The sequence below is a fragment of the Manis javanica genome, chromosome 14 (genome assembly GCF_040802235.1).
Source record: "Manis javanica isolate MJ-LG chromosome 14, MJ_LKY, whole genome shotgun sequence".
Classification (NCBI taxonomy): domain Eukaryota; kingdom Metazoa; phylum Chordata; class Mammalia; order Pholidota; family Manidae; genus Manis; species Manis javanica.
In genome coordinates this window covers 39,976,141-40,120,319 of record NC_133169.1, presented here as the reverse complement: position 1 = coordinate 40,120,319, position 144,179 = coordinate 39,976,141, and the positions used below count along the sequence as shown (strand labels likewise).

The 144,179-nt window shown below is 37.7% G+C and overlaps 2 protein-coding genes and 3 pseudogenes across 2 annotated transcripts; 3 read left to right on the top strand and 2 right to left on the bottom strand.

Annotated features, from left to right (window-relative positions):
- Nucleotides 1-1,126: 1,126 nt before the first annotated feature.
- Nucleotides 1,127-2,053, bottom strand: LOC118967692 (olfactory receptor 2G3-like). Its single transcript, XM_036994746.2, has one exon. It carries the CDS (start codon nucleotides 2,051-2,053, stop codon nucleotides 1,127-1,129), a length of 927 nt encoding a protein of 308 aa, XP_036850641.2.
- A 27,969-nt stretch (nucleotides 2,054-30,022) lies between these two features.
- On the top strand, nucleotides 30,023-30,902 carry LOC140845976 (olfactory receptor 10A3-like; annotated as a pseudogene).
- Nucleotides 30,903-37,333: 6,431 nt separating this feature from the next.
- LOC118967691 (olfactory receptor 5AR1-like) lies at nucleotides 37,334-39,214 on the bottom strand (annotated as a pseudogene).
- A 14,432-nt stretch (nucleotides 39,215-53,646) lies between these two features.
- LOC140845975 (olfactory receptor 14A16-like) lies at nucleotides 53,647-54,562 on the top strand (annotated as a pseudogene).
- A 6,201-nt stretch (nucleotides 54,563-60,763) lies between these two features.
- LOC108399530 (protein diaphanous homolog 1-like) lies at nucleotides 60,764-128,092 on the top strand. Its single transcript, XM_073221419.1, is given in 29 exon segments — nucleotides 60,764-61,108; nucleotides 65,948-66,575; nucleotides 78,131-78,258; nucleotides 78,642-78,743; nucleotides 79,074-79,204; nucleotides 79,398-79,484; nucleotides 80,317-80,360; nucleotides 80,363-80,379; nucleotides 81,481-81,620; nucleotides 82,838-82,970; nucleotides 83,293-83,403; nucleotides 83,572-83,690; nucleotides 84,297-84,413; nucleotides 85,029-85,144; nucleotides 85,649-85,713; nucleotides 87,459-87,635; nucleotides 88,708-89,068; nucleotides 89,071-89,264; nucleotides 90,132-90,246; nucleotides 90,752-90,760; nucleotides 118,331-118,423; nucleotides 122,310-122,416; nucleotides 122,713-122,814; nucleotides 123,030-123,266; nucleotides 123,394-123,496; nucleotides 123,499-123,522; nucleotides 124,246-124,370; nucleotides 125,031-125,195; nucleotides 125,327-128,092. Coding segments are annotated over 29 exon segments (4,329 nt in total). The 3' UTR covers nucleotides 125,561-128,092.
- Nucleotides 128,093-144,179: the final 16,087 nt, after the last annotated feature.

The following is a 144,179-nucleotide window of genomic DNA, read 5'->3' as shown; positions in this document are numbered from 1 at the left end:
TTGCAGATAAGCCCCCTTATAACATTTGAACCCTGCAGACAATGGTGTGTTCCAAATAGTATTTATTATAGACCATGAAAATGAGAAAAGGTCTTGAATGCCTTAAAGGTTGAATAGGTTTGAGAAAGTAACTGAGGGTGAGAGCACATATAAATGGGTTTCAGATGATGTAATGCAAATCATGCAAACCTTGACTTGGAGAGTGGCAGGAGTCACTCTAGGATTTTCATATTATAAGAGTATATAAAGATAGATATATTGGAAAGATAAACGGTTTCTTCACTGGCAAGAATCTGGAGAGCAGAGATACTGGGAAATTGAATCAGAATAATATTTGAAAGGGTACCAGGGACTGTGAGAACTTTGAACAATGGCTGCCAGGTGAAATGTTTGAATAGAATTCTTTCTTTAAAAAGTATGTAAACTTGGAAAACTACTGAATTGATTCCAGCAAGAGGTCATGAAATCATAGACTAAGAAAGAGGCAGAAAGCACACAAGGAATCAATGATATACTTATAAAGATTCAGAACCTGGAGATCAGTTATGTTAGAAAAGACAAATAACAAAGGTGAAATGAGAATGACTTTAGAAAATTTAGCTTAGAAAACTGAACAGAAGATGGTACAAATAGCTCAACTAGGAATGATAAAGAAGCTGTTTGATGGTAGAAGAAAGGAATAAGTAGATTTTAGAAATGGGAAAAGTGAAGTATTTTATGGATGTTCAGGTGAATGAGGTCAAGAGTTGGAAATTCAAGAGTAGGACTCATTACATAAAGAGGATGATATACACTAGAAAGATATATAAAAGCTCAGGAAATACATGAATTCTTTCAGATGTACTAAATAGAAAAATAATTTGTTAAACAAGGTTCTTATGGTAAAACCTGGAAAAATGCAAAAATTAATGTGGTGTTGAGTTATAAGAGATCGGCAAAGCTGGTAAGAAGCATGTGAGAGGTGAGCTACAACTTTGTGTCAGTGTGGGAAGATGTGTTCTCATTGGCCAGATCACCAGTAGAAAACACCAGGGGAGGGAAAAGGAAAATGAGGTGTTAGGTGACATTTGACTTCAATAACCCATCAAGAACTTTTAAAGATCTTCAAATTGTAGCTTTTGGGGACTTAGTTCTTCTTTGCACAATACAGTTTCTGTAGGGCGACCTTCATATCTTTGTTCCTGAGACAATAGATAACTGGATTCAAAGTAGGTGTGAGAATGGAATAAAAAATAGATGCCACGCGACCCTGGGTTGGGGAGTAATGGGAAGCAGGCCTCAAGTACATGAAGCTCCCGGTTCCATAGAACAGAACAACTGTGGTCAGGTGAGAGGAGCAGGTGGAGAAGGCCTTCCACCTGCCATCCACGGAGGGGATCTGGGCTATGGTGGAGATGATTGGGACATAGGAGAGGAGGGTGAGGGCGAAGGAGCTCATGACAACGCAGCTGCTCACAGCAAAGCCCACTTTCTCACTGAGGTGGTAATCGGTGCAGGAGAGTCTCATGACTGGAGGGATGTCACAGAAGAAATGCTCAATGACGTTGAGTCCACAGAAGGGCAGCGAGAAGGTGTTGAGGGTATGGAAGGCTGAGTACATGGCGCCACTCAGCCAGGCCACTGCAACCAGTTGAGAGCAAAGTTTCTGGGTCATCAGGGCACCATAGACCAGGGGCCGGTGGATGGCTGTGCAGCGGTCATAGGCCATGGCTGTGAGCAGAAAACACTCGGTAGAAGATAGTGTAATAAACACATAAAGCTGAGCTACACACTCCAGGTAGGAAATGACCCCAGACCCCCTGAAGGAGGTAACCAGAGCCTTGGGGACGGTGACTGAGGTGTAGCACATGTCCAGAAAAGACAGGTTCTTCAGGAAGAAGTACATGGGTGAGTGGAGGCGGCTTTCCCTGATCACAGCTGTGATGATGGAGATGTTCCCCAGGAGGCCGAACAGGTAGACCAATGAGAAGAAGAAGATGACCACAGATCTCAACTCAGGGGCCTCTGCAAAGCCTCTCAGGATGAAATGAGTCAGTCTTGTGTGATTAGACATTTCTGCTGTGCCTGTAGTTTTATTCAGATATGATGGCAGGATACAGCTATGTGAGGCAACAGATGGGAAACCAAAGTGATACGTCTATCCAGGTCTAATAGACACTGTCCACAGGGGTCTATCTTGTAAAGTGGAAAAATCAAACACATTAAGCAGCTTATTTAAATGATAGTATTTCAGTGAGTCACGTGATCTTTTTGGTGAACCAATTTGCACTTGCTCCAGGTCTGCAAGTATAGTCGCATTGCTTGAAAATAGTGTTTTACAGGAAAGAGGTAAGGGCTGAGGGAGAAACTGCCAACATTTTCTTCCTCCTTTTTCTTCTGTGTATCACTTTCTCAGCCTCTCTTTTGCTGGTGTCCATTCTTCCAGGTGTTCCTGAAACATTGATTTTTCCAAAAGTCTTTCTTTACTAAACTTAAAAGTAATGCTACAAAGACATGGAAAAAATGTCTTCTTTTTAATGATTCTATTTAAAATACTTGATTTCTAGGCTTTTATGTCAGTAGCTTCCTGTCCATCTAATCCCCAATTTACCAAAGTACTCAATACTTAATTTACTATGGTTTTCTTAAGATGGGTATTTTACTTCCATACATGGTCATATCAGAGCTAAAGAGATGAGATTTACCTTAAATCCTTCACTTTTTGGGACACGTCTAATCCGTAGCCATGTCCTTTAATTCCACCCACTCAGCGTTTCCTGTGACTGCCATGTGTTCACACATCTGTAATCCCCATCTGCTCCTGTAATGTGGGTGTTCGGAGAGCCCCAGCCTCTACCCACACCCTCCCACCCAGTTCTCAGCTGTAGCCACACTTACTTCTCAGCAGCACAGATACTTCTAGTCTTATGAAAGTCTCTGAGGATGAACTAAGTCACTCTTGTTTAATTAGACATTTCTACTGTTCTTGTAGTTTTACTCTATAGCTTAAGGATATTTTACACCCATTATCATCATATAGAAGTCCTGCATACTTTTATTACATCCTCCATTCCACACTCTTAGGAATTTATGTGCTTCTTAAATTTTAATACTGTCCCCACATATACTGGACCACTTAATAATCAATTTTAAAAATAGTTAAATACCAACACCTAGGAAATTTGATTATATTTACTTGCTTTCCTGTGATTTTTCTTTATTTCTGTGGTTGTGTTATTTACAAGCAGGAAGGATGCTTTATCCTTTCTCTACATGCAGTGAGTATCAGGGCCTAATGCAGTCTGTACACAATAGTGAATGAATGAATGAGTTAACCAGAAAGCAAGCCACTGTGAAGTTTTCCTTCACATATGCAGCCTTTATCAGAGAGAGAGAGCTCTCTGCAGAATTTCTAACTGCATGAATGCTCAAGCTATTGCATGTTGACAGCCACAGATTATCAAAATGTTAATTTATATCACACTAATACAGTGATAAAGGTTATTGAAATATCATTATATCCAATAAAATTTATCTGCTGCTTTGAGACTTCCCTCCCAAAGTTGTCCACAGCTCTGGGGATGAGAGGTTAGAGCAGACCTCACAGCCAAGGCATCACATTCTTGTCTTTAATTCTCAGAGCTTCTCTCTACGTTCATGGTTAATAAAAAAGAAAATAATGGAAAGAATATAATTTGACAGGCACCCTCCTTTCCAGACTCAGAGCTAACCTGCTGGGGAAGCAGAAGCCCCAGCGTGGAGGACAGTGAAGAGCACTGGATGCCGGTTCAGGTGCCGCACAGAAAGCCCCTGGGCCGCTGTAGGGGCAGCGCTGGAATCCTCCAGAGGACAGGTGAGCGTGGGGTGTGCGGGCCCATGGACAGGACTGAAGGAAGCTCACCACATGCTGCGCTTGTTCTGGTGTAGAGAGGGCTTGGGGTCTTTCCCCACCTGGGATTCCTGGCATGGCCTACCAGGGACGTCTCCTGTCGGTGGGAAGGGAGGTAACTGTAGAGCCTGCGTGGGAGGGGTGAGTATTGAGGGCCTGGTGAAACCCCAAGTTTTGTGTAGTTCTGAGTATATCCCAGCACAACCAACACAATCATGTCCCCCTGGAGAGTGAAAGGGGTTGGAGCACAAGGAAGAGAACAGGTGCTCAGGTGGTCATGGATGCAGCAGTGATTTCAGGGTGTGTGTCATGGCGGAGCCTGCACGGTACAGGCCGTCAGCGGCCACTGGGGACGAGGAGAAGACTGCACACCTTCACTGAAGCTAACCAGGGTAGGGGTGGGCAGTTCTCTCCTGCCTCCCCCGTCACTTCCCCCAGACCAGCCCTTTGCAGGAAGACATGATGAGTCTGGGGACTCAGGTCTGGAAGGGGCAGGTGTCAAGCCCTGGTTGGCTTTAATGTACATTTAAATGACTGACAAAACCCGTCATTACTAAGTGCACCTGGAAGTGGCTAGAATACAGTGTTTTTTCCATTGGGAGAAAGTGATTTTTAAAATATTTGCTAAGATTATTCACAGAATGCTAAACATACACTTACAAACTTTACTTTTCTAGCTTGTGAAAAGTGCTATCTTCTAAGTGAAGAATCATGATTTCTCTATCTTAATTTTTAATACAAGGGTCCTCCAGTAGGTCTCCATTAAAATCAGGAATAAATAAAGATGTTCATAATTATCAATCAAAACTTGATTGCCAATGCACTAGAAATTAAGTAAAAGATGGGAACACTGAAACCAAAATAAATAAGTCAACTTTTTAAAATGAGCAGACCATGGTCTCATTTCTAAATTTTAAAATAAAACTATTAAGTGCACTATTAGTACATGTTGTATAAATATTTAATCACAAAATTAATAATTGTCCGATATGTCAAAAGTATTCAAACCTTTGATGTCAAAATCTTTGGTTAACAGTAGCAAATTCACCAATAATATATTTCAAACCTTCTAATAAGACAAGTGCATAAACACTACACACATCACTTAAAAACTTCAAGGATCCTCTTAATGAGGTGTGAATAAATTGAGACTCATGTCATCTGTCCCTGCAAGAAGATAACTGTTTCAAAGAATAATCTTTTCTCTAGTTGCGTTATAGTTTAGCACAGTCACAATAAATATCTCTAAGAAATTTGCTATATTGAACATGTAATTCTGAAATTTTTAGGAAGATTAAACCAAAAGTGCTACAATATTGATAGAACACATCATAAAACATAATTGAACACTTGAAGTGATTCTAAAATAATTCTTACTTGCAAAGAAACCGTTTTGGAATTTTTAAAACTGCATGACCTCTCATTAAAATGCTATAGGTTAATTCAAAGTTTGTGTAAAAGATCAAGTTAGATCTTTGATTCCTATACAAAAATGTATAGGTGGATTAAATAATTAAGTAGAATTAAAAAGCATTAACAGATATAGAGTATATTCCAATCATCGCAGAATGGGTAAATGCAGTCCACATATCATTGAGGATATTATAGGAGAAAAGTTTTGATTATGTAGAATTCAAATGTTTAAATTATAGTAACTATCAAAAATGATTAAAATTAATCACTAATGGAAAAGTTAAGTTCTTGAAAACACTGAGGAAGAAAGGATATGTCTAATAAGCATATCTTCCATATGATAATTCTAAAACATTTAATATTATTTTATTCATTGCATTTAATAAACATGTTTTCAGTAAGAGGTGATTGGGCAGCTCACTGAACAATTGGAAATTGCCAGGTAACTGGCAAATTTTAACTCACTCCAGATCAAACACTTGAAGGAAGGTCAGGAAGTGGCTTCCTCCTTTTTCCTAATTTTTATGTTTCAGTCAGGGGCTTTAATGTGCCACTGGGTTACCTGAAGGCTTTTCTAGTCGGGCAGGGGATGTGTCTCCTGAGAGCACTAGTGGTATTCTACGTGGAGGAAAAAATCCTCTGTCAAATATTCTTCTGTGGCCTGGAGCAGTGGTTTGCTTGTGCATAGAATTTCTAGATTTTGACCGAATTCATTTACCCTTGCCTCTGGTGGGTTAGGGAACCAGATTCTCCAAATTGGCTCGTTATCTGAATCCCCAACTGCTGTGTTTTAAAAAGGAAGATTCTGAATATTTTATATTCATTGTCTGTAAGTACGTAATTTCAGCTCCTGAAGGCTGAATAGGAAGGACTATCCCTATATCCAGAAAAACAATAGAAGAATAATGACAGATAATTTTTACTTCAGAGAGCCACTTCTTCTTATTCAAAGATGGGATTTACTCTTCTCATGTTCTGCATTCACTCTTAGAGTTAAACTCCTAACTTCTATTCCCTCTAAAATGTGAACCCACTCATTTACTTCCCCAGTGGTTTTAATTACATCTTGTGAATTCCACAAATATTTAAACCACTCCGCTTACTGTGCTCCTTTTCTGTTGCCAGTTCTTAGTTGGAATTTACGACCCAGTGACATTATTTGCTGATGGAGATGGTGTACTTCAGGAGCACTCAGCAGGAGGTATTTCCAGGGCCAAGGCCATCTAAGGACTGCGTTCTCAGTAGCAATGAAGTCCAGACCTGAAAGGCTTAGGAAATGAAAGAGTTCAGCACACAAATGTTTGCTGTACTGTTTTTTTTTTTTGCCTTCAGTCATGATTTTACATGAGAAAATAAATTATCCTGATTGTATTAGTGATTTGATTAATTTATTAGCAAGTGCATGTTGAGAATACACTAATGTAACTGACCTGTGAGGAGGACTGATGTGTGGGGTTCAGTGGCTGAGCCTTCTGGAGGTCAACCTGTAGTTTGGCAAATCAACACTCAAGCTGAGAAGGCTGCTTAATGTGGTAAATGTGCAGAGAAGCAGCAAAAGATGCCCTCAGCATGAGGAAAGGGACCACACATTAACATGGGATCAAAGGGGACTTTCTCAGGAAGTGGGGGCCAGGATGCAGTCTGAGAAATCAAAGGGGAAGGGAACCATTTCTTTCTGAGACTGAGTGAGTCCTTGCTGTGCTCAACACTGTCTCCTCATACATCCCACTTTCAAATAGTGTATCACCCAGCGATAGGAATGTCCCAGTGAGCATGATACAGATACAGCTTTCAGGTGTACATGAAAACATGTTTTCCAAAAGGTCAGCAATAGAATCACTTACTTTTAAACCTGGAGGTATATATAATTTCCAAAAAAACATGTTACTTCTAGAAAAAGAAAACAAATTTTATATATATAATGTGAGTGTGTAGAGTTTGCCCCAAACATGTATGTGAACCTTTCTTTGGTTAGGGACTAAGGAGGGCCAAGCAGATGGCCTGAGCAGAGACAGACCCTCAGGAAGGAAGGTGTGCCCAGTGTCCCAGCTGTGACCGTCTTCCTGAATTCTTCCTTGACAAATGTCCTAGATCATTAATGACCTACCTCCTTCTGTTCAGGCTATTCAGGTGTTGTTCTGGCCTCTGTTCCCAAACCGGGCTGTCCAAGTACATGCATGCTCTGTTTTGTTTCATTTTTTTTTCCTTAAATATTCCTATAAAGAATATACCCTGACTGCAGGCTCCATGGGGGTGGTTGGCCTTCCTTTCTCTGTGGGCACAGAGCCAGTTCATGAAGGATTTGGTCCTTCAGCTCCCTCACAGCCAGCATGGGTATATTAAGTTCTTACTGCAAGGGAGTTAAGTGAGTGGTCGGCTCTTCCAAAGGAGCTCATGCATCGTGATGCACAGCATGTGTGAGCAATTGCTTTCTCTTTTGTCTGTCCACTTTAAAATTTTTGAGGACAGGTTTTCAACTTCCACTGCAGAAGCAGCAGCCTGAGTTGCAGGGCAAGTACACTGAGCCTTTTACTTCTGAGAGATGTTTACCAAAAGTAATATGCATTAAATTACAACTACCTGAAACTCAGAGATGGAGATTTTTGAGTAGTTGTAGAACTAAAAATTAGCAGTGATTCTATTCCTGTACATCAGTAAGTTTGTTAAGAAAGAAGTAGATACTTTGTTTTTCTATGTAACTCTACACAGAGGCAGTGATAAAATTAACACATAGAATCTGTGATGTAGAGAGATACTCAGCCATTTTGTCAATTTTTCTAATTTCTAGCCATGCAACAAACATATCTAAAAGAAATGGAGATCAGGACATGACAAATACATAACATACAAACGCTACACAGATGAGTTTTATCCCTATTAATTTGGTCTCACCTGAGGGAACAAGGCTCACATTTTGCATCTAAGCCTGTCCAGGTGGTGAGATATAGAATGGAATCTCCTCAGTCCAAGGTCAGCATGTTGAAGGGCATATGGTTCTGGGGATGTGGGTAAGTGAGCCAGTTCCTCCCGTATAACTATTAAATAATGTGCCAGGTGGAACATGGAAGGCCATCTGGGAGAATGAGACACTGTGTTCATCTCTCTAGGGAGGTTTCCTAGGAATATTTTTTGCTGCCTGGAGAGTTTGCTGTCACTAGAGAGTTTTATTTCCATGTACAATTGCCTAAGATTTTCCAGGGCCCCAGTCAGGGGTTATTTAAAAGAACTTGAAGGTACTTCCTGAGGTGACATGAAAATACTGATTAGTGCAAGAAAATGGAAATAATATCCACAGAAGAGGCTCATAATACCAGGCTCAGGTGATAGTGGAGTAAGTGTTCATTAGGATGGTGTCAAGAGTCTAGTAGTTTTCAGAAGTAGAAATGCTTCAGAAGCACGCAGGGTATTTGGGGGGTAGATATTTACACATATGTATATATAAAGCATTATATTTACCTGTAAAACCAGCTAGTATGGAAAATGCTTGCACCTTTGAAATAAGTTCATACACACACACACACACACACACACACACATACACACACACACACAGGAATATAAACTGAAGAAGTAGAGCATAGGAATCAGAATTCTAAAACTCTAGGAAATTTTATTATATGAAGGTGTGCATCGACCTGAAACCCTAATAAGGAAAAAGAACACAAGTAGGGACTCAGATCTCTTGTCACTCCTTCCTGTCATTGTGCTCCCAGGAATACCACTGTCCTGACGGATAAATCCATAGTTATAAGATGTTCTTATTTACTCATAACTTGACTCTTGTTTTGTCTGTGAGATTCATTCATATTGTGCATGTATTTATAATATATGCTGTCTTATAATAGTCCAGCATAGAGTCCTTTCTGATTTCTGTGAAGTAGTCCATTGTAGAAAAGAAAAAAAAATGTATTTACATATTCTACTCTTGAGGGTCACTTGGGGTTTCCAATCTCTTTTTGTGAATGTATGTGCATTTCAGTGGGATATATTACAAGTAGGAGAATTGTTTATTTGGGGTACATATGCTCAGTTTCATTCTATAATAAGAAAATAATCTTTTCCTCAAAGCAGTTGCTGAGAATAAGGAAGTAGTCATGTGTTAAATTAATACAAAGAGGTTTGGATGTCCAAATAAAGACTATGCATCAGTTGAATGGATAAAGAAGATGTGGTACATATACACAATGGAATATTACTCAGCCATAAGAAAGAAACAGATCCTACCATTTGCAACAACATGGATAGAGCTAGAGGATATTATGTTCAGTGAAATAAGCCAGGTGGAGAAAGACAAGTACCAAATGATTTCACTCATATGTGTAGAATAAGAACAAAGAAAAACTGAAGGAACAAAACAGCAGCAGAAGGACAGAACCCAAGAATGGACTAACAGTTACCAAAGGGAAAGAGACTGGGGAGGATGGGTGCAAAGGGAGGGATAAAGGTGGGGAAAAAGAAAGAGGGAATTACTATTAGCATGTATAGTGTGTGGGAGGCAAGGGGAGGGCTGTGCAACACAGAGAAGACAAGTTGTGATTTTACAGCATCTTACTACGCTGATGGACAGTGACTGTGAAGGGGTATGTTGGGGGGACTTGTTGAAGGGGGGAGCCTAGTAAGCATAATGTTATTCATGTAATTGTAGATTAATGATAGCAAAATAAAAAAAAGATTATGCATCAGTTTCCAAAACTATAAACTGGATATTTAAAAGTCCATTGTTTGTTCATGGAGAGAAGTGGAGATTTGCAATTATGAACTTCTGGGATGATACTCAAAAGTAAAATGGCTGGCTGACTTCTCAGGTACATCTTGCTTATCTGCAAAGATCAAGTGCTTTGTGCTGTTTTCTATTAAAATATTTTTTTGTACAAATGACATTTGACTAATAGATCCTGTAAAGCCTTGATAAGAAGTAGATATGTGACAATGTTAGACCGCATAGTTGATGTTTAAACATCAGTAGAGGAAATTAAACCTGCTTGAATGCTCATTTTTTGGGCAAATTGTGGACTGAGATTTGGGCAATTCTGGACATTCATCCTACTCTGGTAGAGACTAAAACAGGGAGCACAAGAGAAATTGATCTTGATTCACCCAACCTCAGAGTCCAAGGTGAGGAATGTGCTTTAGTTTATTTTCTCACTGTTATCTCCCATTGATGACCAGGAATCCATATCGCAGACTCTAAAATAACCAAGCGTGTGAAGAGATATGCTAAGTCAACTACAAAGGCAAGACAATATCACTAATAAAGACCCTTGAAATGCCCCCGATTGGATGGCACCACTGAGCAGTTATACTTCTGGGAACTGTGGGAGACTGGCGATGCCCCCCTCGGGCTGCTGTGCTCTGTTCTCGCTGTGTCTCTGTCTCCATGGCAATGTGTTTCTGCATTCTGTGCAGATCCAGACCTTGACAAATAGCACAGACCAAAGAAACCAAGTATCTTGATTGAATTTGTTTATTTTTCCAACTGTATTGTGATGTAACTGACACACAAAACCTTGTAGCTTTAAGGTGCACAGCATGATGATCCGGCACCTGATTATATTGCAGTGAATTTCCGCCGTAGGGTCCGGGAGCCTCCGTCACATCACGCAATCACTACTCCTTTCCTGGGGAGAGACAGGTATGATCTACGCTCTTCGCAACTTTCAAGCATATATTACAGGGTAACTACCTAGTCACCAGGCAGTAGGCTGCGCATCTTTCTGCAGGTCGTCGTTTAGGGGGCTCAGCTGGGAATGGAATCACTGGGTTTGCTTTTCATCTCTATCTCCGGCTCATTTCAAGTTGGTGACTTCAAAGCTGCATGGACTAGCGACACCTTGCAGGCACTGTACTCTCTACATCTTATGAATCTAAAATTGCTTACGTAGTCCGCTACAAAGGTTTACCTTAAATTTTAAAACATAGATATGTGGGAAGCTTTGATAATCAGGATGCTGAAAAGCATCTCTAGAAAGTAAGGCATATTCTCTCGCCTTGTTACTTAGAGAGGGTCCTTATTCTGGCATCAGCATCAGCTAGGGTTTTTAGAAAAGCAGAATCTCAGGACATATGCTGACAGAATCTGCACTAGAACAAGTTTCCCAGAGGAATCCTTTGCTTAGTATACTCTGACCCTCTTCCATTTACAGGAATATGTCAGGTGCAGTTATTAGAAAAGCATAGCAAAAAGCATTACATTTATTTACATGTAAAACAACTTAAAATGGAGATTGCTTGCATCTCTTGAAATACACTGAGAATACGTGCTAGTTGGTTCCCAGGGGATTATGTGCAGCAAGAGAGCGCTGTCTTATTCTTCAGGAATATTGCCGCGAATTACTCTTACAGGTAATGGTGCCCAGGGGGCCTCTGAACAAATATGCAAAAGTCCACCCTCACCCCGTATCTCCTTTATTTTATCACTTAAATTCTGTTGTTACTCAAAATATGACCAGTCTTGTCACTAGATCCCCACCAGTCCTTTGTGATACTTCCTTGAACACATGGTAGATCTGGACCTTCAGGTTGACAAAGGCTCTCATGAAATCTGATTCCCCATGTCTCCTGAATACAAGTCAGATTCTTTCTTTAAGGTGTGTTATTATACTTTTGATTTACTGTGTAGAGCTTCGGTTGTCAAGAGTCAGGTAATAGAGACATATACAACTAAAATAAATAGCTTTGAAATGTAGCAACAAAATGTCAATATCTTATAAATCATATGAAAGAAAGAATATGGTAAATTGGGGTCCGATTGTGAAAAGTTTTAATTTAAAATTGTTTTTTGAATAATTATGTAGTGGCACTAATAACTAATATTCATTAATTCAACAATAGGCACACATCATGTATTCCTGGCTAAACACTGCAGTAGCTATGATGAAAGAATATAAAATAAAATGCAATATTAATGTCATGAGTTTAGAGTATAAGTGTAAGTAGAGATGACTCAGAGTGGATATTCTTATCAAAGTAAGAGTAAGTCAGATTTTTAAAAACTTATTATACAAAATACTGGAAAATTTTAATTTTAATCAATGAAAGCAACAGTTCATACCCAAAAGAAAACTTAGAAGTAAATTAACGTTCATTTATTTATTTCCTCTTTTGTTGAAGTATAGTTGATATACAATATCATGTGGGTTTCAGGTGTACAACATAGTGACTGACAGTCATACACATTACAAAATGCTCACCACAAAAGGGTAGTTACCATCTGTCACTATACAAAGATATTACAATATTATTGGCTATATTCCCTATGCTAGACTTTCTTCATGATTGATTTATTTTATAAGTAGGAGTTTGTACCTCCTTATCCCCTTCACCTACTTTGCCCATCCACCGGCCCCCTCCCCTATGGCAGCTACCAGTCATTCTCTGTGTTTGAGCCTATTCCTGTTTTGTTTCTTTGTTGTTTGTCTTATTATTTTAGATTCCAAAATATTTAGAGATTTCATGCAATTCAACACAAAAAATATAATACAAATATAATACAATTAAAAATGGGCAGAGGTGGGGCGAAGCCAGGATGGCGGCATGAGTAGAGCAGTGGAAATCTCCTCCCAAAAACACATAGAGCTATGAAAATATAACAAAGAAAAATCTTCCTAAAATAGAGACCACAGGACACAGGACAACATCCAGACCACATCCACACCTGCAAGAACCCAGCGCCTTGTGAAGGGGGTAAGATACAAGCCCCGACCCAGCGGAACCCGAGCGCCCCTCCCCCTGGCTCCCGGTGGGTGGAAAGAAACCAGAATGGTTTTTTTTTTGGCGAGTGCTTTTTGGAAGCCTTAAAGGGACAGGGAAACCATTGCTAGGGAGGCAGGGTGGCGGGACCGGTGAGCGAGTGCCTGGGACCGGTGCCTGAGGACAAAGAATATCCCGCATTTTTCCCTGCGGGACTGGTGGGCGGGTGCCTGAGCCCAGCGCCTGAGGACGGAGGAAATCACGCGTTTTTCCCCCTTTTTTTTTTTTCTCTTTTTGGCAAGTGTTTTTTGGAAGCCTTAAAGGGACAGGGACCCCGGTGCTAGGGAGACAGGGCGGCGGGACTGATGAGCTGGTGCCTGGGACTGGCGCCTGAGGACAAAGAATATCCCGCATTTTACCCTGCAGAACCGGTGGGCGGGTGCCTGAGACTGGCACTTGAGGACGGAGGAAATCGCTCGTTTTTCCCCCTTTTTTTTTCTCTTTTTGGTGAGTGCTTTTTGGAAGACTTAAAGGGACAGGGACCCCGGTGCTAGGGAGGCAGGGCGGCAGGACTGGTTTGTGGGTGCCTGGGACCGGCGCCTGAGGACAAAGAATATCGCGCATTTTTCCCTGAGGGACCGGTGGGAGGGTGCTTTTTGGAAGCCTTGAAGGGACAGGGACCCTGGTGCTAGGGAGACAGGGCAGCAGGACCAGTGAGCGGGTTCCTGGGACCGGCACCTGAGGACAAAAAAAAAAAAAAAAAAAACACGTGCTTTTTCCTTTTTTTTTTTTTTCTTTCTGTTCCCCCTTTCATTGTTGCTGTTGTTGTTTTGGTTTGGAGAGTGCTTTTCGGAAGTCTTAAAGGGTCAGGACAGGTCACTTAGACCAGAGGCAGGGAATCTGGGGATCTCTGGGCACTCCAACTCCCTGGGCAGCAGGGAGCACAGAGGCCCCTTACAGAGATAAATAGCCTCCCGGCCGCTCCCCCTCCAATGGGGGAGCAGCCCCAGCCAGGCCATGCTCACAGCTACAGCGGAGATAAACCCCATAGCAACCGGGCAGGAAGCAGAAGCCCTGTCTGCACACAGCTGCCCAGCACAAGCCACTAGAGGTCGCTATTCTCCTAAGAGAGGAAGGCCACAAACCAACAAGAAGGGAAGCTCTTCCAGCGGTCACTTGTACCAGCTCTGCAAACTATCTCTATCACCATGAAAAGGCAAAACTACAGGCAGACAAAGATCACAGAGACAACACCTGAGAAGGAGATAGACCTAACTAGTCCTCCTGAAAAAGAATTCAAAATAAAAATCATGAACATGCTGACAGAGATGCAGAGAAAAATGCAAGAGCAATGGGATGAGATGCAGAGAAAAATGCAAGAGCAGTGGGATGAGATGCAGAGAAAAATGCAAGAGCAGTGGGATGAAGTCCGGAAGGAGATCACAGATGTCAGGAAAGAGATCACAGAAGTGAAACAATCCCTGGAAGGATTTATAAGCAGAATGGATAAGATGCAAGAGGCCATTGAAGGAATAGAAGCCAGAGAACAGGAACGTATAGAAGCTGACATAGAGAGAGATAAAAGGATCTCCAGGAATGAAACAACACTAAGAGAAATATGTGACCAATACAAAAGGAAAAACATTCGTATTATAGGGATACCAGAAGAGGAAGAAAGAGGAAAAGGGATAGAAAGTGTCTTTGAAGAAATAATTGCTGAAAACTTCCCCAAACTGGGGGAGGAAATAATCGAACAGACCATGGAATTATACAGAACCCCCAACAGAAAGGATCCAAGGAGGACAACACCAAGACACATAATAATTAAAATGGCAAGGATCAAGGACAAGGAAAGAGTTTTAAAGGCAGCTAGAGAGAAAAAGGTCACCTATAAAGGAAAACCAATCAGGCTAACATCAGACTTCTCAACAGAAACCCTACAGGCCAGAAGAGAATGGCATGATATACTTAATGCAATGAAACAGAAGGGCCTTGAACCAAGGATACTGTATCCAGCACGACTATCATTTAAATATGATGGTGGGATCAAACAATTCCCAGACAAGCAAAAGCTGAGGGAATTTGCTTCCCACAAACCACCTCTACAGGGCATCCTACAGGGACTGCTCTAGATGGGAGCACCCCTAAAAAGAGCACAGAACAAAACACCCAACATATGAAGAATGGAGGAGGAGGAATAAGAAGGGAGAGAAGAAAAGAATCTCCAGACAGTGTATATAACAGCTCAATAAGCGAGCTAAGTTAGGCAGTAAGATACTAAAGAAGCAAACTTTGAACCTTTAGTAACCACTAATCTAAAGCCTGCAATGGCAATAAGTACATATCTCTCAATAGTCACCCTAAATGTAAATGGACTTAATGCACCAATCAAAAGACACAGAGTAATAGAATGGATAAAAAAACAAGACCCATCTATACGCTGCTTACAAGAAACTCACCTTAAACCCAAAGATAAGCATAGATTAAAAGTCAAGGGATGGAAAAACATATTTCAGGCAAACAACAGTGAGAAGAAAGCAGAGGTTGCAGTACTAATATCAGACAAAATAGACTTCAAAACAAAGAAAGTAACAAGAGATAAAGAAGGATACTATATAATGATAAAGGGCTCAGTCCAACAAGAGGATATAAACATTCTAAATATATATGCACCCAATACAGGAGCACCAGCATATGTGAAGCAAATACTAACAGAACTAAAGAGGGAAATAGACTGCAATGCATTCATCTTAGGAGACTTCAACACACCAGTCACCCCAAAGGATAGATCCACCGGGCAGAAAATAAGTAAGGACACACAGGCACTGAACAACACACTAGAACAGATGGACCTAATAGACATCTATAGAACTCTACATCCAAAAGCAACAGGATATACATTCTTCTCAAGTACACATGGAACATTCTCCAGATTAGGCCACATACTAGCTCACAAAAAGAGCCTCAGGAATTCCAAAATATTGAAATTCTACCAACCAGTTTTTCAGACCACAAAGGTATAAAAGCAGAAATAAATTCTACAAAGAAAACCAAAAGGCTCACAAACACATGGAGGCTTAACAACATGCTACTAAATAATCAATGGATCAATGAACAAATCAAAAGAGAGATCAAGGAATATATAGAAACAAATGACAACAACAACACTAAGCCCCAACATCTGTGGGACGCAGCGAAAGCAGACTTAAGAGGAAAGTATATAGCAATCCAAGCACACTTGAAGGAAGAACAATCCCAAATGAATAGTCTAACATCACAATTATCAAAACTGGAAAAAGAAGAACAAATGAGGCCTAAAGTCAGCAGAAGGAGAGACATAATAAAGATCAGAGAAGAAATAAACAAAATTGAGAAGAATAAAACAATAGCAAAAATCAACGAAACCAAGAGCTGGTTCTTTGAGAAAATAAACAAAATAGATAAGCCTCTAGACCAACTTATTAACAGAAAAGGAGAATCAACACAAATCAACATAATCAGAAATGAGAATGGAAAAATCACGACAGACTCCACAGAATATAAAGAATTATTAAAGACTACTATGAAAACCTATATGCCAACAAGCTGGAAAACCTAGAAGAAATGGACAACTTCCTAGAAAAATACACCTCCCAAGACTTACCAAGGAAGAAACACAAAAGTTAAACAAATCAATTACGAGCAAAGAAATTGAAACGGTAATCAAAAAACTATCCAAGAACAAAACCCCAAGGCTGGACGGATTTACCTCGGAATTTTATCAGACACACAGAGAAGACATAATACCCATTCTCCTTAAAGTGTTCCACAAAATAGAAGAAGAGGGAATACTCCCAAACTCATTCTATGAAGCCAAAATCACCCTAATACCAAAACCAGGCAAAGACCCCACCAAAAAAGAAAATTACAGACCAATATCCCAGATGAATGTAGATGCAAAAATACTCAATAAAATATTAGCAAACAGAATTCAACAGTATATCAAAAGGATCATACACCATGACCAAGTGGGGTTCACCCAGGGATGCAAGGATGGTACAACATTCGAAAATCCATCAACATCATCCACCACATCAACAAAAAGAAATACAAAAACCACATGATCATCTCCATAGATGCTGAAAATGCATTTGACAAAATTCAACATCCATTCATGATAAAAACTCTCAGCAAAATGGGAATAGAGGGCAAGTACCTCAACATAATAAAGGCCATATATGATAAACCCACAGACAGCATTATACTGAACAGCGAGAAGCTGAAAGCCTTTCCTCTGAGATCGGGAACCAGACAGGGATGCCCACTCTCCCCACTGTTATTTAACATAGTACTGGAGGTCCTAGCCACGCAATCAGACAAAACAAAGAAATACAAGGAATCCAGATTGGTAAAGAAGAAGTTAAACTGTCACTATTTGCAGATGATATGATACTGTACATAAAAATCCCTAAAGACTCCACTCCAAAACTACTAGATCTGATATCGGAATAAAGCAATGTTGCAGGATACAAAATTAACACACAGAAATCTGTAGCTTTCCTATACACTAACAATGAATCAATAGAAAGAGAAATCAGGAAAACAATTCCATTCACCATTGCATCAAAAAAAATAAAATTCCTAGGAATAAACCTAACCAAAGAAGTGAAAGACTTATACTCTGAAAACTACAAGTCACTCTTAAGAGAAATTAAAGGGGACACTAATAAATGGAAACTCATCCCATGCTCATGGCTAGGAAGAATTAATATCGTCAAAATGGCCATCCTGCCCAAAGCAATATACAGATTTGATGCAATCCCTCTCAAATTACCAGCAACATTCTTCAATGAATTGGAACAAATAATTCAAAAATTCATATGGAAACACCAAAGACCCCCAATAGCCAAAGCAATCCTGAAAAAGAAGAATAAAGTAGGGGGGATCTCACTTCCCAACTTCAAGCTCTACTACAAACCCATAGTAATCAAGACAATTTGGTACTGGCACAAGAACAGAGCCACAGACCAGTGGAACAGATTAGAGACTCCAGAAATTAACCCAAACATATATGGTCAATTAATATTTGATAAAGGAGTCATGGACATACAATGGCAAAATGACAGTCTCTTCAACAGATGGTGCTGGCAAAACTGGACAGCTACATGTAGGAGAATGAAACTGGACCATTGTCTAACCCCATATACAAAGGTAAACTCAAAATGGATCAAAGACCTGAATGTAAGTCATGAAACCATTAAACTCTTGGAAAAAAACATAGGCAAAAACCTCTTAGACATAAACATGAGTGACCTCTTATTGAACATATCTCCCCGGGCAAGGAAAACAACAGCAAAAATGAGCAAGTGGGACTACATTAAGCTGAAAAGCTTCTGTACAGTGAAAGACACCATCAATAGAACAGAAAGTAACCCTACAGTATGGGAGAATATATTTGAAAATGACAGATCCGATAAAGGCTTGACGTCCAGAATATATAAAGAGCTCACATGCCTCAACAAATAAAAAACAAATAACCCAATTAAAAAATGGGCAGAGGAACTGAACAGACAGTTCTCTAAAAAAGAAATACAGATGGCCAACAGACACATGAAAAGATGCTCCACATCGCTAATTATCAGAGAAATGCAAATTAAAACTACAATGAGGTATCACCTCACACCAGTAAGGATAGCTGCCATCCAAAAGACAAACAACAACAAATGTTGGCGAGGCTGTGGAGAAAGGGGAACCCTCCTACACTGCTGGTGGGAATGTAAATTAGTTCAACCATTGTGGAAAGCAGTATGGAGGTTCATCAAAATGCTCAAAACAGACCTACCATTTGACCCAGGAATTCCACTCCTAGGAATTTACCCTAAGAACGCAGCAATCAAGTTTGAGAAAGACAGATGCACCCCTATGTTTATCGCAGCACTATTTACAATAGCCAAGAATTGGAAGCAACCTAAATGTCCATCGGTATGGATAAAGAAGATGTGGTACATATACACAATGGAATACTACTCAGCCATAAGAAGTGGAAAAATCCAACCATTTGCAGCAACATGAATGGAGCTGGAGAGTATTATGCTCAGTGAAATAAGCCAAGCAGAGAAAGAGAAATACCAAATGATTTCACTGATCTGAAGAGTACAGGAACAAAGGAAAAACTGAAGGAACAAAACAGCAGCGGAATTACAGAACCCAAAAATGGACTAACAGGTACCAAAGGGAAAGGAACTGGGGAGGATGGGTGGGCAGGGAGGGATAAGGGGGGGAAGAAGAAGGGGGGTATTAAGATTAGCATGCATGGTGGGGAGGGAGAAAGGGGAGGGTGGGCTGCACAACACAGAGAGGACAAGTAGTGACTCTACAACATTTTGCTAAGCTGATGGACAGTAACCATAATGTGGTTGTTAGAGGGGACCTGATATAGGGGAGAGCATAGTAAACATAGTATTCTTCATGTAAGTGTAGATTAAAGATAGAAAGAAAGAAGAAAGAAAGAAAGAAAGAAAGAAAGAAAGAAAGAAAGAAAGAAAGAAAGAAAGAAAGAAAAAAAGAAAGAAAAAAAGAAAAAAAAAAGAAAGAAAGAAAGAAAGAAAGAAAGAAAGAAAGAAAGAAAGAAAGAAAGAAAGGAAGAAAGAGAGAAAGAGAGAAAGAAAGAAAGAAAGAAAGAAAGAAAGAAAGAAAGGAAGGAAGGAAGGAAGGAAGGAAGGAAGGAAGGAAGGAAGGAAGGAAGGAAGGAAGGAAGGAAGGAAGGAAGGAAAGAAAGAAAGAAAGAAAGAAAGAAAGAAAGAAAGAAAGAAAGAAAGAAAGAAAGAAAGAAAGAAAGAAAGAAAGAAAGAAAGAAAGAAAGAAAGAAAGGGGGATTACTCCTTGATAGGATAAAACTATTGGTAAATCAAAGACCAACTCATGCTTTAAATATCCTTAATGTTGATCACTTAAAGGGTGTCAGATGATCAGCTATGGAGGTACTCTTTTCTGACAATATTCCTTTCTCTTAATAAAAAAAATAAAAAGCAGTTCCCGTGTGCTGACCTCCAATGAGTTCTGCACAGTGGTATAGAGGGCATGTCAAAGTGTGGGCAAAGTGTCTGTTTGTTTCTATGCAGAAGATCACGGCCTAGCTTGGATACCCAGAAAATGAACTAAGATACGATATGAGGAGGAGCTTCTGGCATCAGCACTCTCTGGAGGACTTGTGCCAGGGGATGATCATCAAAAATCCTTTACAGGGATCTGGACGATGCTGCGGTTGTGGCTGCATCCAGCCAATCGTCTCCTGGACTTGCCATAGGAATGAGGAAGAAGATGGCTAGGCTGGCATGTGCATACAGTGAGACAACGAATTTGACCGGATCTGTACTGTTGGAACTCAACCAGGAGTTGGGAGGGGTGCAAGTTGTAGCACTCCAAAATCTCATGACTATAGACTATCTACGGTTAAAAGAACATATGGGATGTGAACAGATCCCAGAAATGGGCTGCTTTAATTTGTCTGATTTTTCTCAGACTGTTCATGTACAGTTGGGCAATATCCATCATATCATAGATAAATTTTCACAAAAGCCTAGGATGCCTAAATGGTTTTCTTTGCCTCACTGGAGATGGATGGTAATTATAGATTTGCTTTGTTTATGTCACCATATTCCTATTATGTTAATTAGTGTGTGCAAATTAGTTAGTAGTTTAAAACCTATACATACTTAAGGTACTCTACAAGAAGATATGTCAAAGAAATAATCAATCCTCCCATGTTTCCTTCCATATGCTACATCTATAGCTTTTCTTCTTCCTTTCTAATTACAACCCTTAAATAGAATTCGTGCCTCATATCGAATTTACCGAGTATCATAATTCCTCCAGGTGGTAAAGATACCTTGAGACAAGTGCTGGGCATAGAAGCCACAGGGCATAAATCTGCAAAGAAGTAGAAAGCTAACCTTTTCAAACAATATCCTTCTCTCTCACTTACCAACTTTACATTTCCCTGTATGGCCCCGGAAGATGACTGGTTAGCCAGAGACGGGTAAGATTCCTCAAGGGAGGAACAACCTAAGACAGGCACAGTCGCAGGGGGGCCATCAGGTGAGAATTTGGGGATCAACAGAGGTGAGGCTCAGAACCTCATCCCCCCTGCTTTGAGAGAAATCTTCTGCATCCGTGGATGTTTTGCTGCCCTTGTCTAGCCTGGATTAATACTTAGTCCATAGGCACACACCTGATCATCTACATTTGCCCTCTTACAGCACTAAACCATGTTTTCTACCTTTATCTTGCACTACCTACCACTTCAGCATTTTATTAAAAATAAAAGTAATAATAATAATAAAGGGAGAAATGTGGGATCAACATATAAATCAAGTATAAAATTCAAATGAATATTCATATTTGACCTGATTGTTTATAGTTCATAATGCGTGATCAAAACCGAAAGTTTCTGTGATGACTGCCCTTGTACTGTTCACCATGTAAGAGTTTATTCACTATGTAAGAATTCGTTCACCATGTAAGAACTTGTTCGTTATGCTTCAGAAGATTGGAGACTGACGAGAATTAGGCTTGAGATGGATTAATGATTGTACATTGAGCATTGACCCCCCTATACTGAATTTTATTGTTGTTAACAACCATTTGATCAATAAATATGAGAGATGCCCTCTCAAAAAAAATGAGCATATTAATAGATATTTTTCCAAACCTGCTTATTGTTTTTGATAGATTTTTATTGATGTATAGTTGATATACAATATTATATTGCTTTCAGGCATACAACATAGCAATTCAGTAGTTAAATTTATTGTAAAATACTTTACCCAACTAATTCATTTACTATCTGTCAACACAGGAAAATATTACAGAACTATTGACTATCTTCTTTAAGCTGTGTTTTCATCCTTGTGACTAATTTATATTATGACTGATATTTGTACTTCTTTGTAACTTTTACCTGCATCCCTCATGTACCCCAGCCCCTCCCCCAGGGTAGCCACCAGTCACCTCTCAGTGCTTATGGGTCCTACTGCTGTTTTCTTCATTTTGTTTTGTTTTGCTGTAGATTCCACATTTAAGTGAAATCACATAGTATTTGTCTTTCTCTGCCTGGCTTATTTCACTTAGCATAATACCCTTACTTGCCATATTACTTATTCACATACCATAACACCCTTTGCATTTCCCTGATAATTGACAATGTGGAGCATCTTTTCTTGTGCCTGTTGCCCATCTGTATGGCTTCGGAAAAATGTCAGTTCAGCTCCTCTACCCATGTTTTTAAATCAGGTTTTTTGTTTTTCGGTGTCCAGTCTTATGAGTACTTTATATGCTTTGGTGCTAACCTCTTATTGGCTAAGTCATTTACAAATATATTTTCACATGCTTTAGGTTGCCTTTTGGTTTATTGATAGTTTCCTTTGTTATATACAAGCTTTTTAGTTTTATTTAGTCCCACTTGTTCATTTTTATTTTGTTTCCTTTACCTGTGAAGTGTCCAGAAAAAAATTACTTATGTTTATGCTCAAGAGATTTTTGCTTATGTTTTCTTCTAAAGTTTCATGGTTTCATGTTTATATTTAGGTCTTTAATCCATTTTGAGTTTGCTTTTGTGTATGGAGTTAGACAGTCATCCAGTTTCACTATCTTGTATGTAGCTGTCCAGTTTTCCCAACACCACTTATTAAAGAGACTTTCTTTTCCCAATTGTGCATTCAATGCTCCTTTGTCATATAATAATAAATGTATACACTTGGTGGTTTATTTCTGGGCTTTCTTTTTTGTTCCATGTGTGTTCTTCTGCCAGAACCATGCAGTTTTGATTACTCTAACTTCATAGTATAGCTTGAAGACTGGGCATGTGATGGCCCCAGCTTAGTTCTTATTTCTCAAGATTGTTTTGGCAATTTAGGATCTTGTGAAGTTCCATATAAATTTTACAATTATGTGCTCTAGTTCATTGAAAAATGCCTTGGGTCTTTTGGTAGGGATTGCATTGATGCTATAATTGCTTTGGGCAGGATGGCCATTTAATAATATGAATTCTTCCTATCCCAGGGTATGGGATTGATTTCCATTTATTTGTGCCTTCTTCAATTTACTTCATCAGTGCCTTATAGTTTTCAGAGTACATGTCTTTCACCTCTTTTGTTAGATTTACTTCTAGGCATTTTATTCTTTTTGATTCAATTTTCAATGGACTTGCAATATCCAAATAGATCAAGTTGTATATATTGCTACTTTCCCTTCCTGCTAGTTCATTGTTAGTATATAGGAATTGAAGAGATTTCTGTGTATTGATTGTATATCGTGCATCTTTGCTGAATCCAGTTACTAGTTCTAATAATTTTTTAGTGTAGACTTTAGAGTTTTCTCTGTATAGTATCACCAAGCCTGCTCTATTTTTGAGGCCAGTATACATGGTCCTGAATTTCAGGAAGAAAATGATAGATGTATTATTTATACATCTAGTCATTTGCATCACAAATTATAATGATGAAGGATCGGATCCATTGGAAGCATTCAAGAGTATATACAGCCCTATCTTTGTAAGTAATTTCCCCTAAAAAAAAATTTAGGAATATTTTTAAGAAAACCATTGCCAGAAAGGAGGCACAGCATTCATGTGACTTTACATATAGTTCAGACGTTTTAATAGCTTCTGGACTATTGAGATAATATGTGATTTCATTTAATTGTTTTTAAAGAACTTTATTTAAGCATAATTGTTATACTGTAAGTATTACACACTTAATATATACAACTTGATCTATTTGGATATTGCACACACCTGTGATGCTATCTCCATTATCAAGGAAATAAATATACCATTGCCTCCAAAAGTTTTCTTATGTCTTTTTTGGTTTATATGCAAAGAGCACTTGATACCTTCAATGTTAACAGAATTATAAGCACACAACATTGTATCATTAGTTGTGTTGAACTGTAGATCTCAGTAATTTAATCTTGCATAACTGAAACTTCATAGGTCATTGAAATTCATTTTCACCATGGGAAGTTTTTAAATGCTGTGAATTTTAAATTCTTAACTGTAAAATGGGGGCAGTATAATTAATCCTTAAAATGAATTTAAGATGAAATAATTCATGCAGAGTGCTCAGTCCAGTGAATGGAAGAGCACAGCGATGCTGCACAGGTCATGGTTATCATGAGTGTCTCCTGACCCACGCTCCACAGTGGGGCCACAGCCTCTGAGGAGGCCTTGCAGCTGAGCAGGACCTTGGAGGAGAGCAGTGTTTCACCACATGCTCACACTGAGGTGAGGGCTGAAGGGGAGCACTTAGCCTTCTGCCGTCAACACTGCCCCATCTGAAGGGACCAGGACATGGTCTCAGGGGGGCAGTTGTCCTGTGAGGAGTTCTGGCCCCTAACAGGATGGTGCAGTTGAGGGGCGATGGCTTGGAAACCGGGGTGTCTACACAGTCATCAGGCTGAGGTTTGGAAAATGTAATGAGCATTTGGAACCCATTGAGGGAAAAGGAGAAGGACAAGGAAACTGATACATTTTCAGAATGATTTTCAAGGTAAAAAGAGAGGACAACCAGATAAAACTAGAAGGCTGATTGTACCCAGTTCCAGATACCACCAGGTCGAGCAAATGGCAGGAAATGTTATAATTAACAAGGCTAAATGTGATTTTTGCATCAATATGGCTACATAAGTTCACTAGGAATGACAATATAACCTCAGAATATAATAATTACATTTCTTAATAATGATAGCTTAAGTTCAACATCTCAATGTCCCGGTGTGAGGGTTGTGCTATAAATTCATTCTAACTCACTTATGCTTGGATGTGCACCTCTATCTACATCATGACTCCTTCCCCTAAACTTCCTTCCCAAGTTGAGGAGAAAAAGCCAGAACATAATGAAGACTTCTTAGTACTGAGGTTGAGGTCAGTTGTCAGTTTAAAAATTGCTCAGTGCCCACTCTTGATATTATATATTCTGTGGTTTTGGGCAAATGTATAATGACATGTATGCACATTATGGTATCCTAGAGTATTTTCATAGGGCCTGCAAATCCATTGTGCTCTGCCTATCATTCCAACCCAAATCCCTGTTAACTACTGAACTTTTTACTGTCTCAATAGATTTTCCTTTTCCAGAATATCGTGTAGCTGTAATTATACAGTAAGGAGCCTTTCCAGATTGACTTCTTTCAGTTGGTAAATATGGATTTAATTTCCTCCATGTTTTTTCAAGGCTTAATAGCACATTTCCTCTTATACTAAATATTACCCATTGCCTAAATATACCGTAGTTTATCCATGTTCAAGTTTTGTTTGGACATAAGTTTTCCACTCCTTTGGATAAATAACAAGTAGTGTGGTTACTAGATTTTATGCTAAGACTACATTTAAATATTTTAATAAAAATCCCTCCAAACTGTCTTTCCTAGAGGCTGTACCATTTTTATTTCCACTAACAATGAGTGATAATTCATGTCCATCCACATTCTTACCAAAATTTATTGTTGTCAGTGTTCTGGAGTGTGGTCATTATAATAGATTTGTTGTGATTTCTCATTGCTTATATTGCTTTCCCTAATGATATGTGATGTAGAAGATCTTTCCATATGCTTAATGGTCATCTGTATATCTTCTTTGGTGTTTTTAAGATCCTAGGCTCATTTCCTCATCAGGAAAGCAGAAGGGATATCCTGTTTTACCAGTGCTTTTTAACATAAAGTATAACAAGTCATAGCCAATGCAATTAGACAAAAAAAGGAAATATAAAATAAACAGATTGAGAGGGAAGAAATAAAACTGTCTTTGATGATGGCATGATCAGCTATATGGAAAATCTTTTTATCCTTGTTGAGTTTTAAGACTTCATTGTACATTATGGATAATGATCCTTAATTGGTTTTGAATTTTGCAAATATTTTCTCCCAGTCACTAGTTGTTGTTAGTTTATTTATGTTTCTAAAACAAAAATAGTATAGACTGGGTGGATTAAGAAAAAAAAATATATTTCTCACAGTTTGGAAATCTGGGAAATCCAAGGTCAAGGAGCTGGCTGGTAAGGGGTCTTTTTTGTAAAGGTTCTACTCCCATAATGAGGACTCTGCTCTTATTACCTAAGAACTTCTGAAAGTTCCCACCTTCAAACATTGTTATGTTGGAAATTAGGCTTCAAACATGTGAATTTCAGAGGGCACCAGGCTTCGGTCTACAGGCCTTATCTTTTCATTTCCTCAACAATATTTTACAGAGCATTCATTTTTAATTTTAACAAAGTCCAGCTTCTCAAGTCTTGCTTTATGGTTCATGCCCTAAAAGGGCATTGCTAAACTCAAAGTCATGTGGCTTTATTTCATATGCAATCTTCTAGGAGATTTAAAGCTTTGTGTCTTAAATTAGGTTTATGATCCATTTTGAGTTCACTTTTGTGAAATACGTAAGGTCTAAATTTAGATTTATTTTTATTTTTATTTATTTATTTTTTAGATAATTATTTTTCATTGAAGGATAGTTGACACACAGTATTACATTAGTTTCAGGTGTACAACACAGAGATTCAACATTTATATACATGATAATTCTAGGTACCAGCTATCACCATACCAAGTTTTTACAATATTTTGACTATATTCCTTATGCTATACATTACATACGTTACTTATTTATTTTACAATTGGAAGTGTGTACTTTTTTTTTTGATGAGGGCATCTCTCCTATTTATTGATCAAATGGTTGTTAACAATAAAATTCTGCATGCCATTGTCCAATTGTTCTTGCACTATTTGTTGAAAATACTGTATTTTCTCCATTGAAACATGTATGCTCATGTCTTTGCTCTTTGTCAAAGGATTGGTTACATTTATGTGAGTCTGTATCTGGGTAGTCTGTCCTGTTCCATTAACCTATTTGTTAATTATTTTGCCAGGGTTTTAATCATGGTAACTTTACATTAAATCTTGAAGTATGGATATTTCAGCTCTCTAATTTTCTTCTTTCAATATTGTATCTATACTGAGCTTTTTACTTTTCCAATAAAATTTAGAATAAACTTTGTCAATAACTACAAACTAACTGGCTGATAGTTTGAGAATGCATTGAATCTGTAGATCAAGTTGAAAAGTCCTAACACCTGACAATATTGAATCTTCCTGACCATGAACATGAAATATCTCTCCATTTATATAGTCTTTAATTTTATTCATCAGAGTTTGTGCTTTTCTTCATATATATCCTTTACATATTTGTTAGATATATACATAAGTATTTGGTTTTGGGGATGTTAATGTAAATGGCATGTTGTTTATATTTCAAATCCATTTGTTCATTTTTGTAATATAGGAAAGTGATTTCTTTTGTTAAATTTTACACTGAAAACTTGTTACAATCATGTGTTAGTAACAGACGTCCTTTGCCAGTTCTTTCAGACTTTCCATATAGATGAGCATGCCTTCATTGAATTAAGGCAACTTTATTTCTTCCCACTCTGTATTTCTTGTACTTCTTTTACTTGTCTGATTGTATTAGCTGTGACTTCTCATATGTTGTTGATACAGAGTGGTGAAATTGGACTTCTCTGCTGTATTCCTAGTCTTAGAGGGAGAATTTTAAGTGTCTTACCATTATGTATCATTTTGCTGTAAGTTTTTTGTATATATCATTTATCAATTTAAGGAAGTTCACTATTACTAGTTTATTGAGGCATTATCTCTTTTTGAAATCATAGAAGAGTTTCTTGATAAGTCTGATATCTCAAATAATTGGGTTTTGTATGTATACTGATATGGGAAATAGAAGAGAGATTTAGATATTTTATGGCTCTTTGAATATTTGGTCAGAGGGGCAAATGAGCAGTGGAGAATGCATGGTCTGTGTGTGTGTAAGCACAAATATTTATTCACACATACACAAAACTCACTGTATAACATTGAAAATTGTTATTTGCTTTTAAAAATGACATGAAAGGATAATTGTTCAAATATGGAGACTTGTTGATTTTTCAGGAATTTAAAATTGTACTTAAACTGTAACTCATAATCTATCAACACATTGCTATCCCTAACAAATGTACAGACTTTTTTATCTGGCTGTGAAGAAAGAAAATCATTTTAAAAATATGTCATTTGAAAATATGGAATTTGAAGAAAGGAGGGAGATATTGTATGTGTGTTTGGGCCAAAATAAAATAGGGAGTTTTCATAGAAAAGGGCATCAAACATGCTTTAGTGTAAGTATAGACAAAACATTCAGATCCTGTATTTCATCTCAATAAGTTTTATTTGTTTCTTTTCTTTTACTGCTTTGCTCATTATATTCACTTTATCCTTCAAAAGCTCAAAATAGTTTTGATAACTCCTGTATTTTTTATCTGCTAATTTCATAACTTATGTTATTCTTATTGTTAAGTTCCCAATAATGGGTTTCTCCTGGTTATATGTCTCAATTTTCTGCCTGTTGACATCTCTAGTCATTCATTTTTTAAGATGGGCATTTTTTTAACATGAGCATGTGATATTAATGTCTGGGTTTTATCACCTTAATTTAAAAGTGTTGTGCTTAAATTTTGACTGGCATTTAATTTACTTGCAAATCAGGTTGATCTCTTTGAGGCAAAATTTTAAGCTTGGTAGATTGGATAGGAAATAGCCTCCATCTCAGTTATATTTTCAAATAAATTTGGATTTGATTTTTCTGGAGTCTTCCACCAATGCCGAACATAATCTCCTAGGACTTTCTGGTTTAGCTTCAAACTTGAGTAATTTTTCTACCTTGTGTGGGTTCTTAGAATCACAAAGTCATAGTTTTCTTGACTGTGGACTTTTATTCTGTGTATAGAATGTCTATCAATGATAAAACTCTCAACAAGACCCCAGTGTAGATTCTGAGATTTTGGGATGGCCCTTGTATGTACCTTCTTTCTTCCTGCCTGCTAGTCTACCACTCGAGCTGCCTCAGCATAGTTTAATGACAATATTTTTCTCGTATCTTTGACAATGTAGGATTCTGCATTTTAGTTCTCTGTCCCTACAGTCATGAAAATACCACCAGGCTGTGAGTAGAAGTTGTATAAGATCTACTATTTCTTTTTTCTTTTCAGAAAACACATCCCTGCATGGCCTATTTCTATCATTTTATATACTTTTGTCCAGATTTTTTTGTAGTAAAAGGTAAAGGCCAGCCTTCGTGGATCAATTATTCTCATATGTGGAAGATAGGATATTACATTTTCTAAAAAAAACCTCTAAATTAAATTCCAGGTGCTATCTTTGTTTGGGTGGGAATGGGATTGATGAGTAAAAAGCTGTTGCATTAGGAATAAATCCAAGGAATGGATTAAAAGTAGTACAAATTCATGTGACTTTGGGCAAGGAAGAAAGTAAAGGATGTCTCCTGGGTCTCCATGTGGGTGATGTGCTTCAGTCCTCTCCATAGTTAGATGTCTACACTTGAATAACTTCACACTGATACCTTCAGTGAAGAAAATATCTCCAGTATTAAAGCTCATCCCAGAAGGCCCTCTTCTAGATAATGTCTAGAGTTTATTATATTGTTTAAAATCAAAATCTATCTTTGAATCCAAGCTCTGCTGCTTTTCATTTACAACCTTGAGTTAATTATGTTACTTTTCTTACATTCCATTTATTTTTTAAAAAATTGGCTGTTATTAGCAACCACTTGGTAATGACAAGGTACATTTGTTCATATACAGTTTTTTTTGCCTCACACATTAAATGTACAAAAAACTCTTACCCTTTTATTAATGCTGGCCCAAATAGTCAAAATAGAGCTACTGTTTCTCTTTATTTCCAATCAATTTTATTTAATATGAACAGCTGGGCTAGATTTTTGCTACTGTTTCTCTTTATTTCCAATCAATTTTATTTAATATGAACAGCTGGGCTAGATTTTTTCTTTACTCAGAAGTAATTCAATTTAAAGATATATATATAGAATTAGAAAAGTGATTGAAACATATTTCTGAAGGAAAAAAATATAGTCCTCAAGAGCTGCCAGCATGCTACCTTATGCCACCCAAGCCAAAAATCTCTCCTCTTCATTTTTTCATTTCTTTCCATATTAATTAGATGACAAATCAGAGCACAGTGGCACGATGCATCCTAAAGGGTTTCTCAGACATCCCCACTGGGAATGCTGTATGCACAGGTATTTCCCTGATCATGTACACCTTTCGTGTCCCAGGGAATATCTGTGTCATCACAGTGATGAACAAAGACAGCCACCTGCACATGTGTGCAATTCTCCCTGAAGAATCTGTTATCCTGGATGTGTGCTATGCTTCGGTCACTGTGCCCAAGACCATCAGCCATCATCAACACCATTACGGGTTTGGAGGATGTTTCCTTCCTAGAATGTGCTGCCCAGCTCGACCTGTTTTTCACCCTGGAAGCTACTGAGTGCTTCCTGCTCACAGCCATGGCCTATGACCACTGCATGGCCATCCACAGGCCCCTTTTCTATGGGGTCACCATGAGCAGGAACCTCTGCAGGGAGCTCGTTTCCACTGCCTGGATTTGGGCGGCTCTCTATTCCATCCCTCATGCCAGCAACACCTTCTCCCTCCCCTTCTGTGGACCTAACATCCTCGATCACCTTTTCTGTGAGATTCCTCCTATCATGAGGCTCTGCTGTAAGGACCAGCGTTACAGTGAAGGACTGAGTTTCACCTACAGCATCTGCATCATCCTGGGAGCTTTTGTTCTCACTCTGATTTCTCACGTATGCATGTTTTCCACCATCACCAGGATCTGCCACGTGCAGGGCTACTGGAAGGCCTTCTCCACCTGCTCCTTTCCCCTGACCACTGCCCTCCTGTTCTGTGGGACTGGGAGCTCCAAATATCTGAGACCTATCTCCAACTATTCTCCTACCCAAGGGAGGCTGGCCTGTCAAGTACAGTCACCAATACAATGTCAAGTATTTTTTCAATGGAGAGAGATCTGTTGAGGTTATAAAACTACCATCCAATTAAATGAAGCATTATATAATAGATTCTTAGTGACTGGAACCCAAAATACATATAAAATACTTCAATAGTTTCATTTCTCAAATGAGCTTACAAACCAGATCCCAATTAGTTGGTTTATTTTCATCTCAGCTGATTGAAATCAAGGAGCTAAGAGGGCCAAGAAAGCCATTTTACTTATTTAGATTATATTTAATCTTGAAATTTTTATTTTTATGATGATACAAGTCTAAATCTGTGATATAACTAGCAGAAATTAAGTAAACATTCATTTCTCAAACAGGGGCCATTTGACACACTTCCAATGGTAACAGGCAGGCAAATGAGTTTCCTACATCTTTCTGAACAAGTACCGCAGACATAATGTCCTTAAAGAACACATATATTTTTCCTTATAAATCTGAAGGTTTGCCTTATAAATCCGAAAAGGAATTATTAAGATCAGGCCAAGTTGACACCAGGAGGCACCAGGAGAGAAGCTCACCTCTGGACCTGCTCCTGCTCTGGAGCTGACCCCCTGCTTCCCTTAGTGCACAGCCCATCTTTCTCTTTTGACCTCAGCAGGGAAGCAGCTTCACATCTCTCCTTCAGCCAACATTTTTGCCTCTGCTGTCTCTGACTCTTGCTGTCTTTCTCTTAGAAGGACCTTTGTGATAACATTGGGCCCAACTCCCAGTGCAGGCTGTTTTCACCTCAAGTTCTAAATTTTATCATATTTGAAAAATCTCTTTTATCATGTAAAACTTTCACTTTTTACAGGGATTCACATATTTGGGGAATTAGGACTTGATGTATATGGGAGCCATTAATGAGCCTACCAAATTTATGAAAAGAAAATAGAAACAATAGAGAAACTCTGTAAAAAAGAGAATGATGTGATGGTTATATATACAGCATAGATAATGGTCATGAGCAGCACCTACCTTCTGCATGATACTAATTGTTTTAAACTTATAATTGAATATTTATGAATATCAAAAACTTGCTGACTCATAGTGAAGCTCTTTATGCACATATTAAATAAAATGGAATAATACCTAATAACTTTTATGTTTGGAAAATAGAAAACAGATTACTATCTTATGTCTAACTCAAAACATAGATCATGATTAAATTAGAAAATATTATGAACTGAAGTCTAAAGGAATACAACAAATAAAACTTGTAAAATTGATCAAAAGAAATATATTGAATAAAATGAAAACATCAAATGAAATAAAGACAAAGAAAAAATATCAATGAAACCAAGAGAAGCTTCTTTGGGAAGATAATCAAAATATACATACCCATATCCAAAAGTATAAAGAAAAATAAAAGGATACAAATAAAATCAGAAATAAGAAAAGGAGAAATTGCAAGTTATGCCAATAAAATTCTGAGAATTATAATATAATTCTATGAAAAATTATATGCCAATAAATTGAAAAACTTAGAAGAAATTAACAAATTCATAGAAATGTACAATCTTCATACATTGTACTGACCCAGGAAGAAACAGAGAATTTCAACAGACAAACTACCAGTAACAGAATTGAACTGATAATCAAAAACTTCCCAACAGCCCAAACACCAAGACCAGACAGCTTCAGAGCTGAATTCTCCCAACCATTTAAAGAACTAATACCGATTCTTCTTCAAGTATTTCCAAAAAACAAAATACAAGAGGAAATACTTGCAAACACATTCAATGAAGCCAGAATTTCTCTAATTTCAAAACCAGATTAACACATTATAATGAAAAAAACTCACAGACCAGAATCCCTGGTGAAAGTAGATGCAAAAAATCCTCAACAAAATTTTAGCAAAACAAATTTAAAAATACATCAAAATAATCATCCATCACTACCAAATGAGATTTATTCCAGAATTGTAAGGATGGTACAATATTCATATATTGATCTGATACACCACAGGGCAAAGGGAGGGATTAAAAACCATATAGTCATCTCAGCAGATGTTGAAAAGGCATGTGACAAAATTCAACATTTATTCATGATAAAAACTCTCAACAAAATGGGTGTAGAGAGAACATACCTGAACATAATAAAGGCCATGTATGAAAAACACACAGCTCACATCACATTCAATGGCAAAAGGGGAAACCATTTTCTGTAAGATCAGGAACAAGACAAGGATGCCCACTCTCACCACTTAGTCAACATAGTACAGGAAGTCTTAGCCACAGTAATCAGATTAGATAAAGAGATAAAAGTCACCCAATTTTGTCAGGAAGAAGTAATACTGTCACTATCTGCAGAGGATATGATACCATATATAGAAAACCCTAAAGACCACCAAAAAACTATTGGACTAATAACTGGATTCAGAGAAGTGGCAGGATACAAAATTAATACACAGAAATCAGTTGTGTTCTGATATCCTAACAATGAACTAGCATAAAGAGAAATCAAGAAAAAAACTCCATTGAAAATTGCATCAAAAAGAATGAAATGAAACCATAAAAACATTGGAAGAAAACATAACTAAAAAATCTTGAACATAAGCATGAGCAAATTTTTCCTGGACCCATCCCCTTAGGCAAGGAAAGAAAAAGTACAAGAGTACATCGAACTTAAAAGCTTCTGTACGACAAAGGGCACCATCTGCAGAACAAAAAGGCACCTTACAGTATGGAAAACATATTCATAAATGACTCATCTGATAAGGCATTAACATCCAAAACATAAATAACTCATATGTCTCAACACACAAAAACAAATAGCTCGACTAAAAAATGGGTAGAGATCCTCAACAGACATTTTTCCAAAGAAAAAATACAAATGGCCAAGGGGCACTTGAAAAGATTCTCCACATTATTAATCATCATGGAAATGCAAATCAAAACCGCAATGAGATATCACCTCATACTGGCCACTATCCAAAACATAAGAAATAGTAAGTGTTGATGGATGTGGAGAAAAGGGGACCCTCTTACACTGTGGGAATGTAATTTTTTTTAGGCTTAAAAATTAAAAACTTACTTTATAGCTGCAGTTTATACAAAAATTAACCTTTATAAGGAAATACTGGGGAAGGAGGTAAAGTGATATTAAAAAACAAAAGCAAAGTAACCATTTCCAATGTAATAAAGCATGATCCAGTAAGTTTTTGGGAAAACTGAAGTTGTTTTTCAATTTGTTGACCTCTTTTCATAAATTGGGAAATGTTTACCATTCTATACACTTTGAATAACAACTAAACAACTACAAGTTACATGTTTCATTAAGATGCAAGAAAAAAATTTGGATTGTTTTGAGTCTGAACAACTGAGAAACCTAAAAGATTGCATTCTTAGATTTATATACTTTTCTTACAAAAGCAACTTCAGTAAGTATGCCAAGTGTTTTTTCTGAAAATGGCAGCCTTCGGGAGTAAATTAATTGAAATAACCACAGTACCATTATGCGACAAAGTGAAACAAACCTGCATTTAGTTTTCATATTTGAATAATGAAGAGATAGAACAAGAATGAAACACAACTATGAAGAAAGGCAAGTGTAAATAAAATATGCATATCAAAACAAAAGTCCAGAAGGCAAAAACAAATATTAGAAAGATGCTTCAAAAGTCTATTACTATCACAGGGAAAACTTTCATGAAAGCTATCTGGAAAATAAATGAACACATATCTTAAAAATATAGAATTCTATATAATAAGTATATTTAAGGGCACTTAAGAATGCCCAGGCAATTGCTATAAATGTTTTTTCCTCAGGTATTTACAGATGTAGAAATTTTTATGCTTTACTTTCTGTTACAAAAAATTTTTCTTAATTGTGAAAAATTATCATCAGTTACTCAAACTTTATGTGGGAATGTAATTTGGTGCAGGAACTGTGGAAAAAAGTATCCTCAAAAAACTAAAAATTAAAATACCGTATAACCTAGTAGCTTCACTTCTAGGCATTTACCTGAAGAAAATAAAATCTCTGTTTCAAAAAGATAAATGCACCCCTATGTTTATTGCCACATTATTTACAATAGCCAAGATATGAAAGCAACATAAGTGTCCATCAATAGATGAGCAGATACAGAAGTGGTACATAGACACAATGGAATACTATTAATCTGTGAAAAACAAAGAAATCCTGCCATTTGTGGCAACATGGTTAGAGATGTTATGTTAAGTGAAACAGGCCAGATGAAGAAAGTCAAATACCTTATGATTTCACTTACATGTGGAATCTAAAAACAAAACAAAATAAAATTAACAATGCAACAGCATATTAATAGACACTAAGAAGTGACTGGTGGTTACCATGGGGGAGGGACTGGAGTGGTGGGTAGGAAGGGTGAGGGGGATAAGGAAGCACAAAATACCAATTATAATATAAGTTAGTCGCAAGGATGAAATATACAGCATAAAGAATATGGTCAGTATTTCTGCAACATCTTGATATTTTACAGATAGTAACTGTAATAGTTGGGGTAAGGATTTAATAATGTCCATAAATGTTGAATCCCTGTGTTGTACACTTAAAATCAATATAATGTTGTATAGCAACTACAGTAAAAATAAACAAAATTTATTAATGTAATATTGATCTTTAGGAGAGAAAACTTGCCACAGCCCTCAGAGTGAGACTATGATCTTATCATAAAGACATGATACCAAATAAGGAAAGTTACCTTAATCAGCAATTAGAAAGGAAAGCCATTGCAAAAGTCTTGCCCTGATAAGAACAGAGGGTCTCCAGGATATACACACCTTGCAGAATCAGATTCTTAGTCTAACTGAGATTAGATAGTGAATGGTACAGGAAATGAGATGTAGTATATCAGAAGTAAAATTATACTACATGAATGGCTTGATATTCTTTGTGCCATAACTTACAACTGAGTAGACCTTCGTGGATAGTGGGGTGGTGAAGGACACAAAGGAAGGATAAGTGAAACAGAGAGCACAAAAACACACGTATGCTGGGGAAGAAGCTTGAGGTACACCACAGATGATCAGAAGAACATGTGGGAAAGAAACTACAAATGGCCACCTACTTTGACCCTGTTGTGGAGAACCTACAAATACAGGCAATGGTCTTAGATATTTACACAGAAGAAAACATTACATTGTACGAATGTAGCGACAGTGCAGCAGTACTTTTAGAAGAGGATAGCAAACTATCAATATTTGTAATATTTCAATATACAAAACTGTATTCAATATGAAGTATGTAGAGTCTTATAGATAAGAACTGTACCTCACAGAGGAAGTGGCAGTTGAGCTCTGCTGACAGTGGTTGTGTATGTTACAAGTGACACTTACTATCAGTGAGGAAAATGCAGAAAAGTTCCTGGATGCCATAAGTGGGTTGAAAATGTAGATGAATATGCAAATGAACATAAATGAGTTTTTGATAATAAAAGGCAGTAAAAAGCATACACCAAACTTTGATTTTATTATAAAACTGTCAGGAATCATTGTAGGATTTATTTATTGTAAGTGTATATAAAAATTGTTATATTAGAAAGATAATCTGCTACTTTTTTTGGTAAGAATTTGAAGAGCAGCAGTAGCACGAAAAGAAACCACAATAGCATATACATACTATATATTTTAAGGCCTTTAACTAGGACTGCCATAAAAATATTGGTGGTGAAAGTTGAGGAGGGAATTGTACTTGAGCAGTGAGACCAGCTCACTTGCCTCGTTATTCACCTCTTTGACTGCCTCTGAAGGGCTACCGTGTAAGAGTTTTTGAATAGAATTCTTCCTTCAAGAAAAGTAAACTTTATTGAAGAACTATATTTGATTACAAAAGGAGATCATGAAATCATGGACAAAGAAGAGATGGCCAGTTAGAGATTAAGGGATTAAGGATGCATTTAGGAAAAAAAAAAAAAAGAGAGATCCTAGAGTTCAAGTTTAGAAGGGCAAGGATCAAAGATGACATGAGATGACATCAAATATTTTAGCCAAGGGAATAGGGCAAACGATGGTACAAAGAGCTGACCCAGTAAAAGCAAAACAGTTTGACAGTTGAGGGGAAGGAATAAGCATATTTCAGACATATAAAAAATGAAGTGTTTGTGAGATATTCAGGTCAATATGGTCAAGAATGAGTTGGAAATTCAAGAGTAGGAGTCATTACATGAGGATGATGATAAACACTAGAGAGTCTCAGGAACACATGATTCCTTTAAATATACTGGATAGGAAATCATCATTTTAAAAGAATATTCTTATGGTAAAATATGGAGAAATATAAGAATTTATGTGGTACTGTGTTGGAAGAGTCCAGAAAGTGCTGGTGAGAATACATATCTTTGCAAGGCTATAGGAAAATATGTGCAATTGGCCTGGTCAACAGTAGAAAATGGCAAAGGATAGAATAGGAAGATGGGCATATTATATTTTAAATTAATAGCCATTCTATGAATTTCTAAAGAACAAAAAATTTAGCTCTCATGGGACTTAGTTCTTCCTTGCACAATACAGTTTCTGTAGGGCGACCTTCATATCTTTGTTCCTGAGACAATAGACAACAGGATTCAAACTAGGTGTGTGAATGGAATAAAAAATAGATGCCACGTGACCCTGAGTTGGGGAGTAACGGGAAGCAGGCCTCAAGTACATGAAGCTCCTGGTTCCATAGAACAGAACAACTGTGGTCAGGTGAGAGGAGCAGGTGGAGAAGGCCTTCCACCTGCCATCCACGGAGGGGATCTGGGCTATGGTGGAGATGATTGGGACATAGGAGAGGAGGGTGAGGGCGAAGGAGCTCATGACAATGCAGCTGCTCACAGCAAAGCCCACTTCCTCACTAAGGTGGTAATAGGCGCAGGAGATTCTCATGACCGGAGGGATGTCACAGAAGAAATGCTCAATGATGGGCCCACAGAAGGGCAGCGAGAAGGTGTTGAGGGTGTGGAAGGCTGAGTACATGGCCCCAGTCAGCAACCAGTTGAGAGCAAAGTTTCTGGGTCATCAGGGCCCCATAGACCAGGGGCCGGTGGATGGCTGTGCAGCGGTCATAGGCCATAGCTGTGAGCAGAAAACACTCGGTAGCACCAAGTGTAATAAACACATAAGGCTGAGCTACACACTCCAGGTAGGAAATGACCCCAGACCCCCTGAAGGAGGTAACCAGAGCCTTGGGGACGGTGACTGAGGTGTAGCACATGTCCAGAAAAGACAGGTTCTTCAGGAAGAAGTACATGGGTGAGTGGAGGCGGCTTTCCCTGATCACAGCTGTGATGATGGAGATGTTCCCCAGGAGGCCGAACAGGTAGACCAATGAGAAGAAGAAGATGACCACAGATCTCAACTCAGGGGCCTCTGCAAAGTCTCTCAGGATGAACTGAGTCACTCTTGTGTGACTGACTGTCTCTTGCTCTCTGTGAAGGTGTATTTAGATGTGGCTGCATTGAGCTAAGTAAGGAAACAAACAGGAAACCAACTTGATACTTGGCAATGTGGGTCCATTTTGTCCACAGAGATCCATTTTATATCGTAGAAAAATCAAACACATTAAGCAGCTTATTTAAATGACAGTATTCCAATGAGTCATGTAAATATATTGGTGAATAAATATGCATTTTCCCTAAGGTTCCACTCTAATCACTTTGCTAGATAACATTTTACAAAAACAGAGATTAAAAGAGGAAAGACAGTTGCCAAAGTTTTCTTCCTCCTTTTTTCTACCCCTATGACCTTCTCTCAGGAATATTTACTGGGCGTCCTCCTCTGAACTTCCCTAAAATATTGATTTTCTTGATGGATCTTTCTTAGATGAATTGAAAACTGCTTCTTCTGAAACAAAGGGGTAAAAAATGTCCTCTTGAATGAATAAATTTAAATGAAAATATGTAAATTCTAAGCTTATATACCTAATTTCCCCCTGTCTAATGTACAGAACACCAAACTGTCCAAAACATACTTTTTAATCTTTCCCTTGAAATATTGGTTTTCTACATCCTATATGGTTGTATCAGCTAAGGACAGGAGTATCATCTTTAAGTTCTCACTTCAGGCCATGCCTGCTCAGTGGCCATGCCCATTTATTTCCACCCACTCAACATTTCCTAAGTGTGTCATCTACCGAATATCATCACCCCATCTGCACCAATATAGTGGATTTCTGGAGATTCACAACATCCATACTCATTTTTTTCCATCCAGTTTTCTAACTGTAGCCACACTTGCTCCTCTCAGTTACATAGTTCTATGTACTACAGCTTGTTCAAGTTAGTCCAATGAGCTCTACTACTTAAGGATAAATTTACACCCAATATCACAGTTCAGAAGTCCTAAATTCGTACTGAAATATTCACATTTCTCTAAAGGATACGACATTGTTTAATGATTCCCTACCTTTATTCAGAGTATTCTATCTTTCCTTCTGTACTCTTTTTATAAATTAACATTGCTATTCATATATTAACAGTGTTCTCCACATAAACTTGAAAATTCATTCATCATTTTATAGTTAAATCCCACCAACTAGAGAACTTGATTATGCTTATTTTCCTATCCATTTTTTCCCTTCCTGTCTGTAGTTGTGTTCTTTGTGAGCAGGAAGGATTCCTTATTTTTTCTCTACATGCAGTCACTATCAGGGCCCAACACATAGTATATACTCAGAAGTGAATAAATGCATGAGTAAAACAAAATGAGGCACAGTGAAGTTTTGTTTCAGATATTAGCCATTTAGGCATGGCTTTGGCAGAGAGACCTGTCTGCAGAGTTTCCAGTTGTAGGAATGCTCAAGCTACTGCATATTGTCAGCCATCATTATCCAAGTGCTCATTAATATCATACTGTGTAATGCACTGAAAACATTTATTAAATATCACCACATCCAGTGAAATTTAGCTGCTGCTCTGAAACCCTCTTTCATCAAGCTATCCATAGCTCAGGGAAGAGAAAATATAGCAGATTTGGAGAGCCAAGCCAGCACATCCTTATCTTTTAATTCTCAAAGCCCCTATCTACATTAATGGTTAATAAAAAGTGGAAAGAATATAATTTGACTGGCACCCTCCTTCCAAACCCTGAGCTAATATGATGGGGAAGCAGAAGCCTACGTGTGGAGGACAGTGAAGAGCACTGGATTCAGGCACAGGTGCCACACAGGAAGCCCCTGGGCCACTGTAGGGGCAGCGCTGGAATCCTCCAGAGAACAGGTGAGTGTGGGGTGTGCAGGTCAATGTAAACGTTGAAGGAAACTTACTACGTTCTGCACTTGTTCTGGGGTAGAAGGGGTTTAGGGTCTTTTCCCAGCTGGGATTCCTGATACAGCCTATCATCAATGTCTCCTGTCGGTGGGAAGCAGGGACTGCATGGGGAAGAATGGGCCTCGAGGGCCTGGTGAGACTCCGAATTTCATGTAGTTCTGAAAATATCCCAGAACAATCAACACAATCACAGTCTTCTGGAAAAAGAAAAGGCTGAATCTGAGAAAGAGCCTCCACACAGAAGAGAATAGGCTCTTGAGGGATCACGGATGCCCAGTGGCCATTAGGATGTGCGTCATGGCAAGAGCCAGACCCAGGGGGACTGTGGCCACTGGTTCCAACTTGGAAGACCGAGAGACGGTGATCGGGCAACTTGACGGAAGCCAACCGAGGGTGGTTGTGGGCTTCCCTGTCCTTCCCCTCCCTTTACCTTCCCCGATCCACCCCTTTGCAGGATGACAGGACACACCTGTGGACCCAGGTTGTGGAAAGGGCAAGTGTTAAATCCTGTTTGGCTTCAATCCACATTTTAAAAAACTGACAGAAACGATCCTTGCCAAGAGCTCCTGGAAGTGGCTAGAAGACTCTCCCTGGTCCTGAGAAATTGAAGGTCAAGGCACCTTACATGATTGTATTTGAAAGCAAAAGCTGTGTTTATGAGCTTTTCGCATTTCTGGCTTGTGAAAATATACTTTCTAAGTGATGAATCATTACTCCAATAAACAATGGGGTCCCATTTAAAGTCAGGAATAAATAATGTTCATTATTATCATTCAAATCAATGTACTGGAAATTTGATAAAATATGTAAATACAGAAAAGCAGAGTAAGTTGATTTCTTTATATAAATAGAGTATTCTCATTTCTAAAACTCAAAAAATCTACAAAGTGTACTATTAATATGTGCTGTGTTTTATAAAATACTTAATCAAAAATGTATAGCTATCCAAATTATTAAAGTATTCAAGTCTTTGATGTCAAAATCTATAATTTGTACTAGTAAAAGCACAAAAAATATGTCTGAACCTTTTAATAAGAAAAATGCATGAGTGCTACACACCTTTGCTGGGAGATTTCAAGGATTCTTTTAAAGGAAATATGAATAAATTTGGGCTCATGTTATCTGTCCTGAAAGAAGATAATTATTTTCAAGTTATAATCTATTCTCTAATTACCCTAAAGTATCAACACAGTGATAATAAATATCTCTAACAAACTTTATATATTGAAAAAAATAATTCTGAAACTTGTCTGGAAGAATGCAGACATAAAACCAAATGTATTTCAATATTGATACAACTGTTCTAACACATAAGTTAATAGATGAGGTGATTCTAAAATAATTCATAAACTATAAAGAAACCATACATTAATAATAATAAAAAATAAAAACCAGTGGGTAAACTATTATTAATTTGCTATTGTACTAATTCAATTAGTGTAAAAGTTCAAGTTAAATCTGCTTCTCTACAACAATGTTAAGTGGTTTAAATAATTACACAAAATAAAAGGTATTAAAACATATGGATATATTTAACTGATATCAGAATGGGTAAATGCAATCCACACATAATCAAAGACCACATAAGAGAAAAATTTAGATTACTTAGAATTTAAAATTCTGAAATAACAGTAGCCATAAAAAATGATTAAAATCAATAACTAATGGAAAAATTAACATCCTCAAAAATAAACCCTTGAGGACAAAATATATTTATTGTATATAAGTTTAATACATTCCATGTGGTTATATTTAACATAGCTAATAAAATATTCAATAAAGTTGCTGAATAAAAGGCAATTAGACACCTCGCTAAAAACTTAGAAATAGCAAGTGGTTATGTGAAAAAATCAGTTCAATTTCACTTGACTCCAGATCAAACACTTGGAAAAAAAAGGAGTCGGCAGATTGGTTTTTAAAGTTTTTTAATTAAGGGTTTTTAATGTGCAGCCTGGTTACTGGAAGGATTTTCTGGGTATGTTGAGGGCACCTCTATGCAGATCCTGCAGTCCCAACACTGTCACAAGGGTGTGGAGAAAAACACTGGGTCAGGAAAATGAGCAAAGGCCTCTTGGAGAGAAGAAACGGAGGCCACCCTCACCCATCTCCAGGAACTGAGCCTTAGACGCACTTTCTGAGATGCTGGTGAAATTCTTCACAACAGAAATAAATACTCTGGCCAAATTTCCTGCTGTGGCCTAGGGCAGTGGTTGACTATGCATGAATTTTCCGATTTTTGTCCTACTTCATTTATCTTCACCTCTGGTGGAATATCTCCCATCACATCTCCCCAAAACTTTACCAGAATTCCCAGAGTATGTGGTTTTAAAACGCATATTTTGATTATTCTATATTTACTATCTATGAGTATGCAATTTTAGTCCCTGGACGCTGTATAAAGGAGGGTCGGCCTTATACTCAGGGAAAAAAATATATGCATATATATATATATGTATATGTATATATAATTATAATTTTTACCTCAAAGAGCCAATCCTAGTCACCCAAAGAACTGAATCTTCTATGCTTAGGTTATGAATTTCATTCTTAAGGGTCTAACCCCTGACTGGCATCCATTCTAAAATCTGAGCTCATTCACCTCCTTTCCCAGCAATTTTAATTGTGTCTTGTGTATCCCACAAACATTCACACTACTTTGCTTACCACAGTGCTTTCCTGTCATCAGGCTTGTGTGGGGATTCTGGGCATGGTGACAGTGGCCAGCTGGGAGAGAGGACATGCACAGAGGCATTCCACACAACTCCAGGGGCCAACGCCACATAAGGGCTGTCTGTGCTCAGGGACAGTGAGTTCCAGACCTGGGGACTCATGAAATGGAAGAGTTGATGCTCTTTTGCCTCAGTCAGAATTTTACATGGTAGTCTAAATTATCTGGTCTGCATTGATGATTTGAATAATTTATTTATAAGCACATATTGATAATATGCTAATATATCTGGCCTTGTATTAAAGATTTATATTTCAAAGTTCAGTGGCTATGCCTTCTGGTGCTCACTGTGTAGTTTGGAAAACTGTCATCTCAACTGAAAATGCTGTTTAATTTGGTGAGTGTGCAGAGAGAAGCAGCAAAAAATGTTCCCAGGACAGGGCGAGGGGCCCAGCCCGTAATTCAAGATCACAGGAGGCTTCTCAAGGAAATACAGGCCAGGGCCCTTTGTGGCAACATGGATGGACTGAGAGGGCATTGTGCACACTGAAATAAGTCAGACAGAGAATGACACATCTTGTGATTTCACTTGTAAGTGGGATCTAAAAAAAAGCACACACTCATAAACACAGAGAACAAACTGGTGGGTGTCATGGGGGAGGTGGTGGGAGGAATGGGCAAAATAGGTGAGGGAGATAATGAGGGACATTTTTCAGTCATAAAATGAGTAAGTCACAGGCATGAAAAGTATAGCACAGGGAATACTGTCAGGGAGACAGTCATATCATTGTATGCTGAAGTTGGTAACTACACGTACCATGGTGAGCATTTTGTAATGTTTATAATTATTGAATCACTATGCTATATACCTGAACCAATACGATATTGTACATCAACTATACTTCAGGATAAAAGGAAAAAAAAGGCCTTTCTATCTCAAGGTAAAAAAAATCAAAATCAGAGGAGAGCCATTTCTTTCTGAGTCTAAAATTTTCATCCTCAACCCACTTTCCTCATATGCCAATGACAGAAACATCCTCTAAGAGCAGGATGTAACTTTCATGTGTACATGACACAGAATTCCCCAAAGGTCAACAACAGAATCATTAACATTTGAACTTGGATGTGGGTATAATTTCCATAAAAGACAGTGTGTTGCTTCCTTTTCCATAAAAGCAAACAAAATCACACACACACACACACACACACACACACACACACACACACACAATTATGTGAGTGTCAGGTTGGGTCAATAGGAAGTGCAGAGTTCAGTCTTGTGGCCACAAGCGGGTCTGTGAGCCTTGCTTCGGTGGAATTCTAAGAATCGAGGGGTACCAGGAATACGGCCCTGAGCAGAGACAGGCTCCTCATGGAGGCTGTCCGGTCTGAATTCTTACTTGACAAATGACCCGATCTTTGATGACCTAGAGCCTCCTGTTCAGACTGTCAGTGATTGTTTCGGTGTTCCCACATCAGGATTACATTCCACTGACAGACACGCTCAGTTTTTCTGTTTCACACTTTCTTCTTAAATATCCTCACAAGGATTATACTCTGGTCACAGGCTTCAGAGGAGGGCAGTCTCTGAATTATCACTCTGTGGCTCACAGCCAGTCACTTAAGGACTCCAGGCCTCAGTTCTATAATCCTTAACAATGTAAGTAAGTTCCTATTTAGAAGACGTTCTATCAAGATTTAATGGGCAGTATTTTGGAAGCAACTGAAGCATTATGCATGCTCAGTCAGTTTAACCAATTGCTTTCTCTTTTCTCTGTCCATTTTGAGTTTTTTGAAGACAGATTCAGATTTTGTTGCTACAGAAAGAGCAGTCTGAGTTGTGTGGCAAGAAAGTTAATCCCTCTGTTTCCTAGGTTTATTTGTCCAAGGAAACATAGATTCACTCAAACCCCTTGAGACTCAAAGGTAAAATGTTATCATTTATAGATAAAATCAAGAAGAAAATGATCGTGGTGCCTTGCTGATTTACCATTTGCATCTTTGCTAGGGAAAATAAAGATGAATCTCAATTCCAAAAAACATTTTGTGATGTCAATATTCAGAGGAATACTTTGGAAATATTTGAATAGTTGTAGAAGTAGAAATTTGCAATGATTCCTGCTCCTGTACACCAGTAAGATTGTTAAGCAAGAAGTAGAACTTTTTTCCATGACTTACTATATGCAAAGAGGCAGTGGTGAAATTAAGCTCAATGTACTTGTGATGTAGAAATATTCAACCTATTTTATTAATCTTTAATTTCTAGCCCTTCAACATTCCTTGAAATAAAAACAGAGATGATAGCATAATAGATAATACGCAATTTTGTAGAAATGAGTTATCTCTATTAATCAGGACTCACCTGGTGGACCATATTATGGTCAGTTGGACTGAGGAACCCCCTCAGCCACAAGGACTAGCATGTCCTAGGGAGTAAGGTGCTGGAGTCGGATGAGCCGGCTGGTCATCTTGCATGTCTGTATAATAATGTGTGATGTGAAACATGGCCATCCACCTGGGAGGATGAAGTAATGTGCTTTAGCTCTCTGGGAAGGCTGTGCTGGAAATTTTTTTGGTACCTCTTACTGGAGAGGTTTATTTCCAGTTATAATTGGCTAAGACTTTCCAGGATCCTTCTGTTGAGTTCCTTCAGAGAACTTGATGAGCATTTCCTGAGGGGACATGACAGTGTCAATTAGTGGAAAAGTAAAAATAATATCTACAGAATGGGCTTATGATACAGGAGACTTACATGATGGAAGAATAAGAATTCATGAGAGGAGAGTGAAGGGTCCGATAGATTTTAGAAGCAACTGTTTTTAGAGGGCTTCAGGGAGTTTGGGCAATTTACATAAACACTGATACTATGTATCCACATACATCTGTATATCTATTAGCTCTATGTCCATCTATCTACCATCTATCTCTCTGCCATTTATCTATTCCAGTGTGTTGATTATTTTCATCTTTGTTTAATTTGTTACAAAATCTGTTTCTTGAGTTCTATTAAGAAAAATTTTGTGGAAATACATATACAAAAAGATTTCACAAAGAAGAAGCCTAAAGTTCTATGAAGTTTCACTATATAAATATGATCATGTACCAAAAGTATGATCAAGAAAAAGAACATGAGCTGCATCTCAGGAACCCCCTCAGTCCTGTCACTAGGTCTCCAAGACTGACCATTCTCTTGTCTTTATCATCATGATCCTTATTTATGGATACGTTATCCTTTGTATCTGCCTCATCTGATGCATATTTTGTGTGTGATAGTCAAGCATGTTGTATTTACAATATGTGCTTTTCTATAGAAGTCCAGTCCAGAGTCTTGTTATTTACTACTAGGAGTATTTTATTGCAAAAACAAATATTCATCCACTGTACTCTTTAGGTTCAATCAGGGTTTCCACTTTTGAGGCTATGTTTTTATGAACATTCTTGCACATCTCTTTTAGTGAACATATGTGCATTATGGTGGGATATATAGCAAATAGTAGAATTAATTGGTCATGTGATATACACATGCCCAATTTTGTTAAATAGTGTTAATGTATTTTTTCCTCAAGGTGGTTGGTGATATTAAGGAAGCAGTTATGTGTTTAGTTCATGAGTTCAAAATAAAATGTATGCAGCAATCTCCCAAAATATAAACATCTAGGCATCAAAAAGAATAGTGATTGTTTATGGAGACAAGTTATAGAGATTTTGAAAGTTCTGGGAAGATGCTCAAATAAAAATGGCAGAATTAGTTCTAAGGTACATCTTATCTACCTATAGGAATCAAGTGATTGCTGCTCAATTTCTCTCAGAAACATTTTTGTACAAATGACTTTTGATTAATTGATCTTGCAAACTCTTGCTAAGAAATAGATATGTGGAAATATTAGATCACTTTATGTTGGAAGTGCAACAGAGAAGCTTAAATCTGCTGAAATCTCAGTTCATGGAAAGATTTTAAATTAACATTTAGGCAAATATGAGTCTTTGACCTACCCTGGTGTAGAATGAACCTTGGGGTGCTGGAGAAATTGACCTTGGATTCACCCAACTTCATCATCAAAGGTCAGGAAAATGCTTAAATTTATTTTCTAATTGACTATCTCCTATTTGATGATCGAGAAGCCACTGGGAAATCTCCAAAACTCAATTGTCAAGAGGTAACTAGAATAATCAGAGAGCAATACAATGTTCTAATGATGACCCTGCTAAGAAGTCATAACCCTATGAGAACTGAGGGCTGGGAGGCAGCATGAGGGTCAGGCTACTCTTCTTTCCTGCTTCCTTGACCTGTCTCCATGGTGATGTATTTCTGCATTCTTCAGTCAATAACAAGTTTTAAAAATCATAAAAACCAAGCCAAAATGACCAATTAACTTGATGTAGTTTAAGTGGTTCTTTTCTGGCTTTACTGACACATAATATTGGGTAAGGTGTACAACATGATGATTAGACACACGTATGTATTTCAGTATGATTATCACAGTGACATGAACTAACACCTCTATCATCTCTATCATATGACATAATTACCTGTTTTGTGTGTGGTGAGAACATTTAAGATCTCACATAGCAACTTTCAAGCATATAGGGCAATACTATTGACTATAATAACTTGATGTGTATTAGACATCTCTCCATGCAGTATTATCTCATGAGCCCACCCACACACATAAGTAGTGGATTTCCATCACATCTTCCACCTCTTCTCCATTTCAGGATGGGGATAGGAAGGCACATTAGTGAAGGCATTTGGGCATTGGACTCCCTAATTCTTATAAATCTGAAGTTGTTTAAGGTGCTACAAAGCAAAGTGCTAGAATTTGGTCTGTCTCTCAGAATATAACATGTGTTTCTTCTCTTAAAAGAGGTTTACCTTAAGTTTTGGAAGTGTGACTATATGGAAAGCACACTTTTCATTCAGATATAATTGACATACAACTTTACATTCATTTCAACTGTTTGGCTTAATGGCTCAAAATTTGTATGTTTTTCAAAATGATCACCACAATATATTTTAACATCCATCATCACACATAGTGATAACTATTTACTATTTTGAGAACTTTTAGTATCTACTTTCTTGGCAACTCTCTAACACATAGCACAGTATTAACTATAGTCACCATGCTATACAGAACATCACCAGGACTCATTTATTTTACAAATGTGGGTTTGTACCTTTTGACCACCTTCACCCCCTCTCCCACCCCCCACCTATGGTAAATACCAATCTGTTCTTCTTATCTACATTGTTGTGTGTTTTTTGCATTTTGTTTGTTTTATATTTGACATGCATGTGAAATAATATAGTATTTGTCATTCACTAACTGAGTAATTTAACATAATGCCCTCATTGTTGTTTCTAAATGATGGGATTCTTCCTCTTTATGGCTATATAATATTGATTGTACATATATATATATATGTATATTATTTTGTACATACCACATTTTCTTAATCTATTCATATATAAAAGGGCACTTGACTACTCTAAATAAGGCTACTGAAAATAAGGCCACAATGAACATGAGACTGCTCATATCTTCTCGTTAATGTTTTCATTTCCTCTGGATCAATGGCCATAAGTCAAATTGTTGAAATAACATAGTCGTTCTATTTTTTGAGGAATCTCTGTATGTTCCATTTTTTGAGGAATCTCCATACTGTTTTGTACAGTTTCTGCCTCATATTACCTTCTAACCCACAGTGCACAAGCGATCCCTTTTTTCCACATTCTCATAGACACTGTTATATCTTATCTTTTTGTTCAAACTTCTTTGTTTGTGCCTTTCTAACAGGTGTGAGGTGATATCTCATTATGGTTTTGATTTGCGTTTCCCTAGTGATTAGTGACGTAGAGCATCTTCTCATGTACCTACAGCTATTTGTCTTGGCACTGACATTCATTTCCAGAAAGCGCTGTGTACTCTGCTGCCTTGTTATTTGTAGTAGAATCCTTAGACTAGCATCATCAGCATTAACTGTGGCTTTAATATGATTTATTTATTTTATTGAAATCTAGTTGATATACAATATTATATTGGTTTCAGATGTACAACACAGTGATCAACAGTTATATACATTACTAACTGCACATCATGATAAGTGGTTTCCATCTATCAACATATGAAGAAATTAATATTTTTGAATAAATACCCTATGTTATACTTTCATCCCCATGACTAATTTATTTTGTAAGTGGGTGTTTATACCTCTTTATCTCCTATGCCTTTTTTGCCCATACCCTGATCCCTCTTCCCCATGGTAGCCACCAGTCTGTTCTCTGCATTTATAAGTCTTTTTCTGTTCTGTTTGTTTGTGCCATACACCAGTCATAATGGTTATTATTAAAAAAAGAGAGAAGTGTTGTTAAGGATGTGGAGAAAAGGGAACCCTCCTACACTGCTGGGAATGTGAATTGGTTCAGTCGCTGTGGAAAACAGTATGGACATTCTTCAAAAAACTAAAAATAGATATGCCATATAACCTATTAATCCCATTTCTCAAAATTTACCCAAAGTAAACAAATTCTCTGATTCAAAAACTTACAAGCACCCCATCTTTATTGCCCCATTATTTACACTGGCCCAGATATGGAAGCAACCAAAGTGTCCATCAAAAGATGAATGGATAAAGATGATATCGTACATATACACAATGGATTATCACTTAGCCATAAAAAAGAACAAGATCTTGGAGGGCGGATCCAAGATGGTGGCATGAGTAGGACAGTGGGAATCTCCTCCCAAAAACATATATATTTTTGAAAATACAACAAATACAACTAATCCTAAAAGAGAGACCAGAAGACACAGGACAACAGCCAGACTACATCCACACGTGCGACAGCCCAGCGCCTGGTGAAAAGTGTAAGATACAAGCCCTGGCCCGGCGGGACCCAAGCGTCCCTCACCCCAGCTCCTGGCAGGAGGAGAGGAGTCTGAGCAGGGAGGGAGAGGGAGCCCAGGACTGCTGAACACCCAGCCCCAGCCATTGGCACCAGAGTGCAGACATACTGCATGCGTGGGGTCCTGGATAGTAGGGAAACAGGACAGTAAGAACTTTGAGTGGGTCCCGAAGCAAGCGCCCCTGTGATAAAGAAAAGTGAGTGCTTTTTGAAAGTCTTAAAGGGACAGGGATGAAACAGCTGGATGGAAACAACCCAGGTCACAGTCCAGCAGCTGGAAAATCCAAGGAAACCCGGGTGCACTAACCCCCTGGGCAACAGCTCTGAGACCCCTCACAGAGGTAAACAGCCAAACAGCCCCCTGTCCATTACCCCTCCAGGGCACGGCCATAGCAGAGAAGTAGCCTAAGGCAAGTCCCGCCCTCAGAAAGGGAGCTTCCTCCATACCGGCCGGTAAAGACACAAAGACCCAGTCTACACGCAATTACCCAAGACAAGCCACTAGGGGTCGCAGTTGTCCCAGTAAAGAAAGGCCAGTAGCAAGTGGAAAGTTTGGCTCTCCCAGCTGACAGTCAATAGCACATATCAACATGCAAAGAAAAAAAATTTGATCCAGACAAGACTAACCCAGACAGCTTCAGCATCTGCTACATCTTCCCCTGAGAAGGAACCTGGGGAGATAGATTTAACCAGTCTTCCTGAAAAAGAATTCAAAACAAAAGTCATAACCATGCTGATGGACTTGCAGAGAAATATGCAAAGAAATAAGGAAGGAGAATACAGAAATAAAACAAGCTCTGGAAGGACTTCAAAACAGAATGGAAAATATGCAAGAGACCATTAATGGACTAGGAAACAGAGAACAGGAATGCAGAAAAGCTGATGCAGAGAAAGATAAAAGCATCTCCAGGAATGAAAGAATTCTAAGAGAGCTGAATGACCAACCGAAAAGGAACAATATCTGCATTATAGGGGTACCAGAAGAAGAAGAGAGAGAAAAAGGGATAGAAAGTGTTTTTGAAGAAATAATTGCTGAAAACCTCCCCAAACTAGGGGAGGAAATGGCCTCTCAGACCACAGAGGTACACAGAACTCCCATGACAAGGGATCCAAGCAGAGCAACACCAGGAAACATAATAATTAAAATAGCAAAGATCAAAGACAAGGACAAAGTATTGAAGGCAGCCAGAGAGAAAAAAAAGGTCACCTACAAAGGAAAACCCATCAGGCTATCATCAGACTTCTCAACAGAAACCCTACAGGCCAGAAGAGAATGGCATGATATACTTAATGCAATGAAACAGAAGGGCCTCAAACCAAGACTACTGTATGCAGCACGATTATCTTTTAAATATGAAGGAGGGTTAAACAATTCCCAGACAAGCAAAAGTTGAGGGAATTTGCCTCCCACAAACTACCTCCACAGGTCATCTTACAGGGACTTCTCTAGATGGGAGCACTCCTAAAAAGAGCACGGAACAAAACACCCAACATATGAAGAAGGGAGGAGGAGGAATAAGAAGGGACAGAAATAAAGAATCATCAGACTGTGTTTATAATAGCTCAACAAGCGAGTTAAGTAAGAGAGTAAGATAGTAAAGAAGCTAACCCTGAACCTTTGGTAACCACAAACTTAAAGCCTGCAATGGCAATAAGTACATACCTTTCAATAATCACCCTAAATGTAAATGGACTGAATGCACCAATCAAAAGACACAGAGTAATAGAATGGATAAAAAAGCAAGATCCATCCATATGCTGCTTACAAGAGACTCACCTCAAACCCAAAGACATGCACAGACTTAAAGTCAAGGGATGGAAAAAATATTTCATGCAAACAACAGGGAGAAAAAAGCAGGTGTTGCAATACTAGTATCAGGGAAAACAGACTCCAAAATAAAGAAAGTAACAAAAGATAAAGAAGGACATTACATAATGATAAAGGGCTCAGTCCAACAAGAGGATATAACCATTATAAATGTATATGCACCCAATACAGGAGCACCAACATATCTGAAACAAATACTGACAGAACTAAAGGAGGAAATAGAATGCAATGCAATCATTCTGGGAGACTTCAACACACCACTCACTCCAAAGGAGAGATCCACCAGACAGAAAACAAGGACACAGAGGCACTGAACAACACACTAGAACAGATGGATCCAATAGACATCTACAGAACTCTACATCCAAAAGCAACAGGATACACATTCTTCTCAAGTGCACATGGAACATTCTCCAGAATAGACCACATACTAGGCCACAAAAAGAGCCTCAGTAAATTCCAAAAGATTGAAATCCTACCAACCAACTTTTCAGACAACAAAGGTATAAAACTGGAATAAATTGTACAAATAAAGCAAAAAGGCTCACAAACACATGGAGGCTTAACAACATGCTCCTAAATAATCAACAGATCAACGACCAAATCAAAATAGAGATCAAGCAATATATGGAAACAAATGACAACAACAACACAAAGCCCCAATTTCTGTGGGACGCAGCAAAAGCAGTCTTAAGAGGAAAGTATATAGCAATCCAGGCATGCTTAAAGAAGGAAGAACAAACCCAAATGAATAGTCTAATGACACAATTATTGAAATTGGAAAAAGAAGAACAAATAAGGCCTTAGATCAGCAGAAGGAGGGATGTAACAAAGATCAGAGAAGAAATAAATAAAACTGAGAAGAATAAAACAATAGAAAATATCAGTGAAACCAAGAGCTGGTTCTTTGAGAAAATAAACAAAATAGATAGGCCTCTAACCATCCTTCTACCTTTGTGATGGCGATGATTTAACTAAAAGCAAACTTAACTGAAATTTTCATGGCCCAAGATTGAAGTATGTTATTAAATTTTTTGGAAGGAAATTCATTTTAGATTTAAAATATTGTAGATTTAAAATTTTATTTTAGGTTTAAGGAATAAAAGCAGTTAAAATATTCACTTTATGAATTCACTTTATGAATTCACTTTATGAATAACAAAAACTAAAAAGCATCTAAAGGGAATATTTTATTCTTTGGTGTGAAATAGTTCAACTTAACACCACCATTTTAAAACAGATTTTGACTGGGTTCAGTTTCTTTCTTTTTTTTTATATTAATGTATTGTGTTCATCATGATGTTTTATAATTTTATGGCATTTTGATCTAGAGTATTTATGACAACCAGGTTTGTAACTGTTAGTGATGTATTTTAGCATTTATCATATTAATCTGAAAGTATTTATGAAGTTAAATATTAAACCCAGTATTTAAGGAGAAGTAGATAGTAACAAAGGAAGCAAACTCAAAATGAAGCTAAAAAAATATAACGCTAAGCATTAAAATGGCATGCTGTATTTTCAGCCCCTGAAACACGAATGGCATCTACATGACATTGATAGGGTGTCAATAAAGACTGAGCGTTGTGAATGAGAAAGAGGACTAGATCAATCTGTAACCTGTTAAAAATTTTTAACAGCACTTTAAAGAGATAAGTAACTTAAAGACAGATTGAGGAAGGTCTGTCTTTCATTTTTTTCTAAGCATTGTTCGCTGCTTAACTTCTTGGAAGGTGTGATAAAACAAGTCTCATTGATCACAGGATAGGATGTGAGAACACTCAGTCTGGGACACAGTTTATCAGTTGTGGTTTTGTTACCTGGTGTTCGTTGGGAAACACGAAAAGGATTGTTCGTTATTCAGGCTTCTTAGGTCCATTGAATTTTCAGCCCTTCCACATCTTTCACAGGACGCATTTGGATAATATAATGAGCATATTTATGTGAACTGAATATAGTTCAATGAAGCTATATTAATCACATAACGATTAATCAAAACACTGAATAGGACTTCGATGGGAGCAAATTTTTTGGAAAATAGATTGTGTGGTTACTTTACGAAGAAACTCATTATATGTTCAAATTGAGATTTGACAATGATGTTTGTTAATAATAGATTATTCCTTTATTCTTTTTTTAATACAGACCATGCCTCTAACAGTGAAAAATATCACAGTTTTAACTGAATTCATTCTCATGGGATTTCCTACCAGAGGAGACACATACATCACACCTTCAGCACTCTTCTCTTTGATCTACCTGTGAGCCCTGATGGGGGACGTCCTCATTGTCATGATCATGACTCTGGACCACCATCTCCACACCCCCATGTACTTCCTCCTGAAGAATTTGTCCTTCGTAGATCTCTGCCTAATTTCAGCCGCAGCGCCCAAGTCCATTGCCAACTCTTTGGCTCACAGTAACTCTATCTCATTCCTTGAATGTGTTTCCCAGGTCTTTCTGGTTGTTTTCTCAGGAACCACAGAGCTGCACCTGCTCATGGTGATGTGCTTTGACTGCTCTGCTGCCATATGCCACCCCCCTGCACTATGAGGTCATTATGAGCAGGAATATGTGTGTTCAGCTGGCAGCTGTGTCCTGGCTGGGCCTGACTGCCGTGATGCACACAGCTGGTACCCTCTCCTTATCCTACTGTGGGTCTAATGTGGTCCATCATTTTTTTTGTGACACTCCACAGTTATTGACTATTTCTTGCTCAGAAAATTTAATAGGCAAGATTGTACCCATCCTTGTTAGTGTGATGTTGGATATATGCTGTTTTATTTTCATAATCATTCCCTATGTTTATATATTCTCCACTGTCAAGAAGATTTCATCAGCAGAAGGACAGTCAAGAGCCTGCTCCATATGCCTTCCACACCTGGTGGTAGTTGTATTATTTCTCTCCACTAGCATCTTTTCTTACCTGAAGCCAACTTCAAAGAATCTTTCTATTTCCAACCTTTTAATTTCTGTGTTCTACATTATGGTGCCCCCAACCTTTAATTCCATCATATATAGTCTCAGAAATAATGCCATGAAAATGTCTCTAGGATGTTATTAAAGGGATTATTTACTAAAATTAAAAACCATTCTTTCTTTTATTCCTATGATAATTACCATCTATAGTTATGCAGCCTTTTAATTTATAAATTATTTTTGTCTATAATATTTTGAAGACTTTACATTTAGAGAATTTTTAGGTTTAAAACAAAATTGGAAGTATGGAGATTTTCCTCATAACCTGTGCACCCCAAATGCATAGCCTCACCCCATAGCAATATAACTAAACAGACCATATGTTTCTTTTTAACCAAGGATGTAATACTCACATCTCTTAATTGCCAAAAATCCACAGTTTACATTAGGGCTTCTTTCATACCGTTTTACAGTCTATGGGTTCGGATAAATGTTTAATGGCCTGGGTGTCACTGTGATGTCACTCAGAACATTTTCACTGACCCCAGTCTCGCCTGTGCTCTGTCTCTTTTCCTCTGGATCTTCCATCAGTCCCGGCAATCCCTGATCATTCTTTTGTCTTCACAGCTTTGGATTTTCCAGAATGTCATATAGTTGGGATCCTCCAATGTCCATTTTCATATTGGCTTCCTTAATTAGTAATTTGCATTAAATTTTTTCCATGTCTTTTTATAGCTAAATGGCTCATTTCCATTTATCACTGAATATCCTGTTATCTGTATTAATATGATTATTTCACCTACAACATTTTGGAATAAATTAGGAATAAAGCCGCTGTTAAAACCTCATGCAATATTATGCATGTACTAAGTTTTCAGCTCCCTTGGGTAAATAAAAAAGAACATCGATTCTAAAACATATGGTAAGAATATATTCACTTTTGTGAAAAACTGCCAAACTACCCTGCAATATGCCTGCACCCTTTTGCCTTCTGCAAATAATGCTCGAGAGCTCCTGCTGCTCTGCTCTGCGCCAGCACTGGTGTTAGTGTTCTGGTGCTGGCCATTTAAAGGCAGTGTCGTGGTGGCTCATTGCTTTAATGTACATGTCCTGGAAGGCATATGATGTCGAACATCTTTTTCAATGTTTATTTGACATCTGTATATCTTCTTTGGTGAAGTGTCTGTAAATATCTGTGGCCCGTTTTTTAATGGGATTATTTATTACTATTGAATTTTATGATTTCTTTGTATATTTTGAATAGGGGTCTTTAACAGTTATGTCTTCTGTAAATATGTTCTCCCAGCCTGTGGCTTGCGTATTCTCTTGACACTTTCTCAGCAGGAGCTTTCAATATCACTGAAGTCCATGTTTTCAAGTTTTGCTTTCACAGATCATGTCTTTTGCATTGTATAAAAGGCATCACCACACCCAAAGTTACATAGCTTTTCTCCTATGTTGTATTGGAGGCAGCTTTTCTCCTATGTTGTATTGGAGGCATGTTATACTTCAGTGTTGTATTTATAGGCCAGAGACTCACTGTGAGTTGAACTTTGTGGAGGGGATATGATCTGTGTCTGTTTAAAATGTCCATAAAACTCCAGATTTGCTCCCCACCTCCAGTCAAGAGTGTAGTCAAATGCCTAGCAGAAGTAGTTGAACGTAGAATCTGTAGAGGTTGAAGTAGAAAACATCCCGGGATATATTAGGTCCTGAAGAAAAGGAAGTGGGGATGTGGGATAACCATAAATAGAGTTTTTACTTGAATAGTTATTACCTGTTATGAAGCTGGTATTTCCTTTCAAGATATTTTACAGATTTCAGTTGAACACTCTCTTATTAATCTGGAAAAATATTGGATGTGGTACACTTCTAGCAAAACTGACTTCGTAAAAAATCAGCATTTGAGACCTCTAAAAATTTGTAAATATCTTCTCAATGAAGTTTGGCTATGGACAATCTCAATTCCCAATAAACTTCTTAACTCTTAGCTATGAACTCACAGTACAGGTTTAACAGATGAATATGTAAAATTTCTAATTTGAATGACAGGAATGAAAATAACAATAACAGTAGAAGAAACAGAGGCCCTGTGGGGAACAATAGGAAAAATGAAGCCCAGAGCAGAAATTCTCAAGGAAAAAAACAGAAGATAATTCATCCAAACAAAACAAATATAAAAAAGTTAATAGTTGGGAACATAATGTGGAAGTTAAATTCTACCACAGAAAAGTTGGAAGGACAGTTAAAGCAACTTCCAGAAAGACTTAAAATAAGTAGAATTTGAAAAGTTGGAGAAGATTAGACAATAATAATAATTAAGAAAGCCAAACTAATATGATTCTAGAAAGAGGAAAGAATAAAATTATCAAATAAAAAGATGCAAAATTATTCATTAATATGAATGAAATGAATGTAAACAAAAAGAGTATTTTATTCTCAAACAAAATCATTAAAAAATTCCATCTTGGAACATTCTTGTGAAATTTGTGAGTGCTGGAAAGGAGTAGACTACCTTAAGGTCATTCAAAGAAAGATAAGATGAAAACACAAATAGAAAAATAACAGTGACAGTGAATTTTAGCACAGGAGCCATTAGTAAAAGTAGCAAGGACAGTGGAAAGATAAAAACCTTCCAATCCCAAGGAAAATAAGTTTCCCAGTGATATTTCCTCACAATAATCGAAGCAGCAATCTGTGTGGTGGTGGAATTCTTGCAGATATGGCAAATGCATTGGACTGTTGTTTTGTTCTCCAGCTTGGAATATGATTTTAGTGTTTGTAGCATTGTATGTTTAATTTTAACCTCTCTTAGTGAATAGGCCTAAAAAAATACCTTAAACATCACAACAAAGCAATTACCCAACATATTACATTATGATTATCAGGAACAAAATAAATATGAGGTATTTTGAAATCAATAGCCGTTTTTAGGATCACAATAAGAAAGTAATCAGCGACTGAACAACTGTCCCACATTATCTACTTGTTTTATCCAAGTCACAATAAACTCTCACCAGGGGTAGGTATGTGGCTTCCTGCCTTGCTCCAAGTCATGGAGGTGAATATAGCACTATTTTCACTTTGGAATAGAGCAGCTTGATACATGTAATCACTGGACAAAGGTCAAGCCATCAGAAACCAGCATTAGTAGCAAAATTGCCAGGAATTCTCCACACTCTTGTCTAATCAGCGATCAAGCTCAAACATGAGGGGATCATGCCACTCCTCACTGGAATCCACCCATGGCTTTCCCTCCACTCACAGCAACAATTAATGATTTTCCCTGACCTGCACCGTGCCCTAATTCTTCCAGCAGTGTTCTTTCCCTCAACTCTTAATCTCTTGTTTACCTGCTGCCCCGGAGCTGCACTGGACTCTCGCCTGTAACACCCCCACCCCGTGCTCCTCACAGACCCACTGCCAGCCACCCTCCCTGTGAGGGGCTCTCCTCTGCTCCTCACACACCAGCACTTCTCTCCAAGATGTCCATTCTCTGGCAAGAGACAGACACCCCGGCCCACCTTTGGAATTTGACTTCCTGCGTTACTTTTACTAAATGATGCCACAAAAGTGTCTCACCCACAGGAGGCACTCAATAAATGACGTTTGAAATACTGGAAGCTAGGATTAAGTACATTCCTGTCCACCTGTTGAAAATCATTAACAATAAACCTATGACATACTGATTTCACTAATTATTTACTGAAATTTATTGTAGGATGGTGCCAATTAAGCAAGTCAATGGAGACGAAGAAAGCACTATTTTCTGTCTGAAATAGAGCTACCTGATAATTTAGAATTCTTAGACAACATTCCAGCCCATTAGAGATAAGCCACAGAGGTAAAATAGCCAAGGTCTTCAGGTCCCATGTTTCTTCCTATACAGATATTGATGAAGCAAGAGTATTTGGGGATGATGAGTCTTCAGCGGAATCAACACATGTCATCATCTCTATGAAATGAGAGTGTACAAGAGCCTTCTGTCCTTTTGATGAGCATTAATTTCACAAGAATAGAACTTTGGAAAACACAAGGCTCTTTTATGAACCAGGATTGTAGGTATATTAGCAAATCCCTTTTTAGAAGAAATTTCATGTTATATTTAAAATATTTCCAATTTAAAGATTCATTTAAGATTAGAAGAAGCTAATGTAATGTAAATTATGTAATGTAAGCTAATGTAAATAATGAAACTAATAAAATCTGAATAATTCATATTATCTGGTTCTCAATATGTTTAACAATACCACTTTTACCTCAATGGGAGAAAAATAGTACTTTTTTCTTCTCATTATTTTAGATGTTCATTAAATTATTATGGTTGTTAATTTTTATTAGAAGGATGTATGACAATTATTCTCAGGTGTTGCAACTGTTAGCAATGAATTTAAACATTTAGCAGACTGATCTAAAAGTGTATTAAATATTAAACTAAATTAAAACAATTGATTGGAAGTAGCTAATAATGAAGATAGAAATTTAAGAGGTAGCTTAAAAATAATACTAAGCATTAAAATGTGTGCTCTCTTTTGAGACCTAAACTATTAATGATTTACATGTGAGTGAAATAGAATTATTAAGAACATTATCTTTGAAGCAATTTTTCCTGGACATTATATTTCCCTCAAGCTAGAAGAGATAGACATGAAAATCTGCCTGTTTTGTCCATTAACTTCTTTTTTTAAACTCAGTCACTCAGAGCTTGTCAGGGATATTCTCTGGTTAAGAATTGAGAGTAGTTTATAGATTATTTTACCAGGAACAACAGCAGAGATAGAATATGTTTATTTTATCACCATAAAATTATATTTTAAAAATCACTTAAATGAATTTGACATTTTTTGCCAAAATACATTCTAAACTTTAAAAAATTTTCATTAAAACTGGAATTGTTTCTCTTAATAGATTAAAATCATTTTATAGCCTTTCTCTCCCAAACCAAACAACCTAAACATTTACTCTGTGGCCTTCCTAATATCCATCATAATAGAAGAAAAATATAATATTTGAAATAATGAGGAAAGGAGAGACTGTGACAGGGGAAATAGTAAAATACAGTCTTTATATTTTTTTAATTAAGATGAAGTTTGGTGAACAAAGTCCATACAAATAGCAGACACCAGCTTGTCATTGCAAAATGAATAGCCAACCGTACTATTTCCTCAGATTAAGACTATCTGAATTTAGGTACAACTTTGTGGGGTTCCTTCTTACCTTCCACAAACTCAGCATTTATTTTGTGGCATGGAAAGAGGGAGACAGGGAAGTGGAATGGTCAAGGGACTGGGCATGGAAACTTGTATTTGTAAGGTCATGTGTCACAGAGGTGGAAGACTGGATATGGTGAAAGAAAACAATTGTACAATAAAACACAATTTTTTACTTATTTAATATGGGGAGAATATCAGAGTAAAAGGGTTAAAATAAACACAGATGAACAATTTAGGTCAACATTGCTTTGAAAACCATTTACTATTTAAATTCTTGTATGGTATTTTGAAATGGAATTTGCATTGATCATGAGATCAGAGGTGTCTTTGTTTGTTAATTTGGGTTTATGAAGAGGGAAGAAATGTTTTTTTCATAAAGATTTTTCCAGTGTAAGTGGAAGCCCTATAGTCTTTCAACATTCTTTATAGGATGTATTTGTCAATATGGTGACATGTTTATGTAAACTGAAATTAAATTGATTTAATCAAACATGATCAGAAAATGATTGATGATTAATAGATAATGCAGAAATGTTTGTCATTAATTTGTAATTACTACATGTAGGCATCCACTATATATTTCATATTAAAAAATACTTCATAACAATGTTTTATTTCTCTTTTAGTTTATATAAACCATGCCTCCAACAGTGATGGAAGTCACAGTTTTGACTGAATTTATCCTCATGGGATTTCCTACCAGAGGAGAAACGTCCATCACACACTCACTGTTCTCCTCCTTGACTTACCTGTGCGCCCTGATGGGAAATGCCCTCATTATCATGATCACAACTTTGGACCATCATCTCCATACTCCCATGTATTTCTTCTTGAAGAATTTGTCTTTCTTGGATCTCTGCCTAATTTCAGCCATAGCGTGCCCAAATCCATAGTCAATGCTTTGACTCATAACAACTCCATCTCCTTCCTCGGCTGTGTTGCTCAGGACTTCGTTTTGGTGTCCCCAGCAGCTGCAGAGCTGCTGCTCCTCAAGGTCATGTCCTTTGACTGCTCTTCATGAGCCGGGGCCTGTGTCTGCAGGCCGCAGCTGTGACCTGGCTGGTGGGGGGTGGAGTCTGTTCACTGTGATGCACAGAGCCGGTACCTTCTCCATATCCTACTGTGGACCCGACATGGTCCATCGGTTCTTCTGTGACATCCCACAGCTACTGGCTATTTCTTGCTCAGAAAATTTAATAAGAGAGGTTGTTCCCATTGTCGTTACTGTGACATTGAATATCTGCTGCTTTGTGATTATTGTCATTTCCTGTGTCTGCATCTTCTCCATGGTCAAGAAGATACCCTCTACACACTGTCAGTCAAAAGCCTACTTTACTTGCATTCCACACCTGGTGGTCATTGTTTTATTCCTCTTTGCTGGCTTCATTGCTTATCTGAAGCCCATTTCACTGTCCCCGTCTATTTGTGACCTTGTCATTTCTGTGTTCTACACTATAGTACCCCCAACATTTAATCCAGTAATATACAGTCTAAGAAACAAGGTCATGAAGGTCACCCTGAGGACGCTGATTAATGGGAAGCTCACCAAAACCTAAAGGCTATGACATTTTTTTCAGTAATACATTCCATCTCTAATTATGCACCAATTGCATATTAATACTTCCCTTTAACTTTTACAAGTTAATATTTAAAAAGGAAAAGGTAAATATCTCCTTCATTAGAAATTTTCCTAGAGAGGAATTGCAATATTCCATTCTTAAGTATATCTTTGGATTCCTAATACTGAAGATCCATTTGCCAAATCCCTTCTTTGTGGAATTGATGAGGTTAATTGAAACTGTTTTTCATATGGTGCAAGAAAGAATTATGCTTAAAGCTAAATATCACACACATTATTAATCACTACTGTAAACAAAACCAACAGAAACAAAAATAAGAACAAAACTCTGCAGTCTTCTGACTCTCATCATTTCAAATCACTAAGATCTTATAAAATTCCTTTACACAGTCTTTTTTATTGTCTTTTTTAGATTGTCTATTTAAATATGACTCTGAAGGATATAATGTTCAAATTGTAGTGATGTGATCTTACTCAACAGATTGTCCAAAAGTTATCTCTACTTTTACTCAATTAATCAGGGCTTTCAGTAAAAAGATAATTAGAAAATATACATTATGAATCTTGCCAGAGAAAGATAAATGTATATTTATGGAATAGAACACATTTGATTGATGTCTGATATTGAAATGAATGTTAATTTGGGTGATGCTCTGTTGCCAATATTACTATACTTTTTCTTGATGCTGTATTTAGAGATTATCCATAAGTATTTAAGTAAAATTTTGAAAAATTCAGAATTTTAAAGTCATCTGCTATTTTATATACTTTTTGGTATAGTAATTTTGAGCTTTTACTTGTGTTTGAAATTGTGTTTTGATGTCTGATAGAGACTTTGTTCTACATACACATTTTTCTAGATATACTGAAGTTACACAATCTTCTGCTATTTGATGTATGATTTTTCTTGTATCAAAAAAATTAATGTTCAACATATAATCTTAAGTCTTTATATTCTTCCAGCATCTATGTTTTAAAAATCCAAGATTCTGAATTACTCTGTATCATATGTTTTAAAATACAAAGCTGTGGCTATATGATGCAATTTCTTTCAAGCATTTCTCTGGAACACATAATTAATTATGTCTCAAATCATTTCATTCTATTGAGTCAGTGTAAGTCCAGTAAAATGCTTCTTAAAAGTGTAATGAATATATACTTTCAAAAAGACTGATTCAATTTAAATTTTTATTGTAATTCAATATCATCCACATGTGGTATATTTTCACACAGGAATATAACATAGGTATTAATTTAATCTATTATTTGTTCACCATGCAGGGGAACATGCTGATATACTATTATTTATTCAGTGGTATAAATTATTTTTCAATTATCTATATATTTATTATATTCTAAATTGTATAGTTATTTTAACATGCTTTTATGAGGTTACAGATAAAAACCTCTACTACACATAAATATTACACATATTTAATGTCCCTTTAATTATATATTTTATTTGCCAAACACAAATTTTTAATAATTATGGAATTCAATCTGTCAAGTCGTTTACTTGTGATTTTGATTATTAACAGTTCATAGTGTCATTAATTCGCCACATTCAATGCATTTTGAATGTGATGAACTAATGTTTTACATTGTTTTAATTTTGTGCATATATATATATATATACATACACATAATATATTCAAAATGACCTAAGATTTGTTTTTTCAGAAGACTTAAAGAAAAGCAGAAAACATGTTCCTGAATGTTGAGAAACATTTGCAGCCAATTCCTCTCTTAGTATGAATTAACATGTACAATTCACTTCATTTTGAGTAAAAAGTGAACACAAAATCATTAAATTATGGCAAAGAAATGTAACAACACAATTGAGCAGTTGCCAGTAGCATAAATCAATAATTGCTACTTTCTTAATATCCATTAAACAAGTTCCACAATAGCAAATTTCAAGTCTCTGTGCATTATTTCACTTTGTATGTTCAACCAGTTATTCTTCATCCTCTTTATTTATGAAGATGGGGCAGGTAACAATATCTATGAGCAGTCATTCTTTTAAAATAGGCTTTCACAGCACTGTTGCAATGATTACATCAGTAATGCACATGCCAGCAATGACTTTTAGTAAATGCTGATGTTGATTAGGCAATTCATATTCTTTGAGAATCTACTACTGGCAAGATGCATGATCTGAACGGTGTGAATTCCTTCATTATTCAGACTCCAAATACCTAAATTATTTGTACAAGTGGGTTCCTGGCCATATATCTCAACTGTTATGAGGTTAAAGCAAAACTGGTAAGAATTTACCTCTATTCCTGTTAAAAAAGTAAGTAAAAAAGAAACAACATAAAAGAAGATCTGCTCCTCATTGACACCAAGTACAAGTAAACTAATTATTAGTTGGTTAAATTATCTTTCATATACCTAATTGCCTATATGTGTTGGAGGTTCTTGATTTTTTTATATTGATTGATATTGATCATTATAATCATATATTTTCCAACCCAGATCTATAGAAGAAAATATGACTGAACAGTTTAACACTACAAATGGAAATACGATTTTGTGATTTTGAAACACTGTTAGTAAAAATGTATTTGTACTGTTGGTAAGATGACGAGCACCTGGGAAAGTGCCAGGTAAGTGGCTCATCATAAGAGCTCATTGGGTGTCTGCATAAGTATGTTTTGCAAATGCTTTTTTTACCAATTATGGAGATTCTTGACTGCATAGCAACACAGCAAGTTAGTCGTTATTAAGGAAAGGCCATTATGCTACTTAGTTTCCACAGGTTGCATAGTGCCAAGATTTGTCTCATAAGTGTGAGGGATAGATTACATAAGTCAAGTCCAACAAAAGTGGCAGCATTTCCCTTTGGAATATTCCAGAGTTCATGCCTCTGGGAGATGGAAAACTGATATAAAATAATCGCCATACTCATTCTGATTGTTCTTAAGTCAAGAGATTAAGAATCAAAGTGACTTTCAGAAAAGGAGTTTCTCAATACTTGAAAGTCAGAATTAGTGATGTCCTTCTGGATTAATCATCAGTAATGCTTTCACCAGCAACTATACACGAAGCTTTCTGATGTCTTCCATCTTCTACAGAACAGACACTTTAGTGAATTTATTTTCTTTTAATCTGGTTGTTGATAATGGTTTCAGTCAGAAAATAATAGGCCTCCTAGAAAATTCTTATTTAAATTCTTCAAAAGTAAAAGTTTGTTGGGTCGTTACATGTTAATTTAAAGATTTCTAAAATATGAGTTCGCTAACAGGCCACAGGAAATCTACATATATATATTTACTTATGTTTCAAAACATGAGCTCATATACCAAAAACATATTAGACTTTGAAATAGTTACTTAGATAATTTTATTTAAAAAAACGCTGAGCTCACTGGAATCAATAAAAACCAGTTAAGATATCAGGTACATTTGATTTCAGTTATAAGCAGGAAGTAATGAAGAATGAAGTAGAAGAATGATGTGAGGTAATCAAAATTATGGCTAATTTGGAAATAAATACCACTAAAATATACAGAATATAACTTGGATCATAAACTACAGTGTCTTAATAATCATTGCTTAATTTTGATTCATATGAAGCAGTAAATTGCCTTAAATTATGGGGTAGATGAGAAAAATACTTTTGAAATTCTAAGCATTTAATTCTGTATAGCGTAGATTCTGGTATAATTCAGTTATAAATCTCCACTAATAAATCTGATAATTCTTAGTGGATATAATTTTGGAATTGTTGGTTTTAAGTGGTTTTCTTCCAGTAAAGGATGAGAGCAGATATACTGTGTTTCAAACATCCAATAACAATCTTTATTTATTTATTTATTTATTTATTTATTTATTTATTTATTATTTATATTTACATTACTCAAAGTATAAAAACAGGATACACACACAGTGCCTAAAACTTGTCTGTGTGTGTGTGTACATATATATATATACGCACTGAGAGAAGAGAGAGAGAGGGCACACAGCATTAGTGGGATAATGAAAGATAAAGAAATCAAGACCAAACTAGGAAGTGAAAAGATAAATTAGTGTTATTGTGAGGGTTGAGTGAAGGAGTATTTTAATAAAACCTGTGCACTAAAGAAAATGACAACTACCTGCTTGAAATGATTGCTACTGTTTACTCCTGATGCTTAAAAGATTAGAGGACATTGTGTGAGCCTATCTTTCTATCATTTTTCTTGGCATATTGATTTCAAAAATGTCTGAAATGACCTTAAAGAATGCCCATTGTTTTATAAAGTTCATGTTTAAGAAGAAATTAAGAGTAATTAATTTTGTCAAATAATCCACTGATTTAAAGTAAAAAATTGTAAAGCCCAAGTATAAAGAACATGGCATGCAGTCTTTGTGTACTCCATGTCTACCCCTTCACTTCCTTTCACACATAAATTAAGATTCTTCTCCATGAAGGATAGATTGTATGTGCTGTGAATCTGGTAAACAATTTGTACATATGCTTTAATTACATTATAACACACACCTAGAGAAACAGAAAATTTGAAAAAAAAAGTACATATGCAGCACATGACTAATTGGATTATATTGATGGAGAAAATATTCTGTTAAAACTGTTTTTGACTTTCACACAAACACAAATACACATGGACACACACACATTCAAGTGACAAATGTTAAATAGAAACACAGTTTTTCTTTAGCTGTACTGAAGTAAAATTAAATAGATGTTGGAATTTGATCATTTTAACCATACCTTTTCTTTTTTTTTAATGCAGAATGTTTCATCAAGAATGAACAATATCTCAGTGGTGGCAGAATTTGTTCTCTTGGGTTTTTCAGGCCCATGGAAGCTTCAGTTCTTGCAATCCGGGACCTTTGTAGTGATCTACCTGATGGCCCTCATGGGGAATGGCCTCATTATCACCACAGCATCATTGGATCCCTGCATGCACACACCCATGTACTTCTTAAAGAATCTGTCCCTTTTTGATATCCTCATTTCTGCCATTGTGCCCAAAACTTTTGCCAACTCCTTGACCCACATTAACTCCATCTCATTCCCCGGCTGTGTCACGCAGGTCTTCCTGGTGCCTTTTGCCGCAGGGGCAGAGCTGTTCCTGCTCACAGCGATGTCCATCGACCGCTATGCTGCCATCTGCCATCCTCTGCACTATGAGCTCATCATGAACAGGGGCCGGTGTGTGCACATGGTGGCTCTGTCCTGGCTCAGCAGTGGCCTGATATCCATTGCACATACAGCAGGAACCTTTTCCCTAACTTACTGTGGGCCCAATGAAGTCCAGCAATTCTTCTGTGACATTCCCCAGTTGTTAGCTATTACTTGCTCAGAGAATGTAACAGTGGAAATTGTGATCATTCTTACTGATGCAGTCCTGGACTTATGTTGCTTTATCTGCATCATAGTCTCATACATCTACATCTTCTCCACTGTTAGAAAGATTCCATCTACGGAAGGGCAGTCAAAAGCCTATTCCACCTGCCTCCCACACCTGGTAGTAGTTGTTCTTTTTCTCTCAACTGCTTTCATTGCTTACCTGAAACCTATCTTAGGGTCTACATCAGTCACTGATCATGTTCTATCATCTTTCTATATTTTGTTGCCTCCTTCCCTTAGTCCCATCATATACAGCCTAAGAAACAAAGCCACGAGAGCTAGTTTGGAGAAGCTGATCACTAAGAAGCTCTGGGTGAAAAGAATATCATTTTTCTCTAAGAATAAATGCATTGTATTCTTAATATTTGTGTAACACAAAGACTAAGTTAGCTGGTCAGTAACAAATCTGTGCTTATCTCCAGGGTTCCATGGAACCCTGGTGGTGATTCTTCACCAAATTGGAATGGCCAGGACACAAATATAACTTATATGGAATTTCTTAATCTGCTACAAAATAGACTCAGCTTTCTCAGATAATTCTGCTGATTGAAATATATATATATATATATATACATATGTACATATATATTTCATATATATATACTAATGGAAGTGCATGAAGCTTTTCCTCAGGTCTGACAGTTACAGCTTTCAAGTATTGGTAGAGAAAATATGCACATTAGTGATTTGCACCTGTTTTCTGTTAGGCTATCTTGATTTCTATTTACTAATTTAGCTCATACATCCTGGTTTTGGGTACTTGAATAGATAGTCAGAAAAGCTGCATACTTGAAAGGGAATGTAGGTTCCCAGGTGTCTGGTTTGCAGTCCAGAGGAAGCATGTCCTCTGTGACTAAGAATGGCCTCGGGAAACCGAGCCTCGGTGCTCTGAATCTCCTTAATGTTGCCTTAAGTGTCTGTGTTCTTCCTGCACTATAATGTCTGACAAATCTTCCCTTAGCATGCATCAATAGATTACAGTGGTTGTTTTGTATTACCTAAATTTAAAGCCTGAAACAGTGGCAAATAAAACATTTGCTTCTATCTCAAAAGAAAATTCATAAATATCATGGAGAATAAAAGAAGAGGGACACTTGTTCCTGGGAGATTCACTTCTCCATAGACAGGCAGTTCCTCTACCTCTATATACACTTTTGTATTTATTGCACCCATGTGTATACATCATTTCAACACCTTTGGATTACATAAAATATGGAAAACTAAAAATGTATTAATAATTTGAGATCTAATTACAGAATTATTTCCTTTATCTATTCAAAAATTTTCACTTTACAATTTACTTCTTATACAATGTTTTGAAAATGGTCTTAATTTTCCATTATAACTGACCAGGACACAAATATAAATTATATGGGATTTCTTGATGTGTGTTTTATTAGAGTTCATTTTAGCCACTACTGATTCAACCTATGTATCAAATAACTACAGGAAGAAAAATCTGCTACAAAATAGACTCAGCTTTCTCAGATAATTCTGCTGATTAAAATATATATATATATACATATGTACATAAGTTTCTATACTTTCTGGCTCATGATCTTAGTTACTAAGTGTGCATCAAACAAATCTTCACATGAAAATAAATATTCACCTTTACTGGATAAAGTGTAATGCTGTGAGCCTTGACTGTTCATGCTTTTATTATATTCCCAAATCTTCATCTTTTGAAATGATTGACTTAGTTTTGTCATTGCATATAATGTTTTTTCACCACTAGTATCATAGGCACACATTTATGGTTTAGAAGAAAAGTTAACATATTACAATTATGTCTTCAAAAATGCACAAAAGTTAATAAATTTATGACTTCACTACTAATTACTTACTTTGAATTTCACATTATACTTATTTATAATTACATATATACACATATGCAATCATTTTCTTTGACTATTTTCGGGTGAGTGAATACAGAATGTTATTTATATAAATATTTAACTCTAATATTTTCTATTTTTAATATATAAATTCATTTCAATATTGTATATACAATGGGAAGTAATCAAACTTCTGTAGAAGGGCAACAAAGTCTGGTTTAATCCACAGTATTCAGCAAATATGCTCCAATTGAATTCAACTTTATATCTACCATTTGCATAGCTAATACATTCCTGTTTTAATGTCATTGATATTCATGAGCATTTGTGTGATATATGACCAATGGTTAATTTAATAGTTATTTATTTTTATAATTATAATGGGCTATAAATAATTTATTGTTAATATGATTATGTGTTAAAGAATAATACATAAAAATACAAATATGTGTATACACACGCATATTGATTTAAGAAAATAAATATGTAAGTGGTCTAGTCATTCCAGTAGTTGACTCGTAAGATAAATATATGCCATATATTTTAAAAGTAAAAGGAATTAAAAGATTAAAATAAAGTGTGAATAATAATTATTGACTACAAAGATTTGAAGAAAACTAACTAGAACTAACATAAATGGAAACAGATTGTTGCTTAAATTAAAAATTAAATTAAAGCTTAAAGATCAAAACTAGTTAGTGAACTCAACATGAAAATGAGCCAGAAAATTTTACAGAGGAAGGAATAACACCCCCCCACACACACAAACATACACACATGAGTAAAAATATAAAGTTAGATAGAGAATAAAGAAGGAAAGAATGAGAGACATATTGTTTTAGTGGTAATGGCTGAATTTTTATTCTAACCTATAAAAGACATATTTTTGTGTGTTCATGAAGAACAATTTATCTCAGATAAAAATGAATATATGAATTGAATGTGAGGTGTATATTTTTAACCCTCTGTACCCACCATGTATCCTTATCCAGACTATCCTGGAATTTAAAGTGCCTGAACTACAGCAAGTTCACTCTGAATGGCTTCTGGGTGGATCTGGCCAATGAAATGAACTTCCATTAGAGCAGATAAAGAGAATTAGTTGCTATACAGGATGTTAATTGTTCAAATCTATTTTTGTAAAAAGTACAAAAAATTTTGTAGCTTTTACAAAATTAGATGCCCTAATATAAAGACATAGGGTAGCTACATAGACTAAGAAAAACAAAATTCAATTATTTTCCTTCTACAGTAGAATCACTTCCAACTTAAGGACACACAGAGGCTTAAAACAATGGGCTGGAAAAAGATATTCCATGAAAATGGAAGCCAGTGCAAGCTCTATTATTAGGCTAATGTCATTTTTCACAGAAATAGAAATAAAATTATTTAGAATTATATAACATCTCAAATACCCAAGAACAAAGCTGGAGGTATTACCTTTCCTTTCCTGATTTCAAAATATATTGCAAACCCCAGTAATCAAAACAGTATTATGCTGGAATAAAAACAGGAATATAGATCAATGAAATAATGTAGGGAACCTTGAAATAAACCCACATATATTTGGTCAGCAAGGGAGTCAAGAATACATGATGGGAAAGAATAGTCTCTGGAATAAATGTGTTTATGATAGTGCATATACACAGGCAAAAGAATGAACTGGGTCCTTATCCCAAGCCACACACAAAATCAACTTAAAATAAATTGAAACAAACATTAAACTTGAAAAAATGAAACTCATAGAAGAAATGATACTGTGAATGTTTTAACATTAAATCTGACAATGATATCTTAGATGTGGCACCAAATGCAGAGGCAAACAAAACAAAAATTCAAAGTGTGATTATATCAAATTAAAAATTATCTGTACATTAAAGGGAACAATTAAGAAAATGAAAAGGTAACCTAGGCAATCGGACAACATACATGCAAACTATGTTTTGGATACAGAGTTCATGTAAAAAATATATGAGACTCCTGTAACTTATTAGGAAACAAGACAAATATTCCAATTTTAAACAATGGTCTGAGGGCCTTAAGAAAGATTCATTCAAAGAAATACCAATGCTGAAAAGGTACTTGAAAAAGTGCTCAACTTAAGTAATAATTAGGGGAAACAAAAACTAAGATCACAGTGACATTTCATTTCACATCTGTTAGAATGATTATTAAGAACAAAATAAAAAATAAAAGATAAGTGTTGTTGAGGGTGTGGAGAATAGGGAACATTTGTGCCCTGTTTGTGGGATTGAAAATTGGTGCCATCATTAAGGAAACAGTCTGGAGATTTCTTATCAACTGAAAAATAGAATTACCATTTGATCCAGCAATACAACTTCTGGGTATATCACCAAAGAAATTGAAAACAGGATCTCAGTGAGCTTTCTGCATTGCCATGTTTATTGAAGTATTATTCACAATGACAAACATAAAGACACAATCTAAATGTCTTTTAGAGGATGAATGGAAAAATAGGATGTGGTATAAACTTACAAGGAAAACCATTCAGCTTTAAAGAAGAAACAGATAGTGCCCTTTGAGGCATGGATGGAGGACATTCTGATGAATGTGAGAAGCCAGACTGAGAAGGACAAATACTGCATGACACGACTTTGATGAAGAATCTAAAATAATCAGTCACAGAACCAGAGACTGGCAGAGTGACTACAAGGGGCTGGTCAGGAAGGACGTAAGAAGATATCATTCAAAGGACACCAAGTTCTAATTATTCGAGATGATTTCTTTAGTAATCTGTTGTGCAACATAAGGTTTACAGTTAACAATACTGGATTATATACTTAAAATTTTTCTGAAGTTAGTACTTCAATATAACCATACACAAATAAGTGGTAACTATATGAGGCGATGGAAATGTTAGTATGATTTTTGTAATAATTTCACAACACACACATATATATATATAAACATTACATTCTATACACAATTCATTCAATTTTTATTTGCCAGCCTTACCTCAATAAGGCTGAAGAAAAAAGGACATGACAGTAAAAAGCAAGGCACAAAGACCACCGGATCTCAGAGTGACATAGATATAACCATAGATATCCAGGTTTGTGTATAGATATACATAGATATAGCATATGTATATACAGATGGTGATGGATATAGAAACAGCAACCATTGTTGGATGTTGACAACATTTAAATAAATATGAGGAAAAAGAAGAGTAGAAAGGCTAGGTAGAAACTTCCTCCCACACACACACCGAGGAAGCAACTATAGCAGATGACGATGCCCATCAAGTCCTCTATCCAGTACAATATGTCCAGCAGTCAAGGAAAAAAAAATGCACAGCATTATAAAAGATAGGGAAAAAAAGAAGAAAAGTAAACAATCTGAAAAGTCAGAGAAACCATGCGACCCAGACCTGGGATGTTGGAATTATATGATCAGGAACTCAAAATCATTATGGGTTCTAATGGATAAAATAGATGACATGCAAGAAGAGATGGGCAGTGTAATCTCAGACAGATGAAAATCTCAAGAGGAAAAAATTACAGATCAAAGACACTGTAACTGAAAGACAAATGTCTGTAATGAGCTTATTAGTAGGATGGACACAGCACAGGGAAAAATCTCTGAGCTAGATGATATATTGATAGAAACTTCCAAAAACAAATAGAACAGACACACAAAAAAAATATGATACTCAAAGACAGTATGGTAACTATAATAGATGTAAATAATACATTATGTTACAATAGATGTAGCATAATATGAAAGGAGAAGAAAGAGAAAGAGAAAAAAGAAATATTTGAAAAGAGACTGAGAATTTCCCCAATTAATGCCAGTTCCATATCACAGATCCAGGAACCTCAGAGAATACCACATAGAACAAATGCCAAAATCATTGCATTTGGGCATACCATTTTCAAATTATAGAAATTCAAGGATAAAGAACAAGTCCTGAGAACAACCAGGGGAAAGGGCTCCTTACCTACAAAGCAAAGAAAACAATTACATCTGCTTCTCTTCAGAAATAATGTGATCAGGAAGAGAGTGGAATGAGATAACTGAAATATCAGAAGGAAAATAAAAAACACTGACCCAGAACTCTGTACCCTATGAAATGTTCATTTAAAAGTGCAGAAGAAATAAGGGGATTTGGGGGACAAACCAATTTGAGGATTTCTTTCTTTATTTTTCTTCCTATAATTGTACCTAGCATGATACATTAAAAGTTCATTAGAGGGGAAAAAAAAAAATTACATAGGTCAGAAACTTGGAGAACACTGAAGAAAAAGAACAAGTGAAGGTAAAACCAAAACTTTCATTTTTGTTACTCTTTTTTAAATTAACAGTTAACAGCTGTTCAGATTTGTATTTTGGGGGTGGAAAAGGCTACAAAAGCTCTGAAAAACAGCCTGACATTTTCTTAGAGTGTTAAATACATGCTTTCCATGTGATTCAACCACTCCACTCCTCGGGTATTTAACTTAAAATAAATAAAAACATATACAAATATAAATATGCATACATAAGAAATGTTCATCTCAACTTTATTTGCAATAGTCAAAAACTCGGAAAAAATCTAAATGTGGTCAACAGGTGAATAAATAAATTATGGCATATCCATACCATGGACTATTTTTCAATAAAATTATTTAATAAAACAAATTATTCAATATAATTGTTCAATAAATTATAGGATAAAAAGGAACAAATTATTGAATATAAATAAAGTTGAATGCATATCGAAATAATTATGTTGAATAAAAGAAGCTGTGCAAGAAAAGAATACAGTTCATTTATGTGAACCTGGAGAAAATGCAGATTAATCTATCAGGACAAAAATAGATGAGTGGCTGCCTGAGGGGGAGTAGGGCTGGGGGAGTGAGGGAGACCTGAGAGAGTGACAAAGGAAGCCTCTGCCTGATGTCTCAATTGTGGGGATGGTTTCACAAGCACATTCATATGTCAAAACACAAACTGCACATTTTACTCATGTGACTTTATTACTCATGTCAATTATACCTCCATAAAACTAAAGATAAATGTATTAGTGGAAGATGGCTGCATGAGTAGTTCAAAGGAAATCTCCTCCCCAAAACATATATATTTATGAAAATACAATAAATACAACTATTCACAAAAGAGACACCAGTGGATGCGGTACAACAGCCAGGCTACATCTACATCTGTGAGAACTCAACATCACATGAAGGGGGTAAGATACAAGCCACGGCCAGGCAGGACCCAAATGCTTCCCCACCCCAGAACCCGGTGGGAAGAAAGGAGTCAGAACAAGGAGGAAGTGAAAGCCCAGGACTGCTAAACAACCAGCTCTAGAAATCCTCACCCGGAGTGCAGACACCAGGTGCATGGGGTGCTGGATATTAGAGAAACAGAAAAGCAAAACCTGTGGACAGGTCCCTGCAACTGGTGCACCTGAGACAAAAGAAAAGCAAGTGCTTTCTGCAAGTCTTAAAGAGACAGGGACCCCATAGCTGGACAAAGTCATCCCAGCACACTTAGCCAGCAGCTCTGGTCTGGATAGCTGGGGCTGGGTGTTCAGCAGTCCTGGGCTCCTTCTCCCTCCTGCTCAGCCCTCTCTCCTCCCACCTGGAGCTGGGGTGAGGGGTGCTCGGGTCCCACTCGGCCTTGTATCTTACCCCTTTCACCAGGCGCTGGGCTCTCACGAGTGTGGATGTAGTCTGGCTGTTGTCCTCTGTCTTCTGGTCTCTCTTTTAGGATTAGTTTTATTTGTTGTATTTTCAAAAATATATATGTTTTTGGGAGGAGATTCCCACTGTCCTACTAACGCCGCGATGTTGGCTCTGCCTCCTTTCATAGTAGTCTTTAATAATTGTTTGTATTTCTGTGGCATCTGTTGTGATTTTTCTGTTCTCATTTCTGATTCTGTTGATTTGTGTTGATTCTCTTTTTCTCTTAATAAGTTTGGCTAGGGGCCTATATATTTTGTTTACTTTCTCAAAGAACCAGCTCTTGGTTTCATTGATTTTTGCTATTGTTATATTCTTCTCAATTTTTTTATTTCTTCTCTGATCTTTATTATGTCCCTCCTTCTGCTGACTTTAGGCCTCATTTGTTCTTCTTTTTCCAGTTTTGATAATTGTGATGTTAGACTATTCATTTGGGATTGTTCTTCCTTCTTCAAGTGTGCCTGGATCGCTATATACTTTCCTCTTAAGACTGCTTTTGCCGTGTCCCACAGAAGTTGGGGCTTTGTGTTGTTGTTGTCATTTATTTCCATATATTCCTTGATCTCTATTTTAATTTGTTCATTGATTATTTAGGAGCATGTTGTTAAGCCTCCATGTGTTTGTGAGCCTTTTTGTTTGTTTTGTAGAATTTATTTCTAGTTTTATACCTTTGTGGTCTGAAAGATTGGTTGGTAGAATTTCAGTATTTTGCAATTTACTGAGGCTCTTTTTGTGAACTACTATGTGGTCTATTCTGGAGAATGTTCCATGTGCACTTGAGAAGAATGTATACCCTGTTGCTTTTGGATGTAGAGTTCTATAGATGTCTATTAGGTCCATCTGTTCTACTGTGTTTTTCAGTGCCTCCATGTCCTTACTTATTTTCTGCCCAGTGGATCTATCCTTTGGGGTGAGTAGTGTGTTGAAGTCTCCTAAAATGAATGCATTGCAGTCTATTTCCCCCTTTAGTTCTATTAGTATTTGTTTCACATATACTGGTGCTCCTGTGTTGGGTGCATATATATTTAGAATGGTTATATTTTCTTGTTGGACTGAGCCCTTTATCATTATGTAGTGTCCTTCTTTATCTCTTGTTACTTTCTTTGTTTTGAAGTCTATTTTGTCTGATATTAGCACTGCAACCCTTGCTTTCTTCTTGATGTTGTTTGCCTGAAATATCTTTTTCCACTCCTTGACTTTTAGTCTGTGCATGTCTTTAGGTTTGAGGTGAGTTTCTTGTAAGCAGCATATAGATGGGTCTTACTTTTTTATCCATTCTATTACTCTGTGTCTTTTGATTGGTGCATTCAGTCCATTTACATTTAGGGTGACTATTGAAAGCTTTGTACGTATTTTCATTGCAGCCTTTAAATTTGTGGTTACCAAAGGTTCAAGGTTAGCCTCTTTAGTATCTTACTGCCTAACTTAGCTCGCTTATTGAGCTGTTATATACACTGTCTGGAGATTCTTTTCTTCTCTCCCTTCTTATTCCTTCTCCTCCATTCTTCATATGTTGGGTGTTTTGTTCTGTGCTGTTTTTAGGAGTGCTTCCATCTAGAGCAGTCCCTGTAAGATGCTCTGTAGAGGTGGTTTGTGGGAGGCAAATTCCCTCAGCTTTTGCTTGTCTGGTAATTGTTTAATCCTGCCATCTATTTCAATAAACATCGTGCTGGATACAGTATCCTTGGTTCAAGGCCCTTTTGTTTCATTGCATTAAATATATCATGCCACTCCTTTCTGGCCTATAAGGTTTCTGTCGAGAAGTCTGATGATAGCCTGATGTGTTTTCCTTTATAGGTGACCTTTTTCTCTCTAGCTGCCTTTAAAACTCTTTCCTTGTCCTTGATCTTTGCCATTTTAATTATTATGTGTCTTTGTGTTGTGCTCCTTGGGTCCTTTCTGTTGGGAGTTCTGTGTATTTCTGTGGTCTGTTCGATTATTTCCTCCCCCATTTTTTTTGAAGTTTTCAGCAATTATTTCTTCAAAGACACTTTCTATCCCTTTTTCTCTCTCTTCTTCTTCTGTTACCCCTATCATATGGATATTGTTCCTTTTGGATTGGTCACACAGTTCTCTTCATATTGTTTCATTCCTGAAGATCCTTTTATCTCTCTCCATGTCAGCTTCTATGCATTACTGTTATCTGATTTCTATTCCATCAATTGCCTCTTGCATCTTATCCATTCTGCTTATAAATCCTTCTAGAGTTTGTTTCACTTCTGTAATCTCCTTCCTGGCATCTGTGATCTCCTTCTGGACTTCATCCCATTACTCTTGCGTATTTCTCTGCATCTCCGTCAGTATGTTTATGATTTTTATTTTGAATTCTTTTTCAGCAAGACTGGTTAGGTCTGTCTCCTTCTCTGGTGTTGTCTCTGTGATCTTGGTTTGCCTGTAATTTTGCCTTTTCATGGTGATAGAAATAGTTTGCACAGCTGGGATGAGTGATGGCTTGAAGGAAGCTTTGGTTTGTGGCCTTCCTCTCCTGGGAGAACAGCAACCTCTAATGGCTTGTGCTGGGCTGCTGCGCGCAGATAGTGCTTCTGATTCCTGCCAACTGCTGTGAAGTTTATCTCCACTGTTGCTGTGAGCATGGCCTGTCTCGGGCCACTGCTCCAAAATGGTGGAGCCATGTTGGAGGGGGAATGGCCGGGAGGCTATTTATCTCCATGAGTGGCCTCTATGCTCCCTGCTGCCCAGAGGGTTAAAGTGCCCAGAGATCCCCAGATTCCCTGCCTCTGGACTAAATGTCCCACCCTGTCCCTTTAAGACTTCCAACAAGCACTCATGAAAACAAAAAAAACAAAACAAAACAAAAATTAAATAAATAATTTAAAAAAAAACACCATTCACTTTTCTTTGTCCTCAGGGACCCGCTCACTGGTCTTCCTGCCCTGTTTCCCTATTATTGGGGTCCCTGTCCCTTTAAGACTTCCAAAAAGCACTCGCTCAAAAAAAAAAAAAAGCTGCTTGCTTTTCTTTGTTCTCCAGCACCAGCCTCATGGACCCACTCACCGGTCTTGCTGTCTTGTTTCCCTAGTATCCAGGACCCCACGCATGCACTGTGTCTGCACTCTGGTCTGGATGGCTGGGGCTGGGTGTTCAGCAGTACTGGGCTCCTTCTCCCTCCCTGTTCTGACTCCTCTCCTCCCACTGGGAGCCTGGTGAAGGGATGCTCATGTCCTGCTGGGCCGGGGCTTGTATCTTACCCCCTTTGTGAGGTGCTGGGTTCTTGCAGGTGTGGATGTGGTCTGGATGTTGTCCTGTGTCCTCTGGTCTCTATTCTAGGAAGAGTTGTCTTTGTTATATTTTCATAAATATATGTGGTTTTGGGAGGAGATTTCCACTGCTCTACTCACGCTGCCATCTTGGCTCCACCCTAGAAGGTCATTTTTTTATAAAAACAATTTATTCATATCACAATTCCAGATAAGATCCATTGTATATTCTCTTAAGTTTTGTTTAATCACACAGGTTTTCCTCCCTCTCTTTTATCCCTTTATAGCTGTTGCTATATAATTTGCCACAGAAACTGACCTCTAGAGTTTCTCACATTCTGAAATTTGATGATTGCTTTGCTTGATGCTAGAAACCTGTATTTTTATATGAAGTCTCCCAAATTTAAAATGTTGCTCGAGCCAAGCAAATCGTACTTTACCTTTCTGTCTAACTCAACCTGAGGGCCACTGCTTTGCAACCTCTGTATTCAGTTTATCAATAAAAGGAGGAAAAGAGGACCACAAATTAAGTCAGAAAAACATCAAATTAATATTGCTATTTGGAGGCAATGTCCTCCTCACAACCCAACACACACACACACACTGAGAAGAAATAGAATATATCAATTTTCCTCCATCTTTCCCCTTTTCAAATAACATTCTGGACTTGTGAGGGTGGGCTGAGACCCATGGTTGTGAATGCTTCAAAACTATCTACTCTGGCCAACCCAAAGGTAGGCTCTACATTGCCACAGGGGTCGGGACCTCATGAGGGTTGTACAAGAACACAGTCCAGGTTATGTCTGTTGAGGGGCTTTAGCAAAGAGTTTCCAGTTCTTCCCTCGTGGGAAAGGAGTTTGTACTGAAGCAGATTTAACCAGGGACAGTGGGTGTTTAGGCCCTAGAGGGGTACAGATTTTGCTGGTGTTGATTTTCTTACAGATTCTTGCTAGTGTCTGGATAGGACCACTCATCCAGTGATTCAGTCCAAAGAGATTGTTACACTCCATCCTAAGTATAAAAAAAAAAATAATGTGTGCTTTTCTTTCAATAATACGAAAAAAATTTTTCATCTATATTGAGAGTTCATTTTTGTTATGAACCATGGTGTGTATGTATAAAACTGTCTGTAGATATTTATACTAAAATGTTAACCATATTTATCCCTGAGGAGTTTTCATCATCTGTAATAGATTAAATTTCTAGGGATCAGGAAAGTGTATTTATTCAAAAAGCATTGAATAGGTTCAACTCTTCACTAAGTATACTAAATATTAAACACTGGAAAACTTGTAAGGAATTTGTTTTTTCCTTTTTTTTCTCTCTACTAGCTGGATATGAACCTGAATGAGGAGAAACAGCAACCTTTGAGGGAAAGGACATCGTCATCAGGAAGGGAGATGGTGTCCCAGTACTCGCACACCTCCAAGGCTGTGAGTCACGGGGCAGGGACCCTTGACATGGGGACTGTGCCCTTTACTTGGACATGTTTGTTGTGCCAGTTTTGTAGAACATCTTATGTCTAGATAAGCTCTATTTCATTCTGTCAAATAAGCCTACTCATTTTTTACTCTCATTTGAGTTACTTTTTACCTGATTTGGTCTTCATGAATGTGGGGAATGGGATGGGAAATTCTGAGTCTCACATAGTTTGATGGTATGTATATGTCTGCCCTGATATTATTTAAACTGTATTGACTAATACTAGTCCAATTTATGACTAGGCCCAGTGTTTACCAATTTCTCTTTATGGTCACATCCAGGGCATGAACCAAAAGGAGAGCTCTAGGTCTGCCATGATGTACATTCAGGAGCTGAGGTCAGGCGTGCAGGATATGCCTCTGCTCAGCTGCTTGGAGTCCCTTTATGTCTCGCTTAACAACAACCCTGTCAGGTAAAGCTTCCGAGGTGGTAATAGGAGTAAGAGGCTAAGGATTGAGTTTATTGGTGGTGATCGATGAGCAAAGGAGTCAGGCAAGTATGAGAATATTCTGAATTGGGAGTAAATAGTTGCCAGGATCAACTTTGTTTTGAAAATAAGTGTTTATTGATTTGATTTTGTATTGCATTGTCTCTGTTCTCTACAGTTGGGTGCAGACATTCGGTGGGGAGGGCCTGGCCTCCTTATTGGACATCCTTAAACGACTCCATGATGAGAAGGAGGAGACAGCTGGGTGAGGATTTCCAAGTTTTGACATCTTCTCAGTGAGGGATAGCAGGGGACTTGACTCTGCTCTAAAGGAAAAAATAGCGGTTAAAATAAAGTTATGGATTAGAAGTGCTCTTAGCTGAGAATGGGGTTTATTGTGGGAGCGACTAGACGATGAATGATAATTGTAGATACAGGAGAGGGAGGAGGAACTTAAATTTCACAGTGAATCACACAGCCTGTATACCACGTAAGATTGAGTCTCCCAACTCAGGTTCTTATCTAGTCTGGAAGGAGGGTCTGATTTAGTCCAGACTGTGTTTGTCATTTGATCTGGGTCATATTTCATTTGAAAGCCTTAAAATATACTTGATCAATTAGGGACTAGCTTTATGACAGTCCTCAGTGCTAGAATAATTCTGGGGATACCTTGGGAAGTCTTAGGCTACCTTGAAGCCTAAGTTGCTTCTCCTTCCTGTGATCTTTCCAAAGCAAAACACAGGACCTATATACCTCCTGAATATACAGACTTGAAACCTTTGAAGTAGTGAGTTAGTAAGTAATAGATGGGATGTTATCTAGTACTTAGGAGCCTAGAGGGAGTTAAAGGGAAGATTTTAATGTATTACTAAGTTACTGGATTGTTGAAAGGATTAACCAAAATGTCTTTGATGGTGGGGATCCCTCTTCGGCTACCTCTTTTTGCCAGTGTTTCAGGCCAAAGTGCTGTGTGCTGGAATTAACTCAGCTACTAGTTGTGGACATACCTAAGACCCTTGTTTGCAAAATTGAAAAGTCAAATGGGCAGGGGATATATAGAATAAAGGTACTTAACTGATTATGTCTTCTGCATGCAGAAGCTATGACAGCCGTAACAAGCATCAGATCATTCATTGCTTGAAGCTTTTATGAATAATAAGGTGAGAGATTTTTCGCATTCTTTTCCAACCCTCATCGTGACCCCATTTTTTTTCTACTGGTAAACTACAAAAAGGACCTAGGAATATGAAGTTCAAAACTTCTAGCATTCCTTTTGTACTGTAATTGTTTGATAGCCACATATACTTGCTTTTGTGGACCTTTTTTCCAAGTTCTAATGTCTGTTTCAGCGGGTACGCTTGATTTTCTTCCTCTTTTTATACTTTGATTTGCTAATTCTTCAATTTCCTGATCTGTAGTTACTCTTTTTGAAGTTTTACTTTATTCTCTGCTTACTTTTTCTTTTCCAGACTGTTCCTACTGTAGAGTCTTTTCATCTTTTTTGTATGTCTAGTATTAAACCCAGGAAGCCCATAATTTTTTTTTGTTCCTGAGTGCAGATCTATCGTCCTCACTTTCATTTTGTTAAAATTAACATACTCCATTGGATGGTGAGGAGTGGCATTAAAGAAAACCTGAGAATCAAAGATTTTTGGTTTTGGAAGACATAGAATTCTGTTGTGTGTACTAGAAAATCATTTTGCTCTGCTGATCTCTGTTTAGCTGTAATAGGAAAAGATTTCTATCCCTGGATTAGTGTGCGAGGGCTGCTGTAACAGAGTGCTACACACTGTGTGTCTTAATACTGTCTCACAGTTCTGGAGGCTGGAAGTCCGAGATCAAGGTGTTAGCATTATTGGTTTCCTCTGAAGGCTGCGAGGGAAAGCAGGTTCCATGCCTCTGTCCTAGCTCCTGGTGGCTTGCTGGCAGTCTTTGGGGTTCCTTGGCTTGTGGGTACAGCCCCTCAGTCTCTGTCTTCATGTTCATATGACATCCTCCCTGTGTGTGCATCACTTTCTATAAGGACAACAGTCATACTGTATTAGGGTTCATGCTAGGCTAGTATGACCTTGTTGTGACTTAACTAATAACATCTACCAATAACCCTACTTACAGATAAGGGCACATTCTAAAGTACTGGTTGTTAGACTTCAGCATATGAATTTTGGGGAACACCATTCAACCCATAACAGTCCCTACACTTGCCCATGGTGTAGATGCTGTCATCTTTAAGTCTCCCTTCTCTGTTCTTGTCCTACCAGTTTGGAATCAAGACCATGCTGGAGACAGAAGAAGGAATCCTGCTGCCAGTCAGAGCCATGGATGCTGCTCTTCCCAACATGAGGACTGATGCAGCCAAACTGCTTTCTGCTCTTTGTATCCTGCCGACACCAGACGACATGTGTGTGACTGGAATTATTTCTCCTCTCCATTCTCTTTTTTACCAGAAGTCTTCTGTAGTCTAGAGGAAAATTAGGTTGCTTAGGTGTCCACTCAGGCTTCAATACTAGGTAAGACCATATTTCTTCCCAGATGTGAACGCTCAAGTTTAAGACAGATTAAGTGATGGTTGCTGTCTCAAGTTACCACTGGTTATCAGAGGTATATAGCCGGATATATCCTAGATCTCCATTAATGTCTGTAATGTCTAGAACAAGGGCTTCTTTTTTACTTGTTTTTTTTTTAATTCTGATGTAACACAACATTGTTTAGAAAATTCAAACAATGTAGAAATAAGTAGTAAAATTTAACAGCCTTATCCTTTTGTCAAATTCTATTCCATATAGGTAACCATTGTTAATGTCTTGGTACAGTTTCCTAGATCTTTTTCTAGGACAGACCAATATATTTCATTTCCTGGATTCTAAGACATCTTCTACCACTCCAAAAGATGGTATCTTGGGGCTAAGGGAAGATGGCCTATGCCTATAAAGCCAAGCTCATGTATAGGATAGATTTTTATTTTTGTCGCTTGGTTTAACAAAAGCTAAATCATATCTTTCATTCTTTTCAACTACTTTCTTTTTATTTAACAGTAAATCTTGGACATCCTTCTATGTCATTACTTATAGATTTACATTATTATCTTTCATGGCTGTTTCTCATTCCATAGTATATATGTCCCATAATTTATTTAACAATTCCCACATTGCTAAAATTTTAGATAGAATATTTTTTTAGCAGATTCTGGTGCCTGCAATAGGTGACAAGAACAGATTTACTACTACAAATGATGCCATAATGAACATCCTCATAATGAGTTCTTCCACATTTATGCATTTATGTTGGATAGGTTTCTAGAAGTAGGCCAAATGTTGCAGGAATTATAAATTGGTGTTATTAAATGTCCTTCCCAAATTTCTACCAAATTATACTTCATAGGGCAGGGGTCTTAATTTGATTTCTATAAATCAGAGTATAGGGAATTCATTTTTCAGATGGTCCTTACCTTTCAACAGATTCTTGTCCCCATGCTGTGTGATGTGAACAATGAGAATTCTAGAACACTGATGATGCTCTGTTCCTGCACTGGTCTGTGCCCCAGTGGAGTCTGGTCTGGTAGACCTCACCTTGTCAGAGTATCTGGACGGTTCTCTCCCTTTCCTTGTTCCTGGACAGGAATGAAAGGGTTTTGGGGGCCATTACAGAAAAAGCCAAGATGGATGAGATGGAACGCTTCCAGCCACTGTTGGATGGGTTAAAAAGTGGGCCCTCCATTGCCCTCAAAGGCATGTATATCCCCTGAAACTGGGTTCAAGAGTAGCATTCAAGGTAGAAAGATTTAAGTTCACTTTTCCTTTTAATAGAACACGTGGAGTGACTCCCAACTATAAATTTTATATTTTAGAATTTTTTCTGAAGGGAAAATTATTATCTCTCTCCAAGAGGGCAGATAAGGAACTGTTTTCTTCATAAGCTCAGAAAACCAAGGCCTAGAACAAAGCATCCCATCAAGTCCTTGGACTCATTTAGACCTCTGAGCTCTCCAGGCCTTTGCTTAAGCCAGGCCTTACTGCTCAGAAAGTCATTCTCGTAGGTTTTGTAGTGCATCTTTTAAAATTTTCTTATTTTAGGTGGGATGCCTGCAGCTGATCAATGCTCTCATCACACCGGCTGAAGAACGTGATTTGTGAGTTCCCCTCTGAAGTGGACTGATGCACTGGGAGCAGCAGCAGGTGTTACAGGTGAGATGTGACGCTTCATCTGAGAGGTTTACTGGTTCTTCCTGCTCTTGCAGTCCAGTCCCTGGGACAGCTTTGGTTTTCAATTTAAAAACCAGGTCGAAAGGCTTGGGTTTCTAGCCAGCAAAAGACACTTCTGGGTTCCCTGACTTCCATTTTTGCCATTGACAGGACCTCCAAGAGATTGAAAATGACGATGTGAGAGTGCAGCTGACTGTATTTGATGAGCAAGGGGAGGAAGATTCCTATGACCTGAAGGGGCAGTTGGATGATACTCGGATGGAGATGGAATATCCTTTCACTGCCTGGGTTCAAGACAGAGGAGACATTCAGCTGCAGGTCCCTGTCTGGAATGGCAGAGGGGTGATGACTCAGAACAGGGCATCAGCCTGTGTGTCTTCCCGGTAGGTAAGGCTGGTGTCTGATTGCTCTTGGATTCATTTACCTCAACATGGACCAGGGAAGTTAGGAAGAGTAATCCTATGATAGTTTAGCATGCTAGGATGTAGAGCTGATTTTTGGAGAACACATACAAGTCAGAGTGTGTGGTTGTAATTTGCTTTCTTGTATGTATCCCTGAGACTGACGGAGTCACGTGGTTACCTGCTGATACTTGCCACAAGTGATTTTGAGGCAGTTATCTTTTAGTTTCTGTCTACTGCTTTATCTTAAAGCCAAGTAGTCTCCCTGCATAGTATCTTCCAACTCACTGATCCCTTAGCCTCAGAAAAATCAACCCCCAATTGTATCTTTATAGAACGTAAGGTTTTGGGCAATGTTTAAAGGAGGAACAGCTGTTAAAAGTACCATTATGCTACTTTTCCTTAAGGTTAGGCAATTCACTTGTCTCATAGTTACTAAATAAATGCTTTCCTTAGCCATGTCCCCTTTTCCACTGACTGCAGTGAAGTCTTTCAGATTCTCTTCAATACCGTGAAGGATTCAAAGGCAGAGCCACACTTCCTGTCCATCTCGCAGCACCTTCTTTTGGTCTGAAATGACTATGAGTCCAGGTAAGATGGTATACCTGTAGGAAGTTTTGAAGTTGAGCCTGCATGGAGAGAGCAAAATCCTTAAATTCAAAGATTGTAAAAGAAAGAAAGAAAAGACAGCAACAAGTATTAAGGTTCATTTTAGTCACAGATACAAAGGGAGTTGTCATTTGTCCCTTTAATCCAGGTGAAAGGCATCTCTATGGGAGAAGGCAGCCTGTACAAGGTAAAATATCCTCCTTTTTTGGCAGGGGGGATGGTGAGTGGGAAACAGATGATAGCATGAAGGGGAGAGTGGTTTAGAATTCTTTCAGGGAGCCTGGAAAAAAGGATTCAGCAACAGTGTTTCTCTACCACAGGAAGGACCAGGCCTGAGTTTTAGGTAGGAAAGGGTTTGCACTGGAAGGCCGACAGCAAGAAGTTCTGATTATCTGAAGTAGGTGGGGTATGGTGTGGAAGAGAGGGTTTCTCAGCATGGCAGCAATACTTCTGTTGGTTTTATGAAAAGGTCTTTTCAAGAGCACTTCTCCTCAGGTCCCTCTAGTATCAAAGCAGTTAACTTTTCCTAATCCTAAATACTATTGAAAATAATATTTTGTTTCTTTCCTTAATAACCTTGTTTTGTTTCTTCCATAGACCACCATACTATATGCTGATTGAAGAATGTACTTCTCAGATAGTTCTGCCCAAGAATGGGGCTGATCCTGACTTCAAGTGTAGGTATCTCCAGGTTGATATTGAGGGATCGACTGGTAAGTACATTCTTCTGTCTGCTTCCTTAAAACACTGCTGCTACCTTTCATTTTGTATCTTCCAGTGATAATTCCAGGGAAAATAGCTTTCTAGTCCTAGGTATTTCCATTTTTAGGTGATAACCAATGTCTATGCTAGGAACATACAGTCATTTAGTTTACTTCTACATAAACCTAACACTTCTTCCCTTCTCACACATCACCCCACCTTTTGAAGGGATTTCAGCTTTATCTGTGGTTCCTGATTCTGACACGTTTCCCAAGTGTCACTTGTAGGCATTGTCCATGCCACCTAGCATGATGGTCTTACTCCACAACAGGCACTCAGAAATTAAGTGTTGAATGTAACAGAAGGTTCCATTTCTTTATGTAGTGTAGAATGTTAAGGATAATAAAAAAGTCAAAGGGACAGAAGACTGCCCTTTGCTTGTATTGAAGGGCTTAGGTAGTGAGAGGAAAAGACAAAAGAATTGGGAGCTTTACTTACTGGCTCTTTCTTCTCAGATCCAATGATTGATAAAACAAAGGTGGAGAAATCACAAGCCAAAGCTATGGAGGTAGAAGGAAAGGTATGTATGAGATATCCAGAAAATTGGAGGTTTATCTTTCTAAGGATTATGATTTTTCTGACATGTAAAACAGTTACCTGATATTTTCAAAGCATTCCACCTACTATATCAGTTCCTAGGGGAAACCTTTCTGGTATGGGTTTCTCAGTGCAGAAAGTAATATGGTTGTCATCATGAGGAACTAGAAAGTAGTGAGTTTGCACAGTTCTTGAGCCCCTGGGCAGGACAGGAGAGGCAGCTGATGCTCTTAAGGAACAGCCAGTACTCTCAGGGTGCCCTGGCATTGCAGGCCTCTTATGCCTGGAACAGTAGGGACTGGAATATGTCTGTATGATTAATGACTCTCTGATGATTAACAACTCCTATTGTGATGACTAGATTTTTTGTTTTTTTGTTTTTTGAAACCTTTCAGAGAATCTTTATTATTCAGTGTGAATTAGTATCAGGCAGGATGAACAAAAATGAGTAAATAAGTTCTTTCTGGTATCAAGTAGCTTCACTACTAGTGAGAACAATAAAGAAAATACAACTACTCTATATAGCAGTTCATCTTTAGCATCTTAAGGGACAGGTAGCATAGTGTGCATGTAAAAAGGAGAGATCAACAGTGAGTAGGGAGTCAGAAAACACTTCCTAAGAGATGTAACACTAGATGCGACTAAGACTTTGTTAGAAGTAGATTAGGAGAAAGGATTTTCTGGGTGGGATGGTCATTCCACACAGGCATGTTTATAACTTTTCAAATGTTTCATTTTTGTTTGACCTACATTAAAATGCAGAGCTCCTTTAGAAACTAAAATTAGATTGAAACGATGAAGTATCTGATTTTTTAGATTAAATCTAAAATGTACATTTTCAGCCCCCTTGTATAAATGTATAAATTCTTCCAAAATCACATTATGTTCACTGACCTATCATCTTTACACTGAACTTTAGCTAAAAACAATAAAGTTATGCTCTGAAGAAGGGAAAAAAGAAAATAAAAATCAACTAGTATTGATTCCTACCTGTCAATAGCCATTTTATATATTTCATTCACTAATTCTCACAAAAATCCTCTCATGTAAGTAGATATTACTCCCCCTCTTGTATAGGTTGAATTGAGGCTCAAAGGAGTTAAGTGACGTTTTTTTGATTAAGGTATCATCGATATACAATCTTATGCTCAGGTTTCCCAAGAATGTACTAACAGTTACCAAAGGGAAAGGGACTGGGGACAGTGCGTGGGAAGGGAGGGATAAGGGGAATAAGGGGCATTGCAGTTAGCACACGTAACATAAGGGGGGGGGGCACGGGAAAGGCAGGATAGCACTGAGAAGACAAGTAGTGAATCTATACCATCTTACTATGCTGATGGACAGTGGCTGTAATGGGGTATGTTGTGGGGGATGTGAAAATGGGGGGGAGTCTAGTAACTACAATGTGATGACTAGGTTTTTGATTCTAGAGACTATTGGGATTATTATACGCCATACCTGTTCTGGTTAAATGTCTTTAAAATCTTAGGAGTTTTGTTTTGTTCTGTTTTTTATATCTAAAAATAGGTAGACTATGGAAATGATCCCTGGTACACCCTCTTAACTTTCACAAGATCAAAATCACGGTGATCTTTTTTCCCCAGGCAGTCTCTGGGAAGGTGAGCTCCATAGGTCAAGGACTGTCACAAGACAATGAGTGATAGGGAATGACACTGCTTCTTGCTGAGACGGAGAACTTACTGGTAGCCTGATTCCTTTCTCCTTTAGTTGGATTCAGAGTTAGCCTGACATGAGCTACGGGTGGAAATGAAAAACATGGAGAATGACTTTGAGCAGAAGCTCAAGGATCTTCAGGGAGAAAAGGATACATTGCATTCTGAAAAACAACAGCTTGCGACAGAGAAACAGGATCTGGAAGCAGAGGTGTCCCAGCTTACAGGACAGGTAATGTCTGAGCAGGGAAGGCAGAGTGACCAGTAACTGCCCTGAGCAGGGAAAGCAGAGTGACCAGTAACTGCCCTGAACAGGGAAAGCGAGTGACCAGTAGCTGCCCTGATCAGGGAAGGTAGAGTGACCAGTAACTGCCCTGAGCAGGGAAGGCAGAGTGACCAGTAACTGCCCTGAGCAGGGAAAGCAGAGTGACCAGTAACTGCCCTGAGCAGGGAAGGCAGAGTGACCAGTAACTGCCCTGAGCAGGGAAAGCAGAGTGACCAGTAACTGCCCTGAGCAGGGAAGGCAGAGTGACCGGTAACTGCCCTGAGCAGGGAAGGCAGAGTGACCGGTAACTGCCCTGAGCAGGGAAAGCAGAGTGACAGGTAAATGCCCTGAGCAGCCTCAGGACAAGCCTGTCTTGGAGCAGGAGTCCGTCATCCTACTCCTGCCACCAATAGGTAATCTAGTTAGTGCATATTCTAAAAATCATTTACTGTTGTTTTGTTTCAGGGTAATACATAAAATAGAAATTTGGAAAATACAGAACAACATAAAGAATGTAATGAGTCACAGTAGGACCCAGAAATAAAGCTAGTAGTCTTTTAATAAGTTTAGGAGTAAAAACCTAATAAGCCATTCACATACTTGCCAATTTTCTTTTTGTTTTAGTCATCTGTGGACAAATTTATTCCCCCCCACACACTGAGTTATAAATGTTTAAATCTGTGATATCTGATAACTCGGTAACATATGGTTATATAGTTACCTTATAGCACATATGTTAATTATGAAACTAAAATATTCCATTTACTTGACCTTTGCATTGTATAATCAAAGGGTTTGACAGAAAGGTTGATGTTGCCTTTTCAATGCAAAATATACTGACCTGCGCACATAACCTGAATTCTAGTTTTGGCTCTGCTACTTACTGTTATTTTAAGTGAATCGTTCGTTTATCTGACTCCTTGCAGCCCCTTCATGTGTAAAATAAGAAGTTTGGATTAGGGAACTTCTTAGGTGCCTTCCAGCACCAGCAGTCCCTGAAATGGAGCGAGAAGTATTCCTGTTGATATCATTTGTCTAGGTTGCCAAGCTGTCCAAGGACCTGGAAGATGCCAAGAAAGAAATTGCTTCTCTCTCTGCTGCAGTTGCCGTAGCACCTCCCAGCAGGGCTCCTGTTCCCCTTGCCCTTCCTTTACCTGGTGATTCTGGCATTGTTATTCCATCCCCACCCCCTCCTTTACCAGGAGGGCTGAGCATACCTCCTCCACCACCTCTTCCTGGGAGTGGTACCATTCCTCCACCACCACCTCCCCCTCCTTTGCCTGGGCGTGCTGGCATCCCCTCACCCCCTCATTTGCCTGGGGTTACTGCCATCCCCCCACCCCCTCCTTTGCCTGGAGTTACTGGCATGCCTCCACCTCCCCCTTTGCCTGGGACTACTGGCATCCCCCACCTCCTCCCTTGCCTAGAGGTTCAAGAATGCCACCTCCCTCTCCCCCTCCTCCTAGAGGCCCTGGCATCCCCCCACCTCCCCCTTTTGGATTTGGCATTCCTGCAGTACCAATTCTGCCATACGGTTTAACCCCAAAGAAGCTTTATATGCCAGATGTACAGCTCTGGAGGCTAAACTGGTCCAAGGTGAGAATTTCTATCTTAAGATCTTAAGAAGCCATTTCAGTTTCCTCCACTGTGTTTTGTGCATGGGTAGGTAGCCTTCCCTTTCTTATGGCTCATATGTTCTCAGGTTCCATTCATGCTTATGTTTATTCAGCAGATACTAGGCATCTCCTGTGTCCCCAGAACATCCCTTTGGAGAGTTCTACACTCTGCTGCAAAACCAGAACTGACCCTTAAGTTAAATATTTTGTCCTTTTTTGTGAAGACAGTAGTGCCATGGTAACACACGGCTTGACAGTAGTCATTTCACCAATCTGCAACTACTGGTAGTTGTGCTGATCCAAAACTCATAGATTTATGAATGCACCCCACTCCCACTACCCTGCAGGTGAATGAGTAACACAGGATATGTGTGCATGGTGTGTATTGTTCCTGCTGTGTGTTTGGGACTCCTGCGGTTCTGCATCAACCTTTTGCTTCCAAAAACCAAGTTCAAATAAAGGAGCTTAGGGATTTGTTCATAAAATGAATACATTTGTCATAGCAAAATTGATGGGGAAAATACAATGTAGAGCAAGAGAAGATATAAAATAAAGATTTTAGTACTTCTAAAACTAGAGGATTTAAGGTTAGGAGGAGGGGTAAGTATCATAACCAAATCTGGTTCTCAAATAATCACCAGTAAACAAACAAGCTGGAAGCATCACCTCCTGATCACACAGAGAGCACAGGTACCCCCTGTGTCTCAGGTACTCTTACAAGTCTGTGTTAGGCTTAGAATGATAATACTGATACCAGCCAGCCACCTTTTACGTCTTAGTCACTTTTTTAGGATGAAAAGTACTGAGCTTAGCTTAGTAACTCTTAACATGCTGCCTGTATCCACAGTTTGCTGCTCAGGACCTGTCCCAGAACTGCTTCTGGGCAAGGGTCAAGGAGGACCGCTTTGAGAACAATGAACTTATCGCCAAACTTACCCAGACCTTCTCTGCCCAGACCATGAGTGAGTACCTTCCTCTTCCATGCAAAGGGCCCTGCAGGATGTGGAGTACTCTCTAGGTGGGTTTCCCGTGCCTTTCCCTCCCTGTCCTGGTGACGGTTGGAGAGAGGTGGCTTTCCCACGTGGAAGAGAGTAAGATATTTTTGTATTCTGGGGATGCTGGAGTTGAGAAAGAGAACTGTCACAGCATGTAGGTAGTTTTTTCTTCCCCAACGTTTTTGCATGTAGGTGTTTTTTGTCACTGTATTTTGTTGGTACTACGAGACAAAGGTGGCAAGAAGCTCATCCGGGCCCATTTTGATGATACTCTTGAATGGATTCTTGCATGGCCTTAAGATGCCGTCTCCAGACTGCATCTACATTTAACTGACAAGGGTTGAGCAGAGTCTTTATAGGTCAGATAGTTGAGCGACTGTCCATAATAACAAAGTGTTATTGATTCTTTTTCTTTCTTCCATTTATTTCCAGTATCTGATGCTGTCTTCTTCCTGGCCCTTTACTATTACAGCTCCAAAAGGTAAACTTCAGAAGAGCCTTTTAGTTGGGTTTCTTGAATATTAGAGAAAAAGTAACAGATGTAAAGAAATTTCTCTTTAGAAAGCTGTGATGAGATCAGGGATTCATTTCTTTTTTGCTAGTTTTTTTTTTTAAGAGGGCAGAAGGACCAGCAGTTGTGATATTAACTGACAGGAAAGAAAATTATTTGAAGTTTAAGTTGAAGCTGTTCTTTCTTTGGAAAGTGAGGGACAACTTGAGTAACAATACCATTACTTAAATTTGTATTGTGTTTTATAATTTTCAAAGTGCTTTGACATACATTACCCTGTTGGACTTTCAGAGAAGCCCCATGAGATAGGCAGGCTGGGTATTACCTTCATTTTGTTGCATATCTAGACTGAACAGTTAGGTAGCTTGCCCAAGGCTGTATGACTAGATCCAGGGGTCTTATCTTCTGGTCCATGTTTTTTAATATAAGTTCTTGCTTTTCTTCTTCACCTTTCTATCTTCCCCTTTGTGTTAGAAGAGCTAATATGTTTTGCCCCCTTCTTTCTTCATTTCCTAATTCTGGTGGGTTTGTGCTGCTTTGTGATGGGTGCTTGTAGTTATTTCCCCTAAGGGTACAGTATTTGAAAGATCTTGGGTAGCTAATGATAATTATGGCCTAATAATTTTATGTTTCCATCTCCTTCCAGTTTTTTTTAGAGGTTTATTATGAGTCTAGTGATGAAAATAACATGCAACTTTGTAGCATTCCTCCTCACCCAGACCCAGTAAATAAGCATTTTTAAAGACAATTTTTTTTCCCTTAAGTAATCTGATGGAACCAGCCTGCACTTAGTTCTGATAAGGAGCCTTGCACTGCTCAGTGCCCTTGGTCGTCCCTGATTACATGTGTGTATGTAGGAGTGCAAGATCACGGTGCTCCGACGTGACCTGTTGCCCAAGCATCCAGGGTAAAATAGCCTTTTCTTCTAACTGTCTCCTTGCAAAATAAAGTCCAGCCCAGGTAATTACTAGTTAAAAGTACTGTGATAATGACCACTTACGTTACTCTCGTCTATCGACAAAGACTAGTTGACATTGAAAATCAAAATCAGTTGGTTCCGTGATTTGAAAGTTCGCAGAATCTGTGTGGCTTCTAGCATAAGTCCTTTTGCTGCAGCCGCAATGAGTGTCCACTGAAAATGTACACTCCTCCTTCGCTCTCTGTCACCCTTTTACCCTATGTACGTTTGTATCACTACTGACTGTAGTGGGGCTTTCTGCAGTTAGTGGTTTTCCTTCACTTTGTTTTCCCACTGTGAATTGATAGATAGCACTTTGAAAATACACACGCACGACCTTATCTCATCGACAGTGTAACCAAACTTTTTAATGCTATTTCAGCTCTCAACTTCTGCCCTAGAAACTACTTTCTATTCATTGAAGGCTCTAACTTTCTACCAGCTTTGGATTTTTTTTTTCTTAAATTATTATTAGAAACTCTGTATCTCAATCCAAAAAGTATAAGTAGGAGTTAGTCAACTTAGTTTAGTGGCTGTATTGATTTGCATGTAGTAATAATAATTATTAGTAGATTGCTGCTATTTGGATGAAGGAAATTTCTAGCTAGCCTTTAAATATCTTTAGTTTTAGTTAGGACTGTCAAGTTAAATTGGCATACTATCCTAATTTCTCAGTCTTCCCATTAGGAAGCACTCTAGATAAGATGTTTTGAAAATTATTAATTCATGAGCAGTTTTCTAGATAGCCTAAATCGTAACCATTTTAAGAAATACCTGTGGGAGAATTTTTTCTTGTCAAATACAGTCGTAAGAGTTTACCCAACTCTTTAACAGTTACATGCAACACTCAGACAACAAAACCTTCCTCCTTCTTGTCAACGATGTTCACTTATGTTTTCATTAATTCCCTTCCAAAGAACAAATACCATTCCCCTTTTAAACAATTATTTTTTCTTTGGATTTTCCATGTTTTACTGACTTCAGTGTTGTCTAATTTAATTTTTTATTCTACATTTTTCTTCTTTCTTTCCCTTTGAGTTGCCCTGTGAATCTGTGGTGATGCAGGAGTCTCTCTTTGGGACAGCGTAGTTACTTTGATAACATGCATGGGTGTCAGGTAGCAGGTAGAAGTGCCATGTATGGGCCCTGTGCATGTATAACACCCACTGTGACTGAGGTAATAATTTTCCCTGCCTTCCTGATGCAGTTTTGTGCCTTCTTCTCTTGATGTTCCTGCTGGCAAACGCAATGCAGATTGTTTTCAAGTGGCCCCCTTCCTCACAACCTGCCCAAAAAAGAACATTTAGTGAAGAAGACTTTGGGCTTCTTAGAGTTTAGGTTTTTATAAGGTAAGGAATTTCAAGTTCTGGGAACTTCAGAAGGGAGGCTTCAGAGGATCCAGATTTCCCTCGTATGAAAAGGCTTCCTTTGCTCTGGTGCTTTAAACATGTCTAGTGACATTTCAGAATACCTTCATCTTTAATCCTTTTTTGAAGTAGGTAAGCAGATTGTTACCAAGTCTCACACTCATAGAGTTAATACTGATATATATAAGTGATAGATAAGTACCCATTACCACTCTACCCATAGTCCATCTTCCAGATAAAGACGTAGAGACATGGGTCAAGTAATTTTTGTCAAGGCTGTACAGTAAAGGCCAGGACCAGGACTAATACTCCAGATTGTGTATGACTCCAGAGATCTTGCTCTAGGCCTCTGCTTCCCAGAAGTGTTATGCCCTGCCCTAAAAGCTGAGACCCAGACAGAAGATAGAAGGAGGTGCTTTCACAACCACTTAATTCGGGCATGGTTGTCCTTGAATTGACAGTGACTCTTAGGAGTACAAAAAAGGAGCAACATTAGGTTTGGGAAAGTAAGTGAGACACTGGATACCTAGGGCTTGAAGAAGAGGAGATATGTCCTAATTAATAGTTTACTTAACCTTAGCAAAATTAATCCAGTTGGAGAAATAAGACATGCTTGTCTAGTGCACTAGGAGTACTGCTTAGACTGTTTCAGCCCAGCGATTGCCAGTCTTATAAGGAAGTTATTTGGACACTAGGTTTTCGTGATATTGACTTATTTCCTCTCTCACTTGCTAAATGACAAGTACCTGCTATTTGTTAAACATGGATGCATCCCTTATATTTTTGATACCAGAACCCTTATATTTTTGATATCTAAAACCTCCCATATACCTACTGGCTCCTCTAGAATGGATATTAAAGAAAACATCTGACTCACTCTTTACATCTGCCTTCTGTAGTCAGGGCTTGTCTGGCTGCTGCTTCATTAAGGTTCAGGAAGCTGTGTGCCTTTCTACTAAGATGGGAGCTGATGGAGAGGAACTGGTCCTCAAATTCATGCCATAGGTTTTCTCACCCATTTTTCTCTCATAAGTATCAGTCTTTTACTTTTGAACTCCTGACTTTGTAAGTCAAGAATTTACTTACTGCTATATTCCTTACAGGGGACTACTTTGAATTCAGATTTAATAGGGTGCTGTGAAAGTTCTAGTCCTTTTTCACATTCTCGCTTGCTTTATGGTGTTCAGCAAGGAGTCTTATCATGGTCTCTTCTGACTTTGCTTCTTGAATTTCTTGGGAACATGTTCAGCAGTTAAACTTTAATTTTTTTATCTTTTTCTGGGAAGCATTTTCTTCCCAGTGGTGGCCACAGGTCATTATTTGTCTGTACCAGAAAATTAGTTTTCATTTTGCTTTTCTTCTAACTCATACTCTCTTTTGTTGATGTCACAATCCCATTAAAAATAACTTAAAACACAGTAGGGTACATGATAACTGATGTCCTAAGTATGGTGGCATTTTTCTTTTTTCATTTTTTGCCTTTCTTCCAGAAACCTTTTGGACCCATAAGACCCACAAGTTAATCACCCTTACTGGGTGTGCAATGGACAGTATGTAGCATTGGACCATCTCCCTGTTAAACTATGCAGGTGTTATGGGAACCATGAGCATCGGAACAGTTCTTCAAGTGGTTAATGACAGTAATTTAGAAAGAACTGTGGCTAAAAATCAAGATCTTGACCAGAAGCTGAGGATTTCATAAATAACAGTAGTCTAATTAGGATTTGACTGTGTGGACCCAGATCCTGAGGTTTGTGGTGCTCTCCCACAAGTCAGAACTGTGGGCAGCACAGCTGGATGTACCCGTCTTCTGCCTCCCCAGAACCTTTCTGGCTCAGGCTTCAACAAGAGCCTGTGGTGGGGAAGCAATCCCCCTTTTTACAAGAGACTAACAGGTCTTTTTGCTTTTCCCTGTGATCCTCTTCTGTCTACTAGGTGGCACCCACCAAGTTGAGATTTTTATCAGGAAATCTTTACAATTTCCTAACTAACCCTTAGCAACACGATTTTGTAAGATCTCAACATGCTCCAAACCATTTATTGAGTCTCTTGACAGAAAGATGTCTGTTCCATCAGTTCCTTCCTCTTCTCAAGTGTATTAGGTTTTGACCAGAGGTGCCCTTCACATGAACATTTGTTGGGATTGTATTTCAACTACTACCTTTCCTTAGGTTTTAAGTAGGGTTGGACTGTTAGTACACAGTACTGGGAAGTTCCATAATGTCAGATGGTGTTCCCTTGTGATTTAAAAGCATAAGTCTACGCCTATCGCCTGAGGTTACAAGGAGTCCTGCACTGCCCATGGACGAAGTACTACACCTCTTCTGTTGTTTTCTCCCCACCATTCATGGTATAAAAAAAGAACCTTAACTCCCCCTCCCATAGTGCTCTACACTCCCAACCTTGCCATCACTGTTTGCCTTGAATCACTGATTTAATATTATGCCATTCATTTTGGTGTATGTCACTCACCATGGGAAGCACCATTTTCCCAGGTGACGCTCATCTCCCCTACTTGAATTCCCACAATGTTCTGTGAGCTCCTGTTCAGTCTCCTCCCTCCTACTTAGCTCCTGAAACCCACCCACGGGGCCCTCTGGAATTCATGGTCCGGTACTGGTGAAATCTCCTTCTTTGTCAACCTCACCTTGTGGCTCCAACAGAAACCTGGCTCTCCGTGAACCAAGCTTTCCCTTTTCCTCTCTCAGCTGGTGGCTTTCCCTCCCGTAAACCTCACTCTGCGGACCTGGGGGTGGGGCAGATGCCCTTGTTCTTTGCCCCTTTCAGGCGTCTGCCTTGCTCTTTCCCAAACACCTGTAGTTTTGACTCTGGTGCACTCAGGTGGTGCCATTGGGTTCCCCTCTCGGCGCTGTCTTCCCCGAGCAGCCCAGGTGCTGCTCCTCACGTCCCAGCCAGTTCAGCTCCCGACCATGCCGCAGGGCTCCAGTGGGCATCCGTCTTCCTTCTCGGCAGTTTCTATTCTAAAGGCTCATGGTCCTGCTGATGCTCTGGCCTCACAGTTCCTTTTGTTCTTTCCCAGGGATCTTTCCCTTCACCCTCCGCAACCTCCCCTCCCGGTTGCCCCCAGAGCCACCGCCCTACCGCGGTCTCAGCTCCTGCCTCCCACAGTCTCGGAGTTTACCTTGCTCCCTAGTACCCTGGCCCCAACCACCCTCCAGCCCCACTGGGACCTCCAGTCCATTTATCCCCCCAACCCCCACTGGCCTTTGGCTCCTTGATCACGTCTCTCTCCTCAGCTGGAATTCCACAGTTAATTGTTATAATGATCACTCTATCACCTCTCATTTCACTGTACTTGGTATGTAAGAGCACAGTGCTGGCTCCTGCCACCTCCCTGTCCGCCCTGCCCCTCTGGCTGTGCATGGGAACATGGCCCGAGGAGACCACGGCTGGCTCTACCCGGTCTGCTGACCTCCCTGGGCCTCCAGGACAGCCACGCGCTCCAGCTCAGCCTGCGGCGCTGGACTCTTGGTGCTGCCGGGCAGGAGGAGAGTGAGCACAAGTCCATTCAGTTCCCTCTTCTCCTAAATGATTAGGTCACACCTTTGTTTCCTCAAAGACCTGATACCTCCCTCTTCTACATTCTCAGTTGAGGATATTGCAGCATTCAGAAGAGGAACTTCCGCAGACACGCAGTACTCTAACCCATTTGCTATGTCTTCCTCTCTGTTACCAAAGTCCTGTCTAAATCCAGTTCTTGGAGTAATATGATAGCCTCATTTCAACAAATGTGTAGAACATACTGAATATATAAAGTTAGAAAATCTGTGTCTGCCCCTGCAGGGTGACCGTGGTTAATCACACCTTTCATAGACGCACATGTTATTCTAATAAAGGCATGGGCAAAATCCTTTGCTCCTTTAGTTCAGGTGCCACAGTGTGGGAAATTTTCTAATAGAACGTTACTGAAAAATTAAGGGGTAGGGGAATTAAAAGATGAAATTAAGGACTGTGAGGTATACACATATTTTAATGTAATCTTTGTGATCCCACATGGTACCTACTATAATGCACTTTGCTTACATGCTTCAGCATCTCTTGATATCATTGCATACAGATCTACCTCATTATTTCTAATATATACTTGTATTCTGTCAACTAAATAATAAAATTTATACAACTGGTCCCTCACTGAGAATTTAAGTTACCAGTTTTTCATCTTATAGGCAATGATGCAGGAAAACATTTTATGTTTACCTCTGTATACTTGTATTTCTGCACAGTTAAAATATCTAAGCCCAAATTGCTAGGATTCTACCAATTTACACTGTCACCAAAAATAAGAAATTATTTATCATAATGTCTGGTAGGGGAAGTGATAACTAGTTTTAATCTGATCACTAAAGAGATTTCACCAGAGACATTCCTTTGTACCTTGATTGGTTTGTTCCTTATCCCTAAAATGAAATAAATGAACCTAAAGATACCTCTCAGTTCTAAACTTTTGGTTTCTTCCTTTTCCCTCCATAAGTCTTTGGTGTTATCTATCATCTCAGATTCTTGTTCTGATAAGTTTCTAAAAATTTCTTGTGTTTTTTAATTAATTATGGCCTGAGATTAATTTTTTCTTGTGTTGGGTCAGGAGTTAGGGGTTGCTGCTTGCTTACAGTTAGTGTTGGGGAGTACAGAGCTAAACTAGTGCAAAACAACAATTTTGCATGAAAGACACTGGTGTAGTTTCCACAGATGATTTACTGGTGGAGATTTAAGGGAAGGTATCATCAGATAAAAATAATTAAACTTTAATTCCTTCTAAACTGGAGGAATTTGATGTTATCTGCACTGTGCTCTTTCTCCTTTTTGCCACCAGATGGCAGATGGATCTCTTCTATTTTAGATGTGTCATCATTACGTTTGGTAGTGATGCAGTCACGTTAGAGAGAGGCTACCTCAGTTGGTTTCAGATACAAACTGCTTGGCATGCTGCCTTCTACCCATCAAGAAATTCACTTGGAGGGCTGATCAGTAAAAACAGGACGGGAAGCTATAGCTTGCCCTTTTACAGAAGGATCTTATCCTGTTGCAGCCAGTTTTTTAAATAGGAGCAGTATTAGTGTTCTTTGGAGGGGGGTCCAGAGAGTGGAGAATGTATTTTTGTTTTTGTTTTAGTCTGATAATCCCATATCTGTCTCCATTTCTACTGACTAGGTACTTCAAGCACATAATAGAGCTCCCCAGGGGTTACATGTTGATAGCTTCTCAAAGATGAATTCATTTCCTCAGGGGATTCCCCTGGCCTATCTTGGGTAGAACATGCTTGTGCCAGAAGGATTTTATTGTCAACCCTTCTGTCTCATCTATTACCTCCTAATTATCTCAAGATAATTCCAGTTTTTAGAGTACCTAACTATTCAGACTTCAGTGTGTGCCTGTATTACTATTCTAGACACACATAACTGAAACTGTATCTTTAAACTCAAGGTACCATCCACTGTTATCTGCAGTTTCCAGATTTTATTTCTGACAAAATGTCCTTTCAAATGGCTTTGTCTAAGACTAAACTAAACTATCTAGCAGGGGGATCAGTGCTGCCTGAACCTCAGTCATCTTGGTGCAGGCAATCCCTCCACTTACATCTATGTTTCTACCAGTAATTCCCAAACTTTAGAGTGCATAAGGATCACATGGGGAGCTTGTTAAATGTGTAAATTCCTAGGCTCTACCTCCAGGGTGTCCAGGTTACAAGGACTGTAGAAGGGACATTTTTGATAAGCCCCTCAATGTAATTTTCTTACAGATGTACTAATCTTCCTTGATCCATTGCTTCAGTTTTTATTTCTTTTTACATCTTCTCACTGTCTTCCCACTCTACCCTAATTTATAGGCTGCTCTACATTTTTCCTCATGATAACATTTTGATATGTCTGTCAGAGTAGGTTTCATAAAAGTGTTATTTTTGTTTTTATGAAGGTCATACAAGATCAATTAGAAAATAGTTTGACATTTTCTGTTGACTGCTAACATTTAGAGGCTCTGCTTCAGCGGTACTGGTCTTTACAAAGTTCTTTCTTGCTATTTTCCTAGACAGGTCTCTTTAGGCATTTTAGGAAGATGTTTTGAAGGAGTTCTCTGGAGCCAGGGAAGTAGCTAGGAACCACTTAGAGACTGACCAGGCTGGAGAGGGTGGGTGGAGGGCAGAGGGTCAGAGGTCTCTCGGGTTTGTACAACAGAGATGGTGTGGTGAGAACCTGGAGTAAGTCCAGCGGTACAGCTGTATGGACATAAGTCGTTCATGCTTGGTTAGCCTCTCACCACGGAGACCTGCAGCGGGTGGGGACCAGAGATGTGTTTAGGAGGGAATGGAATCTCCAGGAAATGCCAAGAGCAGAGCGGGGCCTTGGGATAAGCGGAAGAGTGATACACAATGCTCTCTGGCTGTCCTGGCACCAAACTGCTGCCTCAAGGGGAGAGCGCTGTTCGGAGGATTCCTAACACTCTTTGGGAATTTCTGGATCAGAACTTTCTGCTGACATGGGACGAATCTCCCTCCAAATATAAGGTTGTAGACAAACTAGTTACCAAGGAGTACTAAGAATATCTCCACCAAAGAATTGTTCCTCTGGGGCTTTTCTTAAGCTTCTCTATTTCCTATTTTTCTGCATAGCTAATACAGGTAGTTGAGAATTTGAGATGATAGAAAAAAGCCTCATTCCCACTCTAGTATTCATTCATCCCTAACTTCCCCTCCTCCACCATCTAGAGGCAACCATTTTTATTACTATCTTAGTTATCTTTTCACTATTTTTAAAAAATGCAATTATAAGCAAATACTAATACAGTTTTTTTCCCTCCCTCCCTTCACCAAAAGGTAACATTCTGTCTATAATGTTCTTTACCTTCTATATCCTGGAGATTTTTCATAATCAGTACATAGAGATTGTCCTTGTGTTTCTAAAACTTCTGAATTTCCAATAAGCAAGCTTTCCTTTTATAATGAATGCTAGGATAAAACAAATACAGTAGTGAAGTTATCTGTCCTTTTTTTGAAACAGTAGCTGCAAAACCCATTTGCTCTGACTGCATCTTGGCGTGCATGTGTGTCGTTTTGGTCTCCTACTTTTACCTGCCAGCTCTCTTACATGATGACTGAACAGCTAATTACCCATACCAACTATGAATTTGTAGACTTTTAAGAGTTCTGCTAAGGAGCCTTCCAGGCCTCTACCTCTTTCACTGGAGCATTATATTCTTGAGCAGGAGCAGAGCTTTGCAAAATCCCTAGCATAGGGAAGCTACTCCTTAAAGAGAGGTATGTCTCCAAAGGAAAGGGGCGGCCTACCTCATGGTTTCCCTTCTTCTCAGTTTTTGTTCTGGACATAACTGCTTTAGAACTTAGTACCCTGTAACTGTCCCATTTTATAATTCTGGCCCATTTACCTTTGGAGCAACATGCAAAAATGCTCATGATACAATGTTAGGTGGGAAAAGCAGGGAAGTATTATGTGCAAGAGTATTGCAGTTGTGTTTTACAGAAAAATTCCTTAATATCATGAGATAACTAGTCCCTGTGTAAGTTTCTCAAATTATTTTATAGTAGGTTTTTTATATTTCGTTCATCTGAATCAGAACCAGGTAAAGTCTCTACATTGCAATTGGCTGGTGTCTGTGTAGGCTCCTGCTCCAGCTTGCACATTCTGTCCTCTTTTATCTTGCAATTTATTTTATAGACTTAATTTCTTAAGGAAGGAGGGAGTATCTTAGATTGGGACTGGGCAGGTACAGAGCCAGACCTCTCCTCTTCATAGAGCAGAGCCTCCTTCCATCTTTAGGATTTTCACTAGAGGCCATGGGAGAGGAAGTGAAGGGATGGTGCTCTGCAGCCTTCAGAGGGAGAAAGGGCTGGAGTCCCTTCCTAGGAGAATGGCTTGTTTTTCCTGACGTGAAGGAAAGCTGCAGGGTCTGACTTCTCGGCAAGGGTGGCAGGGCACCCAGGAAGTATGGTCCTTGGAGACCTGGTGGGCCCTGTGCCTAGTGGAAGCTGTAGTCCATTAGCAGAAGTGCTTAAAATCTGCTCAAGAGGTTAGCATTGTAGCAGCTGGAAACATGGACCCTGGCACTGACATACTTTTTTACCAGTCAGATGAGTGATACAGGTCTATTTTCCACTGCTGTCAACTGAGAGTCAGTCATTTGCAAATAAGATTCTCCTACTTCCCTTTGTGCTAGGGTACTGTCTGTACCCACTTAGGTTTTGTCCCTTACAAATTTCCCACAATTCTATAAACTGAAATTACTCAGACCTTGATGTCATTGCAGTGTGAGACATGGTATTAGGCCTTTATTCTGGGCTTCCCATCCTTGCTCTGGCAGAAATGAACGCTGAAGCGCAAGCACTGATCAGGTCATCTGTTAAGTGCTGTACTATGTGTCCTCTGAGTTAATGCACCATTCCCAGAACAGGACAGGACTAGGGAGACTGAAAATGGGAGTGTCCTCTGGGCTCTGCATGTTGACTGTTTATCTTTACTGCTGTTTGTCAGTGGGGTTCTTCCCCCACCTTCCCCAGTGTCAGAGCTGAACCAGGGCCAGCTGTCTAAGGATATGAAAATATTCCAGGTGGAGTCCAGCCCCATGCTTGTCCTGCCTTTCTCACAGTTCCCTGGTAGGTGACACTTTTAAAAATTTACACATAATTATGTTATCTCACTACATTAACAGATGGAACTATTTTAATTTGTCCATGTTCCTGGTAGTCTTTACTTATACTCTCTATATAGCATTTATATATTGTAATCAGAGGCGCATGTGTATATATTTTTGTACAAATCATATGTGTATGGGTCAATGACTTTTCACAAAATTAAAAGTGAAGTTTACATCCATGTAATCAACACCCATATCAAGAAATCTAGGAACTCCTTGTACCGATTTCCAGTTATAACTCACCCTTTACTCCTCCCACTCCAGACCAGAGTGACCACTGGCCTGACTCCTAACACCATAGATTACTTTTACCTGCCTCCTGTATCTACAGTATGTTTGCTCACTCCTACAGTATACATTAAGTACTTCAGAATTGATAACTCATACCCTTTTGAAACACAGATCACCTAACCAATATGAGTTTATATCAAGCCCATTTGGTTCTATTTACTATATAATCTTAAATCCATCTTTTTCTGTCTCCAGACCTACCATAACCTTAGGCCATGCCTTCATCTCTTATCTGGAATACTCAACACTTCTTTTTTTTTTAGTTTTTGTCAGTCTCATTGACAGTCATTCTCTATTGTATAGTCCTAGTTTGTACAATATGCTTTTGCCTCTTTTTAAATGCATAAATTGAAGATAGTATCTATTGCCTCTCTGCTATAAAACTGAGAATGTTGATACTCATATTTACTACCCTTCCCTTTTCCTCTCCAAATTATCATTATCTAATTTTTAGGTCTTTTAATGCTTGAACTTTTTATTAAATAAACACAAATACAGAAAGCTACATAAGGCAGATGTACAACCAGTGAGTTGTTATAAGGTGTATAACCTTGTAAGCACCACGTCAGGAGCTAGATACTTTTCCGGAGGCCCTTGGAACCTCTGTGTGCCCCTTCTCCTCTAAGAGAAGCCATTATCCTGACTGGTAAGGTAATCCCTTCTTTATAATTACTGCTTATTAAAGTTTTATCATCCAAGTTTATATTCCTGAACACTACAGTTTAGTTTTCCCTAATGTCTTCTTGGTCTCTATAGATTTCTATAAAAAATTACATATTTTTCCACTTTATTTTCCTTGAAATTCCTTTGTTGTAAGAACTATATCTTTGTTCCATGGACAGTGCCATAACATGGATTTTGTGGTCATATTCCTGTAGTGTAGTTTGCATGTTTGTGTTTCCTATATTTTCTGTAAACTGGTAGGTGGTCATAGAGGTTAAATGAAATCAGGCTGTTTGTCTTTCCCTAAGACTTGTCATAATAGATGTTATGTTCCTCTTCAGAAGGCACATGAGATTTGTTGTCCCTTCTATGATGTTAGCTCTAGATTCTCAGTATACTGAGTAATTAGTTTATCCAGGTTGCAAAATGGTGCAGTTCCAAACAAAGGGAATTCCTTATATATCCTAGATACTAATCCTTTGTCACTTACATGTATCACAAACATCTCTGACTCTGGGGCTTGTCTCTTCACTTTTTTAGTGTCTTGATTCACAAAAGTTCTTTAGGTAAAATGCTTAGATGTATCAATCTTTTCCTTTATCACTAATGCATATTGTGTCTTGTTTAAGAAATCCCTTAATCATCATACTTTTGAGTTTCACAATAAGATTTTTGAATGACCTGTAATTGATTTCTTTGAATATGGATATAATTTATTTCCTTCATATGGGCAGTTAGTTCCAGTCCCATTTATTGGTCAATCTGTCCTTTTCATAATCACCTGACATGCCCAGTCTATTACATCATACGCTCTTTTATGCATGGTTTTGTTTTCTGGTCAGTACTCTACTCTGTTGATCATTTTGTCTATCCTGATGCCAATACCATACAATTTTGATTATTGCAGTTTTATAATATGTATTGATACCACCTGCCTTGCTGCTTTTTCAAGAATAGTCGTCCTTGCTCTTGGCCCTTTGTATTTCTGCATGTCTTAGAATCAGTTTATCAACTTAAAAAAAGAAACCAGTTGGAATTTTATTCTACCAACTCTATAAATCAATCTGGAAAGAATTGACATCTTAGCATTATCTAGTCTTTTAATCTATGAAGCTATAAATCTATATCTCTTATTTATCATTTTTAATGTTTTTCAGTAAGGTTATATCATTTCTCCATAGAGATCATGTACAACTTTTATTAAATTTATTCCTAGGTGCTTCATATTTTTGTAGGAAACTTTAATTTCATTTTTTGTTGGCTTGTAGTTTATAGATTCTTTTGGATTTTTTATATTCACGGTCATCATCTTCAAGTGACAGTATTATTTCTACCATTCTAATCCTTAGAGTTTTTTCTTTTCTTGCCTCACTGCACGGCTCAGAGCCCCAGCCAGTGTCGCTGAGCAGAGCAGTGATAATAAATACCCCCTCTTGCTCCTAAACTCAAAGGGAAATTTTTCAACATTTTACGATTAAGCATAGTTTTGCCTTCAGTTTTTGGTAGATACCCTTTGCCAGATTAAGGAAGCACTCTTCCATTACTTGTTTGCTAAGAGTATTTACCACAAATGGATATTGAATTTGATCAAATGCTTTTTTGTATTATTAAGATTATCGTATAATTTTTCTCCTTTAATCTAATTGTGAAGCATATTAATTGGCTTCTTTTGTTAAACCAATCTTGTATTCTTAAAATAAATCCAGTTTGGATATGCTCTGTTATCTTTTTTATTTTATATTGCTTAATTCAATTTGCTAATGCTTTGTTTAGGAATTTTGTGTCTATGTTTATGAGTGAAAGTACCTGTGACTTTTTGGGTTCTGTGCTTTCACGTTTTGCTATTAAGATTATGCTAGCCTCATAATGTGAGTTGTGGGTTATTTTCTTTTTCTGTTCTATGGGAGAGTTTTTACATAAGATTAAGGGCATTATTTATTTCTTAAATGTTTGAAATAATTCCCTGGCAAAGTCACTTCAGTCTCCTATGAAATTTGTGACTAAGATCTGTGGTTATATATAATAGTTATAGGGGCTGTTTAGGTTTTATCTTGTTGAATCAGTTTTGGTTTAAGTTACATTTTTCTAGAAATTTGTCCATTTCATCTAAATTCTCATGTTGTTATTTGAAATCATTTAATGCCTGAAGCATATTTATTTCAGTCCTATTTTTAACTCCTGATATTGGTTACTTATTATAATTAATATCTCTCATTTTTAAATACTATCTCACTTCTTGAATTTACATTCTTAAAGAAAACAAAAGGAGTATTGGCTTTGTTAATCTCATTATGATTTCATTAATTCCTGCTCTTATCTGTACTTTCTTCTTAAACTTTTCTTTACAGTTTATTTTACTGCTCTTATTCTAATTTCTTAAATGGCCTCCTTCTAACTTAGTCGCTTCTTTAAAGGCCCTGGTTCCAAATGTGGTCACATGCTGAGATACTGGGAGTCAGGCTTCAACACACTGAATCATGGCGGGGACACAATTCAGCCCATAACAGAAAGCATTTTTATTATTCAGTCCAATAAATTTTATGATTTCCATTATGATTTCTTCTCCCAGGTTATTTAGAAGGACTTAGTTTGCAAATGTATGGAATGTATTAATTCATATTGGTAGTCTAGCAGATTACCACAAATTTTGTGATTTAAAGCAATTTTATTTGGAGACCAGAACTCTAAAATCAAGGTGTTGACAGAGTTACGTACCCTCTGGAGTCTCTGAGAGAGAGAATCCATTTCCTTGCCTTTTCTGGCTTCTAAGGCCACCCACATTCCTTGGCTTGTGTCCTCCTCCTCCAGCCTCGGTCAGCAGCCAAGAGCATCTTCGTGTCTCCCTCCCTCCCTCCGTCTCTCACTTTCTCTCCCTCCCTCCCTCCCGCTCTCCTCTACTCTGTCCTCACATCTCTTCTCTGGCTGTGGCCCTGCTACCTCCCTCTTATGAGAATCCCTGTAATCACTTTGCGTCCATCCAGATAACCCAGCACAATCCTCTCATCCCACCATCCTTAACTTTGTCACACCTGCAGGATACTCTTTGTGTGTAAGGTTGTTATTCACAGATTCTACGAATTAGGATGTGGATATCTTGGAGAACTAGTATTCTGTGTACCACAGTGAGTTTTCTGAATTTTTTAAGTTCTTTAGTAATTTCTAGCCAACTACATTTTGGTCAACTCTCTTGTGATTTCAGTCTTTAGAAATTTGTAGAGCTTTCCTTTATGGCTCTGAATATGTTCAATACTGTTAATGTTATTTATGCACTTGAAAATCATGTATGTGTAACATGAAGTGTTCTATATATTGCTATTAGTTCCTGTTTATTATTTGTGGTGTTCAACTTTTCTATATTATTTGCTGTGTGCTTGTTTTATCAGTACTGAAAGAAATGGTTAAAACATAACACTTTGTGAATATAGCATTGTGATTCTGTCAGTTTTCCTTTATTTAAAAATTTTTTATATCAACATAATTTCAGACTTACGGAAAAGTTGCTAGAATAATAAAAAAATTTCCTGCTCAGTAACTTGCCACATTCCTGAAATGTTAACACTGTACCACATTTTGTCTTATCCTTCTCTCCTTATTTGTGTGTGCGTAGTATGTATGTACACATGAGAGTGTATCATTTCTTTAAATCATTTGAGGGCTAAGTTACATGCTACATCTCTTTGTCATAGGTCCATAACCACTGTACAATTATAAAATAAAAATATCAGACCTTCAGATTATGCCAGTTGTCACAATTATGTCCTTTGCAGAAAAAATCCTGGATCATGCATTGCATTCAGCTGTTCTGTAGTCTAATTGGGAATAATTCCTGTTAGGTCACCTTCAAAGGCAGATGGATCCCTACTCAATATTTGGTTTAAATGTTGAGATTGATGATGCCCTGTACATGCCTACTGAGTATAAAAGGTTGCTCACTTCCGTAATTGAGGTCTCCAGGAAGAGCAGGGCAGTCCTCTGAGGCAGGCTTGAAATGGCTTGAGAGGGCAGGGGAAGGAGACTGGCGTGGGTTTTTATCGTGGTTGGGGTTGGGGGGCCAGGGCCTTGAAGAGTTTGAAAATCCTGCCAGCCTCAAAGGTAGAGGCCAGAGCGAGGTGAGGACCTTTGCTTGCCCAGATGCGGGGCCCAAGGGGAAACGACAGCCTCGAGGCTCCACAGCCATCTGCGGTCAGACCTCAGACAGTGGCTCATGCTCATTACAGCTCCTCAGTCTTTATCTTTAACAACCTTGACATTTTTGAAGAGTACAGACCAGTTTATAGAATGCCCCTCAGTTTGGATTTGTCTAACGTGTTCTCATGATTAGATTCATCTTATACATTTCTGGTGCTCTATATATTTTTCTTTTTTTTTTTTGGTATCATTAATCTACAATTACATGAAAAGCATTATGTTTACTAGCCTCCCCCCTTCACCAAGTCCCCCCCACATACCCCTTCACAGTCACTGTCAGCAGCATAGTAAGATGCTGTAAAATCACTACTTGTCTTCTCTGTGCTTTATATATCTTAATATATAAATACAGAATGTTATCAGGTACATACAAAATCAAAATGCTTACATTTTCCTAATGAACTAGAATTTTCATAATGTATCCTTGTTTATCTTCTGTAATGCTTTCTATTGCTGAAAGACTGTTTTGTCTGATATTAATGTAACTTCATCAACTTTCTTTTAGTTAGAATTTTCCTGGCATAACTTTATACTTTTTATCCTTTATCTTTTCTTTTAGTAGATTTTATTTTTTATAAAATCTAGTCAATTTTATAAAAAATAAACATTTTTTATGTTCTCATAAAAACAGCATATGCTTGGACTCTTTTTTTCTTTCAGTACATTGACAAAATTGTTCTTAACTGGAGCATTAGTCTTTTTTAGTCTAAAACATTTGGGTTTTAATCTATCTTATTTTGGGCTTTCTATTTGTCCCTAACATTTTTTTTGTTATATGCTGATTTTATTCCATTCAAAATATTTTCTAACTTGTTTTGTGATTTCATACCTGACCCCATTCTTGTTTGGATATTTATTTAATATCAAATAGTTGGGGATTTTCTAGTTAACTTTTTACTGATTTTCAGGTTAAAACTTCTAGTAGGGTCAGAAAACTTACTTTGACTGATTTCTAACCTGTGAAATTTGTGGAGGCTTGCTTTTACCCAGCATGTGGTAAATTTTGGTAAATATCCTACAGAACCATATGAAAAAATGGTATAATTTGTCATTGCTGGGTGCATTGTTCTAATACTATCAATTAGGTCAAATTTGTAAGATATGTTCAAATTTTCTATATCCTTCCAAGTTTTCATTTGCTGGTTTTATTACTTACTGCATGAAGGATATTAATTCTTCCACTGTGGTATATGGATTTGCCCTTCTTTTATTTAGTTCATCAATGTTTACTTTGTATATTTTGAAACAAAATTATTGGGTATATTTAGCCTTAGAATTAGTATGTCTTTCTTGTGGTTTAACCATTTATCATTATGAAATGTCTATTCAAGGCAGTAGCATTATTAGATAGGAAGTCTTTATCTGATACTAATATAACTATATCACCTTTTTTTTCTGTTAGTGTATCTTTTTCCACTGTTTTACCCTTAACATTTCTGTATCTTTGTGTCCCTTGTCAACAGCACATTTTAGCATGCATGTTTTGTAAATCCAGTCTGATAATCTTAGTCTTTTCATTGCAAAGTATATAATCCATTTGAGTTGACATATACAATATTGCTTTATTTTGATTTTTCTAATTTATGTCTCTTTCTGTTCTTACTTTCTTACAGATTCATTTAAAACTATTTACTTCACATTTCCCCCATTATTACTTATGCACTTTTTATTGTCCTTAAATGGATACCTTAGAAATGACGACATGCATGCTACTATTATAGCCTCGTGCAAATTACAACTTTTAGCACTTTGCAGATAATGCTAGAACTCTACAGTACTTTAATTCTACTTACTATACACTTGTTTTGTTACTGATGTGTCATGCATTTTAATTCTACATAGACTTTAAACCCACATACATTTTTACTGTTATTTCATAATACTAATATTTACCTAAAAACACTGTTTTGTTTCCTACCTACATTCTGTATTTCCTTTTGCAATAATTTTTGTTCTGCTTGAGTAAATATTTCCTTTTGTATTTATTTTAGTTCAGGTCTGCTGGTAATGAATTCTGTATTTTTGTGTGGATGTATCTTTATTTCACCTATATTTTGAAATTTTTCGTGCCCCCTCCCCACTGCCTTTTTTTTTTTAACAACCCCACTGTCTTTTGAAGGTGATATATTCTACCCCTTGCTGTTTGACAATTTTCTCTTTTTTTACTCTGGTTTTTAGCAGTTTTACTGTGATGATGTGCCATGCATGATATGGTTCTGGTATTTATCCATGGGGTTCTCTGAGCTTCTTGATTCTGTGTGTTGAAGTCTTTCATCACTTTTGAAAAATTCACAGCTATATTCTCTACAAATATTGTATCTGTCCATTTTTGTTTTTTAATAATTATTGGCATTGTATTTTGCTTTCAAGTTCAGTGCCAATGAATATCACATTTAGCACTCCCATGTTAAGTGTTATATGTGTGTGTTTTTTGTTTGTATTTTTGTATATTTGTATATTAATGTAACTTCATAAACTTTCTGTAAGTTAGAATATTCCTTTATCTTTCTTCTAGTTGATGTTTCTCTTACAAAAACAGCAAATGCTTACAATTTCCATGGGTGTAGAATCCAAGATAGCTGGATACTATGATCAAGGTCACAACAAACTGAAATTCAGATTCTGCATTGCTTTCTGGAGCCTAGTGCTCTCTTCCAAACTCATGTGGTATTTGGGTGAATTCAATCCTTGTAATTGCAGGACATAGGGATTTATTTTCTTGCTGGTAAGCTAGGGGGCTGTTCTCAGCTTCTAAAGGCTACCCACCATTTTTTGCCCCATGGCCTTCTCTGCAGCATGGCTCTTTGCTTCTTCGAGGATCAAAGGAGAGCATGTTTGCAGCTTCGAATCATTCTGACTCCTCTGGTCTCTGACCTCTAAACTCTCATTTAAAAAGGCTTATGAAAGTAGGTCAGGCCAATTCACACTCAAGAAAAAGGGTTATATAGGGTATGCACCCCAGGGGGAGACAGACTTGGGGGCCAACTTAGGATTCTGCCTACCACATGGTTTATACTTCTTTGTTTCTGAGAAATCTTTGCTTTTCCAATGTTTTGAAGATTTTTCTGATTTCTTCTAGAAGTTTAGTAGTTTTGGTTTTCCATCTATGGCCCATTATATATCTGTATGTATGCAGTTATTTGTTTCTTGTATTAGTATAATTCATACACCATAAAAGTCACCCTTAAAGCAAGAAATAAACTTTAAATGTATTACCAAAAAAAAGTCCTGGCTCAGAATCAATACACATCACTTTTGCTCATATTTCATTGGTGAGAACAAATCATGGTCACTCTGAGATGCAAAAGGGGCTGGGAAATGTTGGTCTACCTGAACTATCATTTCCCAGGACAAAATCTCCACACCATAGAAGGGGAACAGATACTGTGGTAGACAGCTTTCTGGGCCACAGTCCAAGCTAACCCAGGAATTCTTATAAAGATAAGCCATTATCTATGGCTGAAATGACTTTTGAAGAATGCTGTGGTATCATATGCATTCTAAAAAACTGAACCTAAGGAAACATTTATTTAATGGGATACTACTTAAAACTAAGTGGCCATTAAAAAAGAAAACTAAAGAAAACATGCAATTATAGATCATTTTGAGTTAAAAAGGGCCCCAGAGAACCTCTACTTATCACACAGACTATTTCACCTGGAACACATGCTGAAGGAGCTGCCACATGTGTTGCCTCTCCTTCGAGATTGATGATGGCAGGTTTCATTCTCCTGTCAGCATGTCAGCCTCTCCCTTACCAGCAGCATCAAAAACCATCTTAAACTGAAGCAGAGAAAAATCAAGGAACACAGGCTGTCTCACTTAGACTACATTACTTCTAAATCAATATAAAAACATTTCTAGGTTTTTACCTCAGGAAATTGGTCTCAGTGTAGAGCTCTTCCAGTTAGTGAAATTTATCCATTACAACCAAAACTTGTTTTTAAAAAGTAAAATTTCAGGAACTACTAAACAAACAAGCAAAATTCACCCCTAAAACATGTAATCCCATGGTTTTATGTATATCACAGAGTGGTGCAACCACTGCTACTTTATAATTCTAGAACATTCTCATCACACACTGTCTTGCCAATGGGTTTCAGCTCTGAGCAAGTTCACTATGGATTCAGTGTGACCAAAGAACTGACAGTAGAATGTTCTTGGGTGAAAGGCTTATACCTAACTTTATTTCCATGGTGGCAGGTCAATCATGAAAATCCCATCTGCTCAGAGAAAGTCTGCATGCAGCAAGCTGGTCTCTGCCTCTGGGCCTCTCTGCCCACACAGCCATCCTCTGGGCCTCTGTCCTCAGCACTACCACCACTCCAGCCTCTGCTCTGCTCTCCTGCAGCCTTGCAGCCATGCCACCATGTCACCTAGAGTGCTGGGCAGGGCTCTCTATATAGAGCCAGTAATGATGCATTGCCCACACGTGTGTAGTGAGCTAGTGAACCAGGGCCAGGTGAGAATCCTGGCCACAAGAACCTTCATTTTATCCACACACACAAACCCTGAATCCATTAGCAGTCACACCTCTCTTCCTCTTCCTCCAACTGGCAATGACTAATCTACTTATTGTCCATACGGATTTGCTTATCCTGGATAGTTGTATCAATGTAACAATACAGTAAGTGCCCTTTTGAGTCTGGCTTTTTTACTAATCATGATGTTTGCAAGGTTGATCCATGTTGTAGCATGTATCAGTGTTTCATTCCCTTTTTTGGCTGAATAATATTCCATTGTATAGATATACCACATTTTGTTTTTCCATTCATCAGTGGATGAACACTGAGTTGTTTACACTTCTTAGCTATTTTGAGTAATGCTAGTATGAATATTATCCCTTTTTTTAAAAACTGGGCTGTTTGAGATGTAAACCATCAACATCATGGCCCTTTATCCCTAAATTCTTCTACTTGCCTCTCCCAAGCATAAGGACATTCTTTTTCATAACCACAGTGCAGTTACCACATTTAGGTATATCAGTGATATAATACTGTTATCTAATATACAACCCATATTCAAATTTCACTGATTAGTGATTTAAACATCATAAACAATTAACTTTTTTCATTGAGGTAAAATACACATAACATAAAATTAACCATTTAAAATGAATGATTCACCTGCATTCATAAAATGAAGTGAAAAGTAAATGTTCCCTCCTCTTTTCTGGAATACATTGTGTGAGATTGGCATTAATTCTTCTTTTAAAAGTAGCCCACTGGATCAGGAAATTTCCTTTTCTGGGGCCTTTTAATTATGAATTCAGTTTTTCAAATGGTTTCAGTAGTTATTCAAGTTGTTATTTCAGCTTGGTTGACTTTTGGTAGTGGTTTTGAGGAGTTGGTCCATTTTAAGTAAGTTGTCCAACTTATGAGAACAAAGTTTGTAGTGTTCCCTTACCACCCCTCAATGGCTGCTGCTCCATCTCATTCCTGATATTGACAATACATGTCTTTTCTTTGTCTTTGTCTGTCTTTTGAGAAGTTTATTGACTTTTTCTGTAAGCAACTTTCTGAGTCAGTGATTTTTCTCTGTTGTTTTCATTGTTACTGACTCCTGCTCTTTTTATTTCCTTCCTTCTGATTGCCTTGGATTTATTTTGCTTCTTTTCAAGTTTCTTGAGAGAGGAAATTAGGTTATGACTTGAGATCTTTCTTTCCTTCTCATGTAAATACAATAAATTTCCCTGTCAGCATTACTATCTAGTTCTATAGCTGTCAATGTGTATTCCAGATTGATGTCTTGGAAAGGGATGCCTATTTCAATACTTAATGTCAAGCACTTTGTATTACAGTCAGTACAGCCAGCCTCTGTTAATTGGTACATTTATACCATCTATATTAAAGGTAATTATTGGTATGTTAAGGTTTGAGTCTGCCGTTGTATTATTTGTTTTCTCTTAGTTGCCTGTGGTTTCTTTGAACACTTTTTTAAGATTCTATTTTGATTTAATTGTAGTGCCTGAGTATGAAACGGTATGGTTTGCTTAGGTGTTGCTCTAGATATTACATTCTGCATACATAATTTACTCCAGTCTGATGATAATTGGCTTTGGACAATTCGAGTAAAGTATAGAGACCTTTGTTTTCATTTAGGCCTCTTCACCCTCCCCAGTTTTAAAATATAATTGTATTTCCCCTTGTTAAAGAACAAAATTCAACCAAGTAAATTTGAAAATCTAATTGGCTTTATTAACCAATTCATAAATTGGACAGCATCCCATCGAGCAAGTAAAGGGATGCTCCCAGGAATTGTACAAAATGGGAGGTTTCTACAGGAAGGAGGGTGGAGGAAGGAAAGTGTTAGCAAAAGGAAAGAAAGGTTTCAGGCCCGGTCACCCTCCCTTAGGGGGAGTCACAGTGGGTCTCACCCAGCAGATGACCTCATTTTCTGGGAGGGAGGGAATGGATAGAGGGCCCATGTGACAGAATTACCTCCTTGGTGCTAAACAGAAAATCCCTGATTGATTTAAAAGGTCACATTCCTGGAATAGGTTGAAACTAATTAAGTCTTAGTTTGGGAAGCAAATGACTCCATTTGGGCATCTTGTTTCCTTTTTATTTTTTTTTAAACATTCTGTGGGAGGCGACCCCCATTTTGGGAAAACCAGAAGCCCATGCTCATCTTCTGTCGGCCTTACTGAATTTTAGTTCTAGTAGTTGTTTTGAGTTGCTGCATATAGTCATGTCTTCCACAAAAATGAAATTTCATCCCTTTCTGTCTTGTAGCTATACTTTTAATTTGTTTTCATCTTACTGCCAAGCAAAAAAGTTGAGTCTGTTTATTCTTTTTCAACATCAGTAATGAATATGTATCCTTTCACTTTGTCTGTATGAGATGAGAGATTTACTTATATTTTACTTTTTTCCTTCCCTGCCACTAAGATTTTATGATATAGTCTGGGTGTTTTAAATCTCCATTTCTATATTACTACCCATAATTTTCTTTTTTTTATATGATGTCTTTACTACCTATGACTTCTTGACCTTTCCCTCACTGCATCTACTCTAGCCATAGTGACATTTTTTGCTTTTCCATCACAAAAAGGGAGAGATACTTTTTTTCCTGGGAGAAGCTTGTCTTAGGCCTTTGCACCTTAAAATGTCTTAATTCAGATGTCACATTCTCATTAAGACCTTCCCTTACCAACCCACTGAAGTTGTAATCCATACCCCTATGGAGTCCCCCTATTCTCTTCCCTACTCAGTTTTCTTTTCATGGCACTATTGTTACCAGGAAATCCAATCCAGTAGGTCTCCCTGCAGGCTAGGTGAGACCTCAACCTACGAAAGGGTTCTTGACTGACTGAGAAAGAATTCATGAGCAGGTCAAGCAGATGCAAGCAGAGAGAAGTACACACCCAAGGAGGGGATGAGGGCATGCTCGAGAGGTGAGCAGCCATTTTTTAAAGTGAAAACAAGTACACACTCGAGAAGGGAGTACGGACACACTCAAGAGGTGAGCGGCACAGTGAGGTTGGGGTTGGGTGGTCTTAGAGCTGGAGTTAAGCAAAGGGTGGAATATTCATAAGGATGGGTGGGGTTTTCCTGGAATAGAGAGGGGATTTCAGGGAAAAGGAGGTATGCCTCCTTTTTGTCCTGATATGGTCAGGCTCGGAACTGTCGTGCCAAGGAGTGTGTTTTTCAGTATGCTAATGAGCATAAAATGATCTTTGGGGTAGCTATAGGTTACCTAATCTGCTTGCTTTGCACTGGTTAGAAATTTCATTCTGTTTCCCATCAGTTATTTTTCCTTCTAGCTGGTTTGTTTTCACTTAACACATTCTGCCCACAGGCCACACAACCTGGCCTCAAGCTTTAATTGACTTGCCCAAGGCCTGGCTGTTTTCCTGAACTACACTGCCTGTTTCACTGTGATTACCTAATATACTGTGTTATCTATTAACTGGTTTATTGTCTTACTTCTCTTTCTTAGAATGTAAGTTCCGTGAAGGCAGGAATCTTTCTGTTTTTTCACTGTTTTATTTACAGTGCCCAGAACAGAGCCTGGCACATATAGTACTCAATAAGTGATGCCAGGGTTCTTGTTTGCAGAGTCAAAGAATGAACTTAGCCAACACTCAAGGTAGGAGAGCCAGGGAGAGGCTTTTATTTAGAGATACAGTGAGAGGACAGAGCTCCTGGCTCATGCCAGGAGGTGACAAGAGAGCCCATGGTGGTGCATTGTCCAGGGGATTTATAGTCGGTTGAGGATTTTCATAAATGTGGGTAAAGGGCTAGGATTGCAGACTTCTACCACCTGCCCTCCCCACAAGGTGGGCTGGGTTGTGTTTGCTAGGGCTGTTTGCAGTGAGGTCATGGGTTATGCTGGGATACCTTCTTTATTTGCAGAACACTCAAACATTCCAGGCCAAGTTGCTCCTGGCTTTTTGAGCTTTAACTGATCTCACTGAAGATGTCTATATTCCTAGTCTGGTATCTTTACCCTAGAGAATTAGTGTGACCTTGACTTTGCATAATGCTTAACACAGTTTCGAAAGGGACTTCTTTGCACATTGTTCCATTGCTCTGACTGTCAATATCCTTCCTTGCTTCTTCCGGAGGCCCTCACCCTACTCTGACTGCACCCACGGCCCCTGTCTCATTAGTATTTATATAAATAACTCATTTTCATGTACTTAGCATTTTCCTTCTTCAAGTTGGGCTACCAGGCCAAAGGCTGAATTTTTTTTTTTCCTTCTTGGTAACTTTTGTCATATAACTGACTTTTTTGTTTGCTTTCTTGCTTATTTTTTTGTACCAGGTAGTACTTTTCATGTTGTTTAAAAATGTAAACAGTGTAAAGGGTGTTGAAAATACTCCTCCCACTTCCTTATTCAAGCACCCAATTCTTCTCCTCAGAAGCAACTAGTTTTGTCAGTATCTTGACATTTCTTGCAGCCATGTTACCATGTGACTTCCTGAAGAGTTGATACCAAGTTACACTATAGGACAGAGTATTTCACAATTATGTCTTCCCAGAACAGTTCCTGTTTCCCTTTCTATCACTGCTCAACCCTCCTCAGTAGCCAGTGTCAGCTGTATTTTAGTGAATGTTACTATGGTGCTAGCTGCTGAGGGAGTGAGATAAGGAAATACCGTTTTGCCCATGCTCCTGAAGTTCAAAATCTAGTGAGATGGAAATATACCCACTTATAAAGTAACACAGGGTTTAAAAAGATCAAGATGATACATATGTCACAAAACATTGAGCAATTAATTACTGAATGATATATAGATAACAAATACCATGAAAATTAGTTCATCAAATCAGAGGGTGAGTACATCTGTTAGGGAAAGCTTCCCAGAGAAGGAAGAATATGTTGGCTTTAGATAATCTAAGAAGAGTGTAGAAGGCAAGGAGTACTCTGTGGGCACTAGCAAACAGCGTGTACAGGAGAGCCTGTTACCTCTTGCAGAGAAAAGCCTATGTACACCTTAAACAAAATCAGTGAGAGCATTTGTATTAAGAAGTATGAATTCATTGGAGATTCAGAGGAAAATATAGGAATTTGGGAGAAATCAAGAAAAATTATATAGGGAATTATGTTCAAGATGGAACTTGAAAGATAAATAGGATTTTTAATAGGGTCACAAAAGGGTGACATGGCAGAAGACTCTAGTACAGGGGTTGATGAACGACAGCGCTCAGGCTGACCACCCACTTTTTGACTACAGTGCTCCTGGAGTACAGCCACGCCCCTTCTTCGTGTATTGTCTGTGGCTGCTTTCACACTTTAGTGGAAAAGTTGCACAGCTGAGAACAGGTGGTCTTCAAAGTCTAAAATATTTGCTGTCTGGCTCTTCACAGAATGACTTGCAAGTAGAGAGGATGTATGTGGGAAGGCATTATAGATAACTATTGGTAACATTAAAGAAATGAAAATGAGATATTTACTGTAGTTGGAAGAAGTCACTATAGAAGTGTGGGTGGTTGAAGAGGAGGTTTTGAAGCCTTGAAGGCTATAACAGGAAACCATTGTTCATAGAGGAAGTGAGAGGCCATTCCAGGCTGGGTAACAGTTCAGTAAGGCACAAATGTGGCTTGTTCCTAGAATTAGGAGAAGCGCAAGTTGCAGTGCTCCAAAATCTTGTGACTATAGACTATCTACTGTTAAAAGAACATATGGAATGTGAACAGTTCCCAGGAATGTGTTGTTTTAATTTGTCTGATTTTTCTCAAACTATTCAAATTCAGTTAGGTAATATCCATCATATCATTGATAAGTTTTCACAAATGCCTAGGGTGCCTAACTGGTTTTCTTGGTTTCACTGGAGATGGCTGGTAATTGTAGGTCTGCTTTGGTTATGTAGCTGTATTCCTATTATGTTAATGTGTGTATGCAATTTAATTAGTAGTTTAAAACCTATACATGCTTATGTTACTCTACAAGAAGATATGTCAAAGAAATAATCAATATTCCCATGTTTTCTTCTGTCTGCTACTTCTATAGCTTTTCTTCTTCCTTCCTAATTACAACCCTTAAGTAGAATTCGTGCCTCATATTGAAATTACCAAGTATCATAATTCTTCCAAGTGGTAAAGATACCTCAAGACAAATGATGTGCATAGAAGCCAGAGAGCATAAATCTGCAAAGAAGTAAAAAGCTAACCTTTTCAAACAATATTGCTTCTCTCTCACTTACCAACTTAACATTTCCCTGTATGGCCCCGGAAGATGACTGGTTAGCCAGAGACGGGTGAGATTCCTCAAGGGTGGAACAACCTAAGACAGGCACAGTTGCAGGGGGGCCATCAGGTGAGAAATTGGAGATCAACAGAGGTGAGGCTTAGAACCTCACCCCCCTCTTTTGAGAGAAATCTTCTGCATCCATGGATGTTTTGTTGCCCTTGTCTAGCTTGGATTAATACTTAGTCTACAGGCACACACCTGATCATCTACATTTGCCCTCTTACAGCACTAAACTATGTTTTCTACCTTTATCTTGCATCTACCTACCACTTCAGCATTTTATTAAAAATAATAATAATAATAATAATAAGGTAGAAATGTGGGATTCACATATAAATCAAGTATAAAAATCAAACGAATATTCATATTTGACCTGATTGTTTATAGTTCTTAATGCGTGATCAAAACCGAAAGTTTCTGTGATGACTGCCCTTGCACTGTTCACCATGTAAGAACTTATTCACTGTGTAAGAACTTGTTCATCATGTAAGAACTTGTTCGTTATGCTTCAGAAGATTGGGAACTGTTGAAAATTAGGCTTGGGGTTGATTAATGATTGTGCATTGAGTCCCCTATACAGAATTTTATTGTTGTTAACAACAATTTGATCAATAAATATGAGAGATGCCCTCTCAAAAAAAAAATAAATAAATAAAAAATAAAAAATGTGTCTTGTTCCTAATCATGCTTTTTTAATCTTTCCCCCCCAGCCAACAAAGATGAGGAAGATGGAGAAGAAAAGAAATCTGTGCAAAAGAAAAAAGAATTAAAGGTGTTGAATTCAAAGACGGCCCAGCATCTCTGTGAGTCACTGCGTAATCCCAGCTAGTTGGAATGTGCAGTGGTTCTTCCGAGAGCTGCTTCTGGTGGATCCAGGGCCCTTTGCCGGGAGACTGCTGTTTGTTGGGTTCCTGTCACATGCCGGACATTGCAGAGGTAATCTCTGATGCCTTGCCCGATCCCTTCAGCAGCAGTGTGAGATTGTTAGTATGTATCATTATGGCAAGAAAATAGAAGCTAAGACTTTGAGAAATTTGCCTGGTCACAGCTAGTAAGAGACAGGTCTGGGATTTGAACCATGGGTTTTCTTATTTCAAAGACCTTACTGTTTCTAACCACTGTACATTCCCTTCTTTCTCACTTTAAGTATTTCCATTAAATGCAGGCACTGGCTTGACTTCAGTTAAACCTAAAAACTTTGTGGTTTAGAATAAATAATGTAGTCCTGTACTTCTCAAAGAAGAATCAGTAACTGCAGAGTTCTGTTCTAAATTTGCTATACTCATAACTCTGATTGGTGGCAAAATTTCAGATCAAAAACTGTCTACAAAGTTTACATATGTAGTACTTATTTGATGATCAGGATGAATGTTCATTTTTTTGTTCATTTCAACTGTGATCTCCCTACTTTATGCTGAGTAATATAGGTTTAAATATTTGTTCAACAGGTATTTGAGGGTCTGCCATGTTGAACTCTGTCAAGAACATAGAGGCACGTGTGCCAGGGATGAAAGGGTATATATTCCATAAAACCCATTCACAATCCTGAGGTGGGGTTATTGTCCCCATTTTTCCAAATGAGAAAACTGGAGTTTAGATGGGACTTGGTGACGGTCACATAAGTAATGAGTATATAGAGCTGGAGGTAAATCAGTGAGAACAATAAGCCTTTACATTATTTGCGGCTTTATAATCTTAACTCATTGACAGCAAATATTACTAAGTAGTATCTGTGGGTAAATCCTTTTATGGAGACTAAAGTAATGTGAGATAGTTCCTCTTCTCAAGATTATCTCTGGAACATAAAGCATGAGTGTTAGAAAATGACAACAAGATGGGGGGGGTGTTTAGTACATTGTTATTTCCAATTGAGTGATACTGATATGGAAAATGGAATGCAGAAAAAAATTGAGGTTAGGAGATGTAATTTAGTGATTCAAAAATTAGGTGCCTCTTACATGCTACAGGTAGAAAGCTTTGTGTAAGACTAGTTTCTGTGCTCATGAACCATATGTTTGGTGGAGACAGAAAAGTAAATCATGATAATAGCATGGATTGCTAAGTGTTGTGATGGAGGTCTGCCTGGGGAAGGGGCTTCTCAATTTGTGGGGATGGTATTGGAGCGAGCACCCTGGGTGTCCTTCTAAAGGAGATATTGCTTACACTGAGTTGAAAGAGCTAAACAGTGAATTAAGTGAAGGGTGAGGGATGGCTTGTTTCAGACAAAGGGATCAGCATATGTGAAGGTGCAGAGGCATGAGACAACACTGTGCAGGGTGAGAACAACCAGTAGCTGAGTCCAGCTGAGTAACAGCCTCATGCAGGGTAGTGGTGAAGGAGAAGCTTCCAAGACACAGATGGACTCCAGATCATAATTCTGGTGGCTTAGGCTAAGAGGTACATGTTTATCCTGAAATCTGTCAGAGTTACTGAGGGAATTTTCATCAGGAAAGAGTGATACGACCCTATGTAATTTTTTGGAAGGCTGCTTCAGCAATGATTGTGAGGCTGGTTGCTAGGGTAGTGGAAGACTGTAGGCGGAGAGGATGAGTATGTTACTGCTTTACATTAGGTGGGAGGGAGGCGGTCAGGGCCTGACACTGAAGTAGTGAGAATGAATAGGAGGGCAGAATGCATAAAGAAGATAGAATTAAGGACACTCAGTGATAGGTTGAGGAAATAAAGGAGGTGTTTTCTTGGGTTTAGATCACGGTAGAGTGGTGCCATTTACTGAAACAGGAAAATTCAGCAGGAGCAGATTGAGAGGTGGTAGGATGATGGGTAGAAATGACTGATTTTAGGACAGAATTTAGGAGACCTGTGGGACTTCTCCAAAAGGTCGGGTATATTAGGCATTTGGGTGTAGAAATCAGGGGAAGGTCTGGCTGGAGTTAGGAATTTAGGAGATAGCATATGAGTCGTAGATGAAGCTATAAGTTCACTTGCAAGTCAACTAATATTTAAGAAGCAAGAAAAAAGCGGTGGTGGCCGGGGGGAGATGTCAAAGGAGGTTAGAAAGGAGCAGCAGGAAAAATAGCGTGACGTAGTCCCTAGAAGTGGGAGGAGGCAGCAGTGTCCAGCAAAGACAGGGGCCCAGTAAAATCAGGAGAGGCGTCCTTTGGGTGTGGCCTTAGGAAAGCCCATAGCCTAAGCGAGGATAATTTCAGTTGAGCATAGAAGATAAGAACAGAGGCTCTGGAATCCATTGTTATTTAAATCCTGCTTCTAACTCTTAACTAGCACCGTGACCTTGGATGGGTAGCTTACCTTCCTTAAGTATTAGTTTCCTTTTCTGACACATGGGGCTAATAATACAAACTCACAGGGATACTGTGAATAGAGTGAAATCAGGTCATGCCTTAGATTGTGTTCAAGGTGCTGCGTCGCACACGAAGTGCACACTCAGCAAGTACTTGCCATCTTTTCATTGACTGGGGACAGTGAGCTGTGGCAATGGAAGAGAATGGGCTGTTGTATTTTTAGTATATTATAAAGTGAAAGAAGGAAGGAAGTTGCTAATGGAGAAATACTGAGGCAGGATTTTCTTTTTAAGATAGGAGAAACTTGATGTATATATGCTGAAGGAGAAGGTTTTTAGGGCTCCCTGTTCCACTGGAACATGAGGAAAGGAGGAGGGCGTGGGGATAGTTGTTGATAAGCTTATAGAGGTTTCGGCACAAGTTTGCTTCTAGATGATTCCAAAATAGTCATTACCCAAGTCATTTCTAGTCTGGCCGCTAATGGTCAGTTTGTAAGTGGCATAAGAGAAAGCTTAGCAAGTAATTGAATAATGCTTTCAGTTTTTCTCAGCAAAGAGGAGCAAGATCTTACAACAAATGGGGAAGTGGTGAAACAGTTGACAGAATGGGGGTATTTGGAGGAGCTTCCAAGAGGGCCAGAAGAGTGTGGACTAGGGACACAGACAAGTACTGCTCGGAGCATGAAGCCCCAGCTGTCAGTGGTGCCAGGACAGGTCCACGGATCCTGATCTGCGGAGTTTGGACCAGCTGTGTTCATCAGCCCAGGTGTACAAGTAGAGGACTGAGATGGCTAGATTAACCCGGGACTAGGAGGAGAAGGAAACAAGCATGGGAATAGTGTCACTAGAAACAGAGTAGTAATAGAGGAACCAATGTGGCAGGCTCTAGGGGTGAGGTTAGAGAGAGAAGGCAGAGGGAAACCAAGACGTTCAGAGAAAGTGGAATGATCAGCAGTCTTGCCAGAGAGCACGTTCTGCTGAGGTTCAGGAGCCACTGTAGAGATTAGTGAGTGGGTTTAAGAATCAGAGCACTTCAAGGCAGTGACATCTCTGAGGATGGGGTCATGCGAGTGAAGAACTAAAATAGAGTGGGGTGAGTGTCTTTGATGTGTATAGATGGAGATGATGAAAGGCTTCCTGTGTGAGCAAAGGCAAGGAGTAGTGTCTGTAGAACGTGGTGCTTGGAGCAGTGTAGCTGGTGTGTGACACAGTCCTGGGGCTCAATGATAGAGAAAGCTGCGAGGTGGGAGCCTGAAACACAGACACAGGAGCTTGGATTTAACTATGGAGGCAGTGAGGAGCTGGTGGAGGTTTCTGATACTGATGTTAAAAGAACACTTGCAGAAAAATTGTCAAGCAGAGGTTTGTATGATAGGCTGGAAGGGGGAAGAGACTGGGAAGAACATGCTTTATGTCTCGTTTTCTGGCAGCAATCTTTCTGGGTTCCTGTCGCTTGCCCTATGAAGAGATTAAGAATGTCATCCTGGAGGTGAATGAGGCTGTTCTGACTGAGTCTATGGTCCAGATAAGCAGCCAGGTCATGGCGCTTGGGCTGGCTTTCCACCACTAAATGCTGGGCATCAGTGCCTCTGCTCAGAGGAGGAGGATCTGGCACTGACGACCTAACTAATGCTAGCTTAGGATAAGCTTCCTTCTCTCTGGCGGTCATGTTATTTCTGGTACATTTTTCAAAAGTCCTGCCATCCCACGAGCTGCCTCTCCCCTGCATCCCCACTGCTAGCCCATGTCTCCTTCTAAGTGGTCCTTGGACAGAGGGAGGGCCTGACAGGAGGCTCATCGTCCTCAAACTGAGACAGCCCCTCTTGCTTTCAGAACCTCATTAAGCTGATGCTGGAACCAGAGCATCTGAAAATGCTTTCTGAACTGAGAGACGAGTATGACAGCCTGGCCGAGGCAGAGCAGTTCGGGATGGTGGTGAGTGAGGCCGTGGCGGTGAGCTCTTCTCTGACTCCCTGGCTTCCCTCCTCCCTGATGGTGGCCAGGGCACTTGCTCCACTTTGAACCTGTCTTTCTCTGTCTCTGTTCCCCTCCTCTGGAGCTCAGATCCTCTCAGAGGAGGCCCTGGCCTGTCTTTTTCATACTTCTCTCTCTCTGGGGGTTGTGGTGGAACTCCTTGTCTCCCCCACCAGGGCACTGTGCCCTGCCTGCGGCCTCACCTCAACACCATCCTCTTCAAGCTGCAGTTCAGTGAGCAGGTGGAGAACATCAAGCCGGAGATTGTTTCTGTGACAGCTGCATGTGAGGAGCTGAGAAAGAGTGAGAACTTCTCCAGCCTCCTGGAGCTGACCCTGCTCGTGGGGAATTACATGAACGCTGACTCCAGGAATGCGGGTGCTTTTAGCTTCAATATTAGCTTCCTCAGTAAGGTGAGCTGGGGCCTAGCACGGGAGGACCGCAGGGAAAGCTCTGGCCTCTGCCAGTCCGACGTGGCAAACCAGTTAGCCTGAGTGATCCTGTGCACGTCAGGACCAGCAAGTCCTCTTCTTCCCCAAGCTTCGAGACACCAAGTCCACAGATCAGAAGATGACACTGTTGCACTTCCTGGCTGAGTCGTGTGAGAATGACTACCCTGATGTCCTCAAGTTTCCAGATGAGCTTGCCATGTGGAGAAAGCCGGCCGAGGTGAGGCAGGTTGGGGTGAGGCTAGAAGGTTGTTCTGAGCCCCAGAAATCTCTGCTTGTGGAGGGAAATGCGACACAGTCTGGATTTTAGATCATTTCCCATTCAGACTATTTTAGGTGAGAGTAGGAGAGGGTCTAAGCCATGAGGAAGGAGTATCAGGCAGAAGAGAGGTCTCTGTATAGTGGAAGCACCCTCTCTCTTCCTAGGGAAATGCCAAATACCAAAACACAGCTAGAAGGGAGGCAGGTGTTTGCAGTCTAGGCCAACGGGTTTTCTCATTCAGAAAGCATAGACAGAATGAGCAAAAATCAGGCCTCACCGTCCTGGAACCAGGCCAAGTCAGAGCAGCACTCCAGAGAGGCAGGAACAGGTTTTTCCCAGCCTCTGTGTTTCTGCGTATGTCTCGTTCCTCCCAAACCTTGTTCTCTGAAATGAGACCAGGGCCCCAGGGGATTTCATAGATTCCTGTTAACTTAAATGAAGCCCCTCGGGTACTGTTAAGCTTGTGGAGGCTGGACGGTCAGTCATCCAGTGATTTATAGTTGTCCTGGGCAGATGGATATGTCAGTGTGGGGAACACACAGAGGAGGGTGCCTCAGAGAACAACAGTGATTAAGTACCCGATGTGTGAGTGGACTAAAGCTCTGCGCCGAAGGGTGGAGGCTGGGGGTCTTGAGACTGGGTTTAGTAAGCTCTTGCTGTCTGTTCTTATGTTTCCCTTAGTTTCTGCTGAAAACTTGCAAAAGAACCTATGTCAGATGAAAAAACAAATTTCTGATGTGGAGCGTGATGTTCAGAATTTCCCAACTGCCATGGATGAGAAAGACAAGTTTGTTGAAAAAATGACTATATCCTTTCTTAAAAGGAGGGAATTGCTGCTTAGGAAGGGAAAGTAAACTTCCCATGGAGGACAGCAGGATAGACCTGGTGATACACAATTTTTCCCCCTGTAAAACATTTTTTTCATTAAATGCGTAGTTCTTGAAAGCATTCCCACTGTTGTGGCAGGGGAAGGACATCAAACAGGTAAATTTAACCCCCACCCCTCACGATTCCTTCTCTTCTGCCCCACTTTGACACCACACACACACACACACACACACACGCACACACACACGCACACACACCACACACACACCGTATCCCCCACTCCCTCCTCATCCTGTAGGTAGCCACTGCCAGTGGATTTCTTTATGATTTATACCTTGTGAATTTATTTTAAGCAAAAATCGCACTGTGTGGCTTTGTGTACATAGGTCTTGGCCCTTTTCCATGATGCTGCGTGCACAGCATCCTCTTTTTAGTTGCCATCTCCTATTCTATGGATGTACCAGAGTTTATGGTTTGCCATTCCCCATTTTGGATATTCAGATTGTCCTGGCTGTCACCATCATAAAGAGTGCCATGTGGAGCACCCTGTGCCCGCTAGTGCGCATCTTCTGAGTGTTCCACTGGGCTGGAGAAATGGGTCTGCTCCTCAGTCATGGTCCTTCACTCGTCATCTGAACAGCTTTGTGAAGGATGCCCAGGAGCAGTATGACAAGCTGCGGATGATGCACACTCACATGGAGACCCTCTATAAAGAGCTGGGCCAGTACTTCCTCTTTGACCCTAAGAAGGTGTCTGTGGAGGAATTCTTCATGGATCTGCACAACTTCAGGAATATGTTTGTAGTGAGCAAGGGACACCTGCCGGCTGGACCTTTTGTGGACCTTTCTCACTTTGTACTGGATCCATGATGGTGGTGGACGTGCACATGTGTGAGTGCATACATGCCCACGTGTTCTTTTTTTTCTCTCCACAGCAAGCACTCAAGGAGAACCAGAAGTGGTGGGAGATAGATGAAAAAATGCAATGAGCAAAACTAGCCAAGGAGAAGGCCAAGAAGGAGCAGCTGCAGAAACAGTGGAAGAGAGAGCAGCTCACAGACATGAATACAGGTGAGAAGCGAAGGAGAAGGGCTGATGGGCTGTGTCAGGAGTGTTTGGAAGGCTTCTCATCAGGAACCTCGGCGCAAGAGAGAACAGCTCATGTCTGAGCTCATCTCCTGGCAAATGATTGTTGGGTTGACAGCCTTCTACCTCCAAGACCCCGATGCTGAACTTTAAACTCCACCTCAGTTACCATGCATTCCACTTTTCCATGCTCAAATCTGTTTCTCTCCTCTGCTGCTTCGGGAGAAGCTGGGGTTCCAAAAAGCAGAGAATCAATCAAGAATAACTGAGCCTTGAATTTGACTTTTTGAGGCAGTCAGTCTTTCCATAAAACTATGAATAAAGGAGAAATTTCTTTATTACATTAGAATTTATGGAAATACATAAACAAAATAAAATTGTCTGTATTGAAACTACTCTTGAAATATTAAACTTTGTGGTGCTTAAAATCAATAAAAAAAAGCTGAACAGTGAAAGAAATCAAGTAAATAGGTGAATATGATGAAATAGGCTCTATTTTGAGGTTCTAGTGTTAGAATTTCTACCCTTAAAGTTGTAGATCTGAGAAATATTCTGCTGCTTATATCCCTAATATTTGGACTATTATTTGAGAGAAAATAAGAGCTCATACCACAGATTATCTTACTGTGTTCCAATAGTGTGGCTTTTCTGCTTTAGCTTATCCATTTTATAAAATGATTTTTCTATACCATATTATTTATACTATATGTATGTATATCTCTGTGTGTGTATACATATATTTTTTTCAAAACCATGCAATTTATTTAATCTGGTAAAGCAATTCCATAATGGATTTCAATTGTGATTGAAGATTGTACAGAATTGGCTTTTGATTTCACCTGTGGCCTTAAAATAATCCTAAATCTCTAGTGTTTAATCTCTTCCAATCTAGGTTTAAGTTATTTGAGAGCAGAAAGATTTGGACTTAGAAGAAATCATTAAAAAATCATAAATTTTGGAGCAACTGCATTTAGTAACAGGAATATTTAGTACAGGAAATGGAAGTCATATTTACTGAGAGTTTTCTGTGTACTACATTCTCTGGCAAGTCCTTTTCACAAATTTTCTTACTAGGATAATATTTTGTGTGGCATGGTGTTCTCATTTACATTATCCTTAGAAAGGTCAAATGATTTACTGTCATCACAAATTTGTAATTGGTTGATCACTGAAGTTGACCACTGGAAGAGGCAGCTTACAGGAGCAAACCAAAGAGTCATTTCTGATTTTTTTAAAAATTCCTTGTGATGTAAAATCAAAATCACTGGGTATTTTTTATTTGTTTTGTTGCTGCTGTGTTTTATACCTTTGTGGATTTGGGTCATTAGCCTTAGGGGAAAATTGCCATCCCCAAAATATCTTATTCTATTTAGATTTGAAAATATTTTTCTTGCAGTATTTCTATAATTTTAATTTTCATTAATGTGGTTCCAGCAAACATATACAGTATGGTTAGACTTTTATCATTATAATTTTCTTAATTTGAAAAAGTCTTAATAATTGTCTATGCATCTACTTCATCACTTAACTATTATATCAACTTAAAATATATAGTTTTTGTGGTGTCAGGTTTGACCTCTTCTATTAGAAGCTCAATGTATGTATGGGCATCACCGTTGCTCTAAAACGATGACAGTCCTAAATCATGCAAACCTTGGAATAAGCTTCTTTATGAAGAAACTGCTGGTTTTCTCATACTGGATGATTCGTAAGAGTTGTGTGATTCTTGATGCTTTGTTGAGTCTCCTATGATGAACTCCTTCTCTGTCCAAGCCATCATTTTCCCACCAGCAAGGGAGCTGGTGGCCTATTCCATTTGTAGTGTTTTTAATATTATCCATTTTTCCTCCCAGTCACTTGCACACATAGTGCCTGGAATCACATCTTTTTAGTTTCTGCAGAAAGGAAGCATCTGATTTTCTGTTGCCTGGGCATGTAAGGCAGTGGATCCATCCTGGTGGTTTAGAGCGGGGACCACAGGTGCGACTTCATGGGCTGAGAGTCCCGCTCTGCCGTCCATCGCCTGCTCATCTGGGGATGAAACTGCTGCTTCACTGATTTATTTGTTTTGAGGGTTAAATCAATTCACCCATGTAATGATCTAGAACAAGTTAATACCCAGTGAGTTTTGCTCTAACAGTAGATGGCTCTATGTTGATAGTCTAGACATGGGAAAAAGGTGAGCTTTTCTACGCACAGATGTTCTGACCATCCTCCTGTTTCCCATCCCCTTCCTCATCCCCACCCTCACTGTGTTCAGTGCCGCCACTCCTGACCCTGTCCCTCATACCAAGTTCCTCTATGTAAAGTCCTGAATTGTTAATAGCTCCAATAAGCTAAGCCAGTCACAGTCCTCCACGAGCTTCTTATCTTGCCAAAGTGTGTTGATTTTTTTTTCCACTAGTGGTCTCTTTTCTCTCAGTTTTTACAATTTCATATTTTTTTCATTTTTTCAATAAATTTAGAGAAGCCTTAACGGGAACAGGAAAAAAGCTTGTATGTTCAATCTAACATAATTAATGCTGAATGGCTAACCATCTACTATTGTTATTTTGAGTTTCTTATAATTATGTGTTAAGTTGTATCACATTGTTTTAATTTGCAATTCAAAGATTATTAGAAAGTTGAAGATTTCATATAATACATATATATGTATGTATATATACTTATATATAAAGAAAAATATATGTATGTATATTCTTGTATGAGTTATTTGTCCCTAGGCATTATCAGATTACTATTTAGGGTTTGACACTCTCATACACCTGAATGTATGAACTCTTATAATTCTGTTGTAATACCTCCTTCCTGAACATACTCTTCAAATTTGTAGGAAGAGATGAGGATGGCCAGCTGAATATAGTCTGCTAAGTCTGCATGAATAATGTAAATTAATATAATTCCATTTTTATCCTTTCTTTCCTTCTCTAATCATCCACCTGAACTGCCAGAATTTTAGTGTTGATTTCATACATCTCAGAGGTCCTGCTTGATGGACCCTTCTGTTTAATGCTATTTCATATACATTTGCACTCTACATATCCTTTAATGAAATGTTACTATTACATTAAATCAGGATGGTTGTAATAACTCTTACATAAATTAATTTACAATAATATATTCATTATGGTTATTTACCATTTTATTAGAACAAAGACATTAAAATATTAAGCCTAAGGCATGACTAATGCTTGATATCCCAAGCAGGATCTCATGATGTTGGCATAATATTTGAATGTGTAATTGAATAACGGTGTTCAATCATGTCTCTTTATTCTGCTAAAACCACAGATCCTGGATTCTGTGTGTCTCAGACACTCACTGTTTAGCATTGGGTAAATTATATTTCTTCTCTGTGCTTTAGCTTCTTTATCTCTAAAATGGAGGTAACATCATAAGCAAGCTATTAATATTAAAATGAGCTAATATTCATGAGACCCTTTGAAGAGCTTCTAGTGGAGAATAAACACTACACAAGTAATAACTGTTATTAATTTATTCATTTTGTAAAACTTCAAAGTTATCTAATTCTGCCCTAGCTAAAGTTAGAGTTGCAGGTCTAAGTATCCGAACATGTGGAGTTACTTCCAGGGCCTCGTGCCTGGGTTTCCTCTTTTGTCTTCCAAGTGGTTCTGAACAGACAATTGGAGATATTTAAATGTGTACTAAGCCATTGGAAACAGAAAAGAATGAAAAGTTGCCAGTATTTGGACTGAATACCCAGCGATATTTGTTTTTCCCATTAAAAGGGATTTTTCAGTAAACATGAGATTCCCATTAACAGCCTCATTAGCAGTGATTAATGGCAAATGAATTTTCGTCTAACCACCACCACCATAATTTCCATTTCCAAGGAAACAGACAAATGCAGTGATGGAATTATATTCTAAGCAACATCTATTCTATGCTAGAATAATACAGCCACAGGATAAACCTGCATTTTCTTACAGGTAGTGAGAGCTGATTATTTTTTATGTTCACTGAGTATTAAGGAAATAGTGATATATAAGAAAGTTCCCTTTCTCCCCTGTAGTTTACATTACAGAAGACAAAGGAACAGAATAACCATATAAAATGAATTTTAAAAATCAGATAGAACTAAGTTATATGTGGGAATTAAAAAAAAAAATAGGATGATGTATTAGATGGGGACTGGACAGTTCCTTTATACTGTTAGTTCAAAAGTTCTCTTCTAAGATGTCACTTCAGTTGATGTCTAAAATTAATACAGTCAGATGTAAAATTTAAAATGTTCTCTATTACATTAATTAGGGAAAAATTTAGACTTTTTCTCTGTGAATCTCTTTATTCCCAGGGAAAATAAATAAGTAAATTTAGTTAAAATTCATTTGCTTTCAACTGTATTCATTGTGAGTCTGAGCTACATAAATGAAATAGATTATTTCTTTCTTCAAAGAGTAAATCCACGCAAGGCCCTGCCCGCCCTCTGTGAGGTGGTCAGCTAGTGGATGAGAGCTTGATGTGTTTCCTGCTCCTGTTCAGTCAAAGTTTCTCTTCACCTGATCAGTTCTTCCACTCCTCATCCACACATGGAAAGGAGCCTGGGAATATTGCAAGCTCTATTCTGGACAGGTATTTATCCATTAAGCCAAGAGAAAGGAAGTGAAAGGATATGATTATATAATAATGGCGGCCACACTTGCCTGAATATTAAAGACACTTCGATCATTTTTGTACAATTCTGATGCCCAGGCTGTACTTTAGAGCAATTAAATTAAAATTATGGGGAGTAGGTTCCAGACTCCAGGTTTTCATGATTTATTAGGTGATTCTAATATGAAGCCAGCACTAACAACCATTCTCTAGTCTAGAAAACTCTATCCAAAAGTTTTATGACATGTGTTCATAGTTCCACTAAATGTCCTTTTCTGTATAGAAAGAACATCATGACAGAATTTGTGAATGCCACTGACATATAACATGTGTCCAAAAGATGTTTATAAAAGCCAAAAAGGTGGACACAATCCAAATGTCCATTAACTGGTGAATAGATAAACAATGTGTTACAGCCATACGATGGATTATTATTTGACAATAAATAGAATGAATTACTGAGTATGCTATACATACATGAACTTTGAAAACATTAAGTGAAAGAAGCCAATCTCCAAAGACCACATATTATGTAAATTAAATGAAATGTCCAGAAAAGGCAAGTATATAGAGGTAAGTAGGAGGCTGCGGTGGCCTGGGCTTGGATATGGGAACAGGGAATGAGTCAATGGCTACGAGGGATCTTTTTGGCTCAATATAAATGTTCTAAAAATAGATTTTAGTGACAGTTGTTCAACTTAATAAATTTATTAAAAATCATTGAATTGCACACTTCAAATAAGTCTATTTTGTGTATCAAATTATATCTCAACAAAGTTTAAATAAGATGTTAAAGAGTTTAGATAAGCTGTTTAAAAAAGAAGATTAATGTTCTTTTATCATTTCTAGAGATCTTTACATTATTATATTAACATAATTTAAAATATTTTTTGGAAGGCAAAATGACATTTATGTAAATGATATATTAAATGAGAGACATATTTAACATTTTTGTTCTGAAATTAGTTTTTATAACAAAACTTGTTTTCATTTGTATTTTTTTCATTTAAAAATGGTAGAAATAACAAAAATTGGGAAAGAGGGATATCATTATCACCTAAACAAATTTAAAATTCCATAATCATTGTAAAATACTACTATCAACTACTAATAAAAGAAAATTAAAATAAGGAAGCTACTTTTTCATATGTAATAATATGGCTAAAGTCACAGATTAAGAACATTGTTCTGCTTAATTTTTTCCATATATGTTAATTTCCGAATTTTGAAGTTGTAGGATGAGTGTTCTAAGTTTATATTTACAAGATATAAATTCATGGTTTCCATTATATTATTATTCAAACACAAAATAATAAAACCAACCCTGGAAAACAGTGAAACAAAATCTACAGTTTATTTAATTAGTCGTCCATTTAATCTACAGTAATTAAAAGATGTTTTTAAGGTTTTTCCAAGTTTTTCAGGGCATAGTTAGATCTAATTTAGGTGACAGTGAAAGTGAGCAAATTATATGCTCTAAAAGGGCAGAAAGAGAAAAGAATAAGTTGTAAAAATGTTATATAACTTGTTATAAAATATTTTTAAAAATGGTTTCATTGGAATAACCTAGGCAACTGCAGGATAATATAGACCTATTCCATAATAAAACCCAGCGCTGCCTGAAACGTTAGCTGTATTAAATTCAGAGATGAGTGAGAAGTTGTAGACTTTGGCTGAAGAATAAAACATGAGTTCTTTAATCTAGAGAATGATTTGTGATAGTGAAGTTGATGTGTGGGAGGGGTTTTCCAAACATTCTGTGAAGGGAATTGTTCATTGTATATCCCGGGGATAATTATCTTTGCGGTATCCACTCAAATGTCATTTAGAGCAAATATTTAAGCAAATATTTAATGATTAAGAAGTTTACAAAACCATTGTATGTATGAGAGTTTTCACTCTGATTATTTCTGAGAAGATTGTTTTTACTTGGAAATACAGAGCAATATAAGTTTGCTGCTACAGTAAGACTATTTGAGAAAAGATGATTTGTGTAATTGTGGATCTCAAATATGAGATGATATTACTCCTTCTCTGAGTTTTGTTTCTTCATTGATTGATGTAAGAATAGTTATTCATAAAAAAATGTTTCTATATCTGCAAAGGTTTGTATTTCCTCAGCTTCGTTACCTCAGGCTCTATTTACACTATTTTGACATCCTATTCTGGCTGAAGACCCAGAGAAAGTATTGTTAATACACATTTCATTTTGAGTACATGGCTTAACACTGTTTAAATTAATACTTAACTGCAAGAACTTCAATGTTAGGTCTATAGGTATTTTCTGTGTGTATGAGTGTGCATTTATGTGTTTTAGTGAAAGATTCTGTGTGTGTATGTTTGCACACCTGTGCGTGTGTGATTCAGTGAATTTCTTAATCACATGAAAACAGAGCCTGAGACTTCTGCATAAATTAGTGAATTTTTTTATGAGTTTCCTCATCCATAAAATGGAGATACAGTGATACATATATTATGGGATTGTCTTAAGTGTCAAATGAGGTAATATAAATAGATCACTCAATACAGAGCATGTTGCATATTATCAATAAAATTTGCCTATTATTTAAAATTATTATATTAATAATTGGAAACTGAAACCTTATTTTTCAATTTCTATTGCTTTTATTTACAGAGTAGCTTGGTTTTTATACACATGATTTTAATGGACAATAATATTTAATTATTATTAAAGGATATATATACAATGCAAATATACATATGTGTATGCATATAAACACATGCATGGATAAATTATAAAAAAATATAATGTAACTCTCATCCTAAGAAAGAGGATATTACCAATACTGTTGAATCTGGCTCTGTGTCATCTAAGTTAACCACTATTGAGTTCCATTTTTGTTATTTCCTTACTTTTCATTACATTTGCTACACATAAATTTAACCCTCAAGTATATATTATGTATTTTTGTATATTTTAGACATAAGTGGGATCATATTATAGATATACCAATTGCTTTTTTATGAAAAAATAACTTCTTAAGATGTGTTCTTTTGGCTTTGTATAGTTTGTTCATGTGTTTTCATTAGGGTATGGTATAAAATAACCAGGCACTAACAGATTGGAGGAAATTAATCATACCTACTGTGATGAAAACTTTTTATAATTTACCTTAAAAACTTGCAATGTAAGAAAATTTCTCTAGCCCAATAAAAAGTATCTACAAGTGCTTACTTATGCTGTGCTTTTGTGATATATTAAAAGTATTCCTTTGAAAATAAAAGAAATAGATGAGCATCTTTTTTTGTTATAATTCATTTTCCTTTATTTTTTTATTTCCATTGAAATACAATTGACACAGTATATTACATTGGTTTTAGGTGTACAACATAGTAATTCAACAATTATATACATTATTAAATGCTTGCCTTGATAAATGTACTTACCATCTGTCAACATACAAAATTATTAAAATATTGACTATATTTCCTATGCTATACTTTCATTCTTGCGGCTAATTTATTTTATGATTGAAAGTTTGTCCCTCTTTATCCCTGCCACTTATTTTACCCATTCCCCACACCTCTCCTGTGTTGACCCCAAGTCTGTTCTCTGTGACTATGAGTCTATTTCTCTTTTGTTTACTTGTTTTGTTTTTTAGATTCCACTTATAAGTGAAATCATATAATATTTGTCTTCCCTTTTCTGACTTATTTTACTTAGCATAATACCCTTAGGTGCATCCATGTTGTCACAAATGGCAAGAGTTCATTCTTTTTCATGGCTGAGTAATATTTCACTTTATATATATATATATATATATCAAACCTTCTCTCTCTGTTTATCAATGGACACTTAACTGTTATAAATCTCACCTATTATAAATAATGCTTCAGTAAACATAGGAGTACATACATGTTTTCAAATAAGTGATTTTGTTTTCTTCAGATAAATATCCAGAAGTGGAATTGGTGGGTCTTATGGTATTTTCATTTTTAGTTTTTTGGGGAACCTCCATACTGCTTTCCATATTGGGTGCACAAATTTTCATTGCCACGAACAGTACATAAAAAGTTCTCTTGTCTCCACATCCTGTCCAACTAGTATACTGAGACATTGATTGCTAAACATAGGTTTAAATTTATCTAATTTTGGGTTCTTAATTTCTTATAGAGACAAAAGATGCTTAGGTCTATTAATAAGTACCTTTTGCCACATTAAAAACTGTACAATAAAAATGCCTCTAAAAAGCATATGTTTTATAAATATGTATAAATACATATTATATGGTAGGATGCCAATATAAGATTGCTCACAATCACCTGGTTCCTAGTTTATTTCACTGGAAGGTAAAGGCAACTAATAGTTAAAATTTATAATCAGTATATAAAAATGGGACTACTAGAAACAATAAGAGCAAAGGGAACAACTTTACTTACAAATCCTGGGAAGAAAATGGAATGTAGTTTTAGGGGAAGACTACGGAAGGAATATAGGAAGTGTTTTTGCTAAGGAAAAAGAAAATAATGTTTAAAATGAGAGAGAGGATACTGGTTGTTTCAGAAAAGAAAGGAAAAAGAATAAGACAAAACCTAAATGGGTATAGGAAGTTGTAGAAATAATGTTTTGAAATTAAAGCTGGCTAAATTAGATGCATTTATAAAGGTTTTTAAAGTGAACTCATTAACTTACTAATATCAAATTAGAGCTTAATTTTCTTTGTCAAAATCATATAAGTTCTTAGATTATTGGTTTGCCCTTAATAAAATATTATAAAAGGGTTTCCTTTGCCTTTAAGTATCCAAGAAATAAAGATCCTATGTCTTAGAAAATATTCCTGTGTTCCATGCTGTGCTTATCAGGCTTTTGATTACTTAGAAAAACTGAGTCTTTCCTATATTAAAAGCGCTAAATTTTTTTACAACTATGTAATTTTTTGTATTTGCCTTTAAAATATTTTCATCATTACATTAGTTGAATGAGTAAGTAAATACTGATGCATAGTAACTTGCACTCCTGTTTGTTCAAATGCTTTAAATCTTTTGACATTTTAGAAAACTTCACCATATCAAATTCTGAATGAAATCTTTTTTACCTCAAACAGATTTCTCAGAGGTCTACTGGAAGATCTCAAAAGAGTTGTTCTTTCTCCTTATAAAAAAGAGAAATGTTTATTTAGGCTTATTTGATATGTTAAGTTACATGAGAAACATTGTCAAGTAAAATGTAATGCTTAACCTTATATAGAATATAGATCATTAAAATAAGTAATTCAGAAATTATATGCAATTTGTAAAAATCTTATATGTCCTGGTATGATGTTATCAGTCATAATTCTAGTTGTTTTATAATATTGTATATCACAAAGGGAACAATTTGCTTCTCAATCACATCATTTTTTTTAGTGAACTCTCACCAGATCTTCAACCATGGTTATTTTTAAGTCTTCTGTCACTCACAGTTACTGTTTTACTCTTATTCTCTGGAAGTATTTATAATCAACTACAGACAAGAAATGCTTCATTTTCAAAGAGATACATGGAAAAGGCTCTGAAAACTAGTCTAGAATGCAGGATTCTAATAGCTTTAAGACCATAACATTAAACTGGGTAAAAACTTCTAAAACCCTAATGGAACACTCACCGTAAAACTGCTAACCCATGATCAAGACAAGAATTTATTACATGAGACTGAATAAACAGATGAGGGTGATTATAATTTTTATGACTTCATTTAAAACATTTCTGGTTCCTTAATGTTTTGTTTTCCAAAGTTAAAATACCCCTTTCTCTCCTCTCTTTTAAGCTATCTGTAATTTATAGCAATTTGACAAAGTATACTTTTGTAAACAAATGTTGAAACATTTAATCTTTCTCTTCTACCTGATCCCTCCAGAATTTGGAAACTCTTATTAAATATTCTTATTTTTCATGATTTTATATTTATTTATTTATTTATTTATTTACAAAAGCTAAATAAGAATCAGCTCTCCTTGTAACAGGACACAATTAGACAAGTCAGATTTAGGAAGGTAAAACCTCTGATTAGAACTCATTTGATTTATTTGATTGATTAATCAATCAAATCTTGGCTCCTGGGAATCTCTGGGGACTTTTTCAGTCTTTGGCTATTATTCTCCTTATAGTCATCATATTAACCTCTCTGGTGTGTTGTATCCTCTCAAGGGTTTTGAATATCTCTGGCAGCCACTCACATCAAGTGATACCCACAAGGGTTAGATAGCTTGGAGGACCTCAGTTACCTGACCGCCACATCCATGGTGACACTACTCCTGGTGGTAACCCTCCACCCTAAGGACTCAACTGTCAGAAACAGCAAACGTGAGATTCTTCGACAACTGAAAATAATGCTGTGCTCGATGAATCAGAGATGTAATCCAATATGGTTTACTAATGATTTCCAAGATACAAGTCAATTTTAAAAAAGAAAATTTCATGTACAATAAAGTAAATGAGTATTAGAACATGATTTAATTTTGTAGCTGTGCACTGACAATGAATAAGATGTTGAGAAGATAGAAATAGGTTCTCTCAAACACTGTGAAAATAGAAATTGGTACAGTTATGCAGATTAACTTTATTTTGCCTTTCCAATTTTAAAATGTACATACAAAAATTTCCATATAGGAATCCATATTCTCAATATAAATACACTGGAGCACTGCTCTGTGTGGACAAGTATGTGGAAAACAACATAAGAACAGAAACATAGAAAATATATGTTAGAAGGATAATTCAGTCAGTTAAGATACTCTTAAAGAATGGAAAGCTGTGTACAAGTTAAAAGCAATCATATGAGTGGATAGATGAATTGATTTATCTATTCTGAGCTTTAATTTTAAACCATTACAATGAATTCTGTATAATTAAATACTTAGCTCAGGTGTATGAGTTAAAGGAAAAATTAGTTAAATGAAGGAAAGGTGGTTGGGTGGGGTTGGTCACTATATTACTCCATACTCTTAAAATATTACAGTAGGAATGCATTATTTTTGAAACAATAAAAGCATAAAAACAGTTTAAAAAAAGAAGTCATCATTTAACCAAAGAATTCAGAAAACTAAAAAAAAGAAAATTGAGAAAATGACAAAAATAAAATCCAAATTTAATGCAACAGAAAAGTAGTGAAAATCAAAAGTAAATCCAAGAACTGTTTGTTTAAATAGACCAATAAATGCACAAGAATAGATATCAAAACAAAGTTAAAAAGGATGCTGTTTAACAGAAAAAAATTAAATGAACAGATATTATTTTGTAGTAGCAAATACACTGTATTTATGTTTGTAAATTTGCTCTGTGTTTATTTAGAATGGTCAGGGGATGCCCTCTTCATTAATAATATTCCTAATTTATGTAGCATGCATATGTTTTCACATAAATCTTAAAAAATTGGTAATGCAAAGACAGATTCATTGTGAGAGTTGAAAGTTTAGAACTGCCTAATCAGTACATGGTATTAGTTTTAATTTTGAGATAGAGGAAAAATGCCTGCATTTTAGTTCATGAAGACTCAATCCTGAAAACTGGCAGCATGCAAATATCAACAAATTCAGCATCATATGTCAGTACCATGTGATAGAGAAGAAAATTTCCCAGTTTCTCTGTTTTTGTTCCATTTACAATGAATGCAATTATTTAATCCACACAGATTGACATCAATTTTGGCATTATCACATGCAGCTGAGGAAGCTCACACTCCATGGGTAAGTCTCAATCTGAACAATATTTTTATGTAACCCAGATGATCAGATCTCAGATGGTCAGACAGACAGGCTGGAACACTGAGGGCAGATCCATCTGGACCCATCTGGGCTAGCTCAGCTGCTGGCACAGATCGAGCAATGGTAATATAATTTCCCAAGGTGGCAATGGTCTGGGTCATTGCGAGCAAAGTAAAAGATAATATAATAATTCATAGTAGCTACAGGATTTTGTTTGAATTACTTTGTTGGTTGAATTTTGATTTGTTTTAATGATTGACTGTCAAGTACTGTTATGTCCAATTAAGATGGACTGTCAATTTTTTTTTTCAGTGGTTCAAGGTCCCCAGGTTTGTAAGTGATGCCTTTATTCTTGGTCTACTGATAAGGCTTTAGGGAGCCCATTCTGACAGTAATCTAAGGCAGAAAACAGCTTCTAGTAAGAGGCTGGTTAGGGTATATACTAGAGCCAGTTTAGGGACCTGATACTGGTGCAACCATATTTGTTCTGTCTCATTCTGGGCTACCTAGCTAAACAGTGTATGGAAGAAGCAGGGCTGTTGTGTACCCCACTCCCTGATGAAGTATCTGAAGGTATGTCTAGGGCAGGTGTTACAATTTCTAGTTAACCAAAGTCTTACATGGGGAAAATATAATTTAGAGTTATTAAAACTAATCTATCCACATGGTTAATTCCTTGTTACCTTGGAGGCCATCAGCAGTGTCATAAGCTGGGAGCCTGTTACAAATGCAGAATCTCAGGTCCAACCCCAGACCTACTAAATCAGAATCTAAAATATTAAAACTTGCCCAGGTGATAAGTAAGTATATCAAAGTTTGAGAAGCACAGCCATTATATACCTTATACACAGCTAGTATTTGGCCCATGCCACCAAAGAGTTTTTGAAGCATTTATGGTGTATTCTCATTGATTTGTCAACAAATAATTAAATCTCTAAGGGCAGTTCAGGCTACACGGACAGCAATCTTTGAGAGTAGTACAGGTCAGAGAAATACACAGATGGGATCTTCCGATGAATTAGGTGCTTTCCTTTTTCCATTTCAGTTGGTGGTGATACTGCATTTAGGCAGGCAAGCACTCTGATTTGTAGAAATGTTAACTTTTTTCTTCTGGTGTTCAGTAAAAGTGATGTTCTCCTTGCCTATTGCTTTGACAATACTTTGCAGTTGGATGTGTGTGTCTATTTTTCTTACCACTATTATCAGAATGATTGTGAAGAAAATATGGTGTACCTGAATTAGCAAGGGTCAATATATATTCCACTGTCAGGACCCTGTGGGTCAGATTGTACAAGTGGACATTATTGTGTGGGATCTTCAGGGATGGTGACTTTGACCTTTAAATGATAAGCCTGAAGACAATGCTTACATCCTTGACAACATACAGTTAAGTTACAAGGTGTCATCCTTTCAAAGGTCTTGAGGCAAGGCAAGCAGCTTCTTCAGCTGCCTGTGATCATTTTCTCAGAGGTACTCTGGTGCGGCCCTCATATTTTCTGAAGCAAACTATTTTTCAGGACATTTTACATGCATAGTTACAGTTTTGTTCCTGTGTCCTTTAATACGTTATTATTCTTCTTAACTTCTCCCAGACTTTAAGAGTGATGATTACATTGTAGGTTTTTGTGATAAAAATTTTTTCTCATATTATTTTCTGCCTAAACCATGAGTAATGTCTGGCTTACTTGAAGTGAGAACAGGACATTTAAACAAGAAAATCACTGATTTTTGTTGTTCAGGTCTTTGTTTTTGGTAACTGTGATATGATAAACTATTCTATAAGAATAGCCTTTAAGTGGAAATACTGGGTCAAATGGTAATAAGTTCATACAACACACATATATTTAATGCACAATATTCATATCCATTTACCTTGGGACATTATACAGAACTCATTTGTAAAATAAAGGAAAGTCAACAAGGAGCAGTGTTGTCATTAATTGTGGCATAAGTTATATGCTTGAAAATCAGGAAAAGAGAAAGAGAAGGGCTTTAATTTGCAATCTGTAGCATTGTTGATTTATGTGTTGTAAATATTTCATCATCCTGATTTCAAATTACCAGTGGCTTAACAACCATCTTGCAAAATTCCTGAAAGTTCAGCAGTTGCATCATCTGAGCCAGGAGAACCCTGCTTCACACACTGCCAGCATGTGAGAACCCTCGCCTGCATTCTGAACCTAACAGAGAGCTACATAAGACAAAAGGCCAAAGAGATTTGCATACATTTTTGTACAATGTGTATTTCTTATGTAATTTCTCAGTCTTTTGTTAATTTAAAACAAGGAAGCTGCATCTTTTATAATGGGCTGCAAGAAAACCAATTCAAGTTTTACCTTTTAGGAAGGTATCATCTTTATTATACTGGACAGTAAGCAAATGTGTTCTGATCTAGATGGAGACATTGTTTCTACCTTCTGAGGCTCTTCACTGTGCAAACATCCTGGAAAATATAGTGCAGACAAAAGCTGCCAGAGCTTCTGATTCCAAGATGTGCAGAAATGCAAGTCACATGGAGAAATGCTTCCCTTTGCATAAATGCAAATACTGAGGTATTGCCTAGAACTTCCATTTACTTTTTTATTTCATGGGTAAAAGTGCTATTACCACTCAAGCAGCTTTAGAGTTGAGTTCCAATTTTAATGGACTTTAAATAATTATAGTTATTATGTCAGTAATGTTTTACCTGCAGATCTGAAAGCAAAATAAAGATACCAGTAAATGAAACAACATTCAGAAAAATGATTTTTGGATCTTTAAAGTTCACTCATTATATAGAAGAAAATTTTAACAGATCCTTATTTCTATAATATGATCTAGAATATCATGGGCAAACTATGGCCCACTGACCAAATCTGGCCTACCACTGGTTTTTGTAAACAAAATTTTACTGGAATACAGCCACACCACTTAAATGTTTCATAATGTCCATGGCTCCTTTTTTACTAGAATGGCACAGTTAAGACACTGTAACAGAGAATGCATGGCCCTCACAGCCTAAAATAGTTACTAGATAGCTGCTTACAGAAAAATTTGATGACTCCTGATCTAGAAGCCACAGAACCAAATCATAATAGACACTAGAACTTTCAGTCAATTTATTTCAGGGATCAGTTCTTATTTGTATTATCATTGGTAGATCTATTAAGAGCTTCACAAGGAATTTTGGTTATTTTAGTCTATCAGAGATTGCCATTTTTACATGACACATACACATTAGAAAATAACAGCTATTTTCAGTACAATTATTCACAATTTTTTCTGGATTGAACATACTGTGTCCTTGTCCACAACACAAAGGCCTTTACTATAGGTTACCTGGCCAGAAAGTTCAGTAAAATCCATATGAGAGGGATATGGTTTTACCAACATCCAGCACACTCTGATTTCTAGTAATTTGTTTCAAATCTCCTGGATTTTGGGGAGTGGGTAAGGAGTTGTGGAATAAGAATACACCGTGATTTTTTAGAACTTTGCCTAAATGATTAGTCTGAGTTAGTAGAGGATGCCAGAGAGCATATCCAGTTAGCATCCGCCTTCCCTAAAGGAGACACAGACATGACACATCCTTGGGGCTTCCTCGGGCTCACGGTCACTTGCAGAGGCACTGGGACTTCCCAGTTAGGAGACTGAGAATGTTTGGCCTCACCTTTCCTCAGGCCATGCCAGAAAGAGCTTGTGGAGCTCTTCATTTTGGCAATTTTCATCTATGGTTATGCCCTCCTAGTTCCAGTCCCACCAAACACACACATAGTTCAGCTTCTCTGATTTCAATTTTTCTTTTTTTTCTTATTCTGTAAATTGGAGACCATATACTAGATGCTATCCAACAAAACAAAGTACCTATGACCCCAGCTCTAACCTCAAGTGGCTCATAGTCTTTCTTATGATTTTAGGAAATAAGGGAGAGCCTAAAATGCAAGGTAGCAACTGATACATCAACAAGGAGAACTGATCTGGGCAGTGCAATAGATTTCTAGAGGCTCACCTAAGAATTAAAGGCCAATTGCTTTAACTTGAATATTCCTTGTGCAGAAATAGGAATAAAAATTGAATCTAGTATTGTATCTTTTCTCTTTAGAATTTTTATGCAAGATAATTTATTTGTTTCTTTGTTTACTCTTTTATTCTGTTGTGTTCCATCCTGTGTCATGAGGTGTATCATCTACATTCAAAATAATACCTTTGAGGATAAAAACTTTTATGGAACTAATATTCACATGATAGTACATACAAATATCCATGTACTAAAGCAGTGCTTAAAAATAATGAGATGGCCTGCAGAGGTCTATATTGGCTTCATCAGGTTGGGAGAGGGCATTATCCTCTGTTTTATTAGTGTCAGCAAATCCATAGTGATACCTAGACCCAAACTCTTTTTGGATTCAGACATATTTAAAGTTTCTTTCTCAGTTGCAGAACATACCAACACTGGTGTTCCTAGAGGACTATTAGCTTTTCTGCACTTACCTTTCAAGAACTAGGGCTCCATTCTTCTTGTCAACTTATTTCCCTGGCGACCATCATTTTCTGCATCTAGTGTAGGAGAGGAATGCTGAGAAGAGAAAGGTGAGTTCAGACCTGCTTCTTGTAAGTTCTGCCCAGAAATGGTACTCATCATTTCTGCTCACAGTCCATTGGCTAGAATGCTGCCATATGACCTAACTTATTTACATGTGGGGCTGAAAATTCCTTTTATTGTATCCCAGGAAAAAGAGATGGTGAGTTTGTGGTAAATAGCTAGGAGTTCCTCACTCGGCCAACATCAGTGAAGCCTATTTTTTCAAGTCTAAATCTCTGCTCTTTTTGATACCATTTTTTCTGACAAATATTTGTAGTCTAGGTATTTCTGAGACACTCTGAGCTTGAGTTGACAACACTTATTAGCTTTCAAAGCATCAGCTGAAAGAACTATTTATGGAGGATTTTGTGCAATGATCTATCTCTCTAGGATGGTACTTACTAATCAGGGTTGATTTTTGCACCTCCACCTTCCTTCAAAGTGTAGCCATGTCATTATGAATGTGTAATGGGATTTTATTATACTATGTAGCATATTGTATATACTGCATTATATTCATTATCCAATGGTTTATATTCTGTTATGATATATTTGGACCCTTCTGAATGTTACAGGAAACCGTGGGGTTCATCTCTATGTTCATTATAAGGGAGATGTGTTCCATAGCATTAATTCTTTGTGGAATTATAGCTAAAGTCTCTTTTATGAGAATCAAAAATAAACTCAGAGTCATTGATTTCTTCTTACCTTACAGACACCCTGATAATTAATTGTAGTTCTCCATTTGTTTGGTTTTTAGAAAGTTTAGAGCCAAATACGTTACTAACCTTTGAATGACAAGAGAGTTATTGCTTTTATGATTGTTGTATGTGTTTATGTGCATATAATTACTATATACCTAGATTTAGATTACCTTCTAAACATTTTTGTCACTTTATATCAATTTTCTTAACTTTCTAAAGTATATTTTATCAAGCTATATTTTTAATGTTTTTAAGAATCATTCTTAAACAATATGTAGATAAAAATGAATTAACTAAATAGTTTTGAAAAACCTCATCCTTACAGCATTTCTGTTTCTCAGTAAATAACATCCAAATGTAAGCTGACTTGTCTAATGTCACGTGGTATATGGCAGGGTCAGGAGATGAGAAAAATGGGATGCAACCAACATACGGTTTGATGATGGAAGAACCCAAAGAGGTAAGGTGGTTTGTAGAAATATTTAGTTGCTTGGGGCAGATTTTCTAGTGATGTGGAATTTAGTAACATATGCCTCAAAATGACATAAAAAACTGTCTGCTGTCCCCAACCAATATTTTTCTACTTTTACTGAGTGAAACATGCAAGCTTTAATCAAGGTCAATATTTACTTTAATCATCATCTGAGATTTATGATCTACCCTTTAGAATGTGCCAATTTAGATTGAATGTCTTTTTTTACCATACACTCTTGTATCATCATAATTAGCTGATAATTTTTCAATGTTCTCTGAAGTAGGTGATTGTCAAGTTTCTGAAATTGCATTGATGTATATAACCTAGTGAATTCTCGAATGGATGTATGGCTACACAAATACAAATATTGTAAGCTCTTCAAGATTTGGTGTGCAGTTGAGATCTATGGGCTATTTTCAAACGTTCGAGGTCTTCTTTAAAAAAACACAAGCTGTCTTTGAGGTATTTATGTACATTCAACTAAAATACACAAACTGGCAGGCTGTTTTCTTTGGTCTGTGAAGGGCCCCCACCAGTAAGATGGTGAACTTCCGGCTTCTCTTCGGGGGTCCTCGGTTCCTGTCGGCGCCACCTGAAGCCCAATCACCTCTCGCCCCCCTCCCAATCCCAGCACCTAGCCAATAG

Excerpts from the sequence above, each read along its gene's own strand:
- LOC118967692 (XM_036994746.2), bottom strand. The coding sequence starts at position 2,053 with ATGTCTAATCACACAAGACTGACTCATTTCATCCTGAGAGGCTTTGCA.